At 39.5% G+C, this 126,843-nt stretch overlaps 3 protein-coding genes and 1 long non-coding RNA gene across 5 annotated transcripts; 3 read left to right on the forward strand and 1 right to left on the reverse strand.

Annotated features, from left to right (window-relative positions):
* The first annotated feature begins 8,955 nt into the window (after window positions 1-8,955).
* Window positions 8,956-95,412, forward strand: LOC139782555 (lachesin). 2 transcript variants are annotated; one of them, XM_071721573.1, is made up of 9 exons: window positions 8,956-9,622; window positions 44,980-45,086; window positions 54,197-54,382; window positions 54,715-54,904; window positions 55,458-55,586; window positions 63,075-63,194; window positions 63,477-63,647; window positions 70,602-70,851; window positions 94,395-95,412. In XM_071721573.1, exons 1-9 carry the CDS (start codon window positions 9,571-9,573, stop codon window positions 94,411-94,413), a joined length of 1,224 nt encoding a protein of 407 aa, XP_071577674.1. In that variant the 5' UTR covers window positions 8,956-9,570; the 3' UTR covers window positions 94,414-95,412. The 2 variants fall into 2 exon arrangements, with proteins under 2 accessions (XP_071577674.1, XP_071577673.1); XM_071721572.1 differs by having other exon boundaries at window positions 8,958-9,622; window positions 44,980-45,140.
* A 10,143-nt stretch (window positions 95,413-105,555) lies between these two features.
* On the forward strand, window positions 105,556-110,886 carry LOC139782558 (uncharacterized). Its single transcript, XR_011720922.1, has 2 exons — window positions 105,556-108,644; window positions 109,243-110,886. It is a non-coding gene; the product is annotated as an uncharacterized lncRNA (long non-coding RNA).
* Window positions 110,887-113,789: 2,903 nt separating this feature from the next.
* LOC139782556 (regulator of nonsense transcripts 2-like) lies at window positions 113,790-118,636 on the forward strand. Its single transcript, XM_071721575.1, is given in 4 exon segments — window positions 113,790-114,086; window positions 114,298-115,974; window positions 115,977-116,009; window positions 116,012-118,636. Coding segments are annotated over 3 exon segments (3,480 nt in total). The 5' UTR covers window positions 113,790-114,086; window positions 114,298-114,308; the 3' UTR covers window positions 117,793-118,636.
* LOC139782557 (methylosome subunit pICln-like) lies at window positions 118,634-120,601 on the reverse strand. Its single transcript, XM_071721576.1, has 6 exons — window positions 120,401-120,601; window positions 119,844-119,970; window positions 119,610-119,755; window positions 119,278-119,454; window positions 119,113-119,202; window positions 118,634-118,932 (listed from the first exon to the last, which is right to left on the reverse strand). The coding sequence occupies exons 2-6, from the start codon at window positions 119,960-119,962 to the stop codon at window positions 118,841-118,843; spliced, it is 624 nt and encodes a 207-aa protein (XP_071577677.1). The 5' UTR covers window positions 119,963-119,970; window positions 120,401-120,601; the 3' UTR covers window positions 118,634-118,840.
* Between the last annotated feature and the right edge of the window lie 6,242 nt (window positions 120,602-126,843).

The following is a 126,843-nucleotide window of genomic DNA, read 5'->3' on the forward strand; positions in this document are numbered from 1 at the left end:
GCCAATTTGATTGTGAAACTCTTTCGCCGGGTTTCTTAACGAAGATCCACTTATATGCAGTAAAAGTGCAATCAGCTCGATCGCTAATGCGCCCTCACGGCCGATGCGCGGCAGCTACGTGTCGTCTAAATGGAATTTGCAATTATCCACCTCCGGAAGGATCCCCGGACCTGGTATCAAGGTTCTTGATACCGGGACGACCCTTTGGTTTGCCCGGTCCAACCTAGGAAAACCGCTCGTAAGATGCTTGTGGTTACGTCGCTGATAAAGGAATGAACGGACAAGGTAGAGATGGAAAGGCATGCGGTCAAGGGATGTTACTGAAGCAAGTTCTTAAAAGCAGTCACCGTATCGTTATCGATAAAATATCAACCCTCATATATTGTATATAATAAGATTTATTATTTATTTCACTCCAAGTCCAATGAAACTTTATAAACAGTATTTTACCGTAAAATACGTCGCTGCTATCTTCAGATATTATCCCATGATAGAAGATCATCACGAGAGGATTAAAACCACCAGAGGCGGCATCGCTTAATGAAGCTACGCGGCGTCTTTGTCGTCGTCGTCGTCGCACGGCGAATGTGGCTTACACGCATTTGCGAGCAGCGCGCGAATTTATTAATATTAGAATCCAACTTGCAAGGAGGGGTCGGGCTGTATCGCGTGTACAGTTTCGTAATAAGGACGGGACTCGCTCAAGCTCGAAGTGAGGAAGAGCGACGGAGAGAGAACGTCGGCGGCGATGAGAGGGAGGCTAACTGCCGGGCGTGGACTATGCGCGCCACGTGTAATTAGCAATGTTCCGGGGTATAGGGACTCGACTTTAATGGAGCGCGTCGCATTAACCCCGGCATTTGCACGTCAGGCACGAAGATCGAGTGGAGTCGCGCGCGCGCGCGCGCGCGAGCATGCCTCTCCTTTTTCGACCAGCAACAAACGGATCCGTGGAATCTCTCGTCGAGCCATTGCGCGAGAAGTCATCCACGAGAATCGTTGACGAGCAGAAAATGAGAGATTCATTCTTGACAAAAAATATGAAGAGAAACCTCTCTGAATTAACGTGAAGCACCGTAACGATCATCGCTAACTGAAGCTGGACTGCAGCAGTACTGATCCAAACGTGTTCGGATTTATATTTAGAATTGCATGTATATCGTTATGAGATTTCAATAATGTAAATATTTCGATTATTTCATGAAGAAAGTGGCGACAATTGAGATGTATCAAAATAAACGTAAAATTTATAAGGGTCGCGGATAAAGATGCGATAATAGCGTCGTGGTTTTAGCGAGCACAAGCAAAATGCAAGAAAAATAGAGGCAGCAAGAAGCGACGGACGCGGGCACGTGTTGCAGCACATCCGGTTGCAGCGCTGCGCTGCAAAGTTATACGGTGTAAGAGCCGAGTTATATTACCTGGCCTGAGGGGTCTAACGCATTCAATTTGCGCAGGTGTTTCTCGCTACTTTCTCAATATTCGACGGGCATAGTGGGGCACGGCGCCGCCATTTCCTCGTAGCAGTAAACTCAGTTTTATTATTGATAGACTAGCATTCGAGATACCGTTCTCCTTCCTCTTCAGGAAATGGTACCCTCGTCCGCTCGTCCAACGAGCGACCTGAGCCCAATGACTCGTTCGTGCGTAAGACAGCACTGATACGCGTCCGAAATGCATATCAAACATTTCTATCCTCTCTTACTTGAATCATTGCCAAACAAACGTTATTGTTCCCCCCGTATACTCGTTTAAATTCCAAAAATGTCTCGTTTTATTTGTCGCAAAATTCGTATATTGAGATTGAGATGAATACCGTGTGGAAGTGAGAGAAGCGGAATCACGACCGTTGATTACTGTATGTATGTTTAAAAAATTCTTGAGAAATGAGAAAAATGTAAATTATGCACGTGAAATATTATTTGTGCGCTTTCTATATCTCGCGTTTACATTTTCATAAAATCTTAACACAATCGTACGTGATATACAATTGTGATTTCATTTCTCCGTCGCGCGAGAAGTACTGCCGTCCTCAGAATAGTTAACAAAGGACGAAACAAAATACGAAACGCAATCCTTGTAAAGGCAATTAAAAAATATTACAAGAGACCCTTGCCTGGAATTCGCAATGCTTCGCGATTCTCCAACCGGTTCTGCGCAAAATAAATATGCTAATTTCGGTCATAAAATTTCCGACAGCGAAATTCCGCTGAATTCATTTGCGGACTTTTCTACGGAGAGTGTACGTTTCTGTACTTCCTCCCTTTCGCGCAGAGCTGCGTCGCGAAGAGTGTGATATATTAGGGCGCTTTTGCACAAAGAGCGAATTACGTTCGCACTTATACGACATCCCGTAGACATTCTAGGCTGATCATAATCTTCACGATTGTGGTGAATTAGCACTCGACAAGAGTGTATCCCAGCTAATAAATTGTATTGCTCAATGAGAATTGAGACCGCTATAGAAGAAAAACTTTAATTTAAAAACGCATTTTAAAAAATATAAAATATTAGAAATATTGGAAAATTCAATCTAGAACAAATTTTGATTTGCACATATATTTAAGAGTATAAAATGCAATATCACAAGTATCTTTAACAGATTTGATTTAATTTTATACACAGAATGAGAATAGAGGCCGAGTCTTAATCTTTTCCTTCATAGACGATTAAATGTAAGGGGCATTTCAGTGGAGATTCCTTAAACTATTCTGTATTCGACGCGGAACAATCGTGCATCTCGTTTACCGCAAATACGCATGGAAATTGTAAAAGCGATTAAGTAGCATTCGAGAGACCGAGTTAGCTAACTCAATTAGCATTCAAGGGACATGCTTTGTGGCATCTCCTAATTTAATAGCGCCCAGTTTAGCTAGAAGCTACGACATTTCGACTGCCGCGAAGTTATGATAATAGTTATGACTCATGATAATAGTGCGAAAAGAGGAATGCTAATGCGCACACTCGGATGCACGTATTGGATGTATGATTGGTAATCGGTATCGATAAGCAGGTGTGGTATATTATGTCGCGATATTAGTCGCGATTCGTGTTGGCACAGGTGGTGCAATAGTAGAACAAATATATAATCAGTAATCGCGTATTAAAATATCAATATTGCACATATGTAAATTTAATAACATGTAACAATACGAAAAGTTAATATGTAAATATAGATAACTTTGCAATAGTGAACGACATGGGGATAAGTTTACAAATAAGTTAATTTAAGAGTAATATTACATCAGTTATTAAATATATAAACTATTGTGGAACGCTAAAATACCCTATTCTTCAAATGCCCCATATATTTTCCTCTCACAGGAAGATAACACATTTTAAATTTTCCACTTCCCGGCACCTCGTTCCTGCCTTGCGCATCTTCGGTGAGATAAGCCCGGGGAAAAAAGTCACGTTCGCGCGGTTTATCCGATTTTCTTCTTTGTACCGCCGCCCGGCGTGTCACCGCCGATTCCTTGACAAAGGGAAGCGAGCAAGGGCACGGGGCAAAAAACTGTCTCCTTCAACACTTTCCGGATACTACCAACACTTTCGGAGCGGTGGCGGTGGCTCGTCGTGTTAAACGCTTCCGGTCGCTTCATGCGATCGACGAAGGCTCGCCGAGCTCGGCAGATATTTTAATGGAAGTTCGAACTCGACTTAAGATATTTTGCCCGAGCGGTGCGAGGCCGCCGAAGTGTTCATAATGAGATGTTAATGGAGTAGCCGAGTAAAAAAAGTCTGTCACTCGTCACGTCACGGTATCGACAGGTCTCTCCCTGCTCGGGATCCTTTCGGACTTCCCCCTTCGTCTCCGCCCTCTCGATGCTTCTTGGGTTCGACTTCTTCTTTACGCCATGGAACGGCAAGCATTTTCACCCTCCCGCGTGTCCTTCGATCAGGAAGGGCGAAGGGGAGGAAGCCTATAATCCATTTTGTCTACCGCAGACTTCGCAAATGAACTTCGCTTAAAAACCCTTTCTAGTAGGACCGGCTAACCGGATCGATCGACAAGTAATCTTGCATCGGAGACGAAATCCTACAGCGACGGATTTGCAGCGAGAACGGAAGGAGGAAGGTCGCGTGGACTAATATTTTTTGATCCTAATAAGGATAGATGACAGCCGCCTAAGAGTGCGAAGTCCCTCGTCATTTTTCAGCAATTATCGGCTCTGTTCGTCGCTCCGGCTACGCCACGGGACGTTTTATACCTAACGATAACGATCTATGATAAGGCGACACAGGGTAACGAGCAAGTTGCCGGTGTTCATTAATTCCACGATTAAGCCTTTCGGGGTGGAGTTATATCCGACTTCCAGGAAAGAAAAGTCGTCTATCAAGGTTATTTTAGCTAAACTCTACAGACAGATATCAGGACTGCGTTTAGAATAAATAGTTTTGCGGTTTAAGGTCGTCTAAAATAGGAATCCGTTAATTCAGATTCATCACGGTCTGCGAGCGTTAGTCGAATCGATAGCGCTTCCATTTCCCTAAAATAGACACGAACTATCGCATTGATTTTAAGCAGAAGTCTCGATTTGACGACGGAGCTTTCTATAAGTAACGCCGTGGAAGAGCCATGGCTCGATGTATCGTCTTGCGCTGATATCGCCGGGGTCAAGAGACGCATCTCACAAAATATTATTATGCTTCTCGTCGGAACAAAGTTTTGGATACATTGAATTTGCACGATGGCCGCATCACCGAGACGTGAGAAATAACACAAATGGGATGCGGGGAAATATATTTGATGTGGACAGCGCGATACAAGTTTGGTAGCTGTGAGTATCTTCAGCGAATATTTGATAACCCCCGGGATGCGCCGTCTAACTTATAACTACGAAATAACACCGACGAGGGAGCACGGCGGCGGCGGGAGCGCGCCATCATTTTGGGTTTTGCCCAACTTTCTGTTTAATATAAATGTTTTTGTCAATCTTGTGCGCGAAAGTCGATTGCTCGAAAATAGAAATGAAAGTATCCCAGTATAAGATCCTGATATAAAATTCAAGATAATATTTAATATTCTTATAGTTAGTATGTATAGATCTTTTAGTTGGAATTCAAGATATTAAACTTGAAAATGTTCTAATAACGCAATGATAAAAATATTCGCGTTAAGTGACGTCATTTAATTTTATGCACGAGCTCGCCTCGCGAACGTGAGGGATCGGTATCTATACCCTCGAATGCAGATCGATGCATTTTATGGCTCCGCGATGGGACCATAAAATGTTTCTTCTGTTAACTCAAATGAGAGCGTTTTTACATCTTAAAGCTGCCGCTGAATTATACTTTGTTGACACACGTAAAACGTCGAATTGGATTATCGAGACCCTCGTCGAATTGAGGTAACGAGAAACCAGAACATAATTAACTAATGGTATTCATACTAATGTATCTAATAATAACCACTGTTACAATTACTAACGCGTACAGGTTATTTGCGTCAGCGCGTATCTCGATCTGACCTTTTCGAGGTTTCCATGACGCCACTCCATGACGTAACCCCTCAATTGTGTCGTTCGTTAGAATGGAGTTCCGAGCTCTTATTCCCGAACTTTTTGTCGGATACTTTTCACAGATGAAAGAAAACGTTCCCGAGCGCGTCGGCAACGGTACGAGGAGAGGACGTCTCGTCGATTCGGCGCAAAGTCGTTTCTTCCTGACGAACTCGTAAAAGCGAGACCGAGGGTCGTAAACCCACCCCAGGGAAGGTCGAACGGAGTTGCTGAATATTCACGAATTCGCCGACCTACACGCCATACACGCCGGGGATGGCCCACGTGTGCGCGCGTGTCTTACATATTCCGTATCCACATAGGTGGGCCTCTCTCGACGCTTCTGTTGCGAGCGGAGTTGAACTTTGCAAAGCGTCAGAGCTCTCGGGGATATCGAATCCAAGAGAAATAGCTAGTTTCGAATTTAATCGTTTCCTCATTCATATATTAGCTTAGTTTCGCACTTAAGGAGTGTCTTAGCCGACTACTAATTGTGCTACGGAGTTCGATTAATGGCCTGCCCCACTCGTTCGTTAAGAAGGAATAACGTTTCTGAATAAGATATGTATAGCGACGATATTGATGCGCGAAGGATGAAAATAAGCATCGAAAAGTAATTATTATTCGAGGAGATATATCTATAGATTTATGTTTGGAAACTGGAAGACTGCTTTATTTTTAGAGATATTGCAAATCAATATTCTGAAATTCAATCATTTTTGTGTAATTTGTTTAACAGTAAACCTACGATGAAAAATAAATAATTGAAACAGAATATTTTTAATTTGAAAATCGAGAAACGTATAATATATCATATTTTAAAAACCGCTGTTACATTCACGATCAAAGAAAGGATTTATTGAAGAGATGAAAAGATTCTACCGAAAACTCTGGGATTTAAGAGAAAATTTACAAGTCTCACTTTAACATTCTCTGGTAAAATAAAAATAGCAAGAAATTATGGATTTTTTTCCCCTTAAAAACGTGGATGAGGAAATTATGCAACATGTAGTAAAATTTAGATAATTAGAATTTCACAAAAGCGCGATCTGCATATATCAGCTCGCTCGTCATTCACGCGCGCATCAAGATGGCACGTCCGACATTTATTCAGGGAACTGTTTTTCATCCTCTCCCGGACTCAAGCCGGTACCTATCTCGCATCCATTATCACACTCCCGTCCGGGCCCGCCAATTAATCACGGAAAGGAAATAAGATTTACCAACAGTCGTAGCTGAAAAATAATTATCTCGGCCGCATTATCTCGCACGCCAGCTTTATCACAAACCGCCCTTTGCTTATCCTGTAATCTGCACGTAACATCCCTACATATGCGCCATTTATCGGCACGACATCCCTTTCCTTCAGACCCTTTTAAAACGTGTCCTATATATTTGCAGTAACAAAAGGATAAAATCGATAGAGTAAAAAATTATATTTCCTATGAAAGACAATGTTTAATTGTCGGTCTACCAACTCTTGATTTCTATTTTATTTCTCCATAAGAATTCTTTCGCGAGATGGAATATAAACCGTCGACGAAGAGCAAAAGCCACAAAATCGAAACGATATCGTACGTCTCTCCATCGACGATCCGCAGAAGTGGCAATGTATTATCGTTCTGTTTTGCCAGTTCTGAATAAGGTCAGGCGGGTTGCGGGTCAGGACCATCGAGAGATAACGCGCGTATATACATACGATATATGAATGCAGAATGCAGAATGCAAATTACCGTTAACCCCGTTGGTCACTTTTTGCGCGCGTTCGCTTTATGTGCAAGAGAGCCGAGCGATTCGTCGCGCACGCGGTCACTGGCTCTGCGTTTCGAGGCTGGGTATGGATTGGCTTCACGTCGCCGATAACGAACTGTAGTATCGCCAGCTCCGTGTTTCGCATTTTACCCTGCCTGTCGTCCTGTCTCGTCGCCGAGGCATGTCGTCGATGAGGCCACGTCCATTTCTCCGGTTCCTGTTTGCTTTAAACTTGCAAGCGTCGATAATCGAGTTGCGAGCTCGTTCATTGTTAACGTATTATTCTTCGCACGCTGATGAAACGGAAACAAACGGACGGCAATGGAGCGGCACTCGGATGTTATAGTTCGATTAATGCGCGGTGTTAAACGGGCGACGATCAATGAAAGCAAACGATTATGAAACGCGCAAAGAGGTGCAGCGAGATATTCACAGAAGTGCAATTGATAATTGTTAATAAAGGAAAGAAGAATGGTTCTATATAGAAACCGAAATACGAAATTTACGTACGTTTTCGTAATCGTACAATATTTCGCGGAATTTTCGCAACTTGTATAGATTTTTGGCAACAATGGTTTGTTAACATTAAATAATTAAAGCAAAATTATTGTATAAAACGGTATTTCGCTAGCAGCAAAGATCGTAAAATTATATTTTAGTTATTAAACTTTCATAGATATCCACTGGAAATGACATTGCTCGTGGCATTTGTATATTTAATTGCGATCTTAATCATCAAGTTATTAATATATGATTATGGATCGATCGGCACAATAGTCTGAGCTCTGATTATTTCATAGCGATCGAAGGACGGATTTTCGGGCGGAACTGAATAACATTACTGGCGGTTTATCGCTGCTTAACGGTCGTGTGCATAATGAGCGGAAGTGAATCGTGAATCGCGATGTAATATACGATGGGTATTACCCGCGACGTATGGCACGTGGGTTTTATAAAATCGGTCACTTCACGAGGACTGTAACGTCGGTATATCGTCCATGGTACGCGTAAGTCATAAAATAATGGACGACGGACACGCGTGATTAATTTCTCCCACGGCGACAGAAATCGTCTAAAGCGGAAATGCATTTAGGAGCAATTTATCGCTGAATATATACGTGACACGTACTTACATAAACGTGACAAACGCGCTATTTGCATTCCACCCGCTTTCGTTCCCGTAAATTCTACCGGCGCCCGTGATAATTTATAAATCCGCGGAAATAACTTATTTTAACTGACGGCGCGCTCGTCAAAATTGTAACAGCGATGTAATTAAATTTATCGCGACGTTTATTACTTTGTAAATGCTGGAACGTAAATAGTACCGTAATAATATAGTTTCTGAAAATGCTGAAAAGTATTATCCGAACCTTATTTAAGGTAACACGCGTATTATTATGCTTCTTAAAAGACATATCTATTATATTTTTAAAACAGGCATTTAATAATATTCCAATTAAACGTTCTAAATAGACAATCTCAATTTACGGGGATGTGAATTTTTCTCCTTTCATCTTTAATTATTAAGCAAGCTAAAATCATTGACTTAATTATATTAGCTTAATTCACTTGCGATGATAAATTATTCAAGATCTCCATTCATAGTTGAAGGATTTAGGATACCATTAACCCACATATGTCGCACACAAATTCGATCAATCAAAATATGTAATTCAATATTCTTCTTAACAATCTCTGTACATACGCGTTAACCCTGAATCTCTGAAGTAAACAAAAGATTTGATTACTTACACCGTTACCAAATAAATACAATTATCCATTTGCGATGTCTGGCAGGAAGAAATACAGATCGCAATTGCATTAATAATCGCGCGACGACCGTAAACACGTGGCATCTAAGATGTCAAGGTAGTTTCTTATTCATAGGGCGAGCAGTAAAATTAACGCTGCTCCGCTTTTAACAAAGTTGGCCGAGATATACGATCGATGAACGTCACCAAGCGAAACGATACGCTCGATCGGAGAACGCGAGCGCGACGCTGCCGTTCGATCTCGAGGTGCAAAGCTGCAACACGCCGAGTGAACCCGAAAGTTCGCTCGCTGGAAACGGACGATAAAGCGGCGTGGCGCGGCCGTTCCGTTACGAGCGGCAGCGACAGGCTACCCGATAATGCCGCCCGATCAAGTAAATGATCGAACGAACGCGATTGTTTCAGGCATGCTATGCGTCAGAGCACCGGAAACGGAGGTACCTGCAGAAGATGACGGGGTTAAGTAGATAAAGGGAGCAGGCCTGGCCGCCATCGACGACGGACGATTCCCTCGGCTCCTCTCTTTCTCACCGCAGCGCACAATGCTCTGCCATCGCGCTCTTGTTGTTCTCTTCGCTGTCAACGTGCCAATCGGTGAGTGACTTCAACTCTATACTACCCTCCTCCCCCCTCCCCAAGAAGCATTCTTTCGATGGAACTTTCGAAAAAAAAAAAAAAAAACTAACACAAGCGATATCTAGAATTTCTCCTGAAAATGTATGACACGTGCCATTCGCGTTTGCAAATTTACACTGCTATTATGCATATAAAGTATAAAACTCGTACGAATGTTTAACATGCGCGATGGATATTTTATAGTAGACATTACGTGAAAGATTTTATCTTTTAGATTTCAAGTTGTACTTTAAATAAGATTTTCAAAGAATTTGAAAAAGTATAATGGGCGAAACGTATCTATTCTCTTCACACTTTAAATTATTTATTCCGCAGGGAAATAATAGAAATAGCTTTTAACGAGAAACACCGTTCTATTTACCGAACGCATTTATTATCGAGCATTCGATGCACCTAACAATAAGTAAATTGAGGCACGTGCATGATTTGAACAGCAAGTTTCTGTCACATATATCATTCCCGGTCCATTACATCGGGTACGCTTATTGCGATTGACGCGGGAGTCGATACATTGCGAAAGGTGTCCAATACGAAATCTGTTGTGCCCGACAACGAGCAATAACGCAGATGCAACGGGGGCACGATGCCAACGGTGGTTCTGTATACCGCGGTCCGCAAAATAAATAAAGTGTAGTTTGAGTATGCCACTTCGCTGCGGAAGCGCGACGCCATCCACCGTCGAGCTGTCAGATTCTTGCCCGAATGTTTATCCGATAGCAGTAAATAGAGAGGAAGCGATTGTGTTTTTTGCAAATATTTCATCCTACGCCGCGTTACGATTTATTGCACACGGAGCTCTAGTCTGGTTCAGTACACGACGGCTAAATATATATTATCAAGCATTTATCAAACTTCTTGGTGACTTTTTCTTTTTTGTATAGGCAAATAAGAGTGGATAATTGATAGAAATAATTCAATATCATTTTTTGTGTATAAAAAGAAACAAGTTTTTTAGAGAAGAAATTTTATGATATTTTACTTCCGTATTAAAAATGAATTATTAATCTCTCTCAAGTTAATTTAAATATCGTTTCTTAGGTACGTTTCCAACAACTATTTAAAATTAATATTTTATAATTATCAGTTTATATGCCCATATTTTTATTGTAATTTACTCTGTACCTAATTATTTGATTCCGAATGTAGATATATTCTACCTATAAACCTACTACCTATTCTCTTTAAGAATCGTGATAAAAGCTTAATAGCTTGTGCACCACCGAGTAATTGCTCTTTCCTTTTTTCGTGATTGATGTACCGATTAACTGCTCGGACAATCGACTCGATGCAATAAATTCGATTTAACCTCAGTCGTACTTGATCTTGATATAATTCCGCCAATAGGTACCTTATATACTAGACTGCACATCGATTATCCAACTATCGAGTCGTTTAAAAGATAATTTAAAATAGATGCATAAATTATAATTATACAAATATATATATACATATATAGTACTTTATTCGATTCGGCCTTCCAGCCTAAAATCCGGGACTTGGTTTACACTTCGTTACTTAACACTCACTCCCCTCCATCCATACCTTTTTCCTTTCTTCTATTTTCTCTCATTTTTCCTAATTCTTTCATACATTTTACATTCTCTAACTTTCCTTCCTCTCCTAAAAAATCCCTCACTCTAATCCTACTCTCTCTATCTACATGTGTCATTATATGTTCAATCGTTCCTTCTTCTTCTTCACAAATCTGGCATTTTCTTCGTTCCTCCGCCGCCCAGAATCTGTTTCTTTCCTCTTCGTTTCCGCACCTCCATCTCGCAATCAACTTTTGGCTCCCTTTGTGCCCTTTTTCTCTCAAATATTTTGGCCCCTCCTGCGCCATTATGTCCTTATATCTGCCGTTGTATCTCGTGCTTCCTATCTTACTATCCATCTATTGCCCCAGTCTCTCTCTCTCTCTCTCTCTCTCTCTCTGTCCTATTATTTGACCAATATCCGCCTCACTATCCCTCAGTACTTTTATTCCTTCCGAACTAAATCCATTTTGCCTATAAAACATCTCTCTCTCCTCCCCCACCATGCCCATTTGTCCCTCCTTCTCTTTTTCCTTCACGCATTCTATTACCAATTTTCTCTCCCCCACCCTCATAGCCTTTTCCTCAAATCTTACTGCTCTATTTCCCGCAATTGTACTAAGCTTTACTCTCCCTGTTTCCTTATAAACTATATAGTCCGGCGTACAGGAGTCAAGGTTAAGGGTCCACTTTACATACTTTTTATGTATTCTTTCCAATTCTTCTCTTTCTCTCCATCCCCAAATCTCTGCCCCATACATTATAACTCCAAGCACTAAATATTATAATTATACAAATAAGTATATCATGTTCTTAAATGCCAAATTAAGATTAAGATTTATGTTTTTAATAAACATGCACACTAATTTATTTCATTCACCTAAAATTTACTCAATGTTTCTAATGTTCATTGGAAGCCCTACATATATAGTAAAATTAATGATATATAAAATTAATATTTAGATCATTTTTTTACCTAACTAAATAATGTAATTTACTTATTAAATAATGTAATTTCTCTGACAAAGTATTTTTCGATAAAACAAAAATATTTTTTTCACCTAATATATACCTATATATTATTAAATTATTAAATAACAAAAAGCCATTGCCGAATTTTATTTATTCATTCCTGATTCTAAATGCATCGCGTGAAATGACTGAAAACGATCCGTAAATCGCTCGAAAGAGCGTGTTCAAGCAAAACGTGCACGAGTACGAAATATTCAAGTCCGAGTTTATTCGCAATTAACATGAGTTAGTCATAAAATAATAAACGAACGCTCATCGCGAAGTCCAAACCGCACGATGACAACATCTGGCGCGGATACCGTGATACTAAATATACGTATATCATACAAACGCGCGCGCGGTATATCTCGAATGTTACCGGCACCCAAAGTGCGTCAGAAACGCCGCGGGCCTGGTCGCTGTCACTGATGTTTATTGGCACTGAGAGCATCCACCACACGTACTAAAATTAATGATAGCTTGTTTAGATTATAGTCCATGGATGTAGTTGGCCTCCGGCAATCTACCAATGTCTCTTAACTCTGGTAAACTTTCGAGGTATAAGAATATGCGGGAATCAATATAATTAAGTTAATAAAATTGTATAGTTTTAGTGTAAGGATAGTTCGAGCGTTACACATTAGAAAATTTGCTTGTTAAATTTTTGAAGTAATTTATAAGTAATGAAAAATTAGAGTAAGTAGTTCAAACGAAGATATATAGTCATACATTCTAGAGGTTTTGTGATCTTTTCTGAGCTACGATAAATTTAGGACAAATTTACATAGGACACTTTGTACGGCATTATTACCTAATATCGATATCATCGTTATTACTGTCGGCGTTAAGCATTAACGATTTGCGTGCAACAACTTTCGATACATAAGGAAAAAGTTGAGAAGATAGACTCGCGTCTGTGCGGAGATAGGGTCGCATAATTTGCGATCGACGGGATACACGTCCCCTATAATCCGTCCTGTGCAACGCCGACGACGTCCGATGCAGATGCAACGGAGGATCGGTGCCAAATACGTTATACGGGCCACGGGAAATGGGCACGTAGATCCCAGATATGGCGCGTCCTCCAGTACTGCGGCATGGGTCGTCCCGGTCTGGTCAACTTCTGGCCCTGATGTTTATTCGGCGCGAGTGGAAGCGCCGACTGCGCTTGTCGTTCGAATTAATTTACCGCTTGCGGGCCTCCGGTCTCTTCACACAGATATAGATAGATAGATAGATAAATAGATAGACAGAGAGAAGAGAAGAGAGGAATGAGGGACAGGTAGAATCTTGACGACGTCGTTCGACCTCATTTCGTTAGAAAGAAGTGAAAAATGTATGTACAACTCCGTAGTATTTTAACTAGATAAACTAGAATTTTTAAATTAATTTTTAGACGCGCGACACGATAGATTTATAATTTATATCCTCAAAAATTAGCACGATAGAACACTCGTATAGCTAAACAGCTCTGTTTAAGTAATTTTCGCGTAAATAATTTCATCTGGTTTCAATACAAATACATAAATTAGCATATATTTTTTTAAAGCAGATCCTATTAGTATCTATGTATTGTGTATATTTAAGCTCACTCCACGCAGATATCTTTTTTTCTTTGGATAGACGTTGAAAAATTGTAGCACATTGTCCAAAATTACTATCAAATTGGCCGTGCAATGTCGTAAGACAATATCTTTTGTCAACTGCAAGGAACACCATCTCACGTCCACGCTATAAAGAAACCGGAGTGCCTTATCCACCGGCAGTGGTAAGACGCTACAAGTCGAGCGTTTCCAGATGCATCATGAAAAATGCACCACCCAAACGTGTCCGGGGCCGGCGCGGGATTGGCGGGGTGAACTCCGATGGAGATTTGACTCGATGAGTCGAGTGAACGGCTACTGCTATAGCCGAGAGAGTGAAAGGAAGAAAGAGGGAGAAAAAAAACGAACGAACGGGGGAGGTTTTGTCCGTCGGTGACCGGATAAGATTGTTTGTCTATACTGCGGATCACCGGGCAAGATTCGCCGATTGTTCCACCGCCGGCTTCGCTTTTCCACCCCCCTGGCGTTCCTTATCGGGCAAACAACGACCTTTCCGGCCAAATTGGTCGGTCCGAGTAAAATGTGATTAATCGCTCGCCTCCTTTCGCGGGAATGTATCTGCCTTGCCAACCCTCCAGTGGTTATATAGCGATAAACGGATAACTGCGGTGCGGAACCCAATTGAGTCTCGGCCCGCTATAGGATAGATCGCCGCGCGCATCGCTTTCGATCTCGGAGGAGAAAAAAAAAGATAGGTAATGCGAAAGACGGAAACAGAAGAAGACAGCGCGGGAAAAGGTTACGTTAGGTGTTAGTTCGTTAAACCGATTTCGTTCTATCACTTTTTTCGCTTCCTTATTGTAAAAGTTTGATCTTTAAAAACTTGCTTGCATCTCTTAACAATAAGTTAACCACGTAGAACTCATAATTTTTAACAAATTATTAATTTGTTGACTTTTTCACGAGTCTAATGACATATTCATAATTTTTAGAATCAACTTGTTGACTAACGATTCAGAATAATTTTTATTTTTGTTTGGTACTAAAATATCTTCCTTCCTAAGCTTTCTATTTTTCTCCTGTTCTATTATTCTTGTAAATTCTCCTTACTAAATTTTTAATAAAATGGTTCAATTGCTGTAACACAAACATGGATTTTTTTTTGAGAAAAAATATCTCGTTAAATTTTTAAATAATATTTTATACAATAGAGAGTTATATAGAGTTAAAAAATCATAGACTGTATTTGAATTATATTTTCATTACAGCCGATCTAAAAATTTTCTGTGCTTTTAGAACAATTGTGGTTTCTAATTTTTTATTGCCATTAAGGAGGAAATGTAATAGCAAGGTTTAACGCATTTAATCCTTTCTAAACGACGAAAGCCTTTGAAAAACTACGGCTGCGTATTTCAAAGAACGGAAAAGTACCACTTCCTTTAATTACTCTGCTTGTGTGAGGTTCTAGGAAGAGAAATCTACCTGAAAATCATTATGCAGCTTCAAAGCTACTTCGCATTACAAAACGGCTTTTAATTGCGAGGTGAATAAATTATTCGATTCAGCTCATCCATCCTTCTAGCACTAATTATATCTGTCACAACCTTTTTACGTAAAAATAATCCATTTCTCAAATCAAAATACCTAGATAATCATCTTGAAATTTGCTCAAAATCACGAATCGCAAGGTGTATAATGTATATTAATATTAAAATAAAAATCTCAATTCTCAATTCTTGTAGTAAAAACAACAAAACTGATAAAATTAATTTATAAATACATAACTTTTAGATTTGCAAAAAAAAAAGACATTTAGATGAGATGTATGTATATCGAAATACAAGCTTCTTTATTGAAGACTATCAACTCCTTATATATCTCGTATAAACGATTCCCTCATTTTTTAAATAACGTTATGTTTTTAACGAATCACTCCCACATCATTTATTCGTCAGAATTTACGGGATTTTCTTAATTCGAACGCAAAAACTGGTTACTTCCGACAAATCTAGCGATTCTCGTCAGTAAAAATTCTACGGAATACTCTTTTCCTTCGTCTCTTAATTTCAAACATTAAATACATCAGCTTGAAAATTGAGTTACGAACTAAAATTCTGTTAAACTAGAATGTATTTGAAATTAACTGACTACTGTAGAAGGGAAGCTTCTAATTTTCAAAGTAATTTTTAAAAAAATTCGTAATTGAGCTGTTCCTGCGGGGAAGTTTCGCTGATAAAACGTCGTCTTTGAAAATGTAGGAAATCTTTTACGTGAAAAGTGCAACATGCAAAACACAATACGTAAACTAGCATTATTACATAAACGAGGATGGGGTGTTTGATTGCGTCTCGTATTTGGCTATGCTCCACTATCCACTACAAGTTTACTCGTATTGTGACAACGTAGTGCATACACTACGAGGATGTTGCACAAGTTCACACGAACGGTTGACCTCGTAGAAGTTTACCCCATACCTGGTAGCGGTATTCCATTAACTTCTGTCAACGCCAAGCACCACAAGCCCGTGTCCTGAATACGGCAATAAGTTAAAATCAAGCGTTTAGGCCCGCAACAAAACTTCGGTCTTTTCGAGCATTTTTAAATTGCAAGTCTGCACGACTAAAGATACATTTCTTATTATTGCAATTTTTATGACTACAAAATTAAAGAAAAGTTTGACTGTAACTTTTCAATTTTCTGCCATTAATTGTAAATAGTCTTAAAATGTATCGATTGTTAGGTGTACTGTACGCATATTACTATTTTAATATAACTTATTCTATGTAATAATAACCGATGTAATGAAAAGTATAGAAAATAATAAATTTTCAAAAAATTCTTTTTAGATTCAATATAGATTATAAAGTTCACGTAAATCAATGTAACATTCTCTTGATGCGTATGCTAATGTAGATTACATTTTTTTCAGCATTTTTGTTCATTCCAGTCAAATTACTAAAAAATCATAGATACGTATCAAATATATTGTGCTTTTTCCTGGGATGGAAAGGTGTTAAAGCGCTACGAACACACATCTGTATACGCGTGTATACCAGAATGTGAGCCCATGACAGGATATCGGGGCTTCGATTTGATCGTATTGCATTGCGAGAGCGTACAGCCGGGTCGCGTCACATCGCGTCGCGTCGCTAGTGGCAAGATTCGAAAGTAGATCGGGAAACGGCGGGGTAGGCGTGCGACAGACAGGTGAGGTAATACATACAATCTCCCTTGTTGTCTGGCATCGGGTTGCCGTCGATAGACGATCGGAAAAGACGGAGAGAACCGAGGAAGCCAGAGAGGGAGAGAGAAAGAGAGAGAGAAAGAGAGGGAGAAGACCACATTTAGGATAGCGAGAGAGAAAGAGAGGCGAAGAGGGAAAGGAGAGCAAACGGAGACCAAAGTGGGGAAAGACGATGGAAGATGGAACCTGGACAGAAGTCCTGAGGAGCTTTGAAAAGCGTGGCAGCCACCGGAAGTCTTATAAACAATCCCAGAAGTGCCGGCAGCCAAGACCGAACTATCCTCGATCTCGCGCAAAGAGGATCAATGAAGAACGGAATGCGTATAAACAACGAAGCGCTGTTACATACTTGTGTGCGTGCACATGCGTGTATGTGTGTGTGTGCGCATGTGTGTATGTGTATATGTGGGCGAGATGGTCGTGAATCCGCGTTCTTGTCCACACGAACACTCCGCATACAAACCGCGGAGACGCGGAGACTACAGGATTGCATCTCTCCTGCAACATTCCTCCCGACGAGTCCTCCGCGGTGAAATTTGAAAATCACGAAAAACTCGGGGTGTGTTATTGGCTTAGTTTTCGGGATAGTTAGATGGGTACGTGTGAAAGAGCCCCACGCTGATGAGAGTTATGCTCCACTACGCGCGTTTTGTTCCGCTTTCCCTTTACGGTTAGCCGCAAAAAACTTTAGAAGCTCTCGCAGCTGTCGTTCCGTTTGATTACGAACGCTCGTATTTAACGCGTCACGTTCCGATAAAATAATAATCGCATGTCAATGTCCACGCGACATAGGAATGAAAATTGATTAAACAGAATGAAATTTAACAGGGTAGAATCGAATAGAGGCAATTGATATGGAAAAAAAAAAAACAACAGGAAAAGAATAAATTACATAAAGTTTTTAAATTTCTAAACAACATCTGCTATTCGCGCAATATCGTCATGCTTCTTATTTCTCTCGTTCTAGAATAGACATCCCCCATTCTGATTTTCCAGCGAGTTTTCACGATCCACGACTCCACGAGCTATGCGAAACGTTCCATTCGTCCACATCGATCCGAGAGAGCCGTGAGCTGATATCGCGCGGCGCGCAGAAAATCGACGACAAAAGCGGCAACCTGTTCGCTCGACCTCGGTCATGGAAAATATACGCGGTCCGTGGCGAGGATATCCTGTTCGGAAGATCCTTTTCAGAATCGCGTCCGTCTGCCATTGCTATGTATGACGCACAGACAGCTCGTCGGCATACCCATCTTGCATTATGCATCCCGTCATAATGCAACCCTTCGGGGCAGGGGAGGGGAAAAGACGAGGGGTGAGAGGAGGGGAAGGGGGCGCGCGGAAGGGTGCGAATGCCAGATTCGCGAATTCCTTTTGCCTGTTTTGCAATATCCTTGCATGCACCGCACGACCAACCCGGGCGCGATATCGTACGCGCGGGGCGCGTATATATCTGCTTAACACATAATCCCGGCCCGTACCTATGTATTTGGCATTGCGTTCACGTACGATCGGAGAAACCGTTTCCACCTCGCTCGTTTTCTGATTATGAAATTATATCGCGCCCCTTGGGAGGATCGACGCCGCGCGATTAGGCAGAATCCCGGCGCGCTGCTACTTGGGGAAGTGTATTCTGCTGATCGCTTCTGCTCTCGGCGGATCGATTACACCGTTTGTTTGGAATAATTCCAACTATACAGAATGTTTTAAAAGTTGCTTTCTCTAAGTCTCGTGGACGGATTAAGTCGCGCTGAAAAGTTAACGATTGTTTCAATGATAAAGAATCAACTGGTGTTTTCGAAACTATTTTTACTCGTCAACAAGCATTAATAATTATCGTCCTCTAGATTTAGCGAAAGAAAATGTTACCACTTAAATAATGTGGAGGAATGATTGTTGCTTTCCACTAACCGAGTTTTCTCCATAAAATTTAAAATAACACGAAGCAGATTCTCTTATACGCGCCGTTAAATGCAGTTCTGCGAGTCACGTTATTCGTTTCCTTTTATCTCGGCTTAAACAAGAACGCAAACGATGGTCCGTACGGAGGCTTAAACGATTCTCCCACGCTGTATTTAGACGGATAAGGGATCTCTCATCGGAGGAAAATGAGTGCCTCTCTTGAGAAAGTGAAACACAGTTTCTTGCCGAACAAGAAAATAATAACGGAATAATAACGGAAGACCATCGCGCCTTTGATGAGAATTTTATCGCGTTACGAGCGAAGCACTTTCTCGCTCGACGCTCGCTCCGAGCTTTTTAACATCGCTTTTATTAAAATTGACCAATCGCTTTTTTCTTAATTTACTCGCTATACTGCGGTTAGGTAAAGAGTTTTTACGTAATTAAGAAGTTTTCTCTTTGGAAAAGCTATTTAACGACAAAAACACAGCATTGAGAAAGAATCATATTAATCACGGTTTGAATTTTGAATCTTTAATGAAATTTCATCTGTTGTTTATTGACTTAATTTGCGTTTATACCGCGATAACTTTATTAAGATTTCAGTAGATATCCGAAAGAGTTTCTAATGTAGAGCAATTATATGTATCTCTTCATTTGCTCATCGTAAGAGTTTACACGCGCAGATATAGACCCGCTAACGTGCCGAAACTTAAGACGTTCAAGAAACTTTCGACGTAACGGAGAACTTCAATCACTCATTATTATGTGGGAATAATACCAACAAAAGAGGACACGTTCATCAACGGACTTCAAGAAGTTATAATGTTTGCCGTTGTGCAGGAATTTGCAAAGCCAAGATAGACAGTGGCCAGGATAAAAATTTTGTAATTATGATATACACTCTCGGTGTGAAACAATTGTAAAATATAAAAGCCTCCCACGCGAATTTTTTTGCAACGAGAGACGATCTGTGCACAGATGCTGTTATAAAATAAAACTGCAATGAACTACATTGATTCCAATTGCAATCTATTGCTATCTACTTGCGGTCTCGCAATCTGATCTAAAAAAAAAATTTTGTCTCGTTGTTTGAAATATTTTATTGATTTGCACTCCGTTGCGTACTTTTTCTGTTAAAAAAACGGATTCGTCATCGCACGGCGAGTCGACTGTATTTTTCCCGGGCGCGATCAGCAATCGCCGAAGCCAGCCGAAGCGAAGCCGCGTAAAACGGCGGATACGCAAATATTGCGTTACACGGAAAAATACCCCGTGGAGATGTGCTAAAGCCGAAATAGGGGGGGGAAAAAAAAAGATATTTTTCGCGACAGCCACGCGATCCCACGGCATCTCGCTTTAAACCGATACGAGCCCGCGCTCGTGAAAAGCCCGAACGGAATCAATGAGACCGCGTTGTGTGGAAACGTTATGCGGAATTCTCAAAACGGAAGTTCGATTCCCCGCAACAAGGAAAACAGCCGACCGCAAAACATTGAAATTTCAACTGCTCGCGTTCGTAGACGTGCTTTTTCAGCGATTAGGAATAAAACCGCGATCCTGCAAAAATTTTGCGAAAAAAATAGATGGGCGATGTGTGCCTACTTGATAACGTCCATGTTGTACATGTAACTTCAACTATTATACACATAAATTCTCTCCACGCACGCGTGTACGCGTCAAAGTCGGTAAAACTTTGAGCGCAGCGAGAAGGAAATTATTTCTCAACGTTGTAAAGCATCTTTGAGAACTTTATCAACAGCGTTATCGTGATTTATGCAATAATATTCAAACATGTCGACATGTACAGATCTACTCTCCCTGAATTTAACAAGATATAAACGTGATGTTGTCTTTCGGGAATAACGACAAAGAGGGAAAGGGGAAAATGCATGCACGACCGAGGGATCTCTCGGAACGCGGGCGAGCTCGCGTGGAATAACTGAAAGAGCGATTCCGTGGCAGAGGGATGTAACGTATGTAACACAATATGCGCGGTGTCGTCTGTGCCGGGCCATTTGTTCGGACGCGAGCCTCGGCGCGAGCAAGCCCGCGCATTCGACGCGACTCGCGCTATCAAAAGAGCGGACGAGCTCTGCGCCGGCGTTGATAACGGCTCGCCGCCGTTCATATTTTACGCCGCGCTCATCAATAATTCATGCCGTGAATAATGCGCCGCTGTTTCGCGTTACTTTATACCCCGGGTCTCCTTCCTATCCTCTCTCTTTCTCTCTCTCTCTTCCTTCCTTCCTTCCTTCCCCTACCCCTCGTCCAGCGGGGGTGCGAGAGTGTCCCGAATGTCTCGGGGGCGAGAGGTCGGGGTGCGCGCTGTATCCGTTCGGGACACTCTTATCTCCAGGTTTATCCACCGAAACGGCGACACGCTTCGGTCCGCTCGCTCGCGAGAAGCTAACTCTCTGTGGCCAGCTCTTACTCGACTCTTTCTCGAGGAAGGTTTCCTCGAGATAGTTGAGGAAGAGAGCGACGAGGAAGAACATTTTTAGATTCTAGCTAATAAATTTCATGCGTTTGCTCTTTTAACCCTCATTTTTCTAAGACAGGATTGTATTAATAATCAATATATCGAGCAAGTAAGATAAATCATTTTAAGAAAAGACGAAATTTTTTAGTGAAGAACATGTGTGTAATTTTGAAATAATATTCCAGCAATACTTATATATATATATACAATTAATGTTATCTTAATTTTAACATTTTCAAGGTGGCAGTGACATACGGATCATATGAAATCATTCGGTTTCACGATATTTGAAGAGTTAGTTTTATGAAATGTGTGTGAGCGATTAATTAAGGAGTTACATATTTTACTCTTCTAATATGACAATTTCTTGTATTTAATAATTTGTTGTTTTAACTGTTTTTGTTGTTAATCTGTACATGTCATTTTTCTGATGATGTACAGATTTTTAATAAAACACGATAGTATAGAAATTTAAATTTCTTTCCGTTAAGCATTTACTTGCTTTTGCATATGTATCCACTTTTCGTACTTTCATACGGTCGAAACAGAACATTTCAAAAAATACATTGCATGTGCCATTGTTATTACTGCTCAGGTATTTCCCTGTCCCAGAGAAAAACGCAGCTCCCTTGCAAAGACAATACTCTCCTCTCCTCCTCTCTTTCTCTCTCCTCCTCTCCTCCTCTCTCTCCTCTCCTCCTCTCCTCATTCCGGCACATTCCACCCTCCCGTTCTCTCACAACAGCCGTGCACGCATGCGGTTTGCTTTAACCTTTGCAATAACGCTCACTTGGTCACGTCATCGTTCGTACTGTGAAAAATGGCAGCATCGTATTTCTATCTTAACTGCATTCTTCCGTTTTTCGGGACGATCACGTTTCTCGCGACATTTCTGTCTTTTGGTTCACTTTGTAAAATGGAGACACATAGCTTCTGCATTCTTGTTTCTTACGACCAACGGCAAGTATTTAAGTAGTTTAACACTTCGATAACATCGACTTTGTGTATCGATAATCTAATAATCTTTAAGACAATTTCAGGGAAATGTAATATATATCTAATATATATATCTATTAATATATGTAAATAAAATAATTATAAATAGTTTTGTTTAAATTTTTTTCAGAAATAATTTATATTCACATAAAATCTAAAGACTTTGCTATAGCAGGTATTGCTGTATATCATTTATTGCAATAAATGCAATAAAAACAATCATATTTATCGTAGAAATTATGGGGGGCAACTGCAATCTATAAACTAAATTCGGGATTCAAAGAATGTCTTTAAATACTTCGCATTTTTACGGATTCCTTGACCATTCCAAAACTGTTAGCAAAAATTTCATTGCACACTGTTTTCTCTCCATTTTTCAAGATTTGGCTTAAATATTTCTACAGCACCAATTCCAATTTTTCTTTCGCTTAAACTTAATAAAATACAAGATCTTTTTATACATGCTAATACAAGATCCTGCTAAAACGGTCTTAGTCTCATTCTAGATTCGTTATTGATCTTTTTTTCCAATAAAAATGTTAAATGCAATTTCAACTTTCGAAAAAAAAATCCGCTATATACAGGGAGAATTATCGATCAATATCAATAATGAGCCATTCGGCCCGTTTTTACACCTGACCTCTCCACAATTTTTTAAAACTGGAGAATATGTCTAGCATCGCAGGTTTTTAAAAGTAAATGTATCTCCTTTCCCATCGAGACGTTTCCTGCGGAATATCGATGCGAACAATTTCTAGTAACATATTCGTCATCCGCCTACTCCGTGGGACTGATTTGAATTCCCAGATCGATGAATAATGGATTTATGATTTATCCGCTTGTTACGTAATGCAAAAGATATGTACTTATCCTACCGTACCGTGTCGTCCCTCTTACATTTATCTCTCCCATTCCATGCTTTGAATTTCTTGAGATATTTCCAACAAGATAACGCGAGAAATAAAGTTTTTCTAGTATATTATATTTATAAAAAGAAAATTATCTTAATATATATACCTACTAATTATAATTGATTTTCTTTTAGTATGTAATATGGCTTCAAGTATATCTCTTTAGCATCGCGTTTATGAATTACTAATTCCGTAAACGCATTCATTATTATTATTTAACGGAAGTTTAAGGATTAAACACCTTTATTTCGTAAAAGATTAAAACCAATTTCGCGTTCCAAATCTCACGGAAATTGAATCACTTTTTTTTACTCTTCCTGGTTATATGACATGTTAGAAGCAAGAACAAACGTTTTTGCCCGTCAAACGGATATTTTCGGCGATGGAACGGACTTATCGGCTAAAAATTGCGAACGAGGGAAGGTCGCTTAACCCCGTCTGATCGCTTCTCGCGCGCTTCATTCTCTCTTCGTTTCTCTAAACCTCTCAAGCTGTCTTCGTGGAAGACGTTTCGCTGAGAATCCCCACAGCGATGTCTGGCTCGCGCATCACAGAAAGAGAGAGAGAGAGAGAGAGAGAGAGAGAGAGAGAGAGAGAGAGAGAGAGCCGGCCTGGTTCCTCGATACGACAACTCGATGTTCCGTGTCAAATTAGCGAAAAAGTAGTGGCATTTTGTCCCGCGGGAGGAACCGCTTCGCGCAACACGCTGCAATCGTGTAAGGGACGGTGGGATTTAAAAGATATCCTGCAGCGGCTCCCAGCCCACCGTAATTCAAGTTCATATATTGGACGATTCCCTGTCGCGGATCAATGCGACGTTCCCCGCGGGGATGTATCCTTGCCAACTCGCACCGCGACGCCCTGGATACGATCGCGCGAAAAAATTGGATCGTGAAAGTTTCCTTGGTTGACGAAGGTAATTTAATAGCATTTTTAATTTGCCAATGCGTTGTTAAGATTTTTATTATTTTCATTTCGTTACTCAAAAAGTAATTCAATCAGCAACCCATAATTTATAAAAGGTGCGAAATGATGTTTCAATGTATGTCTCCCCATTTCTTTGCTAATCTTCATACAGCGACTGTTTATAACAAATTTAATGAAAATAATTTAGAATGTCCGGAGAATGCTTATACAATCATTCTTACTAAGCTTAAGTTTTTAGTGGGCTTTTTCACGAGCGAGCTTTTTTATCTGAATCAAGAATTATGCTCCGTTGAATCATTATCCTCAAAGGAAAGGAGAAAGCGGATGTATGCAAGCGACGCAGGGGAATTTTATCCGGCAGGCTAATTGCGATAGAATTACGTTGATATCTGCCTTTAAAGTGTAGCTTTAGAGATCGGCGCCCATCTCGTCGGACGGCACGGATCTCCACTCTTTCTACTTCGTATTACGTAGTCATGAGCCCATTGCGCAAAATTCGCGCCTTTGCATTCAAAGCGAGTCTGACAATGCAGCTCAAATCGATCCGCAAGAAGGACTTTAGAACATTGAGATGGCTCGTTTTGGCTATCGAGCCGAGATCGGTAAGAATATATCGACCCGCTATCGAGAGAGAGAGAGAGAGCGAGAGAGCGAGAGAGAGAGAGAGAGAGAGAAGGGGGAGAGAGAAGACTCGAAGACATTCACGCGTGTGCAACACGCAACCCCAGAAGGCAGAAATTTCATGTCACATGCCACGCTTCGCTTGAAAATATATCACCACCCTGTAAAAAGCACTCCCCTTCGCTTCCTCTCTAACTCGATATATCGAAAAGGGGAGGACGTCATCTCGAATTTTGAGAGCTCGTCGATGCCTCTGGCTGAGTGACGCTAAAGAGATCGAGAGAGAAAAAGAGAGAGAGAGAGAGAGAGAGAGAGAATCAGTATTTATTATTGCGATACAAGTCTCGTCTTGAAATAAAAAAAGAACACGATACATAACTGATAAGTTAGCACAAAATAATTATTAACATAAGTAAAATAAGCTATAAAGAAGACAAAAGCGCGGAGACAAGAGATACAATCAAAACTTTAGGCTAAGGCCTTGCGGATTATTTAGATCACGTTTATAAGACACTCGTGTTCTTGAGAAAAGATCGAGGTAAGGTACGGTCTCTTGAAGATACAACGAGCTGCTTTCGAACTCCTCCGATTCGTTTGCGAACGTATTACAGCGGTAAGAAGCACTTGATTTTGCTGTGTGTACCAAAGCAGCTCCGTCGACAACGAAGGTATCGAAAACCCGGACGAGAGCCGAGACCTCATCAGCATCTTCGACGCAGGGAGAAAATCACGACGAGAATAGAAAACAACGATAGGGAACGATACGATAGTGCGCCACTCCTGGGAGGACAGGAGAAAGGATTACAGGTAAAAAGAAGATAAGGATAGCAAGCTGGCAGACGGAAAAATACATGGAAATAACGGTTGTAGGTACCGGGTGAATATACCGCAGGAAAAATCTGGTTGAACGTAGCTGACGCGGCGATATTACGGACATGTACCTAAATATATTTAGGTTGTTTCATTAAATAAGTATTAAAGTTAATTGGAACTCATTCAGCCGAATGGCTCTCTCTCTCTCTCTCTCTCTCTCTCTCTCTCTCTCTCTCTCTCTCTCTCTCTCTCTCTCTGCGTCCTTTTTCTTTAGATTCGTTATTAAGATTTTCCAAGATTGTAACTATTAAGCATCGCAATGCTAATTAATCTGATTGGCTACTATACATTGGCATACAGTAATATCAATGTAAATAAAATAAAAATATGTTTACTTGTTTAATTAAAAATATAGAATTTATTTCGAGTAACGTGAGTTATATTTCGATATTATTAAAATGTTATGGCAATATTTGTGGAAGCTATTACTTTGATTGTATGTCAATTTATAAAAGCACGAATTTTTAAAGCATGTCTTCACTTTTGAAGAGCTTCACACTGAGTCCAGTGAAATTTACACGTTGCAGTTTTTACGCACGATCGAATCTTACAACCCTCATTGCCATCTTCCATTTCTTCTGAAACCTCTTCGCTCTCTTTTTTTTCCTCTAAAAGCTATACGCAGAGAAATCTCTTTAATGCTTTTGCCTCGCCCGCTGCGCCGATTACGTCTTTACGGTTATTTTTCTTTATGAGCGATCAAAGTAAATCGAGGACGGCGAACCAGTGAGAAAGAGAGAAAGAGAGGAATTAAAGAAGGTGGCGGCTGGGGAGAAAAAGAGGGATAAAACGAAGTAAAGGAAGAGGTTGAAGAGAACGGGAATGATGCGTGAAAAAGAGCGAGAGATATAAAAACGCGCGCGCGGAAAAGCGGATTCGAAAGATGCGGAAGAGGCAAATGAGAGAAAAAAATAAAAGGAAAAGCTCGAAAAAAGGATAGACTCGTATCGAATCGAAAGAAGCAACTGAAGACGTCAAGAGATGGAAAGAAATGAAAGAAGATCAAGAGGAACTGAGACAAGGCAAAGAAAATTACAAAACCAAACTCGAAAACGAGCGAAACAGAAAAAAGTACGAAGGAATATAAAGGAGCAAAGAATAAAAAAAAACCGGAATAGTCGAATGTTGAGTTCGATAACAAAAATGAAAATTCAGAGGGTCGCGTGGAATACGTAGCAATATAAAGCGCGAGAAGAAAAAGAGAAATTGGAAAGAGGAAACGAGCAGGATCATCGCTATTCGCGAAAGTGTACAAGAGCAAGAATTTCGAATGGCGGAAGGAATCCTGATGGTAGCGGAATCGAAGACATAAGATAAGAAAAAGAAGAGCCGGAAAGAAAGAAGGGCGGAGAGCGGTGGGGACGGAAGAGAGAGAATGACGTGGGATTCGGTCAGGTGCCTTGACACGTCCGGAGACATTGGTCGCAAAGACGGTGGATTCGGGAGTTCGCTGTTTGCTCACACCTAATCAAGAGTCGGACCTTTCTTCCGTTCGGTTATCCACCGTACGTGAATCATATGCGTGTACGTGTAGTTTTAAATACGTGTGGAGAACCGAGAACTACCTTTTCGCGCGATCGCTTCCCTGGTTTCGCCATCTAATCCCCGGACCCGCTCCGACTCGGACTCGGACTACTTTACGTGGACATTCCCGTGAGACATACGCGAGCATGTCCACGATTGCCTGCCCGACGCGAGCTTAACCTGTTCGTCGAACGTACGTACATCCGATGAAATCAACTCGCCGAATCTGTCGAAATGGGGAAGCATTTGCTGAGCCCGCGATACACTGCTCGCTTTCAGCTTATCTACACGCGACAAGATCTAAGATTTTACTTTTTAATGTTCTACAACGTGGAAAGATATTGGACATGGGTTTCTTATCTCTTGATCCCTTTTGCAATGCTATCCCGTTCCCATGAAGATATCATCATGGTTTTGGTCCATCTTCAACCATAGCCGTATATAAATTCCCATCTTTTTTTAATAATTCACATTATGGAAATGTGTGTGTTATTAAATTGTAACTGCACTGGACCCTTTGTTTTTCATCTATTCTACAATCTCATTTTATAAAATTCTATTTTACTATAACATTTTATATAATAATTTAGTAATAAAAAGCTAGCAAAAATAATATAAATTTTATTTTTGCTTACAGTTAAAATTTATAAGTTTAGATGGATAGTAAAAAATCGTAGGTAATTTATTTTTTAATGCTATTGTGATAATTCATTATCTGTCAATTCTTAGATGATAAAGTCGATTTGTATAACATATGGCTTAAATTATTTTATTATGTATTACGATCATCATTCAACTTTCTAATAATACATAGGTGCGACTTAATAGAAATCACAGCGTATAGAAAAATGTAATTATATAATGGCAACAATTTCATAATAATATCAGATGTGGGAAATGTAATAATTGCACTTTTTGGTGAGAGATATGAAATTCATTTTAGTGGACGTGTGAAAAACCTGCGGGTAGTTTGCCAGGCTGGAAATTTAGAAATCAAGGTGCTTATTTAGGAGGGGGAGTTGAGAGAAATGCCGCTTGACGAGAAAAAAAAAAGAATTCGAAGTAAAATACACGGCTGCGGGAATCGCTGCGAGAACAGCCGGCATTCTGTTCTCCTTAACCGGCTATACATAACTTATGTTTGCGGCGTTATATCTCTCAACCGGGCTATACCGGTGGTACATCGTATAATTTCATCTCGCGTGCCGACGTGTTGGGGAAGAAACACGTGTAGGCGAGCGCTCTCAGACGCGGCAGGGATCCGGCGTAAAATGAATGTAAGACGTACAGGGAAGATTTTCACACGAATTCCACCGCGTACATAAATTCTCTCTTTTCCAAAATTATTAATAAACGCGTGTCTTGCCTGTATTACGCATTTATCATGCGAAACACTCGTGCAAAACAAATAATTTGTCGGCTATAAAGATAATATGTATATTAAATTGAACGAGAAAATATAAATTGCGCAACAGATTTCAAGTGTCAAATGTCGATTTCTAGCGTGCAATTTTAATACGCGACGGTCTTAACAACGTTGAATCTTTCAGCGTGCGAGGGGGACATTCGTGCGAACGCGCGGCACGATTGAAAATCACATTCGAGACACAAGGGACGGGAGGAAAGCGTTTCCGAGGAAAGCGAGGGAGTTTGCTTTTCGTCGAATTTCCGCTGTCGAGACTGATTCCTCGGCGGGCTACGTCCGTCCGGCCAGACGTCCTCGAAAAGGAAACGGACGTACACGTAATTTCAATGACCATCCGTCGCGCTCGACCACTAATTTCAGTTGCGCAAGGAATTCCTCCGTCCCTCGAGCACGCCTCCGGTAGCATTGCTTCACGTGCTCAAAGAAAAACAGGAGAGAATTTCTCGAAGAAATTAAGTTCGAGTAAATTAAGTCGAGAATTTTCTACTTAATAAATCACGGCCTCTCGTTCGAATTCATTTTCGAGCAAAACGAAGCGTTAAAGAATTCTGTCAGTCCGCGGAGTCTATTCAAATATTTAGATAAGTCAAGATAAAAGTTTGTAAGTCAATATAAAAGCGAACGTTTAAAATGTTAATTTCTGCAATCATTGCTAACGCTCGCGGAGCATTAATAAATATCGAATCTCCTAATAATTATTCAAAATTTGTGGGAATTACGTCGAGCCGTTAATAACAGATATCTATTCGCTGCGGCCATTCATCGATTGTGACCGACGCTAATCTTTTTTCATTGCTCGACGACTATTAACTCTTTCAGGCAAATACCATTTATACTCATTGAAACCCGATAAACATAATTTTCTCGGCGGGATCAATTGAAAGCGGTGCATAAAATAGTCGCGATAAAACATCGTGACACATTAAACCTGTAACGAAATATCACCGGACGGTCAATGCGATCGGTGCGACGGCAATTAACTTTCATGTATTGATACAGTTTCGCGGTGTGCTTATTTTAGCAAATATTCCTCGGGCAGTCGTTTTTGCGTCGATGCGGATTCGCTCGAAATCGTGTCGAGGAAGAAAAGTGACATGAGAGCACGGCAAAGCGAGATAATCGAATAAAGAATAATCGATTCGCCGATCTGCGCGGGGGATATAAAATAAATTGTGTAAATATTAGTTCCTGCAAGTGGTTATGGAAAATATTTTTAATCGTTTCGAGAAACGAAGAAAAACGAAGCCGGGCCGGCCAGCGGACACTTCGTTTCGCGAATATTGATATTCGTCGCTCTCGCCATCCTAGGAAAACACTCTCACACGCATTTGTTGAGAAAATATGACGGTCACAGAATCGTTAATACCATATATCCGAGCTTCGCGTTATTACGACGAGAAGATGTTTTCAGTTTTAATACGTGTAACGCGTTTTATATCTGCCAGTGAGTCGTTGTATAGCAAAAAAATATGCGTAGATTATTATGACATACTAACACCCGAAATCAACTCAAAAACAGTTTTATTATTCGAATAGATTGCTCGCAGAATATCTCTTAATAATAATAATGACGTTTTAAATAGTGGAAAAAAAATGTCGAATTTTTTTTTATTAAAAAACACCGCAAGATTTTGATTCATGTATTTTGATGTAGACAATTAATTCAGGAAATATATATAGACACACATATGTCATCGCTTTTGATTAATTTAATTTGATTCGGTAGCAATATTTATGCATCGAAACTCGATATATCGATCTGATCCTGATTTGAACGAGATATGACTTGTCGACGTAATGAATCGTGCGAATCCATATAAATTCGTCAGTTCGTTCGAATTCAAATAAACAGGCGGACACAATGATCTCGCGAATTAATATTAATCGTCCATCCGCAACCGCCGCTTAAGCCTTTCTGCATGGATTTGTTACACTCAGTGAATTCATTTACGATTGAATTGCTAACAATAACACATTGTGAAAGAATATTATATCGATCAAAAATAATAAAGAGAAGTAAAAATTATATAAATATTTATTTCGAAAAAAAAAAAAATTTTTTTCTGCTACAATTAATTTAATCTCGCACTCCTTGAAATAAAAATCAAATACATAAAAATTTGAACTTAATCTTAATTTGTATTGCTACTGGAAGTCCAAGCTAAATTATTTTTTTATCTTGCTCACCCGTTAAAGTTACTTTTGTAAAGAAACACAATATGAGTGGCAATCTCTCGCAACCTCATATCGTCAAGCTCTCGCTCATTAACGTAAATGGCAACGGTCAGATCTACGACCCTTGATTCACGACCCGTTTCCCGTTTGCAACGGGCGAGTCTGTTTTCTGGGATCGCGGCAGTAGTGGCACTCACGGGAGAGCAGTCGCGTGAAGTAGCATGAGCAAGGCGACGGCGAAGAGAAGTGGAGAAACGTTTGAAGAAGGATCGGAGCCCATCGGAGCGATGGTGTTGGCGGCGATAGCCCGGAATCCTCGTGGGAGACGTCGAATAACACGTTACTTGCTCACGACTGCTTATACCCAGGGACACCCTCTCTTGACCCTTCCTCGAGCAAGCCGCTCTCTATCTACTCTCGTCCGACGTTCTCCGCGTTTATACGACGGTCAGTCGATGGTCGCGGACATTTCTACTTCCACTTCGCTCGCTCTCGCTTCCGATTCGACAATTATTACATTTCCGCGAACGGTGGTTAGGATAACTGAGACTACCGTGATGTAATCATCAATTTTAGTGCTCTTTTAGAAGCAAATAAGTACGAATTTCGTAGGATTAATATGAATTTATTTTGATCTTATTGACAGATATTAAAAATGTTCAATGTTACCTATATTATAATTTTATCAGAGAAAGTAAAATTTATTTTTCTCTTTCTCTCTTATTTATGTGTTTAAGTGTATTTAAATAAATTAATACCCAATCTCTAATCATTTCTAATTTTCCTATAATAGTTCTAATCTTTTCGTTTGATATATAACTTAAATGCCTAATAAATAAATTAGTTATATAATAAATAGATTAATAAATAAATTAGTTGATTAAATTAATTGATATTAATTGATAAATTAATTTAACAAATAAATCATAACTCGGAACACGCTAATGTATAAAGTCAAATAACAAGAGAAAAGTACCACATACGCTTTGAAGATTAATCCTCTATATGCGAAATAAAGAAAAAGTATGTCAATCATCAGGCCCGCAGGGAGTTAAAAGCGTGCTTGATCGAAGAGATATTCCGTAGAATAAAGGACTCGATGACAAACAACAAAAAGCGACAATCACGACGACCCACATGTAACAATATAACATTTTTGCTCCCTTTCGTGTGTAACCGGTTAACGGTTAACACACGCTTACACACATCGTTCTCCACGCCCTGCTCTTCGTCTACGATTCCCCGTCCTCTATCAGATTTTTCATTCGCGTCACGCGCACGCTATCCAGGTTGAAAAGTTTTATCCGCGCTTTTAGCGACGATCGCGGGCAGACGGATTTAGAGGCGGCGGCGGCAACGGCGCGGTGGCGAACGCGGTGACGAGGTATTTTCAATTCGGACGGCACCAACGTTGGCTGGCGTCGCGTCGTGCCGCACCGCTTGAACGGACAAAGGGTCCGGGAACAGTTGATTGGTTGTTTCGTCTTTCTTGTCAGAGTCGCGATACCGCGTGACAGATCCGACCAACCAATCTGTTTCGAAATGTACAGCAACGCCAACGGTCCCAACGTGTTTTCCGCGTTTGCAAAAGCGCGCAATCCGACGGGGGGGGGGGGGGGTGTGTGTGTTTAAAGGCATCCGTTCACCCTTCGTTTCTCTCTTCCCGTCCTGTTCGTTCCCCGCGTTGTCTCTTTTTAGCTCCTCTTTCCTCACTCTCTCTCTTTCTCTCTCCTCTCGCATCTCGCCTCGGATTTTTCTTCTATTTTTTCCCCCTTTTTTTCCAGCGACAGCTCATTTTACCATCACCACGTTAAAAAGCGTTTCGCGTAAGCTTATATAATTGGACGACACGAGACTCGCACGACCGGATTAAATTTTAATCCTGCCCCATCGGGGTGGATTCCCGAAATTTCGTCGCATCGCGGCATCCATTATCATTCTCGCGCGGATACGAAACGACTCGGGAAAATCTTCGGCGAGATTATGCTTAAAAATGTATTTTCCATTTTTATCCGTGTCGGCTAATCCGCATGTCTCGATATCGTCTCGACACACGTACGAGAAAAATATAACTTTGAAAAGACATGGACGCGTAACAGGAAAATCCTCGCAAGCTTTACACGTTCGTAAATTTTATATGTTTTAGCTCGCAAAGTAAAAACTTTGTTATTTTTACCAGAATAGACAAACTCTATCCAAAGTATGTTATTCTAAAATGGGTTCTGCTCCAATTTACAGTTTGTTTTGGGCACTAATTCCTTTTTTCATTCCGACACACTTCAAATTACGGTCCTATCGATCGCTCTTGTCCCATTTTACATTTATTTGCCCGTATCAAACATCACCGCTCGTGAAATCAAAACGTCGAAAAAGACTATTGCTGTAAATGACACTCGGAAATTAACCAAGCGCCGTCCTGTTCTATTGTCCGTTAAATTAGCAACTTCAACAAATATCGCAGCTATAGCTAACGGATTCTCTCTCTTGCCTCTCTTTGCCTTTCACCTGCTATAAAATAATACAAAAGCGATTGCTCTGCGAGAGTCATAAATTAATTCCCGTATGAATTGTTACGCACTCATTCACAGACGATTGCGGAAGCGTAGTGAGTTTGACATTTTATGAACTTTTGTCGCGATAATACGTATGTCGGGAACATTGATTGTTATATAGCGTTGCGGAAAGTGTCAATATCTTCCACTTCTGAGTTAGGCACTTTAGATGCATCATGTCTATATATTCGCGCATCACATTTTTTGATTTTGAGAAAATCGGCGATACATAAAGTGAAAAATATTATTCCGGTGCGCAAACACAATTAATAATCTCTTAAACGCTGACAATTGTAACGACTTTTAGAATTAGTCTAGTTTACAAGTCGAGAATTATTCGTGTTTACAGACATGTAAATGCAGAATTAATATTTCATCGCGTAAACTTGTAAAATTCTCGCGTTTTCAGCGGCGAGAAATTTCCATTTTGATTAAAACTCCATTAAAGAATAAGGATAAATCTTGCCGTGAGTAATTTTAACGAGTATTTACAAAAGAAGCCGTACGCTTGTCAACACGCTTGTATCTCGCGATAATGTGAGGAGGCTTTAATTTAATGGCCGTGGTAGTCGAGAGAAACAAAGCAATAATGCAATGGCACATTCCAAGAAACAGGTCGGGCACAATCGTAGAATAAAGCTTGCGACCCAGTTACTTTATCTTCTTCGTTCTTGTTTGAGAAAACAAACTCTCTTCGAGTTCACTCTCCTTAACGGAGTAATGTTAAATTGCAAATGCAGATATTCATAAGTATTGGCTCGAAAATGTTATATGTTTAAACGTCCTTCGACTTTTTAATCAATTCTGTTTCGCAAACTTGGCCGTAAAGTTACATGAAATAGAAGCTTATGATTTTTAAACAAATGTTTTAAATCCATTTTAATAATTTTATCTTTTACTACGATATTTTGATTAAATCGCAAATATATTTTTTTACCTATCAAAAATTATAAAATAAAGGATGTATATAAAATATTGGAACAATAACTTTACATGATGTACATATAATTATACACATTATTACATTATTATATTATGATGAGTTGGAAATATTTATACTCATGTAAGATAAAAAATGATCTTACAGGAACGTATTCCGTCAGTAAGTCACGCAACACCCTGCAGAATGGATACGAATGTGAAGCGCGAGCGCACGAGAAATCGCCCGGGGAAGCAAAAAGCTTTATTCACCGCCGGCACGAAAAGGTTAAATGCGAACACACACCTCGGGCTCCGAGGCCCGATCGCAAGAAGCTAAACGAGAGTACATAGCAATAAAAGCGGGAGGTTAATTCTCAGCTAAGGCCACGATGCTGAATGCAGCTCAGTAAACGGCCCATTTGCTCAGACTTATTTCCTTTTGGCCGACAAGAGCACATCTCGTGCAGTTAGAGGCGATCAATCATATGAGCACGCCAGACGTAATTATTGATTAATAGCCGATAACAACTGTGTTAAAATTTACATTACAATCATTTGTTACACGAAAAAATTCAATAGAATCTCAAATATCGTAAAAGTCAAATTAAATCTTATTAAAAATTGATTTTAAAATTGACTAAAAAATAATTGCAACAATGTACCTAGTTTACAAAATGGACTTCAAAAGACTATTTAAATTTGTATACTCACAATCATATGAACCTTTCAAGATTTGTAATTTACATGTTTTTGATACGAAGTGAATAATAAAATTAGAATAATAATAATCTGCGCAATAATTGATTTTTTAAATTTAATTATATATAAATATAAATAAGTTATAAAAATAAATGGCAATTCAACTAATTTATGATAATTATATAATGGCAATGCGGCTAATTGACAGAGATATATCCTACCATTAAAATGTATTGTCAGTTACGGATTGTGGAAGTAGTTCACAATGTTGCGCGAATTTCCGTTAAACAGCGACGCTTGGACGGGACATTTTGATCCAGAGCCGGCGTTAAATTCGGCCAAAAGAGAGCGCGGCAAAACCGCGCTCCGCCCCGCCTCCGCCTCTCGGTCTTAATTGCGAAAATACACCGCGCTTAAACCTCCCGATAGCAAGAAGTCGGGAAGCGAAAACAACGCGGCAATAAACGCGAGGGCGCATTCTCGACTGCAACGGTTGTAGCTCACCAGAGAGAGGTACGTGATGCTTAAATTTGTCTTCTTCTTCTCGAGTTGCCGCGAGGCAAAAATTTGGAATAAATTTGTTTTTGGAAACAATGGTAGTGTAATAATCTTTGAATCGTAAGAATTTAAGTATTTGCAAACATGTTTTAATACTTTTTATCGTTTGTTTGATCTCCGTATGAACATCTTGCGAACTAATTGTGATAATTTGAAACTAGGTTGTTGCGAGCTGCGGTGAGCACGCATCTTTGGTAGAACAGAAATCTCGTCGGTATTGAAGTTATACTCGATCCCGAATTGGCGCGATGCCAACTTGAAACCCATGCTATGGTGAACATAGGCGTCCCCCAAGGGTGGTCGAGTGCTCGCTCGTAAGGGAGACGACATTAACCCCGAAAAGAGACCTTTACGACGCCTAGGCATCCTATGCCCGTCCATTATTCCACGACTTTCCGGTCGCGCCACAGATAATCGCGTTAACAATTACGTGCCGGCTCCGCTGCGAGTTATCTAAATTGATTAAGGGAGTAATTGCATTTGCCCTCGGGTCTCCGCAACGAATTAAAGGAGAGATAAGGGAGGGGGAAGGGAACGGAGCGAACGATTGCGTTTTCGTAAGTAGCCGCGATATGCACACGCACATCGTATGAATTCACAGCTTGCGCTTGAAAACGACACCAATCGTCCAATAAATCGCGTTTTAATCCTTATTTGGATAAGTTTTCTTCCTGAACAAATGTGTGCGTCATAAAAATTCGAATATCAGCATTATCGTGCTTTATGGCACATCGCGATCATATACTTTATCCCCCGATGAAGTTGCATCCTATCACGGCACTTTAAAGGTGGATGTTTTCGAATAGATGATAATATCGGCGTCGGGATAAGAGCCGCGTAAAGAATTCCGTCGTTTACGCTTCACGATTCCGCGATCCCTCGCCGATACAAGTTTCGCTGGCGTCGCAAGGGGTGAAGATTATTTATTAGTTGGAAAGAGACATATATAAGAGAAATAAAGAGAGATAAGAGAAGAAGAAAGGAAGAGATAGAGAGATAAAGAAATAGAGAGAGAGAGAGAGAGAAAACGAGAAAGAGACCCCCTGAGATAAGATAGGTAGATGCCACGTAAGATATTCCGTACGAGGTACGAGCCCGAGCGAGTTCCTTATCCGCCGCGTCGCGGGATGAGAAAGAAATCTTTAAAGCGCACTTTGATTCATAGGAGACCGCCCCGGCAGTGAGGGACAGAACGTGACCTGGCATTAAGTGCCCCATAAAATATTGCGCTCATGTAAATACCCTCGTAAAATTCAGCGGGCAATGTGGCAACGGGGTGGCGGCGGCGGCGGCGGCGGCTGCCGTTTTCCTTGACTCGCGCTCGTCCCGTGCCACACTGTCGACACATCACATTGCGATATTCTAGATATTTACCCTTTTTGATCGCTCCGTACCCCCTAACGCAGCTCTGCAAATTTAAATTCGACAAGCAACCCTTTCTTCTCGCGCATGGTTAGACGTATACATGTACGAGAGGACTGTGCGAAAAAGATGATATGTCTCGGATGAAAGAAAAGCTGAGAGCTCTTTTTGAGAAATTTGTCGCAAATGTGGTAAGCAACAGGAAAGCCAAATCTCGGCGGAGGATAAAAGTCGTAAGAGCATGCATTTAGCTCGCATAGGAAATGGGTGGAACATATTTTGATGACGAGATTGCTGTTTTAATCATTAGTCAGTGCATGGCAAATCGACAGAGATCTTTCACTCATATTATGTCACACGCGAGTAGTCAGTAATATAATATATTAACTACTAATAAGTATATTCGTTTCGTTTCATATAGAAATATATACGAAGATTAACTTCAACAAAATACTCTGTACGAGATACGTCCAAGAAAGAAATTATTGGCTCAGGGACTTTAATCGAGCATGCCAAACATAATTCGACTCGTGTTACGGCGCGACGCTGCGTGTCGTGATATTCGACGTTAGTATTACGGACGCTATAAACTCAGTCGATTCGCTACACAATTCTTTTTCCCGTCGTAAAAGCGCTTGGGATACTGCTTTCTCTAACCTCCTAGAGAACGTGGTGTTTCTCAGTTCGCCTCCGCGTCATACATGATGGGAGCAGCGTGAAACATCATAACGCCGAACGAAGCGGCGTTATAAGTTAAAGAAAACGTGCCTAATTTATTACAAAAAAATACACAAACACGTTATATCTCAACAACGATACGAATCTAGTAAATGTAGTCAATATACCTAAATATAGTCAAACAAGCAATAATTATTAAAATTTTACTCGTAATAAATCCTTATCACGATCTATTATACTCTTGCTGTAATTCCTGTAATTCTTGCAAGATGTTATGATAATACATATTTTGCAAAAATTTTCTAACGTATGTGTTTTGGTATATTCAGGTTAAACCGCGAAATCAAATTTATGGCTAGTTTAGCGGCACAGTCGGAAAACTCCCGACATATGCACTGAATACGCGTTAGAGTGCTCGAGGCAAAGGCGCGCCGTTGACTCGGCTTCTAATTTTTCTCTACATAAATATGGAACTATTCCTCGTAGCTAAATATACGTGAATAACAGAACGTACGAGTTTTCGTATTTGCATAATTGCGGCAGGCACATTCTCAATTTGATTAAGCACCGATTAAAAACCATTTCCGCCAGATAAAAAGCCAACCCGCGGGCTGATTTAAAACTGAATTATACTACTTTTTCTCAATCTATTGACACCTGAATTCACAAGACATTCCGTAATGTGTAAAATACACATTGCGACTCAATAATCTTTTTATTCAATCCTGTATAAATCTAGCTGTAATGTTTTGGCTAAACAATTTTATTTTTTTTAAATTTGAGACTTGAATTTAAAAGTTTCAAGATTTAAATTTAAGTTTCCTGAAACGGCCCGTACGATCGATTTGTCAACGACGCCCAGTTACCGAACTTTTTGATGGTAGCACACTCTGCAAGATACATTTGTTATAACACTCAAAACTTCTACTCGCATTGTACGTGCGTAGACTTAACTCAATGAATTATCGCGGCCACGGATCGATCGAGATTCTCTATAGTATGTATCTATAAAGCCACGTGGCTTTCCCTTAATTACAGATTTCTTAATGAATAACTAATGAAGAACTATGTCTTCAACAAAGTTAAACTTACGAGCTGTTCGTCATTATTACTTGAGGTCATTAATTTTTTTAATTTGCAACATTAAATATCTCGGATTAAACGTCTTAGATTAAACCTCTGTGAAAGTAAAACTTTATGAGAGAAAACTTTATATAAGAATCTGCAACTGTGTGTGTGTGTGTGGGGAAAAATAAGACTTCTGATAAATTCTGTACATCCTCTCATATCTGTCACGTCTGCGCAATTTTGACGCATATGTGTGCATCGCGCGCAAACGTCATCCATTCTCGTCGGGTATATGAAACTTCTGGCATGCAAAAGATTTCCGTATGTCAGTATTGTATTTACAGTGGCATGAATCCGGAAGAACATCGCGATGCGGATCCATGAACACTATAACGTGTAACGAGATGCGGATCGGTAGAAAAAGTAGCTCGTCTCGCAAACTTATGATAGAATCGACTAAAATACGAACTCTGAACCTTTCGAACGCCTCCTCTTTTCTCTCTCTGTCAAATTCAACCCCGTGTAATCCCTTCAGCCGTAAGCGTCGATAGTGTATTTTTATCGCGACGCTTTGATATATCATCGTCGTTATCGACACTCGCAACGCGGACACGCTTGAAACGCGTGGAAAATGCGAACGCGTGCTTCCTTCGTGAGTTTACAAGAAAAATTTTCGATAGGGAAACTTCTTAATTGAGTGGGAATATGCTGCGCGATGCACTTCGTACTCTTTGCATTTTTCCGGCCTCGCATTTTCCATACTTCGCATCTTCCGTGGAAGTGCAGCGCGAATAGTTGGAAGCTCGTAACTCCGTGAGATGCATTTTCGCCATCGATACAGCGAAGTGATGTATCGCGAGATGGAAATTATGGGTTTCCTGGGAATCGATCGCGTAGATCGTATAATTTTAGATAAGAAAAAGTACCTTTTACTTATGAAATATTATTATTGATCGCGTAATAATATAATTTACGATATGTATCATACATTTAGCCTATCCAGACGCTCTTCAGCCACCTCTCCTCTCGCAAGCGTAAGAAAGTTTATAGAAACGCTCTATAATTGCGCAATAAAAGTGCTGACAGAACGTAAACAAAAATTTGCATTTGGTTGCACGAGTCGTTGCTTTATGGGCGATGGAAGATAAACGAACATTACACGCTCGGGACTTTGCACTGCGCTTCGTAGGATAGTCGCGCGATGGTTTTATTGTAAAGGTAGATGGATTAAGTGGCATTACTTTACACTGTCCTTTGTAGGCGAGGACAATTTATGCGGGACCGTTGCTCCGCATAAAGTGCAAGCGTTTCGGCACGGCGTTTCCTTTTACTAATCTAATTACTTTATGTATACGCGTGTGTGCATTCTCTTGCACAATAAATCAGTGGATAATTGTACGTATTCCCGGTCAGACGTTAAATATTACTCATCTATTTTAACATATCCATTTTAAGAGTGCAATAAATTCGTAAAATATTAATACATCTGTCTATAATATTCTTATTCTTTTAATTTGGTACATGCATACGTTACACGTATTATATGTGTGCCTGATAGACAATTTCCATAAATCCTCAAATTGAAATAAAATATGATTTACCATTTACTGATATGAAGTACAGCAGCAAGAGAATTGTGATATAAGCTACCCGTTGAAATATAAATACGTATTACAGCGATGCCCGTGATGATTAATATTTCAAATAATAATTATCATTCACATAAAATAATTACAAACGATTGATTTGCAAATAAAATAGATTACTCACCCCGTTGTTCCGCTGTCTCTCGATGCCTCTCTGGATCCCCTCCTCCTCCTTCTTTGTTTCTTTCTTGTTTTTTCTTTATTTCTTCATAACACTCACATACACCTGCGCAAAAACATAATTAATTATAATCGCGCGTACTCATCACTAGGAAATTTTCGATACGATTAATACGATTAATAAAGTCAATTTAACAGCTAGTTAAAACACAAAGGATTCTCTGAAAATGCATAAACAAACTTCTGTATTGCATGTACATTTCGAAACCTCACAAAATACATGTATTATCAATATTTGTATTAATTATTTGTACATTATTATGTATTGTTAACATGTGTATTAAAATAGTTGATACAACACAGATTTCCGGATTTCCCGCTACTTGAATTACTCGCTCCGATTTTCGATTCATGTGACACTTCGCGTTTTGAAAACCCAAAAATTAAACAAACTATTATATGTATATCTGAATCTAAAACGCAATGAAAGATACATATTGAAATCTAAATATCTTTAAGGGAATGATTATTATGAGCAATAATTTATAATTTCTATTTCCTATCATTTCGATTTCTGTTTCGAATGAAAAACGGTAAACTGCAAAGTAACTGCTCTAATAAATAATAGTCACCTCGATATCCTTAGGAGCCGTTTATAGAAGTCAATTGATCACGCTGTTGATAATTGTTTGCGAGGAATAATCGCGATTTTGAAACAGCATACTTTGCTCCGTGAGATATAAGAATTAAATGTCGTACATCAATCAATTCATTATTATAGCAAAGTTTAACACAGCTAAAAAATTAATATTCATATGTTATAATATAATAATATTATCTTTTCTTTCAAATTCTGTCGTTTTTACTGAATAAAGTAAAATATAAGATTTTAACAAATCAGAACAATGACAGATTAAATTATCGTGAAAAATATCACACAATTTCTGAGAAAATATTGTATAATTATAAATTAATTTTCATTTTCAAATCAAACCAGAGTTAACGCCAGATTTAATTTTATTCTGCAATTTTAAATTAGATTTAATAATCCGGTTCAAGTGGTGTTACTAGTCAATTGCACAAATTTTTATTAAAACAAAAAAGATTAAAAAATTATAATAATTAAAATTTTCTACTAGAATAATCAGCTTATCATTACTTACTTAGGCGTAAAAAATTATATTATATCATAAAATTTGTTATATAGAGCGCATTACATTAGTATTTTAATTTTATATTTTGTACAATAATTAAAATATGAAAAATTAATAAAATAATTTGCAAAGTAGAAGGAGCAACATTTGTTGCATGTAAATTGGCATTGAATACAGTAAGAATTGTACTAAACAAAATTATGGTAACAGAATATTTCTGTTTTAAACTAAAAAAGAGAGAGGAAGAGAAACTTTTCATTAGACACATTGAGAAATAGCGTCATAATATTTATCAGCAATGACATGGCAGTGAATTCTATTTGTTTCAATTTATTCGGCCGTCGACATGTTTAGCATAAACAGAAATTTCGATATATTTTACAAACGTGCAAAATTACTTAGTGTTTACGTATGTACGTCACTCTTCAAATATCGCCGGAAAATTCAGTCGGCAAAATTCCCGGCTCTTCGCGGCATACCGCGATATGTCCTACATCTTCGTCACACCGTGACCGTAAAATTTACCCCTCCTCTGGAGAAAAAGCTATTTTCCTTAAAGCGTAGCACCTCACATTGTCGTAATTGCGACAAATTACAGCGCCCGTATCTGCGTAACCAATTATATTAGCGTCACAAATGGTGTCGCAAATGTAGCCGTGGTATAAAGCGTTTCATTTTAGCCACACGCGGAGCTTTTGCCGGTTTTCAACGGTCGTGGAAATAAACATCTGTTGGCATTTCGGTAACGAGCCATTGTTTTATCCGCAGCATGAAATAAATTCATCTTATTTTTCCATTATATGTTTTAAAAAAAAGAACGTTAATTTGTGATCTGTAATTACACACGATTATCGATAATATCGAGAGGTAATATTTTTAATCAACTAATAGCGTTCTAAAATGACATATTGACTGAAATAGAACGTATATACATAATATTTATTGACAACCGTCCGCATTGCCACTTCGTGACTATCGCGTATATAAAAATTGATATAATTTCTTGTGTCATAAAGGAAAGATAATTTTTCCATAAGATACTGCAACATTGTAAAGATATCGGAATATTTCCGAAGCGCGAAGATCGCGCAACCATTTTTAGTCGCGTCTGTCACCGTGAGAATGTCGGATAAATCGATCAGCGGCTTTCATAAGGCGCGTTTTTCCCACCTTCCATTTGGCCTCATAAAATTCACATAACCGAGTTACATTAGATGATACTAGCTACTACTACGGCTGCTGCTGCTGCTGCCAGCCGCAAATTTAAATTCAATACGCGAAGGTTCTTCTCGCGGTAGAGACGGGCGAACTTTTCTCGTAAGTCAGTTTCTTTGTATCGTTCACCAGACACGAGCATCATATTGAATCTCTCTTTGTCTCGGAAACGCCTCTTCCGCATCGCAATTGCAATTACATAATGGCCATATGATGCATTACGTAATATTCCGGTTTTCTTTTGCAAATCGGGCAAAGGCTGCGAGCGCTCTATATAAAAAAAGCTATAATATACTAAAATATATTAAAGATGACAGATGATATGTAAAAACATCGAGAAAGTGAGTTTATGATTATAATATTAACAAACATTCTTCCTTGGGCCAAATATATCTTTATACTTTCTTAATAAACATTAAATATTGCAATATAGTAAAATGGGATACTACGACTCTTACGTTTGTTACTCATAAAGCATATTTTTTTGACAAAAAAATCTATGTAGAGTACTTTTTGTATATTGATCGACCAGTTCACAAGAAAAATCCCATTTATTGAAACTACAGTTATTAAATCTCACACGCGGAATGCTACGGTGAAAATGTGCAAATTCGTTCACAAAGGTAAGTGTTAGAAGTAGCAGGGATTGAGTTTCCAATATTAAATCCTGCTATAGCAGCGATTGTCCGACCGCGGCGAGAAAAAATATAGTCGATAGAATTTCCATCACATAGCTTACCAATTTCCTGTATTGCCTTCGCTATCGCGTCGCTATTCGGAAATTCTCGATTCTTACTACACGAAATGTGATTGTTGGATTCTTTGTTCTTTTTATATGAATAAAATATCGTTTACGATTTAATATATGTTTATAGGTTTAGACAAGTGTGTAACAAAAAATTATAAAATTATCAAAATCTACATCAAGTCTATTATATTAATTGATATTCAATTCTAGATGATGAAATGACAGACGATAAGACACTTTTTTTTACTATAAATAATAGAAAGTACCTTTATGCCACATTGAAGTAACACAATAAAAATATTGGACTTGTAGGTAGGAAATATTAAAAAAAAGAATGATATACTATTTCACACAAAACGAGCGACATTTCCGGCAATTTCACTGTATCGTTTACTCGCGAAATATAGGTTCCGAGATAAAGTTCGCCGGGAAACTATTTCACATGCGACAGGTGTTAATTCCGCGTTGATTACTTTTACATCGTAAATCGGCTAAATGTTGTCGATTTGGATCGTTACAGCCTGCGAAATACAAGCACCACAATGAGATACTGTTAACAAACTATTTGAATTCCACAAATTAATTTAGTGCCGCTGCTGAATACGTTAACAGTGATTTGTATATACAGTGGACAGTAATAAAGAAATGTTTGATCTCTTAATTTCTTTTAATCAAGTCATTGTCACTGCTAATGTCATGTCTTTTTATTTTTTCATTATCGTTATTTTTACATTACACCCTGCAAGTATCATGCTGTTACATTAGTGAAAACAATACAGGTAAAAATAATATTTAAACAAATCTATTTTTAGAATTTATAGATAGCTGGGAAATGTGAGAAAATTGCTTGGAAAGTTTCGTCACTGACCCGTTTATCACTTTTGAACGTTTCGCAAAAAAATCCACCGGTACTTAGGCATTCGCGCATAGTGCACGATAGTTCCTGTTATGAGATAGCTGTATGAATGCTCCATAACGCCAAACTTTCTACAAAGGCCCGTTTTTTTCCATGAATATATAACACGACATAAAATATCCGCGTATCCAGTGCGTACCGTGACAAAAGTGCCTCGGGATATTTTCACGAAACTACTGCGACTTTCCGATTTACTCTGTCGAGAATTGACTAATTTAATATGCAGTATGCTTAAGTGATATATAAAATGTAAAACACGTAACGCTCTTCTTTATAAATATAATTATCCTCATTTTCTCATCCTAGATACATATAGTATCTAATTCATCTAATATAATTCTAATTCATCTAAAAAATACTCAAATCTTAGCTCTTAAATCTTATAGAGTTAATAATTTATTTTTAAAGAGTTATTTGCTCCGTCGAAACTTTCGGCGATGAAGCGGAATGAAGCGGAGCACGGAGAATTGCGTTCAATTGACGAACGACCGTTGTTGTTGTCTGTTTCAGTGACGGGGCTAGAGCCAGACTTCGCTTACCCGCTGGAGAACGTAACGATCCCGCAGGGTCGAGACGCTACCTTCACCTGCGTGGTGAACAACCTCGGTGGATACCGGGTGAGTCCTTCCTCCTCCGCGAGCGGAGATCACTCTGGCAGCGTCAAGGCCCGGGTAACTATTTTACCATTAACCTGTGTCCGCCTGTAATGGACTACTATCTTATCTACTACTACCTACTACTACTAACTCTACTACTGTCACTACTACTACTACTACTGCACCACCTATATGCGCGCGTGCCTGCACTTCACAGCACTGCATTTAACTGCACTACTGCCAGCTATGAAAAAAGAAAAAGAAATATATATATACTACCACAGTTGCCAGAGCAGCCACCATCACCAACTATCTCTCTGTATACGACATCCATTTTCATCTATCAGCCGGTATACAGGTACCGCCCGACTACGACGCGGCAACCGAAGTTTCATAGTCTCTTCACGTTCCTTCTGTCTTATTCTCTTCGTTCACTTCGTCTGAAATACTGACAATTCACGCTGGAGAGAGAGTGAGAGAGAGAGAGAGAGACTCTTCCATGCGAAATGGTTAATGATGCCTTCGCGCGTCGAAAGAATGTATTATTACCCGTCATTACAGCCGATAGTTATATGCGTCTAGTTATTACCGAACTTAAGACGCGCACGTAATAACGGCTTTCCCATTTTGTTCGCGTTGCGGGTTATGCGTCGCGAGTTATCGCAATTAAGATACTGGAGTTGTAGCTATCGCAATACATACGCTCGCGTGTTTCAAGCTAGCATCTTCTTCCTAATGTCGTAGAGAGATTTGAAACGCAAAGTAGACCAAACGTTTATCGAGAAATCGATGTTATCAATATTAACGCGTCGCGTAGCCAGGACGGAATTTATTCGGATCGATCGATCGATCTCCACCTTTGTCCTTTCTCTGAAAAGAATTCGAATCGCGAGAGGATGAATGGATACAAAAAAAGCCGATCCATCGTTGCAGCTATTGTTTTTTTTGACAATGGCTTTCGGGCACATTGCCCACCCCCGTTTCCATGGAATCATGCTTTCCAAAAGGCCACGTCCAATATTACTGGCGCAATAATTTCTTCGGCTTCTCGCCGCGTGAATGTCCGAGATAAGATCACAAGCATCGTTGATTTCATTAAAGTATACATGTTAAAATATTTATTATTACTTAGAATTTGTTTTAACAAACTTGCGGGAAATATGAATGTTAATTAAGTGACTCTCTCGGTTGATCTTCTGCCGGTCGGCAGGCAGAGACTTCAAGAGATTGGAAATTCATTTTCGTGAAAGTAATTACACATAAAACACATTTTTAATTAATATCATTATCAATTTTACCAAATACCGATAAAATTATTTAGTAAAATTATTAAAATGTAAAAATCTTTAAATTGGACAGCAAAATTTTATCATATATCAAATAGCAATTATTTTAAATATATAATTTCTTATATACAAATAATGTTTTAATCGCAATGCAATCTTATATAAATTTTTATGACTTTCTGGTTCGTAATTTTAAAACAGATTGCTGGAAAGGAGTTATTTGTACTTTTTTCGGAACACCCTGTAGAGAGCTCAGAGCCGCGTGTAATTGCGTAAGTCCCGCTTTACACTTTCTGGTAATGGCGCGATCCCGGCAATGGAAGGAAGATTGATCAAGGCCGGCACACGGCGCCGCTATATGTAGCGAAATTGATTTCGCGCGAGAACATATCGCCGATGTGGCGTATTAAGCGCTTTACGGCTCCACTTGTTGAACCGATAACTTCCCGATAGCCGGCTCCCTTTCCCCCAAGCCGCGGAGACCTCTCGCCCGGGGAAAGAAATTTCGGCGCCGCCCGCGCGACCGTCGTAGGTTTTAATTAAACTTGGCACTGTCAGAGTTTATAACTTGTTGGAAAATGCGATTACTTCCGGCAATGCGCTCGCCCGCGTTTCAACTTCTTTCTTTTAACACGGTCGGACAATCCACTGCGCGGGAGTTTACGTTCCTTTCTAATAAGGATCATCGTGACGGTTTCATTATTTCTTTTCTTTTAAATTATTAAGCGTATAGAGATCTGTGAGAGTAAAAGGAAAATTTTGTTTTCGTAGATTTGCGATTATTTTCATTGATTTTCCTCAAAATCTCGCAAATAAAAATATTTCAGAGAATATTTTAGATTGAAAATGGTCATACCGATTATTCATCTCATTAAATGGATGAAATTTCTTACATTATTCAGTTCTAATAAATAGATTAAAATTTTTAGGGGATTACTTGCAGCAGAAAATATTGTATATTCGTGTATCTCAATTTTATTTTTATACGAAAATGGAAAATCGTTGTTCTGCCATACTGTAACGTATGAGATATTTTAAAAAAACTGAAATAATAACGTATTGTCTAAAAAGAGTAAAATTCTGAGCAAAATATTTTCTTGTTAAAAAATAACACTTCTCGTTGATATTAAATATTTGAACATCTTACTTTGCCATCTCTGAAAATCCGAGTAATTTCAATTATTGTGATTTAGCGTAACAACATATCCACCATTTTCGATCGTTGCAAACTAAAAAAAAACATCAGAAAATACGATCATCGCGTAATTATCATGAAAGAATCAGTTCGCCTGTATAGTGTATCGTGCATAACGATAAAATTTTGAAGATACATTCATGGCATGCACAATTTATCATCGCGATCGATCAACAACCACTCGTATTAATTCAATTGATTAATTCGTATATAGCTCTTGATTTCGATCATTAAGAGAAACGCTCCGTATTCATATAGTTACCAGCCACATAAGCAATTGATACATAAATGTCTGTACTACAAATATTATGTTTTCTTCATCAGACTGATATTTACATTCAGATTTGAAAATAGCACGTGTATCATGTATTGATCGAAAACCACACACTCTTTTCTCATTCCCGGATAACTTTCGCAGGACAAAAGAGCTCGAACAACTCATGAAGATGATTAACAAGTTTATCCGTCAAACTGAGTTTCACTCCTGATCGACTTGAATAGGAACTGGCAGAACGATGACGTTCAAATTAACATTAAACGCGCAACGAGCACACTGCTTACAACTTGAATGCCCTATGCTCCAAGCGAATCTCGTGGATCGGCCAATACGAGCCCGAGCCTACAGCGAAGATGTTCAGGCCTAGTATCCGGCTTTTCCGCTTGTTAGATTTAAGCTTCGATGCTTAATCGCACCCGCTGGAAAATCGAGGTAGTTCGACGATCACCCCCAGGCAACAGCATCTACCTTTGTTTTGAACGAGAGTTAATGAATGCAAAAGTGGATCGTAAAAGGTAGTTAAAATATTTATAGACAACAATTTTACACAGCTTACGAACTGGTATCTCGTAATTATGTCTTTAATAATACGATAATTTTGTTTAATAGTAATTTTAAAGATGCGTGATTTAGCCTACTACTTCTTTCAATACACAATACTTTGTATAAAAAAGAATTCTGGATTCTGTTGCCTCGGTAGATAATAGCATACCTGGAAATCTGGAGACGAGAAGTTTCAAAGAATATTTCAAAACAGGAATGATGGGCATGAAACAATGACAGATTATGAAATCAATAATTACAAACGTTAGGCATATTAATTTCCAACTTTAAGCACATTCGTGCCAAATAAACACAAGTGTTATCTTACATGATCTCAAGATTATTCCTATTTCTACTTACTATTGTCTCGAAGATACTCTGTACTTCTATCAAATTTTGTACATTTTATCGTTACGCCTAACGGAATATTATAGACGTATTATATCGATTCTGGTTGCACAAGAGCGTCAATTTGCGAATATCTCGAAAGAATACGAAATATTATTCTAACAAAAATTATGGGATATGATATAATTTCCATCCAAACGTCTTGTTATTTTATATCACGATCTTCTATCCGACGTAACTCTTTCTCATTCGAGTTCGAGCGGGTTACAATTGTGCGTCATATTGCACCAATTTCCCAAAGTGTCATCATGGTAAATCGTTCCGTGCCCTGCCCCTCCGATACGAAAACATTCAGGTCCACATCGGCTTGTCCACGAATGCACAATTTCTATTTGCACATGTGTCTGTTTACAATGCATAAAACGCACTTGAGGTTTGAATGTTCGTGCGAAATGAAATATGGTGCAAGCTGCATTGGAGAAGGATTGAGATGCACATTGTTCGGACGTGTTATGCGCCCTGAGTAATTGCCGAGTCCGAGGAGCGGGATCGTGCTGGATACGTATTGTTCTTAGCGTGTCACTGAATTCCTGTCTATATGCGAGAGGCATGCCAATGATGCATGAATATATGATAACGGAGAGTATACACGAGGTTGCATGAGCATGTTTTTAACAGTAAGCACTAATAATCTAGACAAATAAACGAGATATGTAACTTAATATTAGAGTTTAGATCGGAGACGATAGGTCGCGTTTTAGCAGCAGCAATCAATTTTAGCGATTCAGTTAGAGACGAAACCTTTCTCTTCTCGTATGAGTTTCGATTGTGTCCAAGTTATGTGTAAATATCTTACGTATCATAGGACGTATTATCAAGTTAACAAAGTTAAGAGTAGGAAAAGTAAGTCGAGAATAACAAGCGTAACCAAAGGTTTCAATATCTGTGCGTTTAAACGAATAATTCTTTGTAAACGTCCCGAACCGATATTTATCGTTAAATATGCAATTTTTTAAATCTTATTTACGTCGATTGCATAACTCCCGAGACGAATGATCTCAAGTCGTATCCCAGACTAAGTGAACGAGTGCAAACAAACGCCAGTGAAGAGTTTGCTTTAACGAGAATGGCGTCACCAGTGCTGATCGAAGCAAGTGGTCTATTCCGCGTTTATTCGCACTCGTTTACTCGGTCTGGATCCAGCTTTCAGCTTATTCGATGCGCTCTTACACGAAGTAACAAAGGAGATTAGCGCGTTTTATTCGTATCACCCGGTACGTCCAGGGAGCGTACGCTAGAACGAGTAATCTCCGTCCGAAACGTGCGTGTCACGTGAATCGGTTAATCGTTCGAATTCCGCGCACGCGGCTACGCGGATGAGTGCGTTTCGCTGTACCGTCAAGCGTGCCGTGCCGTACCGCACTGTGCCGTGCCGTGCCGCGCCGCGACGCTCGACGTTGTGTTCTGCCATAAAATCTAACGTTTAACCCAACCGTTATCGTGTTCTCGGGCGCAACGCACGAATTTCGCGCACATCCGTGGTGAAATAAGCAATGTATAATAAGCAATCACATTTCATGTATGCAGGATGCGCACTAAAATTATTATCGCGCTATTTAACTATGGATTTTTTAGTAAGTTAATTTTTCTTAATCAAAATTTCATTGGAAAGTTTTTCTTTCTTCTGTTTATTCTCTTTTTCATTTTAATTGTACAAATATTGTATAAAGATCAAGTAAATTATGAAAATGAACTTCAGATCGCAGAGCTCGCGTAGTGTTTAAATTCTCGAATCAACCCTTTCAAGATGCTATAAATTATTTGTTTAAAAAAATTTGATTTTTTTCTAGTTATATTATATACTTCAAATTTCAGAAATATTGTTAAAACCCCAAGCATAAAAGAGGAATAAATTCTTTATTGTTAAATTATCTCAAATTAGATAGAAAAATTTTCTTAATTTCTTTTATCATAGATATGAATCTCAACAAATATAATAGAAAAAGAATCGTCTCGAAAGGGTTAAAATCGTCATAGGACGAAAACGGGGAAGAAAAAGGAGAGCGAAAAAAGTCGAATACAAAGATTACAAGATAATACTCTAGCATCTCGAATCCCGACCGTGATGTCAATAAAGGTACGCAGGGCAAGGGGATGGCTGTCCGACCGAGTTGTTCAACAGTGAGCATCGTGATGGGGGGACAAGAAGAGGGAGAATCGCGAAACTTTTAATTAGCGAGTTTATCCATTTATATTACACGCCGCTCTAAAAAAAGGGAACAACCGTACCTTGGCGGTCGAAAGTCGAGAAAATAAGAACTCAGGGACGAGTCGCACTATATAAGTGGGTGACGGCGTTGGAAAGCCACGAATAAAACGCGAAAGATGAGAAGGGATGAAGAGTTAGGTGAGGGGGTTCTGAAGAGGCGCGGAGGAGATGGCGGGAAATAAACGAGGTGTGGTAGACTGGACCGAGGCTCCCGATCCCACAATGCGCCACAATGGAGCGCCGACGATGGTTTTGCATATGAAAGAGGGCCGAGAATGGAGGGAACGTGGAGCCAAAGGCCGGGGGAAGGGGTAGTAGGTGTACGTAACGCGATATTATATCGGACTAGGGAGGTTAACCCACCCCTCTCCTTCTCACCATCGCTCTCTCATCCCCGAATCTCTTTACGTCTATCTATCCGTCTGTTCCGTTACCACCATGGGTTCCTTCGCGGTTTCTCCTCCTTAAAGGACCACGAAGACCGGAGGACCGGAGGAGGAGGAGGAGAGGAAAATCGTAAGCCGACAGTACCCAGGGAGGAAGCTGCATTAGATAAAGAGGACGTTTTTGCATTAAGATAGAGGCTCGTTTCCATACAAGGCACGGCATGCCCTTTAAGATCTCGGTCGTCCTCCCATCTTCTTCCCTACTTTAAATCCTCTGCTTCCTTCATTGTACTGCAAATTCGTGACTCACTCCTGCTTCAAGAAAACATGTGCGCGATGCCGCGTGTCCCAAAGAGGGAAAGGGAAAATGACGGTTTTCGTCTTGCCGTACAGGATTTCCCTTTTTGGGGGCGCAGCAGAATCGCGAGGTCGCTCGGTTTTCGAGTTTCAGCTTTCGGATGCGAAGCGACATATTGTGCACGCCATCGAGTTGCCGTCCTAGTTGCTCGCACGATATTATCCGACTCACGTTGCTATGGATACGTTCTTTCACTTCCAAGAGCGATTTTCATATCGCATATTCACGAGAAATCTGTTACAGAGTTTTGCGAAGTAAGAGCTCCATGAAAAAAATCATTTGTCTATCAGCTTTATTTCATAATTATTGAGAGATAATTTTTGTTCAATTTCATGTTTCATTATGTTATATTGATATTTCCTAGCTTATCCTACAGACATCAAATATAATACAAACTTTATGAATTTTATAAATTTCATAAATGTAATTTTTCACCCTTTATGTTTTATTCATTCTTAAAGCATATTTTTGACTTTTTAATTTCGAGGAGCTCTTGAAACACACGTACATTGTTCCGTACGCGAGAATATTTTTAGCCTTTCTCTTTTTTCCCCCTTTTTCTTTCTTCTCGGTCCACAACAATTAATCATCAGTGAATGAATTGACGGCAATATGACATAAATGTTTGAGAGTCGCGAGCATCTGTCGGTCGCGGCGACTTTTCCGTCCCCTCCTTTCCGAGAGGGTGCTTTGCCACCTCCCCGGAACGTAGCAGGGCGCATCGAAAGGGAGAATGGGGTCGCGCTTATACTCCGGCATAATATATTATAAGTGGAGGCACTCATAGGGCCGTCACTACCAAACACTCGCACCCTCTCGCATCCCAACCGCCTCCGTAACCGTCCCTCCCCCCCCCCTTCATTCTCCGCTCTCTATACACTCCGCTCGCGGGTTATCGATAAGAACCGCGGAACTCCTTTGTCGGTTGATAGATAGCCTTTCAGAGCGATGCGAGGTCAGATATTCGACATGGTACAGGTTCAATTTCATGCCAATAATATCTGTGCAGAGAGAGAGGCGAGTAGGGCAGAGGGCAGGGGACGGGAGGAGGAGGATGAATATTCGCGATACGCCACGCTGCAGTTTCCTCTTTCAGAATAGCTTCAGCCAGAATGTGGGGCGGAATGACGATTAATACATGTTAACCAGTCGCGATTGCGTTTCTTCGCCCCCTTTCTCCGCCCAGCCTCTCTTCCTCTTTTTTTTTCATTGGTTTTAATCCGTTAAAAAAAAATGGGTTTAATTAATAGCGTATATCAGCGGCTTGGAGCGAACTGCAATAACCGGTGAGAGTTCAATTTAGCGTTGATGATAGCGAAGGATCGCGAGCGAAAGCGCGGTAACCCACATTCGGAATAGTCACGATAGTTACTTCAGAAGTAATATAACTTGCGGGAACATTCACAGGAGCGTGAAGGACTTGTAATAAATTATACCAATACGCGGCGAGATCACACAGGCGAAATATGTGTGTTTGTCCGACGTTTATTTCTATCCTATTTACTATTTTTACATCCAATATGAAGCTCGCTCGAGTTTTTGATGTAAACATAATGTTACATCCTGTGAGAGTAAAAACACCTGAACTTTGCTACTAAACCGTTATCTCTCGCGGCTACCTTTCTTTATTTTTCTGGAAAAGTTACGTTCTATGGGTTATCGTGTTCTTGCTCGCGGAATTCTTCATATTTACACAGTGGCAGACCGTCGCGGCGCGCAACGGTACAGTTTTTCCAGTCGAGGGATGGTGGCGGAAGAGCCGTAGCAGACTTCGCCATAAAGAGAAGATTCTTTCGTAGAATATACCGGCTTTTGATGCCTGCCTTCGAGGCGATGTATACGAATATTTCATTCATTCGCGAATAGAAAGCGTCCCGTGTTTATATCTCTCTTTCTGCGCAAAGTCTCGCAGACGTTATCGTAATCGAGTTCATATTTGAATCGCGACAGAAAGCTTAAGATTGTACTTCCGAATATTTCAGGAGTAACTGACGTAGAAGGGAAAAACCGGGAAAAGCGATAGGAAAGTGCTTTAGGTTAGTAGGAAGTTTCATTCTTCCTCGACATCGCTGTACAGAGCAATTCTCAGAACTTTGCGTAATAATTAACTCTTTCGGTATTTATGTTCGGCATATTAAGGCACATTAAACATCGTTTGTCCTCATTTTTACATAAAGAACCGCTTTCATTTTAGTTGCATCAAAATAAAAAAAAAGAGTTCTAGAAATCTTATTCCAAATCTGATACCGAAAGGATTGATTAAGGTATAAGACTGCGGAAGCTATAAAAAAAAATCTGGCTTAACGAGCACTTTCGTGAAATATCTCTCGAGGTAGACTCCGGTTAGATCAGCGACGGAAAAGGAATCGTTAATTAACGAGTTACGCACGGCGATAAGATTAGGTAGGCTTTGGGAAGGCGGGGAAACGGTTCCGAATCGCTCTCTAAGAAATGGGTTTGTGAGGCCAGGTGGCGTGGATTAAAGCAGACACCAAGGCGATCTTAGCGATTCACGAGCACGTGATCACGAACAACGCTCGTCTGTCGGTGACCCACAGCGACTACAACACGTGGACGTTGAGCATTCGCAGTGCACGCCGGGAAGATCGCGGGATTTATATGTGCCAGGTCAACACGGATCCCATGAAGAGCCAGGTAAAATGTGACTTTGATAAAGATAACTTGTTTAGCGCGAAGGATAATTCCATAATATTACATATGTCTTTTATAAGATTATACCGCAAGTGCCCAAAATGTATAATAATTAATAATTATCACGCAATCGTCGAGCGAATGGAGTATTTCTGTAACGCGAAAATTACTTCAAGTTCATTGATTTATAATTGCGACCTCAGACTCGAAGCTCTCCGCTTTAATCCGCGGTTGGTGGTTTCGTTGTATATTTCCTAACACTCCATATTCTCTTTCCGCGTGCACCGCTGTATACACGTAGACGAGCTATAATTTATCTCCTCCTGCATTCGCAGAGCGCGTTTTTGGAGGTGGTAATACCGCCAGACATCATCTCAGAAGAGACCTCGAACGACATGATGGTTCCCGAGGGAGGTGCCGCGAAGCTGGTGTGCAAAGCGCGCGGTTATCCCAAGCCCGAGATCGTGTGGAAGCGGGAAGACGGCACCGAAATCATTTCACGAACCGGGCCCGGCAAGACAAAAAGTAAGGGCTCCAAGTTTTATTTCGCGCCAGTCAATCTCGCTTTTTTCCCTTGGGGGCGATACAACGGCGTGTTGCGATACCGAACAACTTTCTTCGAAATTGTCGGAGTAATTAAAATTGATCCCACCGGGACAGTCGCCACGATCGGCTAAAGTCAGAATTTAATCATCCGGTACATATTAAATTAATTTAAAAAATTATTCAAGAATCTATTTCGTCTTTAATATGCTATTTTAAATTTGAAAATTTGAATCCGTAATTTAAAAAAAAACCGTTGAAACGTGTACTACTAGCTGACTGATACCTCTTCATTTACGTACTTAAATTAACTGGTCGTATTTAGTATTTCCAAGTACTCTTTGAATCAGAACTGTGGCATCTATGATAAGTCGTATCAGAAATGGATATTAAATTTAATAACGGCGAATTTCCACGTGGACGTTTACGCGCCTGTACGAGTTTAATCTGCTAAGTCGATCGGGTATTAATGTTGCATACTTTGATTACGTGTAACGAGCTAACTTCTGAGACCCTTCGTGTTTGCATATTGCAGTACCCACTGCAGAGGGCGAAGTGCTGACTTTGTCGAAAGTAACGAGGGGCGAGATGGGTGCCTACCTGTGCATCGCCAGCAACGGAGTGCCTCCGTCAGTCAGCAAACGAATGATGCTACATGTGCACTGTAAGTACATATATCTACTATTCTGTTCGGATATTTCCGCCATATGCCACAAAGGACATTTCTCGCAGTCGCGAATTTCGACATTTGTTTTATTAATATTGTTGCGATGTACATTTTAAAATATATCAATAATTTAATTTTATTCATATTGTAACAACTTATATTATAACAATTTTATTTATATTATCATATATTGCAGTATTATTTATTCCGACTATTGTATCAATTTGAAGTCGTTTTCTCGCGGAAACATTCGCACAAATTGCGTCTTATACAATTGTCTCGGTAAAAGACGAATAACGCCAAAGCGAGACCTGCTAAAACTTTCAACAGTTACAATGCTGCTAACAAAAGTGAGAAATAACAGAAGGGCAAGACCGCGCAATTTCTCTCCGTGACCCAGTATAAAGAATACATCAAAATTTATCAAGTAAACATTTCGGACGTTTTGTAACAAATTACAGAGCAAACCGTATAAAAATCTCTCGTGCGATCCGTACAGATTAAAATTTATAAATCCATCTGTCCAACAAGTCACATGTACGTTTCATGGAACCTCAGTGAAACGAGCTTTCAACTAATCTTTAATTAATAATAATTTGCATGATTGGGTAGAATTATCTTACAGAATATTCTATTCATTAAAACGATCAAATATACACGAACGTACGTGAACATTGAATATATCAGATATCTAAAAGTGAAATGATGTTTCTTATGACGTTTTTTATGAAATATTCCAACAGCCATTTTCATTTGTGTGTGTGTGTGTGTGTGTGTGTGTTCAATCTCTTTATCATTAATATATTTATACAATTTAAAATTAGATATTAAAATAAAATGGAAAATCTGTATCCTATTCTAAATTAACAATTATTATTCAAGTTTAACATAAAATAAATAATATGTAAATTTCTGCATACAAAAAGGAAGATTACCTCCAAACTTTTAACTATTTTTAGTCAAGATAACTGAAATTTCGAAATTTGGTAGATTTGTGACATTATTTGAAAGCTCTCATACCAGTAACAAATCGCGCATCAATCAGTGAGAGACGCTCATAAGACGAAAGTAGAACGAGCGTGTTCGCGAGGAAATGCATCAAGATTCGTTTTTTTACTGGTCGTACGTAGCACCACGGTTTCCCGTACATCAGGACGTTTCCTCGAGCAATCGTCCAGAAGGTGTAAAGTCCGCGAACTGCCGGCAGTAGCCTTATCCACGCGAGACACACTTCTCGGTGTAAAACGAGAGAGGCGTCTCGGAGGAAATACAAGGTGCCGCGGCAACGACGAAGAAAAGCGTCGCTTGTACGACGAGATAGCCATTGTCGCATCTCCTTGCATAATTTTACCGTAGCGACGACGGGGAGCGAGACCAAGGAGCCCTCCTTCGTAAAAGCCGGAGATGGAGAATGACGAAGACCGCGGCTGGGAATGGGAGAAGATAGGGAGGGGGGGAGGAAAAAGACCGAAGGTAAAATACTGCTTAAATAACAGGCGCGTAATGGCAACGAGGGCGAAGGAGAGATTTCACAGGGTGAGATGGGGTGTCGGGAAGGGGCGTGGGATAATAAAATTACACTCGGGACGACAGTGCAACACACCGACGTTCATACCCTCCCTCCTTCCCCTTTCGAAGGTTTAGCGAGAAGACGGTGTGCGCAATAAGGTTCTGTTCAAATTGCGCGAAAACGAGGGCGAATGAAGACGCGCGAGGAAACGCGCTATGTCGAAGGAATGTCGTAAACTCAACTCCCCGTAGATTTCATTATGAAATCAGTTTGATTACCCATCTCTTATAATATATTCTTTAATATTTCAAAGAAGGAGATAAAATTATTAAGTAAACAAGTAGCTCATGCAGCTTGTAACAAAACAAAATCTAAGTTTCAAGACTTTTAAGGAATATTTTATCACAATATAAAGACGACGATACGACAATAAAAAGTATGTATAATTGTGTACAAAGCCAGGGCAACGCGCAACAGTTCGCTGTAATATGGCTCTAGCAATCATTATAATTAAGCAAATAAAAACCGAGGACACTTTACACGAGAAATTGGATTCTAAATTTCTTTTTACGCGAGAAATCCGATTTCAAGATAAATTCCCATACATCAAGAGATTGTACACTCGTTAAAAGAGCGTAACAGTAAAAGAGAGGCGAGAAGGAAGGCAAGTCGTAGCCTCGTTGTGGTGGAAGCGTGGTGTGACGATAGCGAGTTAAGCCGCGGTTACGACCGACCCGACCGTGTCTTAGAACCTAGTGGAGGAGAGGTAATTTCTCCGGCGGAAATTGGACGTACCTATGTACGTAGCTACGCTCCACCACGGTTGTACGATATCGCACCTGGCCTCGGGCACCACGATAAGATCGTGCGATAATCGAGTTTCATTGAAATACGGTATAGACGAACCCGCGTCCGCGAGCTATTGCCGCGAAATTCGCGCGACCAGCCGTAGGATATTGTGGATAGCAAAGCGCGGGCTCTCGGTTGATTCGGGGATACGGAAACTGTTCGTGGCAGACGGCCGATTGCTTTAAACGATCGCGTGACGCGAGTACCAAAGTACTGAACTTCCTTTGAAAACGCGGAAGAACGTCCGGAATCGTCGGCGAGCGCCGTTCGCGTGCGATTACGCGATTACTATACTTTGTCGTCGACATACGTGCTAATTGTAAGGCTTGCTATATCAGTGTAGGTACTCGGTGCTTGATATTACTTCATATCTCTCATATCGTCTTGCACCGTTTTATCTATTTTTGGCGCTCTCAATAAAGTTTCGTAAAATTATATTGAAGATCGACGGTTCGTAGAAATATATTAAGTCACTTTACGAGTCGTAAATCTCATTGCTACAGCTATACTGATGTTTAACATCAAGAAAGACTGCGGTAATCGTAAATAGTTAATACAATACTTCCAGACTTTCCCCCCCAAATAAAATTGTACTCGCTACTCACGTTCGCTCGTCATAGGCATCCACGCGACGGCAGAATGAAAGTTCCTTCTTAGTTAAGGACTCGAAAAAGGGAGACCGAGCCCTGATCTAATCATCGCAAGATGTGACAAGCTGAACTTTACTGAGAAACTTTAAACACCCCGCCGTCCGCTCCGGTTTTAACTTAGTCCCAACGTTTTAACTTCTCCGTTACATCTCTCGCGACTTCCTTCCACCCTCGTTTGCAACTTTTCTCCGGAACTCGGACGCGTAATTACGCGTTAGATAAATATGGTTGTACACGGAGAGATGGAGGAGGGGACCACCTCTGAAAAGCGACGCGACTAGCCGCATCGCAATGCGAGAAGTACACGGAACATTCTCGACACGGTCTTAACACTGCTTCTTAACAAAGAACTATTACGCCGGAATAGTATACGTAGCGCAAGCCTCATAGAAAAGGATCGAGCGTTATCTTATTACCGCAGGAATATCGGACGTTGGGTCCTCTGCGCGTCCAAACGAGAGAAAATCTTGTCTCTCGTGGACCGTAGCTTTCCCACCCTCGATGTGTGTATGTGTGTGTGGCTGTTAACGCAGGCTAAGTCGCTATTCGACCTGGAAACACAATAACAGGTCTCCCTATATATAACATTTGTAAGTTGACTTTATATGATACCGCTATTGACCCCCTTTAAGGAAAATTAATATCGTCACGATTACTGTCTCGGGATTACACGTGCTGAGCTGCGTTACAATCAACACCCGAATTGCGAGAGATTTAACTTTGGTGATTTTGTTACTTACTATTCGCAATTATATCTCCTAGTTGCTGTAATTAATCGTTCGTTTAAGTAAATAGCGCTCGGTTTCTCCTTGTGTACTAAAGGTAAACTCTTCGAAGTAATTTTTATAACTCGTTAAAATATTGAATTTGCAAAGAAAAACGGTGTAGTGAATGATAAATTAAGAGATTGCTAGATAATCCAACTTCTTTCGTATTTAATATGCCTATTCTTTTATTCCTGTGTTAAAAAATAACATATTTTATCCTACAAATTTGTAAGCAGGCACTGAAAATGAATATTGCTTTTCAAGTCCAACTTAATTGTTGCAGGAATCGATATGGGAATTATTTATCTAGAGGGCATTTGACGCGATATTGAGAATTGCGCGCTGCGTTAGTGCATTAAATTATTACACAACATTAAATTGTTGCACCACATTAGATTAGAATATGAACGCGACGAATGCAATTTCGCGCCACAGGTCGCATTAAGCGACCTCGAGGCATGCTCGCTGCGCTTAATTAGCGGAGGCAGCGAAAGAAATTAGCTTGTACCGCTTACTTATTTAACGAGCTCGCGATTGTGCTTCGCGTTTGGCTTTCTATTTCAGTTCTTCGGTTCAGATCGATCGGCTGTCCATTTTGCAGCGCAGATATCGCATCTGCGAACTTATTTGATTGATGTTCGACAAGCTTATTTTGGCGTCGCTATATTTATCGGCGATACCGCATCGTGAACTTGCACACGTTACCGTATAATATCCAGTTATGCGGTTACTCTGCATAAACGTGATACAAGATGCCCCATATTCTCGATAATATTTTCCGCTAAAAATACTTCGCAAACAGTCTGTTGATAGATGAATTTATTATATCAACGGACATCTTTAAAAGTATAAATAAAGAAAAAAAGGAAAATTTTCAAGTTTACCTTTTTTTTCAACAAGAATTTAATTTGGCGCTCCAAAGTCAAAAGTCAAAGAAGTTTTATTATTTATTAAAATTTCACTAAAATTTCACTAAAGAAAAGTTCGATTATAAAGCTCAATTAGCAAATTTGTGGCAATAGTTCTAGGACCTATATAGCTTTAAAATATCTCATGAATAAGAAACAGTGTATCACAGAAAATTGTATCAATGTATATTTATGTATGAGAAAGAATGAACGGTTGAATACAATTTTACCACCGCTCGAACGATCAATTTATCAATAAACGGTGGTGTGCAAAATGCCCGGCGACGATTTGCATTCCGTGCAATTGCTTGGCGGCGAAACGTCCGACGCTGAAATGTCGCAGCGTATTTACGTTTCGCCGAGTTCGGCCCGCGGGCTCGTTCACAATTAAGAGTAATGTCGAGCGATCTCGCGCCGTTTGTTATCCGGGCAAACGCGTCACCTATCGTCACGTACCGAGTCAAACGTTATACACGAAGAATTCCCAGCGCGAATATTCATCACTATCGCGCCGTGCGTATGTGAAATCAGTGCCGTGAGCTTTCGGATGGATCGAAAGTTTGCGCGTAAATCCATCGGAAAATCACGCAACGGATTTGCGAGACACGTCCGGCAAATCGGGACAATTAAAACTATCTCTTTCCCTCTTTCTCTCTTTCTCCCGTTGCGGCCAGAAGGGATTCATAAATCAATTCTCGCGATACAACGCGCGGTTGTGCTTAGGGGCGAAAACGTGATTCAATTCGGCGCATAATTGTTCGCCCGGAATTGCCGAGAGTACGCGCATTCGAATTAACACGCGCCGAAGTGCCTCGTTGTGTCGTGTGTGTTTCGTTCTGATAATTCGTCCCGCACTTTCTGGCTCTCGTTCGCGTTTTACGGCATAATCGACAACGTGCGTCATAATTACCAATTATTCATAATCGCGTCGCAATTATTATTATCGCGATTGTATCCGAATTTGCGTTTGACGAAAGTGTTCTTCAATTAATACGCACAAATTTGATGCACGAATAATTAAAATATCAAAATTCAACTTCTTTGAGGGATTTATTAATAAGGTCGGTTCAATATATATTTCAAAATTTGAACAAAATTATATGTAATAATAAATTTACGGATTTTAATAGAACGCACTCTCCCAGCCAATCAATGTACATGGATCGCGTTAACACCATCGTGAAACTTTGAAAAAGAATCGCTTAAAATCACGTTATTGAGAAAATAGCATCTTGTAGGAAAGAGTTAACGTGCGAAATAGATTTTTTTTCTCTTCCGTGAAACTTGCAACGTCAAAATTACCTGATTTTTATTCTAGGGTGTCGATATATCTGACTTATGGTTATCCTATGGTTATCCTACCGCCAAACACTCTGTGTATATTCCCCTTTCTCATATAAAAGTGTCGTCTCGGTGGTTCTTGGGATCTTCGGTGTGCACAAGCGCGGCGCGAGCACATATATTTCCCAAGCGGCGCTCGAGATAAAGAGTCGACCAAAGACCCGCCGAGGAAACGGCCAGTTTATCTTGCACCATCATCTTAATTTTCAGTTACTACATACATAATATCATCACCTAGCATTTCGGCCATCGATATCGCCCACATAATCTTTATTACTTAGGAAGTACGAAAGTACCGTACGCACCATCTTAGAAAGCGTTATCTTTTAACGACAGCGATACAGAATCGTTAGAGATTGTAATGGCAAATTTTAGACCCTGCCATGAATGCAGATAGTCCATATATATTTCGTATTTGTATGCAAATGCATATTTTTAAATTCTTATATGTATTTCTCAGGAATGTAGTGTATAAAAAGATATTGAGGTGATATCAAGGCTTAAAACAGAATTTTCTTAAATATATAAAACATATACATGTCAAATCATTTTGTTAATTTTTTGCATAAATTATATTACAATGATCTAAATTCGCTGTTGACACAGAACGTGCAAACAATAGTAAAACAATAGTTTTCAATCTAATATATGTCATTTATTATTATTTAAAAAATTATATTTTTTTATTCTGTTTGGTTATAATGTTATAATGAGCAATTACATTAACTTTGTTAATAATGGCAATGTGTCACATTATGTCATAAAATATGAATTTATGATATGTAGAGAAATTTCTCTTGCATAGAGTATGTCTGAGAAAAGATATAGGTGAATTCAATGAGCTACAGGATAGCCTATTTTTCTGAAAGCAGAATTTCACGTCAGTGAGGTTAAGTAGCCGCTGTAAAACGCACTGTAAGCGCTTTGTGACGACACGACGTTCGGCCAACCTTCGGCTGAAAGAAGTGCTCGGCGCGGTCGCCTGTTAAAACGTAAGCAGCTCACGAAAAGCTGCTTACGATACTCGAAATGAAAGGCAGTGCAACGCTGCCATAAGACAGAGAGAGAGGGGGGGGGGAGGACGAAGGGAGAAGGGAGAGAAAGGGAGAGATAGAAAATACTTCCTTTCTGCTTGCTCGCTAAATGATGATCTGTCAGCGTGTTTCATTAGCGTGAGGTACTCACGTAGCTCGCTAATGACGCACTCGCACAAAGGGACCACAATGTAACTATACGAAGTAAGGCGATTGAATTGTGCAAGTGGTGCAATGCACCACCGTTGTTTCCCTATCCCGACATCTTCGCTTTAAAACAAGTCAGAAAAATGTCCTTTGTGGCATTACGGGCGATGACGTTCAATTAGAGAAATTAGTTCGCGGGAAACCGCGCGCGCGGCTGTGCCGCCGATGTCATGCTGTTGTTAGCTTGATCGCGACTGATCAAATCGTTATGGTTTACAGTTCACCCGATGGTACAGGTACCGAACCAGCTGGTCGGGGCTCCGATCGGAACTAACGTCACGTTGGTCTGCCATGTGGAAGCGTCACCTAAGGCCATTAATTATTGGACTCGAGAATCGGGTAGATAGAACAGTGCGATCAGTGTGGTTCTTGTCGTTCAATTTACTTGAAAGATAGATTACTTATCAGTCGAGAGATTTCGAATTAATCTGAAAAGTATTTTATAGTTGAGAGCATTCTGCATAGCCGAAAAATATTTTTCAGAAACTATCAGAAATTATCCCGATTAATAGAAATATTTTTCAAGATATAAAACTTTAACTTTATGTAATGTATACTTCGATACTTAAATTTATGTGATGTATTTCTTATTAATTCAATTCCTAAAATGTGTTTCTGCAGACGAAATGATAATAACTAACAGCAAGTACCTGATGACCGAGATAAAGACATCAGTGTACAGCGTGCAGATGCGACTGGTGATCATGAACCTGCAGAAGCACGATCTGGGTGGCTACAAGTGCATCTCGAAAAACTCCATCGGCGACGCTGAGGGGAACATCCGGCTTTACGGTGAGTTTCCGCGGTTAATACGTCGACAAGGACGAAAACAGGTCATAAAGTCTTTCTATGCGAGGTGGAGCTTCCGGAAAGTCCCGGAAAACTTCGTCAGACGCAAACGACGTCGTATCGTCCTAAACTCTTTTCCCGGATTAATGCATTTATTATATATATTTCTTTAAAAAATTAGTCGGTCCAAAGACAGCTCAGACATAGATAGGAAGGTAAAAAGACATGCTGAATCCTGAGATAAAGCTGGAATTTATTAAAGTATTCGAATATTGAGAAAGGAGCTAACCCAGTGATATTAAAAGGATACTGCAATATCGGAAATTCTATTTACAAAACTTAATTTTTTTCGATGGTTGAATTGCACGCGCAATATATGTTCATGTATCTATTTTAAAATACCTTATATTACTCACTGCAAAACATATCCTCTTTATATATAAAAAGGACACTTCTATTTTATAATGGAAATACAATGTTAAAACGGATTTCTTTCGTGTCCATTTTATTTAAGGATGTATGTCCGTTCAGTCAAAATAGAGGGATGAAGCTGAAATTTACAGAGATTGTGCACTTATATATACCAAAAACCTGTGTTAAATTTGCGATCGATTGACCGACCCGTTTCTGAGATATTTGCTTTAAAAGTTACAGAAATTGTATATATATAGATATACTTCCCATGTAAATATTATAATATGTATCTCTGCTCATGTACGGTAAAAATGAATGAAATTTTTATGGTACACTTCTATGACATCGAGAATTGCAATTACGGTTTTTTAAGTTTTTCTGTTAATATTTTTTTTTCAATTTTTTAATGATTTATTTAAACAATATCAAGTACAAAAATGGGAAAAAATTTTGATTTTTACGCTTTTTCTGTCCCAATGATAACATGTTGTTTATGAATAATTTCTGAGACTAGCTTTACACTGTTTAATCAAGAAAACAAAATTATACTACATATATAGCTATAGGTAAAACATCCTTAAGCGTGACTGACGCAAGCTTGCGAAAGCGAAAGTGTCTTTCTACGGGAGCATTGAAACAGCCCTGAATATCAGAGACATGTATTTGATTGCGGAAGACGGTTCGCAGTTGCACGTGTTCCGACAGCGAGAAAGTACGGCGTATCACTGCGACTTCGCCGTTTCCATTACATGCACGATTTAATACGTCGCAATCTCGCAGGAACGATCGACGGCAACGAGCGTCTCGTGTATTACGCAATACGACGGTATTTTTCTTGTCGCCTCGTAACGATACATCGCCGTAAAAATGGCGGACGGTTAACTTTACGTGTAGAATTACAGAACGGATGTCTGTTTCTCTACCGGCGCTACTTGCTCTCGTTTCATCCATCGCGAACATTGAGCGACCAAATGCAATGAGCAGCGTAAATCTTTCGTTTATAAAAGATATACAATTTTACAACTCGCAAGTTTAAGGTTTTATTTTTTTCTTTTGTCATTTTTTTTTTTACATGACAGCAAAGAATGGAAGGCGATGATAAAACCGAGACTATAAAGTAAAAATCTGAGCAGAAATATTTTACATGCACTTATATTTCTGACGCTGACCTCTCGTCGTTTTGGTAATCTCAGGAATTTATCTCGAAGAAACCGCACGACTGTTACTACAGGGATATCGGTATTTGCGAAATTAAGTTTCCTCTTGAGTTTTACTATTTAAGATATCGGAGAGACCGGTGCGCCGCGAGACAGATTGGAATTTCCGTAGTTTCTTAGCCACGTCTCCGTCGTAACCGTAAGTTATTTCACGACGCAGATAATACTGTACTCTTCTGTATAATATTTATGGAATTCGCTTCCATTGTGTGTCTGCGAAATACCACCACCGACCGCCGGCGTACGTCCATGAAATACCTAAGTCAGTAATCTTCAAAATGTCTTTGCGATATCGGTTAAAACATGATTACAATCCGCCCTCTCTTCTCCCAGGGTATCCTCTTTTAACGTTCTTAAAGCCTTTAAACTGCCGTTCTATAATAATAATTTTACACATATCCTATAATGTAGCTGTGTAACAAAATACAAATCACAAGATATCGTAAAATTTCCTAAAAACCAACAGTACTTAAGAAAGAATTGTAATGATTTAAAATCATTAAAAATTTGTGCTGTCTTAGAAAAAAATAATCTCCAAATTGTATGTCTACGTGGAATTGTAAGATTTTTTAATTTCTTTATAAATAGCTTCGTCAACATCGTTCTCATTTTCTCTTTAAAATTTGAGTCAAATAATCTTATAATTTTATTAAACCTGATAACGAATAAAAAATACGTGTAATTAAAGTTAAAGCTTTGGATAGCGCGGCGATATCTCGTATTGTACATCGCGACAACGCTATGACCGCAATAAGTCTTCATGAGTGGTGCCCCATAATTTTCCACTCTGATTGAACGTTACGATCCGTTTACAGCACGTATGCAGGCACCTCTTTTACTGTCGAAAAACGAATGAAAAAAGGCGCATTTTTCGCGGACGACGTGGCTCGACGCGGTGTGTCCTCTCGCCGGTGTGTCATCAGCCGTAAATGCGCCCATAACTTCCCGCTTACTTTTCTCGAAGCGCGTCCTTATTTTTTCACAGTTTATTTACCGGATTCCGCGTCACATAATTTTCCGCTTTATAGCGCGAGAGAAAATTCAGCTTTGCCGCGAACTACCCTGCGTTCCTGACACGAAACAGCGAGTGTAATCAAATCCATTTTTCGCGTCGGAATCTTCTACAATTTTTGATTTGTGATTATACGCGATTGACTAAATTACAGAGAATATAATCATTGAATGGTGAAATACTGAAGCAGATGCGGTTTCAAATGCATCTCTGAAATTATTTGACCTGTATTGTGACGTGTTTCCCTCTAAAACTATTCACGAGGTCTTGTAAAACGTTTTCCAGAATAGTGACAGCTCAATTTTAGTAACGTTAAGCGAAATGATATTTCTGTGATATATTGTTTGACGACGTATGTCCGATTCAATCGCTATTCTTGACATTCGTCGCGGATTATAAATGACAATAGGAAATTGGTATGATATGCTTAATAAATGTGACAAATCGATTCATTATGCTCAATCCAGCACTTTTAAATAAACGATGAAATAGTTATATTGATCGAATTCCGAGCGACCATAATAATATTGCAATACAGCCTAGTCCGCATGTATCCAGGATTATTTCTGTTTTTGGCATTAATTTTGCTTATTCACAAAGGACGCGATGTGTAATGCTCACATTCATGCGTTATTCATACGCTTTACTATTTTATGATCTTTTTTAATAAATAATTCAGTGTGCGCCTGTAATTTTTGCTTAATATTTTTTAAAACATTTTGCAATATTTGGTACGTTTCCTATTCGAAATGGGACAGAATAAATAATATCAGTATTTCTTCTCATCAAATTAGCATCTTTATGGGAAGCAACTTTTATAATTTGCCTAAAAATTATTATATTATCACGATTATTATATTGTCGTGAGATTCACACTCCTATATTATTGCAGCGAAAATTCTGCACGTCGCGCGATTGGAGCTAAATTCCAGCCGAGTTATTGATGAGAAGCGTGCATAAAATTACGAATTCACACGCGACCGTGCAATCCGCATCTGCATCCCTGTGAGCACGCCGGAATACCGCAACACAGATGACCAAAGGCATAAGGGAGATTAAAATAGTCGGGAAATGTGAAATTAGTCTACTAGAATCTCATAAAATAGTAATGGTATAACGTACGTGTAAAACTCCTTTGTCGCGACTTTTCAATAAAAAGAATTCCACCGGTCTTCAGTTTTATCTCTTTATCGTAGCACGAATAAAACAGCGTAACAAGCTGGACAAAACCGGGCCCGATATCAGCGAGTTAACTACCCCCGCCAGCTTGTGAGCGCGCGTGCAACCCTAATGACGGCAATTTTATCGCGCTGTCGTATAAAGAGCGTGTATACGCGAGAAGGAAGCTCGCGATGTTATCCCGGCGTGCTCCAACTTCTCGTTGAAGTCACGCGATCAGATAAACTCGAAGGATTAACCGTTAAACCGCCGGTGTAAACGGGGCGCGAAGAGCCAGAGTGAAAAGAGCGTGCGCTGTCTACGCCGCGAGGGGGTGGTGCGGCAGATTTAAACGCGCCGTGCGGGCGGGGACGAGGACGGATAAGCTATGGAATGTACGAGGACAGCGGCGGCATGTTGGAGCGTCATGTCGAGAGCCGAAAGTCCGCGAAACAATATCCGAGCTTCCACCCTTCCGCCTGACCGCGTCGTACCGGTTTTTCGTGTCCTCTTTTCCGCCGTTCTTTCGGGGATGTTCTTGTCACAGATTGCGCGCGGTCGGGATTATGGATTTACTTTGATAAATGAGGACTCGATATCCGAGGCGTAACTCCGGGATGAAGATCGCGTTGCTTTAAATTATAAGTCTGCGGGTTTGATTTCTCCCGTGAGATACATTATACAAGAGTATCTTCGGTATTTGAAACTCTCTTACCGTACCCTGTAGCGTGTCACAATCTAGGGGATGAGTCCATATTATATTAAATAATTAATCAATACTATTTTTTGTTATAAAAATTGTATCTCAGATCCCTAATAATTTGAAATATTAGAAATATTAGTGCTTAACTTTCGGTCTTTCTGTCACAGTTCCAAATTGTTACGGAAGAACATAAAAGATACTATCTTTTCGTTAAAAAAAACTTTTTTTTAAGTATTAAAAGTTAATGTAAGTAATTTTGTAAACTGTTCAACATTTTCTAGGTATCGCTTGCGTTTCCAATAAAGGCTTCTTCTAAATCAGGCGGTACAAGTTGCCCCCCGTCAAAAAAGCGCTGCGAAACAATAGCGAAGATCGTCGGGGCATCACGTCTTCGGTTAAAAGACCGCGAAACAATATCTAACCTGGCCGCCAGCCCGCCGTTATCTCTCTTCTTGCTCCCGTCATCCCAGCCCCGCGTACTCCCGTGTCTCGTATTAGTTATCGTTTATATCAGCCGGCCAGACAAAACGCGCCGTCCGGAATTGGGTGAGCCATCTGTTGCCAGACATGATCGATAAAAGTCTGCCAAGTGTTATCAGTGCTAAACTGCTATTTAGACGGGCTGCCGCACCCTCTTCCACTTCTACTTCTTCTTATACTTCTTCTAACCACCGGTCTACCGCAACCTGTCTCTTCGTTCACAGCTGTATACGGGGTGTCGCGGACTTACCGAGATCAATTTTATTCCCGAAGGAATTATTTGATCGCTGTATAGTCGATTTTTGTCAAACAAAAAATCTCGGGCAGATGTAATTGCAAAAATGTTTATTGCAAAAAAAAGAAGATCTCCGCGCGTTCAAACTCGAGTATAATAGTCGTGGAATTTTCCACGCGAGGCAATGGTGAAATTTTTGTGCAGAGAATTTACGTCATATCCGGATTAAATTTATTAGCAATATTGCTGAGTGGAGTTGACCGCGAGCAAAAGGAAAATTAGGATGGAAGCTGCGCCTCGCTGCACGGTTTGAGCGCTCCGTAATGAGTAAGTAGCAAAATGGCCAGCAGAGAGCACACCTAATTCAATATCATTGAAACACGATCTTGTCAATTAGCTCTGTGATTTTGGTATTTAGTAGCTTCGTCGAAGCTATATATAATCAATATAGGAGTTAGACATTCTAATGTTACGCGAATTCGATTACGTTAATATAATTCCGCTCGGATAACAGGACACCTCCAACATTTAACATTTAATCAAATCTCACCAATTGTATTATAATTAAACATTAATCGCGATCTTCCAATAGACCTATCGGTTTTTCATTGATTTTGAAGTACATATTATTAATTTATATATGTCACGGAAAATATAATCTGGAAACGACAGATACACCCAACAAATTAGGTATATTTAGGAAGAATTACTTAATAAAAGCAGTAATTACGAAGTTCTCAATAACGCTTAATGTAGATAGAATTTCAACATATTGCAAGAATTGTCAGAGCCGTATATATAGAACTTATAGCACGGAAAATTAGCTCAATTATTTCCTAAAGACGAGCAAATCATACCGATTGATCTCCTAACGTGCGAGAGATAATGGTGTCTCATATCGCTGTATATATCCTTCCCTCTCCCTCCCCCGCAACATCACGTTTCCTACTATCACGTATCGACTTGCTCATCATTCGCTCGTTGAATTTCAATGGAACGTGCCGCGGATATTAAGCATCGCTGAAAAATACGCGAGAGATGTCAAAGACAAGGATGTATATCAAGGGGAAGTTCGTGTGATAAATTCTAAATATATATATATATATATATATCTCACTTTGAAAAAAGAATTTCTGGAGATAAAAGAAAAAAAGGGGGGAACCGAGTCGATTCGTTTTCCATTGCGCGCACACAATGGCATCGCGCGAAATTCCAAAAAAGAATTCTCACTTCACTTTTATTCGCCTCGCGTGTGTCGAATGACGGTCGAGCGTAAAAACATCACGCGATACCCACCATCGAGGTTCTGCACATGCGGAAAAAAAATGATATCTACTCACGCCGGATCGCGCCGACCACTGGCTGACCACAGTTGAAATAATGTTTCGACGATCGTGCCTTGAATTCGATAGCGAAGAAACTGCAAGCTTGGCGCTCTCGTTGCACGTGCGTAACACAAGTATCGACAACTCTAATGTTCTTCACATCGACTCGACAACTTGTAAAAAGACCGTTTAATCCTCGCGTTCATTTAACTCTCTTCCTCCAAGTCCAGCAATTTGTTCAAAACTTAACAAGAATGAGAGGGATAACTTTGGAAGAATGACAAACAGGGTTTAAATTCTGAATTACTTTTTCGATAATTTGGGAAAATTCTCGAACAGTATATTCTATTGTAATAGGATAATCGACACTATTCAGAAAAATGATGCAGCTCTTTTTTCTTATTATGTTACAGATATGGAACTACCTAAATATCCCAAAAAGGCCGGAGACCGGCGATCAGACGACGACGCGGGCGACTCGATCGGTGATCGCGATCACAGATTGAACCACGTGCATCAAGGATCCCTGAGGGAAACGGGATCGACCCTGGAGCCAGCCTTCGACGCGGACGACAATTCGGCGTCCACAACGTCAAGAGACAACGCGCCGCCGGCGACGATCGGCATCCTCCTGATCGTGCTGCACCACTTGCTCGCTTCGACGTAAGATAGACGTAACCTATTTACCCTTAAACGCAAACTACGTTTACCACGAGCTCGATTCGCTAACCTAAGGAGACTGCGAGATAGCGGCTGAGTAGCTCCGTTGCCTCGCGTTCTCGGCAAATCCACGACATTATTGCCGAATCTCGATATCGATATCACGAAACGATATTGACGGAACATTAATCACAATATTTTATACGGAATTCGATTATTGTGCGCTGTACTGAATGGTACGAATACGTCCGAAAATATAACAAAGCTTGCTCTAAACCGTTGCACGAAATTCTTCTGCAAAAATCAGAAGGTAAAATTGACGTCTCAACTAATATTTCAATCTCTGGCGTGATATTTTTTTATCAATCCAATTTTTTTCTAATAAAAACACAATTATGTTTTCATTATTTAATTTATACGTGACAAATGACAGATTAAAATTACATATGCGGATTCGGAGTCTCTATCAACGTCAACTTTACACGGTAATTAAATACTGTCAGCTCGCATTTTGATGATAAAAAAAAATGCATTTCATAAAATTCAAATGTGACATGCGAGAACGAATGTTAATAATAATGTCCGCATTCACATAGAAATAACGGAAACTTGGCAAGCTCAAAAAGCACTAAATTAACGAGCGAAATGTTAAATTATGTTGTGATACACGTGTCACATAGACGGAACAAATCGACTGCTAGCGTACGACAGTGCGTTGCAATATAGATTACTTTTATATTTAAAGGAAATATTTTTAATAAAGTGTATTTTAGTTATCCCCATATATCTTGGAAACATTTATATAAAACGTACTATGAGGTCTACCATTCCACTTTCGGCAATAACTTACAATTAGATAGCAGAAAACAGATTTATTCTTCTTTTCGTAAAATTACAAATGTAATTTATTGAACCTGAATACTTATTAGTAAATTAATCTTGCACCTCAAAAAATTAGTCATCAAAAATACATTTCAAAGAAATTTCGAAGAAATCATTATTTTTATTATGAAATAACCGACATTATTTACATTATAAAGACTGCGATTTCTCTTATACATAAAAGCAGTCCATATTTCGTACGGCATCGATCCAACATGGCCGCTCTTCCGCTCAACGCTCGTGAAAATTAACAGCCTAGCGAATATCGACGAAACGTTAACGGCAGACCGAAGATCGTGAAATTTTGTTCGCGTCGTCATTGTCGAGCTACGGTTACCGCGATTCGTCTACGGTTTAACGAGATATCTCGTTAGTTTACCGTGTCTCTCCACGCCACCAATGACATAATTATTAAATCGCCAGTTCTTTTTAATTCGCGTCCGAAACGTCAGATCGTGGGCGAGACGGTTACACACAAAATCAATTACATAAATGTCGTTCACGTCGAGTGGTCACCGATGCCCGCGCCGGGGAGGAAGTGCTGCTCCCGAGAACGACTGCCGCGTTCGAGAAATCGCGTGTTTAATTAACGCGTGAATTTCCATCGAGCAAATTTCACATTAGACGCGATCGAGTGGAACGAACTGTAAGTATCGACGTCTGATCCAACGCTGATTTTGCAGGATCGAGAAGCGAAATGCCGGACCTTCCACTCGAGTGAGTTCGTAACGCGATACGCCTCGTATCCGCGGAAAATACAATTTCACATTGCGTACACTTCTCGAATCTTTAAACAGACGCCGAGAGATATTTCTGAATTATGAAAAAAAGGGTGTCCGCTTTCCTTTATAGGTTGTGCAGTATCTCTCTGTATCACCTATGTTCGATATTTCTCTGGAGGAAAAACATTAACGCGTATGACAGAGCGGTAATTGAAAATTTTCTCATTAACATATTCACGCGCGAGCAATCGAAATACTTTTAACGGCAATTTCATTATTAAACATCGATCGATCCGTATGACAGAGACGCCTGTCTTTTCGACATCCATATAGATATTACTCAGACAGCTACGGCGTTTTAATTTCTTCAACGCGCAACACGGATGTTTCGTATAGTTTTACTCTCGGTTTATTCTATCCTGAGAATATAACATATTGCATTTTATGTGAATCCGCATCGGTCCAGAATATACTATCAAGCGAGAGAGGATTTTCCATTCTTATGCCACGATAAGAATTTCATAAGAAATCGGTGAAGAAATACCGATATATGCTTCGAGCAAAAAGTAGAAAATAAAATTTTCTATATAAAACGATGCTTTGTAAATAGCTAACTGCCGAACTTCCTGACCGTCGGGAATTAAATCTTGGACTATAAATATTCGATCGAATCGAACGAGAATCTTCGCATATCAAGTGGGAGTGCGAAACAATAGTGATCAATAAAATTGCTGTCACCTTACACCGACGTTAAAAACAAATATTGTTGAAACAAATCTCATTTTCCGCAAAAATTGCAAGCTATTTGTATAAAAAAACTTTCCCAGGAATTATTATATTACTCTCATTATATAATCTTGAAGATCATGCTTTTACTTTTCTTTTCCAGCTAAACTTTTCATATGTCTCACGTTAATGTTAGAACTAATTTATAATATAATACTTATGTGATTCACACGCGTCCATGTAGATTTTCCGGAAATTCGCGGTCCGCCGAAAATGCGATGGCTCGGTAAACGATTTTTGATACGTAATTTCGGCCCAGTTACAACGGAGGCGCGCAGACGAAAACGAAAGTGAGAGATAATTACTCGTCCCGATTAGGAAAAACGTGCCAAATGTTCGCCTTCATTATTCTTTTCTTATTTTAAGAAATTTACCATTTTATTTAAAACGGCTCATTATAAATATCGGTATTCCAAGGGTCCACATATCGCTTTTCTCAAGCTCCCGAATCTAATCTTAGATATTCATGTTGTTATTCAAGCGATTTTTCTATAAATGGCACCGGCGTCGATCTTGCTCGTTTTGAGTTGGCGACATTTACGGAGTTCTCAGACTTTGGAAATGTTTATATATGAAGACAACTAAAGCTACGAAAGAACGATCTATCCATCTTTTTGTATAAATGTATATATACTTTCGAATTGATATTAATTAATCCATTGATAGTTAAATCTCAAGTCCTGTAACCCTGGTTTGTTAAGTAGATTAAGATTCTATAACTTTACTGTGTAAATTACGGCACAAAAGGCTATTACATTCTCTAGGGAGAACTTTAGAATCTTATTTCTCAGTTTTGACAAAGGCACTCAGGTCCTTTCACATAAAAGTCGTCCATTTAATAGGACAATGAATAATGCCGGTAGACAAAAGGATGCGATGCTTTAATAACGACAACACTTTTGCTACCGCTCGTTGTCGACGGCGTTGTCAATTATGTTATCCGACAGTCGCGTTGTGGAATGGACGATTAACGCGTATGGAGGTTAAATATTTTATACTTGTGAAGTACGAAGAATACCGCACGGTCTGCCAGCATGTAAAACGTTTTCACAGAGATATAATAATTGTACGATAAGATAAAACGGCTCGTTTCTGATACCTTCTTTACGTGACATTAAATCACAAGTATTGTTGTTACATCATCAATAGTTGTAATAAATATGATCACGGAGAATTTGTTGCGTCATTGTAATAAGAACTAATAATATGCTTTGTTCTGATCATACATTTGGGATATATATAGATATTCTTCTTTGTTACAAAATTTCAATCGTGGTTATATGTTCCATATGTCAATGAATATATTAATAAATTCAAACACACAGGATTAATTATGCGATATATCGTCAGATGATTCTTTAAAAAGCGCTAGTATTACATCCATAAAAATCACAATTATAAATTTAGCTAATTCACATTTCGCTATTTCACTTGAATTCACGTATTTCTGTTAAATCTAATCACGAATATATAAGCTCGTGAACACGTGACTATCCGAGCGTTTTGTCGTCAAAGGCTTGAGAGGCTAATTTCTGTACAGCTATCATACTATCGATCGTCATGGTACAAGTTGAGGAGTGCTGTCGTGACACCGGGTATCAGTGTCATACTATCCTGATCGTGAATATATTTCATATTTAATGTCACGTGGAAATGGGTCAAAGCGTCAATCGCCATCAAGGCGCAGCACGATTGTTTCGTTATTTATTCGTAATTGGGCCTCTCGTTATAGTATCACAATAAGTGAATGTACATGCCTGTTTTGCGTGTGTGCCTGCGTATGCGTGTATATGCGTATGTGCCATGTGAGAGAAACATCGCGATGTCTAATTACTATTAATGGAAAGCGGAAAAACGTCTATGTGTAGATTGTGTAAATTACGGAATAGGATTTATCGAATTGTTGATTGTAGGTGTGTTTATATATATATATACAAGGGTTATATAATAAATATATATATATATATATCTAAAGCGTAAGTCGGAAGTAAGAAAAATAAAAATCAAATTATAATCGAATCGGCCTTTGCGCGTTAGGGCGGATAATGCGAGTTTTTATGACTCAAAATTGTCGACAAGTTCTGTTGATCAATCATTGTTGATTATCGTTTAGAACAATGTTATAGCTGCTTTTTAAAAATGAGTTGACTATTCGTCACCCCGTAAATCATCCTTATCATGACGGTACGACAAGAGATATAGTCAAGAAATAATAAAGATTATACGTATAACACTACGTTGTACAATATATCATTCGACAGATGAAAAAAGATAACGCGAAAATGTCTCGATTTGGTTCTTCATGATTTGCAATATTAATTTAAAACGGGTTACGAAAACGATGTACAGACGGAGAATAACAAAATTAATGCTGCAAGAGCGCTATTTCAATTTTATTTTTAAATTCATTGAATGTTAACTCTAATATATTTTCAATGCAATTTAATTTGACAAATTCGAAAATCGAAGAGAAGAATAGTATAGTAATGTTAACTGATTGCCCACGTAATAAGTTAAATTCTTAAACAAATTAAATTCATCTATTTGACAAGGTCTCGGCAGATTTCGATCCGTGCATTTTTATACGTGACATACCTACATATAAAATGTGTAAAGAAATATAATACGACAGAAATTGTTCAATTTTTCAAGACATGTTTGAAAATGTTTGCGCGGTTAAAGGGTTAAGACGACGCAAGGAGCGACGCGCGCGGATTGCGTCGCGAGTTGACATATCATTTAACGATTCAAGCATGATTTCGTGATGTTTTACTTACATATCGGTGAATCTCCGTGCGCTTTGATCGTTCTCGTGGATTTCCGATCGCTGGAATTCATCAACGAGCGTCGCGCATATGGGAGCGCATAGAAGTACCGATATATTCAATGCCTTTACTTAAATTGCTAAAGTAAAAGGTATCGGATGTCGAGCTAAGCATGCTGGACAGTATCGATACCCTTGCATGTGTCGAACTTATCGATACTTTTAAGCGTCCCTACGCATCATATCGCTCCAAGACGGTCCACTTTGTCGTATCTGAAACAATGTAAAAAGTGCTTTTAGTACGATTAGAGTCGAGGCGTAGAGAGAGCTCGTGCGTTACCGATTTTCTTTGGAGCTCGATCGTGCTGACTCTTTTGAGAAAGAGAGAATTAATCGGCGATACGGAAAGGACGGCTAGCCTTTAAGAGGGACGTTTCAACGCTGTCCTCGTACGAGTGGCCTGACCTTAATATATTTTGCACTATGTATACATAGATATACAGAATGGCGACCTATCCTTTCCACGAATACACCCCTATTGTGAATACTACCGTCTTCGACCCATCCTCCGCCCTTCCCCACCGCCCTTCCCCAATCCCCACCGTCCTCCTCGAAATGAAAAATGTTTAGTCAACGGCGGCGCATCGCACACTGTACAATAATCTCACGCGCGTGCATATGTTATATAAATACACGATATACGTACGATTAATGATATGCATTCCTGTGCGTCGATGTAATTAATTACTGTCCCCCCCTCCCCGGTAATACCCCAAGTATAAAACGCAACTTGTACCAAGCCAAGCCACGACTTATCGAAATATTGTCGCCAACAGAGGTATATACATATTATATATATATAGACGAATAAAGAGACGATTAATGTACATCGTAGTTATTATCATTTGATGTCTTACCTCTCTTAATCGCCAAGTAGGTTGTCTGAAATTTGCTGGAAAGAAATTAAGGATATAAATTCCTGATAATAACTTGATCATCTTTCACGCGTACATCTTATAAGTTAGCTGATTATACGGTAACGAACTTAATTCTGTTTAATTATACTTTATTGATTTTATGATATTCACGATGGATCGATAATCGATACCACAAAAGAAATTAATATTGGAGTCTCGCGCGCGAGACTGTTGTTCGGAAGATTGATAGAAGTAATCGATATCCTGTGCGGGTAGAGAAGCAACGGCATTACTATGTCATTACAAGCACTAGGCAATATGTTCATTACGTTATCGTTGATTACATGACGTTAATCGTGTAGGGAATAAATAATCCGTAGTCGTCAAGGGAACCATTTACCAGTCGATCAAAATTCCGCAGCACGTGGACGCGTACGGACACAGCGCCGATGTGGTAGCCATATAAAGTGTATATGCCGTACAATACGATTATAGCTGATAATTATTCGATTTAATGAGCTGCTAGAGATGCCAAAATAGCATTGCGGTGTATTCTCGATTCTGCCGGTACGTTCGATAGTGTCGGGAGAAAGATGGATTATTTTGAAATATAAATTTATTTTCCAAGCGAAAGATGATTTTGACAATTTTAACAAAGACTAATAACGTAACTGAATTATAATATAAGTTTTCGGGATTAATACATAATTAATACGATTATCTTCATCAATTGCATGTATTATAGATTGAATTCTTAATATCCAAAATGAGGTAAGTATACAACTGGCAGTTGTCTCTCTCGCTTGAGATATAAACCCGTCATTTAAATAAGTAATAGTTTAACATTAAATAAGACTGCTATCATTGTAGAAATAATGAATCTAAAGATTACAAATGTCAAATTGCTCTAGATAGATGTCTTATTAAAGATTAAAAGTGAAATATGACATTCAAAGATGTCATTTTGCTCATGATGTGGTAATTAAATTATGATGTTACATACGACGTTATTGATTACGAGGAGAGATGACTACTTTTTGATTATAATACGCATCGGTGTAGCGGCACTTTTAATTGTACAAACAATTTATATCACAGAGATGCTAATATCAACTCGCGCACGCATACTCGCGCACGTCCGGCGTATTCAATTTCGATCGGGATTACAGTTTCGAATATGACTCTCGTAATTGCGGGAACTAATTAATGACTATTATGAGAATTAATTGGAACGTGACTCCGTGTTGCATATTTTAATGCAGACGATTACGCGTTAGCGAATCGCTAAAAATTCATCGCATAAATGGTAAGATACTTATATAAGAGACAAAAATGACAATATTTGTAACATTAAATAATAATGCTCATCACGTTTGTTAATTGTATGTTTTGCTTCACTTAATTAATTTTTAACTAATTAACATAAAATTATATCACATATATTTGTAGCATTTCTATATAAATTTATATACAGTTGAGATGTGTGTGTGCTAATTCATTGGCACTTATAATATCTTCTTCTATATTTAAATATAAATCAGAATATGCACAAGCAATATTTTATCCTCATAAATTTTCTTAATTTATTGTAATTCACTTAATCCTACATCTCATAATTATATTTATCTTTTTATCCTAAATTGCAATAAAATACGAAATATTTTTAATTTATTAAAATTTCTGTAAATTCCCCCCTGCTAAGACAATATCTAATCACTCTTTTTCTCTCTCTACTGAAGATAAAGCATCATTGTTCAAACGTTATATTAAAAATTTACATCAACTATAATAAAATAATTATAAAAAGAACTACGAATCAATTTCTAACACTGTTGACAAGAAATCGGAAGTAAGTAGCTGATGGAAAAAAATAAGTAAATTCGAATATTCTCATCAGTCTCGATTCTGGACTACGGGTTAATGTAGTTCAAAATGAAGAGCACGAGTGTAATGCGAGGCGGGCAACAGATCGTTCGCTCGTTACATCCGAGCGAGCTTTCGAGCGAGCTTTCGAGCTTAGCGCGCAATGACCAAGTAAATTGCAGGTACAGCGTACCTGCGGGCCCTCGATGATTATTCAATTTAATGAGCTATTGTAGACGCCCTCTGGAACGTGACGTTTACACCGCAACCGGTTTCCGTGCCGCGAACGATTGGCCGTTCATGCTCAACGAGTTCGCGGATCGCTCTCTCCTCCTTCCTGTCAATCCTGTTTCTCGCTTCTGCGAACACGCAGGATACGCAGAACCGAGAAATCCGCGTGCATACGCGCGCTTAGCGCTTGCGTGCACTCGCGGATTTGCGGCGCGGCACCTCTAGCCGGAATTTCGATGCCGTGACGAGCGCGCAACGCGAACCCATTGATAATTAGTAGACACTTCGAGGCGAATTAATCCACGACGAAACGACGAGCTCCGCGCGGCCGGTCATTAATTAAGGACGACGAGCTCCGCGGGAACGATAAATCTACTCGGCATTCATTACAGCGGGATACGTGCGCGTGTGCGAGATACAAGAGCTTACGTCTCTCGGCAAAAATTCGCGCAGAACTGTCCAATTTGTAGGAGCTTTTTAGTTTGCAACTTTAAATATCTTGATAATCAAGTCTCTAGCTAAGTTACTGTTTAAGCGAGGTCCACTGCAAATTAATTGAACAACAAACTTTTGTTACCAATCTACGCTTTTGACGCTTAAGTTTATAAAATCTCTTAAGCTTCGATATTAAATACCTCGCCAATTAAACCATCCTGTAAATTCTTGCCAAGACAACGTCCGATCACTCTTTTTCTCTTTCTTTCTCTCTCTTCCTCTCTGTTTTGCTCTTACTGTTAGTGAGAAAATATCTTCTCACTAATTGTAAGCAAGTATTTTCCGAGTATTTTCAAAATATCCCAGAAATGGCGCGCATTCTGATTTATCGAAACGTACGTAGCTAAAAAAGAAAGAGTGGCATTTAATTCAAAGCTAACTTAATACGAGTGTGTACGATCTACGTGATCTATTAGTTCATGTACATAATCAGACATGAATCCGACGTGATAACCCAAGCTGTTTTCCAAGATCCCGATTGGATCCCGCCAAGGAATCGAAAGTACTCAGACAGCCGACGAGGGTGAGCCGCAGAATCTGCCTCTCTCTCTCTGGATACGTACATACCGGCCTCGTTCCGAGTCGAGTCACGAACGAGCCGAATGGACCGTAGTTCGGACTCCTCCGAAAAGTCGGCAGAAAAAGGGTTGCCTCGTTAATCCAGATCAGCGAGAAAACGCCGGAAAGGGTGACCGTAGCCGTGAAGGCCGAGTGCTGATAGTAAGGCAAGTGCTGATAGTAAGGCAAATGCCGAAGAAAGGACGAAGAAGGCAGGGTCTTTCGAATGTCGATGATGGCGAACGGGCTGGAGACATGAAAGAGAGAGAGAAAGAGAGAGAAATGGTGAGAAGAGACGAGGGGGGGGGGGGCAAATTGGAGAGGGTGGATACCGAGAGAGGATGAGATGGCAGGGAAAGGGCGGGCTGATATTGTAAGTGGCTGCGAATCCTTTATAACTGAGAGAGAACTCTCGCGGGCTGAGCGGGGCGAGCTTGGAATTTTTGATGTAGTAGCGAGCAGATATGAATATCGGAAAGTTTCCAAAGGAATTCCGCAGGGTCGCGTAGCGAACGAGGGTTGCGACGGGATCGAGAGAAGGCGAGGGGGGGCGGAGGAAACCGGCGGCGAGCAGAGATGATGCCTGCACACGCTGCTGCGCCTGGAACACAGCGGCAACTTTGAGAAATTGCTGAGAAACCGATAAACTTCGGAGCGGACAAACAACGATTTGAACGGATACACGGATTCCGATATCAAAGCGTTGCCACGCGTGCATCGTTTCAGATCACCGAGATGAAGTTCTACGATTACTGCAGTTAAATTTTGCGCGAGCATCTTTACACAAACAATCAGCATAACTATTAAATGTAATAAATGTAACAAGCATAACTATATTACATGTTATCAACAATCTAAAGATTTTTAAACCTAAACAGTTAGATTTTTTAACAATTTAACTTACTACATAGTTTGGATTTAAAAATTGCCATTAAATGTAAACGCATGTTTATATAGAATCAGAAAAATTAATTGCATACTTTTCTTATTTTTTAAATAAGCAACTTTTCTAAATTTAGATATTTATTCGTGTATGAATAAATGTATCGTTTTTAAATCACTAAATCATGAACAAATGTTGGTATGTTAATAGCTAAATTAATTTTACATTAATTAATATGTATGTTAGATCTCTTCCTCAAATTTATAATTAATAGAATTCGTATGACCTGTATGAAAGCACGTCGTAATTTAAATAGCATTATCATTAACCATTATTATTAACTTTAATGCTTTTCGAGAGAAGATCATTTTGTGTAAACATTTATATCGTTTCCGATTTTGGCATCCAAACTATGTTTTTATTAAACTTTTGCAATTCGATAATCTTTCTATCAAAAATATTTAATTATTATTTTGCAAATGATTCCGCGCAAGATATATTATCGTTATCGCGGATATACTAGCTCTTCTCAAATACTTTATCAGTATATTGAGGAAGTTTCCCCTAAGGATGTAATCAACTCTTATCGATTGTATTCGTGTGCGCATCGATGGAATAAAGGAAAACTTTGACGCCGTCAATTATGCGTGTAAACCGGTATTGTTTTAAGCATATTCCTGCAAGCAAAACTCTTGCCAAACATGCTCAAACTTGACGCTAATAACCAATAACAAAATTACAAGAAGTTAGAAAATAATCGAATATTTAATTCCTAATTTCTACTCTTCTGCAAAACCAATGATACAATTTCCAATAGAAATTCTGGTAACTCAAGACCGGAACAATCTTAGACAACATGTAAATAAATCGGGTCATAATAGTGTTTTTCTGATAGTTTTGTAAGATGTCTTATAAAAATGTAAGACGTCACAATGTTCTTTGGGATATTATTGATAAAGTAAGAGATAAAAAAAGTATAATGCTCTCTCTTTTTAATAAACGTTAAGATGTTTGCTAATATTTATATGTTGTACAAACAAAGTAAAGACATGCGTTTCCGAATTAATAAATTCCTCGTTGTGAATAAATTTGTTGTGTAAAGAGGGTCACCAATATCGCAGATATAGTTCAACGACCTATATGTTCCGAGCTGAGCAAGAGGCCGTGTCTATCGATATCATTGTAAATGGATATCCATAGAGACGATCGCATCAAAGATGACCCGGACACGAAGTAATTTTCCGGAATTCAAGCTGACGTACAGGCTCAGAGAGCCAAGATTCCTTTAAAGGTACACGACCGCTTCGGTAAAACGATATTTTTGGAGCTTATTTGCACGCGGTTAATTAATGTTGAAATCGATGCGAAACGTTAAATATAAAGTTATTTTGTGCATATTGACAATTATAATTTTTCTGCATAAATGATAAAAATAACTTTCTCGTATTTCTTGTCAATATAGATCTGACAATGAGTGTCAGCAGAAAAGCAGAACTTCTATAGACATGTCGCCTATCAACTATTTATAGAACTTTTCCGAATCCTATAAACATGTCTTCTATATCCCTTTAAATCATGTCTGTATGCATAACAAGCAAATACCATACCTTAGAAATAGAGCTAGAATAATTACCTTATCGTCTCTTTTATAACCTGCAATACCAGAAATACTTGTGATGAGGTAATTAAAAAAAAAAGGACAGCAGGTGACATTTGTTCGCATTGTTCTCGAGTGTTGCAATTTCTGATAAACTAAAATTAGATTTTTTTCCTACCAAGAGGTTAAAACTGAAAATTTTTTCCATTACTACGATATTTGTGATCTCGCTTGTTTCCGTTCATAAAACGGGCCCACATCACTCATCGTTATAAACTCAAGCATCGGATATTGTACGAGCCACGGCGACGTAACTGTTGCGCGTGTATAATTGCACGCGACGTAGATCCGGAATAATTCCGGCTTCATATTTCGTGTTTCCGCTTTCTCTTGCGCCCAACGGTAACGTTGATGAAACTTTTTATATTTCATCTAACGGTCTCTGCAATAAGGGACCGTGTAGTTTACGGTGGCGTATCCAATCGTATCTACGTATACGAGTTTCTATGGCGTTGCACACGCTCAATAATACTAAGCAGAACTATTTACGTATAGTCGGTAATATCTGACCATTTAAGTAATAACAAATGGCAAAATAATTATATGATTGAAATAAAATAGAGATAAAGAGAAAATAAGTAGAAATAGAGATATAAGTGTCAGATTACAATCATCGCGCGCAATCGGGGAAATATATAATTATAGAATACTTTGCTATAATATTTTATTATTGTTATTTATTAATATGTGTACAGTTGACAAAATAATATCAGTATTAGTTTTTAGTAAAAAATAATAAAAAATATATGTTGCGTGCGTGGCGCAAAATATTGCGGAATAGAAAGAAGTAGAATAATTTAGCATATAAATTAGGATACAGGATAACAGAGGAAGCTTTGTGTAATCCCAGTGGAAAGCAACAAACATCCATTCATATGATTGGAATGAAAAGCGACTTCAAAAGATCTTTTGCTATGATATCGAAGCAAGAGATATAAAAGATTCTACGTCGCATCGAGACTAATTCTATGAATCTAAGATTATGCGACTATAAGATTATATACAGTCATTGTATAATTCATTTTTAATATTTATTCCGTACTCGTGATCCGTGATCTGTTCCGTTTGCTAAGCGTGGAATTTGGTATTTATCGGCACGGCGCAAGATTGTTGCGGGTATTACGGGCACGGTGCACGTACTACCTGAAGTAAGGTAAAGAGGAGCGAAGCGAGCTCCGCGCTCTATCGCGAATCTTACCGCGCGTGTAAACTCATAAAGCGTGAAGCACAGTAACCAGACCGGCGCGGCGTCGCGACGTACCTTAAGACCTCGCAGAGTAAAGGGTAATAATGTCTCGTGCGGTTCCGTTTTTATACCTCAACTGCGCTTTGAATTGCCAACCTTTTGAACTAAACCTATTTGAATTTCTTAATTTGAAAAAAAAAATTATGATTAACGTCGGTTAATCAAGCATATTTATAAACTATATCTTGGCGTCGCGTCGCTGAGAATAACGGGCACTCGAGATAACCTCGTGTAGCCACAATCTGATACACGTCCCATACATTGAAATAGCTTTCAATCAGCCGGTTCGTCATGCTAAACGCATCTCGTGCGTTGTGATGCATCATCGATACGAAAGGCGGCGTTCGCTGATTACAGCCGCATTTCGAATTTCTGGTTTGGGCGGAGGAGAGGAGGAGGAGGAGGAGGAGGTGCGATAGTGGGATACATATTATGCAAATATGTTTGCGCTGCCTCACGTTGCGAAATAATGTCGACGGCCGCTGGACGGCGGTCAGCCTAGTGGCCGAGTGCCGATAGCGTTATTATATTATTTCGCTAATATTATTGCTGTGTGTTATGTGCGGAGCCCAATTAATATAATGCGGACGGGCGGACCGCCGTTTGATAGAATTTGCGCGGGCCTTTGATGCGGCATCCAGCCTGAAATCGACCGCTCGATGATAAAATTGATTAATGTCGCTGTCCTGTCCCGGCGACCAAGTGACTCGATCGGGTCTCGTAAACAGATACCGCAAGGGATATGCAGTACTATAACGGAAAAGCGATGTATGGTGAAGCGTCTCACAGCGCATCTTGCAGATGTACGCGTAAAGCTCAATATTGTCATTATTACGCTTACGTTTCAGTTTTTAATTTCTCCATCCAGCGAAATTATAATATATATATGAATGTTGCATCACACTATTAAAAAGTTACAAAAGGCTGGATAGCTTAAGATTAAGCTGCCACGCCATTATAAAAAACAGCATATACATAAGTCAAAGCAAAAAATTAATAATACCAAAATTATTTGCAAAAAATAGCAAAAAAGTAGCAAATAATTTTGGTATTATTAATTTATTGTTTTGACTTATGTACCTATATGCTGTTTTTTACAATAGCGTGGCAGCTTAATCTTAAGCTATTCAGCCCTTTGTAACTTTTTAATAGCTGGATCAAAAAAATTACTTTTAAAAGCAAAAAATAGCAAATAATTAGCAAATTAATTCCATATAAAATTTTTTGTGTTCTGATAATTTGGCTTAGGTAGCTTAATATACCTAAGAAATGCTTCTATAAGTGGGACCTTCTAAAAGGACGTAAAAATCCGCGCCGGAAGTTCGTTTGTTTCCGAAGTGAAGCGGGGAAATATTCTCCCGCGTCTACGGACCTCCCTCGTCGGGGCGCGAACTTCAGAGATCGAACACGTCAAACTTTGAATAACGAACCGGCTGCTAATGAGCGCCGTTCATTGTGCCCGGAATGCGTTACCCGCGCGCGCAGATCCCTGGGCGATATTAAATATTTGATCAATATCCCCTGATCGCGCGGCGCATTGGCCGTGTCGCGCCGTCGCTCGCCTGCGATCGGTTATCCGATTACTTTGCAATCGGTTTTATCCGCAAATGGAATCGAAGATCGCCGCAGCAAGTCGGCGATTAAAAGCTCGTTCGCTTGTGCGTGCGAACGTATTAAAGCTCGCAAACCGATAAGCGAGCCTCGCGCTCCGCCGGTTGTCTTTTAATTAACAAGTCGGTGTTCCATTCGTTAAAAAACGCTAGCCGCGAGTGCGCTTTTTGCTGGCATAATGTTTTGTTTTATTATGTGTTTTAATTGTTTTATGAATTTGCTATTTTAATTTGACACGATCTTATATCCTTCTTTCTTGATCCATTCCTTGCTTTCTTATATTTGACAGTTAGTTGAAATCACTCTTCGTAATTAAATTAAGTCTTCTCGAGTAGATAAGATTTCCAATTAAACATGGCTTGAGGCTATTCACTAACATCTTGTATAAATAGAAAAATGTGCAACTAGAAAAAGTAGCTAATAAATTTTAAATACCCAATAATCTCTTATTATTGATTTAAAAAAATTTAAGTCGTACTTGCACAATTTTCGAATCTCAAATCCGATAGTCGCCACTAACAATCATAATTCAAACGCATCCACTAAAAGTGCGGAGGAGTCCCGAGGTAAGTTTTTAACAAGCTCGCGTTCCTTAATGATCTTAAAATCGCATGCATTCAGAGGGATAATTGCAAAACGGCGTTATGGCATTTCGTCGGGAATCCCTTTTTTCGCCACGTACTCGTTTTTTCTTCCTCGATTCTGACTCGCCGCGCGACTCACGATTACATTCGCAGTGTTCATCGCGGCGCGCTTTCGCCTCTCGTCGTTTATAATCTTCCTCTTCCTCATTCATGGCAAACGATGCCCACCGAGGACAACGCCGACGCTGACGACTGCGACGTCGCCGTCGAGAACGGAGTGTGACGAGTAGCCGAGAAGAGAACGAGTTAGCGGGGGGGAGCGATAGAGACAGACCCGCGCGGCGAATGGGTGGTGTGCGGGTTTTAATTATTTCCACGAGATGAGATTTCGCTACGGCAACTAGTATTGAGCGTTAGTCCGGTGTAAATTCCGGGATCCCGGGCTAATCGGCATAATTCCACGGAATCCGTAATGGACTTTGGGAATGGGCGCTCTGGGTAGGACACAGGACCGGCAACGTCCGCCCTACCACCACAACCAATCCTCCCTCTCGACAGAGTCGTTTTGTCCATCGAGTATCTGTGCGCATGGTATTTATGTACCGCGGTGTAAGCTTTGCATAGGTTTGTCAAAAGTTTTATATTCACAGAAAGCGCTGCCTCAAAATACGGAGAAAAGTCGCCTCAAAATACGAAGAAAACGCAAGAGTTGACGTCAAATATATTAGATTCATTAGCTATTCTCAATTCGATAGAAATCTTATTTTATTGTTTTGTTTTATTATACAATAAATAATTTATTTTAACAACATTAGAAATTTTAACTGCTTTAAAAAGTTAATTTTTAATATATTTTTAACGTGTTAAATAAATTTTAATTAAAAATATACAAAATTCTAATAAAAATTATTTTAAATATATAAGAGCCCTAATTCCTTATCTTCCCTTGGCATCTCTTGTTTGATCTCGCAATTTGTCCCTTTGCTTACCCTTTCGATATCCTATGTGCATGTATATGTGGCGTGCGCAAGGGCGTGCGCGTACACCACCTTCCTCTCTCTATACGTTCCACATGGCAAATTAGATCTTCCCGCTATCCGCTGACCAACTGTAAAGAGCTTAATGCAATAGATTCGCCGACTGTCCAGAAAATCTGACCAAGCGCGATCGAATTTCGGCCATTATATCTCGCCGCGGATGCGAGCTCCTTCGTAAACCCCTTGGCGTATATTGGCAAAGCCTATCGAATATCTACGCGCTCAGGATGGTTTATTTGCGATATGAAAGTGCGGGAAAAAATCTGAGAAAATTAATTGAGCCAAATCTTTTCGACAAAATCGATCGCTTTACATTGTAATTGATAAGAATAATTAATCCATAATTAGAGAGATAATAAATAATAAAAGATAAAAATTTAGCTATACGAAAAATAATATATCCTTTTTTGAAAAATCAATACCTAATAACCATTTAGCTCTTTGTAATATCAATATTTCTTACTCAAAACTATATTTAGCAAAAGAGCTTATTTATAAATATTTAAGTTTGAATTAATCTTTATTAAATTTTTTATATAAACTTTCAATATTGAGGACTACTATTAATAGAGTAAACTGAATAATACGATATATATAGAATTTAATCATATTCCACGAACGATTGACGAATCATTTGTGCTATGCTTATTGGCAGTGAATACGGTGCATTATCGTGGATATAGCACGGGCGGTTAACCCCTCCCTCTTGTTTACCCACTAAGCTAATCGAGTCATTCAATCAATCTCTTCTCGCTCATTTTTTAAATTATTGATCGATTATTTACTATGTAGAATTGTTTATTAATGTATAATATTAATTAGATATTATTTCATTGTCATTTTTAAAGGACATTATGCAAATATTACATCTTACGAAAAATAAATGAATAAATAAGTAAATTTTAAGTTTTTATGATGACACCATTTGAATAAACAGTTTGAATAAATAATTCATTATATTATCGCGCGCGCGATTACTATATATATATAAAATAATTAAAACAATCAAGTTTGAAGACATTTATTAATTAAACTGTGATAATCTTATTCTCGCCAAAATGTCAATCATTTGTTAACAAAATCAATGAATAAAATAAATTCTCGTGAAATCTTAAGCTATTTTAAAGCAATTTTAATTATTTCTTATTATTTGGACATTGTAAATGTGAACTTTTCTAAGATTGTAAAATTTAATCTGAAATCTCTGTCACATGCGGGAATTCATGAAAATTGAATTACCGCGTGAATTACGAATCCTGATTGAAGTGTCCAAGAATGATTTGATGGAATACTAGATTTCGATAGAGCGCTGCCTATATCTCTAATGTCCCATTAACTATATGCACGATTACAAGGGATTACATGCAGGATGCATAGAGAGGGAGGGCGATATCCCGCGAATAATTCGATGTCGCATTACTACCATTCCACCTGCGCGTCCCTCGTGGTTGGATTGCTACAGACAGGTAACAGATGGCCTGTATCCTAAGGTATTTTATATGTATATTAGCAAAACCGGCAAAACATGTTACGAGTGTGACCAAAAAATACAAAAATTATTTTAATTAAGAAAGTTGATTCAGTAATATCGCTCAAAATCTTAATATTTTTCATAGTGCTGAGTAAAAAAAAATTCACGCGTAAATAATTAATATCTAAACTTTTACATCCGCCCCGTAGTAGCTTGCAAGCGAGACGTTTCCAAACGAATATAGCCGGATGTACCGCAAGGAAGGAACACGAGGGAGAAAGACGGAGACTTGGACAAGCAGCCGACTTGGACAGTTCGACCGGTGGCGTTCAATGCTAATGAAATTCCGCCGGTCGCTTTCATAGATTGTGCAGTCGGCCGAAGCGACTGCCGGTTTGGCATGAGCGCAGGCGTCAATGAATGGTCGCGCCGGAACTATCGGAATAAACGGCAAAACTGCCTCGAGAACGGCACGTGCGCGCGCGAAAAAGCAGAAATTAATAACAGGAATTTAATTATTTTCTCCTAACCCTGTAGCAAAATGTAGAAAATATATTTTCTATATTCTGTATGTATTTTATAAAATCAAATTAAATTTTATTAGTAACTGATTATTTACAAAGTGATTCCCTTTCCTCTCACATTTTTATAAGATCTGAAAATTGTCGATGAAAAAGGAAATAATCAGTAAAGAAATAACGACTAAATACGAATGATTACATAAGAAGATTTCCAAAGGATATATTTCTGAAGAGTGCTAGTACAGAATAATGTAGATTCCACGGAATTTCCCACCGAGATGTAACTCTGATAACTCGAGTTTGCTCGCGAGGATGTCGTGCGAATTGCAGAAGTTAATGAAAGAGATCGATGATATATATGTACGGAGTCAATGGAGAAGCGGAAAGAGCGCAATCTCTCCGATCGACAACCGAGTCGAACTTTTAACCGGATAAATGAAAAGAACTGACGGAAAGAATCGTAGGATTTAATAAACATTCCCGGATGGTAATCGGCCGCCAGCAGTAGCCGGGTCCCTCTCTCTCTCTCTCTCTCTTTCTGTTCTGCGAACGGTTTTCCCGGCGAACTCAGATTCCAGGGTAGATTAAACCCGCCGGAGATATGCCGCCGCCGTCGTCGATAAGTGGCTTTAACTTTCAGAAGCTGTTCATAGTTCAGTGCGTACGTAATGAAGATTCGCAAGAAAGTCGAGGTGGGAGCGAAATCACGGACGACGAAGTCACGGCGACGCGTTCGAGGATAATAAAAGTTCTCTCTCGCGGATGGGGGAATTCGATCAATTATATATTATACGATCTTATTAGTTCGCAGAGCTCTCCCCACGCGTGCATCAATCACACTTACTTATTAGAGAAAGAATAATGGTTGATTCTTCCATTCTCAAAGATTGCTCATCATTACTTGCGATAGTCTCGTCATATAGTCATATAAATTTATATACTTATCGAAAGATTTTGAATAATTGCTATACAGTTGGAAGCTCTTGGAATTAAAGCATTAAATAGTTTGTTACATTTTCGCTTAACTACAAACTCGACATAATCAGTTTTATAGCTGCAGGATTGGTTACGCGTAATACTGCCATCCATGCTGAAAAATAAGATATTTTGGCGCGCATAATTATATTATTCATTGTGTCGAGTTTTCAGATAAATTTGAGCAGTCATGAATCCTATTCGTTATATTACTTGTGCTATCTGACATTCTCTCCTCAGTTAAAACGAAATATTAATATCTGTTTTTTAAGCTCTTTTTTATTTTTACAGAGGGAAAATACAGAAGAAAAATATGTTAATGATTAATTCTTTCCCGATACATATAGAATTTGGATAATAAACCAACTTCAATTGTAAATTTTACTGATTGTCTGTTGCCGTTCGAAATTAGCGCAGTACGTTTTGCATCGGTTAAATCAACAGAACGATTGTCGCGATAGGCGTTACGGCCGCCCTTTACTTCAAGCGATTTGACATTGCCACAGAGAGCCATTAGCCACGACATTGCGCACGATTTCGACAATCTTGGGACCGTTCGCCTTCCTCTTGTAAAGGCCTTTGTAGACCAATCGTGTATCCTATGACGGAAACTACAAGCGGATACAGAGAGAGAGAGAGAGAGAGAGAGAGAGAGAGAGAGAGAGGGAGGGGGAGGGAGAGAGAGGAAACGCGGACATGCAACAATTGTTGTATACGTATGTACATATATAGTCATGTCAGACATCTACACGGTCACACAAGTCGGAGCGACAGCGCACGACGGGTCTTTGACGTGTTCTCCGTTACAGCAAAATGTCCCCTTTGTGCACACGCGGATATGACCGGCATGCACACCAGTCAGCGGAACGGTAATGGACCTGGCTGGCGGCTTTGTAAAACAAATAAATCTTGGAAAGACACAATTGTTAAGCGTCGCTTATTTGACGCGCAATCATTCGACGTTCGGAATGGCAATATACCTCTATCGCTTTCCCCTTGATGTTCCACTTTTAATTAAATAGCTTTTATGTAAAAGGGAGGGCAAATGTCCATTTTATTCTCTGCGTTAGAAACATTCTCTACCAAAGCCACAAATAAAACTTAACGGACTCTGTTTGTAACTGAGAATATGTAAAGTATTCAACATATTCGTGCATAGATCGTGATGCGGAGGTTATTTAATGTATAAACGTGGAAGTTAGAGAATGTAAAATGGTAATCTATTTGTTTGTTTACACACGGAGATATATTTCGCAAAACACTGCCGGCAACTTCCTCAAATTCGGTTTTGTATTTGAAATTCAAATTGCACGCGTTATCGAATTTGTTTGTCATATATCTATATAGATATATATAACTTGGTGGACGTCAATTATAAAAATATTTGACCATAAATCTACGATGTAATGGCATGGGGGAGAATTTCCGTTTCATTGCAATATCTCTGAAATATCGTTCGACAAATTTTTCAACGCTGAATCGAGCAACAGTGATACAGCAACGAATACACAAATCGCGCATTCATATCGAATAAACTGAAAGCAATTTTTATCGGCCGCGTAATCGATGGTCACCCTCGCTCTCGCTCGCGTTGATTACTTAATCCTTCACAAAGCCATTGCGATGACAATCGTGATAAATTTTCCTTCACACACAGAAGTATTAATTTAACTTATATGTCTTATATCGATGCAATCTTTTATCACTATTTGCGTTAAATGTCACCGTTTGTAACTGATGTTTTATTGAAATGTTATGTTAAATATTGTATCTTAAAATATGTAGCTGATTGTATACTTTTTCATAGCAAAAACGCAATTATTATTAATTATGCGCACTTTTATAATAAGTTTATTGAGAAAAAATTATTCTTTACTTAAATCGCGTAGCAGATTAATGTTTTTTAATCCTCTCATGTGATTCTGTTCAGTCCTTTATTGACAACGTCAAAAAATATAAATCAACTTCTTACAGGATCGAAAGTGCAACAATTTACGGAAATACATCCGATTATTCATTATGCGCGCAACATCTATATTGCTGCCAGTAACGTAACTCAACGATTGATCAGACTGACATAATATTGAAGTCTCTCTTATTTTTAATTTTAATTAATTTAAATTAATAATAAACGTTTGTTAAGATTGATATTAATTATGTGACTTATTGTATCTATATTTTCAGAGTTTCGTATGATACTTTAGGAAGATGCTTCAGATTGATATTAATTTTTTTATATGCTGACATAAAGGTCTGGCTTCGCGAAACCATCATCCTGTCAAGTCAATTCTTTCAGTACCATCCATAGAGCCACGACAAATGCAATCGCGTGAATGATAACCGATGCCTGATAAATAACTATAGTCGATGTAAAATCTGCTTACGCCACTGGCATCGCAGCGGCCGGTTCTCGGCGCTTTCCCACAGCCAAATCCCGCGCTTGTGTATAATTTACCGCCGGCCGCCGCGCTCCGAGTATATCCATATCCCATTTGTATTCGGCATTACGCGCGCATGGATCGCACGGGAAATCGCGTACCTATTTCCGGCAATATCATATCCGTCACGCGGCCGACGCGTCGGCCAGCGAGAACGTCGGCCGTTGCGGCCGCCGCCCGTGCTCGCGAATTCCGCGCGATTGTGCGCGCCGCCAAACGTGACGGAAAACACCTGGTCCGGTCGCAAGGGAAACACAGGAGGGGGAGAGAAAAAGTGACCGATAGCCCACGCTGGCAATCTTTTTGCGGTCGGAATCGATGTGTCATTTCGCGATCGACGTTCGGCGAACGTTGGGCATCGACCTCGTAACCCAAACCACACAGTCGTGTGGAGGATATTTCAACTCGCTCTATAATTTCTCCATTCTGTAATTTTGATGAGAAGTCTTGTCTTGTACAGCGTAAAGATGTAGGTTAATTAATTCTGAATGACCGACACTAAATATTATCTTAAATTAAAAACATGAATTATACGTACCAAAAGTTCTTACTTTAACAAGCATAATTTGACAGTTAAGTTTCAAAAAGGAGTAAAGTTTACTAATTATTCATAATTCTTTCAATTCCTAAATAGAAGTAATTAGAAACAGGGCACATCTCTCCTAATGACTTGTTTTTCGTTATTAAATAGTATAAGCGGTGCTTGGAGTAAGACGACCTCAGAAATTCGTGAGCGTTAAATGAACCAGATTTCGCGCTCTGACATCGTACATCTTTCGACATCGCCGAGAATATGCAAGCGCGACGAATTGATTCAAACGCGACGATTTACGCAAACGGATGACGAAATGCACGACGACCGGCGCGGCGCGTCGCGGCGCGTCGAATTTCAAACGTCAATCGTCCAAGTCGACACGGCGAACGTTTTGAGAGACAGACATTTAACACGTCGACTTCTATGGACCTTGCTTTGGTACGGGCTGTTTCAAACATACGGCGCAGCTGATTTCGTCTTTTCGACGACATAAAGCGCGGCGCGATCGGCGCACGCACGAGCCTCGGTCCGTCGATTGTAAAAGCGTCAAAGATACGTCGACAAGTCTTTGATGGCAATCCGCGCACCATTGGACCGTGATTAGCTTTCATTAGTGCAAACATTGCGATGTATAACGCCCGATATCAATGTCGTCGTAATTCCAATATTGTCGCGCTGATCGATTTCCAATGTAGCTTGATTCTACTATATTAGCAGAATTTAGGATGTCGCAGGTAAAAAAAAATTGTTCTCTTCACGGAAAAAAATAATTCAGTCTTATCAATGCATAAATTATGACATCGGAATATTATTGTACGGTGTAGTTAAAGGGAATGGAACGAAGGAAAAATAAGATGTAGAATCCATCAAAGAGATGGAAGTTTCTCGCGTAATATTGGAATTAGCGAAAGTTGTAATTCCCTGGACTTATCGGGGCAACATTATTCATGAATTATGCAGACAATCTTGTAAAGGCTCTAACTATGTAGCGGACGAGTAATTTTAAGTTTTAACGGGGTTGCGCCATGCTACACTTAGCTGGAATAAAGAATGCATGGATTACGTTTCAAACAGAATTCGTACTTCCGCGCGGGGACTGCGATTAAGAGTTTCTGCAATACAAAAAAGAAATAGTTTGTTAACATTTCTTTGCTGATCGTAATTTCTATTTCTTCCTTCCTTTTTCAAGAAAATCGTACATTTTACTGATGTACGATATGAGAGATAAATTATATAAAAACTATTTTAAATAGATCAATAATTAAGACCTAGACTTTCTTTTCTGTGAGATGTGTCTCTCGTCGTAATGTTTTTTTTTATCTAACGTATGTAGTTTCCGTAATAACAATCGCAATTTCTTTTCTCTTTAGGCGTCCTGCGAAAGACTGAAATTGCGAGAGAGAAACACCAATAACGCGAAACTCCAATCGTTTGCGACGCTATCAAAATTCTATCAGGTGAGAGTTTCAGCGAAACAACACTTCCCAGTTATGCTCCTACGAGGAAAACGCACATGCATACGTGCAAGGAACGCCATCGCAAGAATGTCAGTTCTGGAGGCTGCATAACGAAGAAGTAGTTGGATATTGGTATCAATAGGACAGATATGGAGTTTATATGCGTGTCCCATTGCCACGCACCCTCGTCCAATCTCCTTTACGTCCTTCCGATTTCACAAACTGTCTCGCCTTGTCAATCGATACCAACATACATAAGTGCACGTATGTACACACGTATATATCCCGAAATCCACGTAACTAGTTCCCGACGTTTCTGATCTCTCGTACAGAAATCGCTTACGACCGACCCGACTGTTCTCAAAAGGGCGTGACATAACGTCCTGTCATCTCGGATCTTGCTCCCGAATTCGCCATAAATACTCCAAAGGAGAACTTCCTTCTTTTATGTCGGGACTGGGATTCCCAGTGCTCTCGTCTCCGACAGTTACTGCCGAGTGTAAGGATGTCGTAGTGTCGATGGAGACCTCTGACGACAGATGGACGGTTGTCTAACGTTATAATCCTTGTCTATCCACCATTCGGCATAGTCGGCAATCTCTTACCAAGAACGTCTTGTTTCGGGACGTTTCAGGAATCGAGGAATGTAAACCACAGCAACTTTTGTTATTTCATTGCCACTCCAGAAAAGATATTATAACCCTATATGTAGTTGTGTTATACGAGATATCTTCTTATAGTTTTATATTTATTTATTTTGTTTTTACTTTAATTAAAAAAACTTTTCACAGGAGAGAAAATTTGTGATTTAATGTCATCGATATTTATAGTATAAATATGAAAATTAAATGTTGATATTATAATACTATGTAATGGTAGAGCCTATAGCAATGAAATTTATATAAAATAAATTTATGTTATTATAACAAAATTTGTTTGTTATTCTTGATAAGCTTCCTTCGATAAACTTCTTCGTAGAGACACGTCGGCATGCCTGTTTGATTAAACATTACTCGTCGTGAAAACTGCGAAAGTAGAAGCAGAAGTATGCGTGTCAGTTCGTCGACGTAAAATCTTTCGAACAAAATAATCAAACATCGCAACTTTAACGCAGAATAATAATATTTGTAAAATTATTTTTTCACCATCTTTCCACTCTCGGAATTTACATTTCTTCGTTAACATAATTATTTTTGGTAGCTATTCACCATGATGCCGTGCATTATCTTCGATAATGCGTGAGCTTGCAAAGCTTTCGGCGAGCGCGGCGCAAACAAGCCGCATGAATGATCCCTCCCTGAGGACCTTCACGGTGTAAAACCACGACGGACAACCCGCCGTCGCCACCAGAAACTCTCTTAGGCTGATCAGAAACGCGCGGTGAACGCTCGTCACGAAGAAAAGCTCTGAGCGTGACCCCGGGCTCGTCGTCAGTGAACCCGATTGGTGTATGGTTTCAGAGGATGAAGTCAGCGAGAGGATACCAGAGGCTATTCGCGAACCCTTTCCTTGCCCGGCCCTGCACGAACCCGGGGGATGTTAGAGGGTGGTGGATGGGCCAGATGCGCTCGTAAAACCATCGTCCCATAAAACCGGCTAGTTCGCCGACCGAGACGCGCCCATCAACCGTTCCTTACATGGTCTAATTTCGAAGTGGCCCCACATTCGCGCCACTCGCCCGCTTGTGCGTATGCATGAACGCACGCGAACACAAATACACATGCATACACACACACACACACACGCGAAGAATGTGCTTTTAATGAACACGTATGCACGCGTTCCTTTCTTTATACATAAATTATATGTATCGTGTAAAGGTAATCTTATATAGTACGCGGATAACTTCTGAACATAGATGAATTTCTCCCTGCGTCAAGTGTTTGCATATCATTAAGAATTTTCCTACAATGGGTAACTTCTTGACTTACATATTTTAATAATAAAATTCGAGCACATTCAAAGCACCACTGTTAATTGTCAAACAGAGTAACATAAGAGATCATTTTCTGAAAATAATACATTGCCAAAACTCAATTTTACAGATTTCGTGCTAAGTTCTAAGTGCGAGTAGAGTCATGGAACGGACTCTGAATGAGTTACATCATTTAATTCAATTCTACGAACGCAAGCCATTTCAATGACACGGAATTATTCGTATGAGAGTGTCTATGATGCTGCGCAAGTTTCCCCGCGAAAGTTACTAGTTTACGGTCGCGCTGGTATACACGCAGTTATCAGCTTGTAACTTGATAACGCGCCGCCCGCATTGATAGAATCCCGAAGTAATTGTTCGGTCCACGCACGTCGCGTCGATGCGGAATTCGATTGCGCGGCGATGCCTACAGCCTACAGTAGTTTCAATCCACCTAAGGGTTGGCAACAGGTAAAACGCGCACATAACCAGCCGCGCGCGGTAAGTAACGAAACTCCATAAAGTAGAAAATTGATGTTAGCGAACTACTTTCACCGTGGCCGTAGAACGTCCGAGTTTTTACGCACGTGAACCAGATTTCCTAGTTTTCTCGATGTCCACATAATGCTACTGCTTTCAGCCTGTTTTTACAGTAAAACAGTGGGCATTAAAACTATGCCGTAATTGCATACGGTGAAAACTCCTTTTCTTACACAACTTTAGAGAATCTCTTTCTGAACTTTTATTTAAAAGAATATATTAAGCTTTAATCGAGATATAATCATAGTCCGTGGTCTGACTGTCTTAATCAAACTGCAAATAATTCTGCAGTTTATATGTATTTGAGCAACTGTCGACAAAAGATATTTTTTTAGGTAAAAGAAATTTTCACATTTAGCCCTGATAAATCTAATATTTAAATAAGCCCAAACGGCCAATTTCGAGCAATTATCACGTGTTAAAGAAAATCGATTTAAGAATGTCAAGCACCGCACACATTTGCTGATGACACATGTGTATCATGTACGTGCGCAATTGATAGAAGTAGCTAGTGCGCGCCCGCTCACGCAGCTCACAAGTTGCATCAACTTTGAAAAATGTTACTTTTCCGAGTTAACTATATATTTCGAGAGGAGAACGCGGCACCGGAGAGGGTGTATCACGTGCCGTAAGACGGTGGAATAAAACCGCGGCCGGAAAAGTTGAAGTTGAAGAACAGTATTTTTCGAAGACGCCGACCGCGCGTTCGGACGCGCACGAACTAGTTTCAACGTTTATACCACGCCTTTACGTGCACATACATATTTCAAGAGCACAGGACATAGGGTGTCCCGACCAAGCCGACCAAGTGCGTTCAAAATGTAAAAGAAAAGTATCTTTGAATGGGAATTCAATAGTACTGCATACGAATTTTGAAAGATGCTTTAAATGCGTGATAATATTATACTTTACACGATTCAAAACTGTAGAACAATCTCTGAGAGAGAGAAGATTGCATGATCTCTATTTTAAAATCTCTCAATGTTACCATCTTTTCTGTTAAGTACGTCGACCCTTTTCCGAAACTATAAAAGTTAGATTTATAAATTGCTAGGTCACGAGAAGATTGACTTCGAGCGATTATGCTATGGACCGGGAACTGCCGGTTTAGGTCACGGCGTCATAAATAATCGTAATTCCATGCGAACCCAGCTGCGGTTTTATCCGGGCGAGAGTGCACGGCCGACCTGCCAAGGGAAGTCCATCGAAGCTTAAGTGCCCACCACCAGGTAAACGATCTCAGGACATCCCGAAGCCTGAAGCGTGGCGCTGAGACCGCTTGAGATGCATGGCCCGCTCTTTCCTCGCGACAAATTGTGTCGCGCGGAAATAACAATAAGTAGAAACATAATTGTTCTTAATTAATTATAATGAGCCGTTTAACAGTTAATATATTATCAATTTAATAATTATTAATGAGAATTTCGAGCTGATGAAACCAATCATGAGACTACGATTCTACGAATACTTTAATGAAGAGCTCCTGGCTCGCAAGTTTGCAATATTCACCGGTGTGACATCTATATGTAAATTTTAATTGACGATTAATTTTGCAGCGGTATCTAATTACCGATGTAATAAGTAATTATGCGTGTGTTAATAGTTTGTGGCACAGGTAATTAACAGTATAACGAATAATTAGTACGAAAACAATTAACGGTGCGTACGATAGCGCGAAAAGGTAAGATATTTATTCAACTGGACAAATGAAATTATTTTTTATAGAGAAAAAATATTATTGCGTACCATATGTACATGTATGTTTCATTTATAACAGAATAAGATAGCCGACTTTTTATTACAGACAAATCTACCGAAAATTTAATTAAATTGAATAGAGAATTAATTTAGAGAAATGGCGGACGACAAACAAGCGAATCTGATTGCGAGAGAAATAGTAGAAAAACCTTCTGGAACGCTATTAATTTACTCAAAATTCTCGTATATCTCGCAAGACGACGTCGATTTTTACCCCGTAATAACGCGATGGAGTAGTACTCACGACTCCTCCATTGCACATTCGCAGCTTTTCTGCCGTCTCACGCGTACGTCTTAATTCGTTAGTTAGCTCGCGCCTCGCGGTCTCTCGGCGGTTCCGCCAATCTCTCTCTTCTCTCGAGATCGAGCTCATTCGCGCCGGGGCTATTCGGCAGCCCCGGAAGCGGGATGTAACGGGCTACTCATCGGCATGAAGTGCGATTCATCCGCGGCGAGATGCCTTCCAGAGAAGGAAGGCGAGAGACGAGCAGCACTTACCCGATCTTTCATTCCTCCTCGGTACTCCCGCACGTTCCCGCTCGTTTTCGCCCCTGCACTGGCCCCCACGGAGCAATTTAATCTCATCCCATTTTTCGTTTTTTTTCTTTCATCTTTCCTTCTTTCTTTCCTTGTACCTATCAATGTCTCTACCTTCTAGCGATACCGAAATCACTTCCGGCCTGATGCTCGATGCTTTCAGATATATTATTGCCTCTACTGTGCCACTGGGAGAGGAACCGTGTACACGTCGTGTATCAAAAATTCAGTCTACAGCCTACATGGGAGATTAGACAAACGAACGCGGCATACGCCGAACTGTTTTGTCCCCTTATAACGTAAGAGTTATTGATCCTTTACTATATATATATATATATATATATATATATATATAATATAGGAATCATTTTCGACTAGTTGTCTTTGCAAATACCAATTTGTAATATAACATAAAAAAGTGTTAAGATCATTCGTACAAGTAACCTTATTATGTTAAACAATTTTCACATTTAAAAGATTAGATTTTTAATTGATCATATTAGACAATACGTAACTAGAGTAATGTTTCAAACAAGTTGTTTACATTCTACGTAGTAATTCAACGTAATAGTTACCGACGATTAACGACTCATCGAACGTTCCGGCGTAAGGACAGCTCGGCTTTAATTGGCAGCTCGTTATATCGTTGCTATTAACGTACGAGCACTTAAAGGGAAGGCGTTGAACACTTGCCCTTCCCCACCGTGCTATTAATTTCCAATATCGGATAATGAAGTATCAATAATGTCCTTGAACAGGGTAATGCACCTTCGACCGATAGCTGAGGTCCGTTAAGGACGCACTGCGACGTAAACTGTCAACCAGTTTCAAACTATCCAACGATCATGCATAATTCCATCGTACGTTTCTCTTCATCCTTTACCTTCCTCTTTCACACCAACGTCCTCCCGAAGGAGTTGCGATTAAACTGACTTCGAACCAGATCATAATATGATTACAAAACAGGACATAGAAGTTCCAAACTATAATGCACTCGTAGATGTTTACGTAATAAAAATGAAGAAAGATGTTTTTCGCTAGATAAGCGAAAGGGGACTGTATAGCGAGGAAATTTCCAAAATGGCGCTCCATATCGGTGAGCCGGCGAGTCTCTGCCAAACCACCTTAAACTCCTCGCCTGCGAAATCGAATTACACCGCGTTCTCGCGACGCTCCACAGGTAAAGGAAATATAATCTACTTAATTCATACGATTAACTCGGATTAACGATGTAGGACGTGCGGAAGAACGACATCTCAGAACGGGGCGGCAGAGCCAGGAGAAAAGAAGGGGGGAGAGGGGCCATACGAGCGTTTTAGACTCGTCGCCGGGCTGACGAATAAATCCGATGATAAGATTTGCATATTAGTAGCGTTACTGTCTCCGCTTGTGGACCCGGGGCTTCGGCTTCGCCGCCCCTTTCATGTCGCACCCTACCTCCGCTATTCATTCGCATTCCCGCCGCCGGCTCTCCGCATCACTTCTCTCTCTCTCTCTTTCTCCTTCTACTTTTGCCGAATCCCGAATCCCGATTCTGACCACGAGTTTTCCAACCCTTTCCACCGAAGCACCAGTGGAAGGAGGCTGAATCGACATGAGAGAAGCATGGAGAGTTCTCTGACGGTGCGGCTAAAAAGTCACGAAAGCCATCGAGGTGCAGATAGCACGACAGAAAGCCCATCGGCCGTATTAGAAAACGATTCGATAGATCTAAGGATTCTTTCATACTTTTGTCGGCAAAAAATAAGTTATAATATATGTATTTCTAGAGTATAATAGTATATTTCTATTTAGCGATAAGAATTCTATAATAAGAATAAATGAACAAGGATGTAAACTATCGTTTACAAGAGATTGCTATCTTTTTAATTACATTTAACTGATTAGTTGTTATTTTTTGTTTTTACTGGCTGTTATTTGGTCTATTTGTAATTTCCCAATTAAAAATTGTCATCTTTATTTACGTTAATAAATAGATATAGTAAAAAATTAATGATTGTCCGTTTTTGTGTATTTATATAAATAACTTTGTTTTGATATAACATATAGAAATGTGCGATTCAAGTCGAAAAATCAAATAATTCCAAAAAATCTATCGAAAAAACAAAGAAAGGATGTCAGTCTTTCATCTATTTGATTACATAACTTACGAAAGAATGGATGAAGCTAAACGAGAAAAGGCTCGCAGTTCTATCGATAAAAAAATCCCGGGAATCACTATACAACGATGAATGTCGATGAACTAGCGAAGAATAAACCAAACGCAAAAGAGGAACTACATTTCGGCTGGGCAATACTTGCTACAAACAACGCTTTAGTTGGACTCGAACTCATATGTTCAAACACGAAATAGATATCAGATTGGAAACTCGAAATCAATACGCTAACTACCAGTATACATACGAATTTGAAACATCTGAGACGAGAATGTAACAATATTTAAGGTGAAAACATAAATTGATGTATAATATATAATAACACAAGAGATTAACCTAGCTCATAACATTTTTTCTAAAAAAAATTCAAAAATTCGATAAATTCAGTAAAAATTTATCGCGAAAAATTCAAATCTTTGTGATTATTCGTCGTGTATTAATATATTCGCTAGTACTTGCTAATATCTAATGTCACGTCGTTGTTTGGTAACCTGCATGACGCAGGTACTAGGCATTTCCCGGGAAGGAAATGGACCGGAGGAGAGTAAGCGAGTGTTCTTGAGGAACAGCGTGATAAATGATCGCCAGAAGCGCTGACGTTGATTCAGTTTGTATAGGCGTCCATTTAACAAGGAGGGCGCCGATCCATAGATTCTTCAGCCCTTTAACGCTTATAAGGTTGATGCCGAGAGGATAACGACGGAACGATACTCGTTAATCAACGTGCTTCGCTTTATCCCGAGAACCCGACGATGTCTATCATAGCATTGCGATATATGAAATTGATAGCAATCATTTTCAGTCTACATTGTATTTCTATCGTAACGTTTTCACACCTCAATATAGTATAAGAAAAGTTGTAACCTGAGATTTCTTTTAATTACAAATAAGTTTAGCACGTTGATAACGCGCAAAGCGAGCAAGTGAAGATATTATAGTCGCGAACAATCATTTAACGCTGTATTGACGCGTGTAACATTAGGTACAAACGTACGATATATTGCTTCGCATGGCAATATGGCAGATGCAATATTACATCCTAGAACTTTGGTAAATAGCAGAGGTAGAACGCTATTAGAGACAAACTGTGTTACATCTTCAAGTGCTGTTATAAGATATAACCCAAACTTATATTATTACTGTGCCTACGTCTGGTATTTTACATAAAATTATGCGCATGTAAAATTACATGCAAAATTATTACTGGTATGTACCCTATCTCGTACATAATAATTAAAATCCCAAATTATTATCCCATAAACGTGCATTCACATGGATGGATTCAGACTCAATAATTAACGGAGAAACAGCTACTAATCTTTAGATCCTATAAGAATCTCGCGCAAGAATTAAATTGAATTACCTATATTGCTAAAGAAATACCTACTAAAAATTAATCGATCACCTTGAAATTTAATTCGCTCAAATCTTGACACTTGTGATAATTTGTACGTACTACTGGAAATTTCTTTCTTTAGGGAAATCTGTACAGCCTTATAAAATTAATTTCGCTATCAACTACGTGTCTTTTTTTTATTATTATCACAGCAGATGTCTTGCGGATCCGTTTATCGACGCCTCCGGATTCTTCAAAACACGATAAACAATCTCCATCTTCGCGCACTGTTTTCCCGCATTGTCCTCCTTCATCCTTATCCGTTTCCTATCACATAGACAAACAGATATACGCGGTGCTCCTTCTCTCTCCCTTGGTCGTGCTCCAAGACACTCGCGCGTGCGGCATATATACACCGTTCGCTAATGGATATTGCTCTTACTCTTACCCTTGCCTGAAGCCAACCAGCGAGGCCGGAGCCACCGGAGTTAGAGCTAGAGCCGGTGCCGGCGTTTCGGATAAATTAGAAAAGCCCGCGACCCGTATCCCCCCTCTCTTTTTTTCCCTCGAATCACCATTCCGCTTTTCCGCGCGCACGGCGGAAGGTATTTGCATGACAAACGATGCGCGTATTTCCGGCGTCCAATTTGCACACGACTCTCTCTCTCTCTGTTTCGCGGCTATGTTCGAGCAATCTCTCTGATATCACGCGGTTATATACTTTATTGGCCGCTCTATACGGAAACGTATGTACGTACATTCGTCACGCATACGACTCGCTAGCAATGTGCTCTTTTACACGACTGATTATGAATAACTTCGGTCAACTGAAATATGGTTCATTGCGTCGTTACGAGCGGATAACTTTACCAACTGTTTGATATTCACAGAATATATAATTTATTTCATAATTTATTAGTTACCTCGAAAAAGTAATATTCTTCAAATATCGGAAAAATATCATTAACGTTCGTAAAATTAATTAACGTTCTTAAAAATAATTCTCTCTCATCTCGAGTGAACCGCATATCCATAGAGAAACATAGAAGATTAAAATATATTGTGAAACATATTTGCAGCCATAGCAGAAACTATCATTGCATTCGTTTTCGGTACCGATTAATCGATTCTTTCGCCGACAAAAGCAGCCGGAGCACGCTTCTTCCTGCTAATTTACTCACTCGGCTCGTTGATTTATATCGCGGGCATTGTTGTGGATGCCGCGGTAAAGTTTTAATTATATTCCCGGCCGAAGATACGCATCGGACCGTAACCGATGCGAAGAAGAAAGCCCTCGCAGTCCGGCAGGGTTGGCTGTTGGCTCGCCCGCGTCTTCTCGCTGCTGCTTATCCCCAAGACACGAAAATTAAATTTGCTCTACCGTGCGTATCAGTGCACGCTCTCGCAGCCGTCAATATTAATCTTATGGAATACGCCTGCGGAATTCCGAAGGGAGAGAGTATCGTAGATGCAAGTTTTCGCCGGATGGAATTCCGCCAGGAATATTAAATCGATCGTGACGACACCATTCGTACTCATCCGTTTCGTATAATTAAAGAGAATTGTTCTTCAAGAAATAAAAATGATTAATCTACAGTTTAATATTCAGATAAATTAGCCTTACAAAATTGAATTAAACGTGCTTCTTATTTATAGAAGATTTTTTTTGAAATATATATAATATTTTTAATAAGAAAGAAACGTAATCACACATCATTGATTTTAAGAGACAAAATTTTTTAACATGTATTTTTTACTATTCTAGATAATAATATTTCATATATAATTTTGCAATAAAAAATCGATTACTTAATTTATTATACTTGGATTATCTGAAAAATTTCAAGTCGCAGGTCTTTTTAGATACATCTTAAAAATACAAAAAATAATTCAGCATCCTCCTTACGTTTGTCAAATCGATGGAAGTTGAAATAGAAACAGATGTTATAGAATAAAATTTTTACGGGAACATATTATTGTGAGAGGGAAGTTTTAGCTGCTGCCTTTTTCTTGACGACTTGCTGGAGACGCTAGACGGGAGAATTCCGTCTTTCTCTGGAGTATCAAGTCGAAAGTTTCGGAACGTCCGCGTCGAAGATTAACACAAATAATAGCCGCTTATTGGTATCGTCGAGTGTATGCCAGAGTACGAGTCCCTGTTGACCGCTACTTTCCGCCGCGGTAGAACTTTAAGAGTATCCTGACGGAAACGAGAAAGAAGTACGAAGTCCAATCGAGCAACTCGTTACTCAAGATCGAAGACGAAGAGATCGACCGACCGGAACTCCGTCTATTGCTATTCAATGCGCGCCGTATCGACCTAAATGCAAAGGTGTATTTGGCCAAACTTTCTGCGGATACTTTTCCAAGAGCTAATTTGAAGAGAATTATAAACATTCGTAACTCTTCATGATTTTATTATTCACTTTAACTTGACATATACGAGAAAATTTTTATTCTCGAGCCAAAAGTACAAAGATCAATATAACCTGTATAAATAGATATTGTATATCTGTAGAATCTCATTACAACCAATTTTAACGAGCTTTTAAATCGAGTTTATTACGTTACTTTGTTCCCACCATCAAATTACGTGTATAGCTATTAATCGACAAATTAAATTTGTGATGTGAATTTTATTTTTGTTATAAAACATAAAAGTTATTTTCAAAAACTACAGCGACGATCAATTACAATCATCAAGACTTTGCAAACAAAAATTATATTATAAGAGTTTGAGGATAATATTAAAATTCCCTTCACGGAGATAAAAAGATTATTCATCTATAGGTAAAAAGGTTATTCATCTATTATTCATCGGAACATTACGACGATCATGAAACGCAAAACGTGAAAGATACGAAAGAGCAAACGATCAGCTTCTATGGCACGGAAATCGGTGGCAGTCGGTGGATTAAATCCGAGTAGTAACTTCCGCTACTTATTGTCCACATAGCAGCAACAGGTAGTGGACTCGGTCGAGGTCCCACCGCTTCCTTCATTTCACAAATTCCCGGCCGTCTATTTCGCGCTGCAAAATGAATGCGCATCCCGGCATACCGAAGCGTGAACAAGGGTTCGCGAAGAAAAACGGAAACTTGCCGCGCACGTCCCGACTTCCGCGCTGAAACATCCCCGATGGCCCCGAAAAGGCCGGCTCAACGAGAGAAACTTTCGAATTCCCTCAGGAGGTTTCACTAACGAAACAGTCCCGCCGAAGAAATACTCGGCTGTGTAACTTTTGTGAAAGGTATCTGGTTCAAAGATAAAAGAAAATGATCAGATCACTTATAGACGTCATATTTTATCAAAAGTTCATCATATATGAATCACTCATTTGAAATATATTATCTCAGCAAGTTTTCAGGTGGAAGCAACTAAAACTTCTCATAATAATGTATTAACTTCAAATAATTTACGTAAAAAGGGAAGTCTCTTAAAAAGACTGATTTCTGCCCAAAAGGTGTAAATAAAAGATATTATGGAGGAGTGTTTTTTGTAGTGTGACACACTTTGAGTAGAAATCGACCTTTTTAGACATTTTTTTTCATATTGTCCTATATCTACTTTTATTTTAACTTCCATCACGTAATATATATATGCGCGAGGATTTTTTTTTTCATCCCTTGGGTCAAAGTATCAATTCGATACACCTACATTAACTACGATGTTTCTAAAATATTGAATAAAAAAAGTTTCTCCAAAATCTAAGATTAAAATTATTAATATTTGATGCTGCAGTGATGTGATATATTAAGCGCCATTTTCTATGTGAATGCACTTATTAAATATATGCTAATGAATATTATTCCGCGAGCGAATATTGCGAATTATTCGAAGGTATAATGGAATTCTCGTCGCCAAGCGTATCGCCATAATAATGACAAAGCCTCGTCGCGATGTCCCGGTGCCAGATTTGCGAGCTGCTTCAACGAACGTTATTCAACAACACCGCGATTATTCTAATGAGATTCGGGATCTCGCGTGCGGAATAGTGGCCGACGAGAGAGCGAAGGAGGGTCGAGGCGTTGAAACTTTATAGCCCGGTCAGATTTCAAATATGATTAGCACTCGGTATTAGCCGCGGGCACTGCTTCATCTATTAACGCGCGACTGTATCGAGTAAGATGTAAAGTAAATGCCTCTTTTTGCTACGATCTAATTTCTCCATTAAAGTGCCGTTTTATTCCCGATTGATAACGTTGAATTTATTCCGTGCGTCACACATTATTCCAACTATTCATATTATGTGATAATGCCCGCGGTTACCGCTTCACGATACAATTATTCGTGCATGGCGTGCGATTGTCGTTAGTACAATTGTTTACGCAATAACATATGTTAAACCGACATCATTATTTCTCATTATCTGTACAGTGTTGTGAATTTTGAGATCAAAGCTCTCTATAATTTTGGACAATCTTTTTCATAAAGATAAATATAAAATTACGTATAAGCATTTTTTTCATACAAATGTGTGTTTCTGTAGCAAAAGTACGTGGTAGAAACAGAATATTATTTGCTTAAAATAATTATAAATTCTCTATTTATGCTACAATATCATTAATAAAAAAGTTCAATAATAATTATAAATATAACATTATACTAATCTTTTTTTCTCTTCCTTTTCTTCATATAATGTATATTTTTAGACGTTTTCGAAAGGAACGCGCAGGATATTGACAAAGATAAACATGGAAATAGCATCGAATCAGCCTTGCCTAGATCAACAAATCAGATTGAACCCTGCTGAATATGAATGGACTGCCCGCAGGGCCAACGTCAAACGTTCAGCGAGGACACGCCGTCCTTCTATAGGCTCTACTAATATTCCTAAGTGCATCATCAGCCGCTTGGTACAATGTTGCACGAGTTCTGATACGATGCAAGCCATGCACTAACCACTTCCCACCCACCAACCCTTTTCTCCCTCTCTCATCACTTGGCCTTCAATTCCTCTCGCGCGGGCATGATCCCCACTTCCCATGATTACTTGCGATTTTATCCTGGACACAAAAATTGCGCCGCGGTTGTAGTCGTAATCTCTGCAATAATAGCGACGTGAAGAATAACGTGCGTTTACTCTCTTTTGCTCTCTTTCTCTATTTTTTTCTGTGTTTTCTCTATAAATCGTGAATCGATAAGTAAAAGAGAAAGGGGATCGAAGGATAGAGATATGACGAGTCCGGAAAATGGATATCGAACCATTAGACACTCTTGAATGCGCGCAGACTAACTCGCTCCTCCTTTAAGTTTCACTCGTGTTCTTTCGTATGTCCTTTCTCGAGAGCATCGCAAAAATTCTGTGACTTTGTGACTACCAATCAACGTTGGTAGTCTGCTGTCTCGCGCTTGTGTGGCAGCAAAACATCGAACAGGTGTCATCATCAAGCTTATAGTATTTTTCGCCTCAAGATCAATGTCTTTTGTAACGAAGCGCGACGATACAATACATTGCACACTATGAAATAATTTTTTATACACATATTGCATGTTATATATACCGTCAACCATAATTTTTATTTCAAGAACTTTTTTCACTTCTCCGTCATTATTTTGGCGGATCCGTTTAGCCCCCTGGGAAGTTCCGTGTGTACTCCTAATTATCATTGAGGGATTTAACAAGGACAATTCCGCACAGGTGAGCCGGGCCGTGAGCCCGGCGATGACGCGAAGGAACGAAGGGGAACCAGAAGAGCGGAGCAGGTGGATTGCTCGCCGAGGTTATGCAAGACATTCAGACTCTATCCGCGATGGCAGAGACTGAGGTGGCATTTAAGGATTACCGGAGTTTAGCATAATATCAGCAGAAGTGGGAAGAGGACAACAAGCAAGCGTCGTTGTCGGGGCGATGAGAGGGCGACGGATGACGGTGGAAGATGAAGCCCGCGAAGAGGAATGCGCCCGAGGAAGGGGCACAGGTATTATTCATGGATTACCTCACTTGTCTCGGCTACAATCCTCCCAAAGCCTCCATTAGAATAATTGCTTCTTCATCTTCGCGCTTACGCGATTGCTACCGCCTACCGCGTCCCTCGATCCGTTCTCCCTTCAGAAAGAAATTCACCGACTTTTGCCATCAGCAACATGTCGCCACGCTTCCATATACGTACGCATCGGTTTTTCTCCCCATTGTCTGTTTACTTTGACTTGACACGAAGAGGAGCGTGTCATATCTCGAGAAGATTTGTCGTCGAGAAAACATATATCAGGCATAGAGATGCAGCCTCCTATCCAAATAAAGATGTAATCAAATAATCCCGAGTTAATTTTGAGCAGAGAAATCAAATAAACGAAACAAATAAATTATTCTTGAATCAATGGAGACATTATGGATCCTCTTTCATATGCATATTTCGCATTTAGCGTTACAACGAAATATTGTAGCTTTAATTATGGAGCAATATCATGGCACGTAATATTAAGTAGAGCTGAATTTTGTGTAAATATAACACAAACATTTTTCCACTCACTCTACGCTTTCTTAAGTATAAAAAATATCGTACTACGATCTTTTAGATTTTTGTATTTCGCAACGTCCGGTTACACTCTGGTCTGCACGCAAATTCTACACTGCGAAGAAAAAACTGCAATATACATCCCGGTTACGGAAGTACAAGTGGCAGACCATTAGCCAGGGAGGAAGTCTTTTAAGAACAAGGAAGAGAGTGCTGAGCGGTCCCTTGAAGTTGCAGAAGTGCGAGCGAGAAGTTGTCAGCAGACTGCTACTCGAGAACTTTGTGTTCGTCGACTATTCACGATTCTACCTTTTAACCCTTTCGCTACTCAAGTAATGATTGTAGTCAGCATCAGTCAAATGCTGAACCGACTATTATAGTTTGCCAAGCAAAATGATCAACTAGATTTATTTCCAACGAGCATTAATTAACCTTTTTTTCATCTTTACTTTTAATTTTTAGAATTCTGAATTGTTTTATTCTATTACATGCTTAAAAAAGCGAAGTAAAAAATACATTTAGAGGAAAAGTAAAAATGTGCAAGTTTTGTTCGTGCCGTAAACCTCGATAATATACAATCGCTTAACAGAATAATAATAAGCTTCTTAAAATATGTAGATAATTACATATTATGAGAAATTATCTAATTTTATCCTTAGATTTCAGTAATTATTATCTGCATAATGCTATCTGCGTAAGATAGCAAGACATATATAAGATTCCATGCCGTCCTATGTAACGTAAAAGTATCTCTCTCGCAATAACGTGCAACCGCAAGTCACGGTGAGCATCTAACACCCGCGCCAACTGCGGCGCGCAAGAGGGAACGATTAATGCCCCTTAAATTAATTGTAATTCCTGAAGGAGCGCGGCAAGTAGAACCGCAACGACAAGGCAACGTGTTCGAGGTATCGGCAATCGATGTGTAAACGGAGAGACTGGAGGCAGGCTCAAGGAATCGTCGCACGTACCCGGTAATGCGAGATGAAACGGTAACGAGCGCGGCTCACCGCGGTAACTAAATATTCGCGGGCAGACGTGTTGAGATAACGTTGATGGTCGGGGAGGAAAAAAAAAAGGGAAGAACTTGTCGCCGGAGTCCCCGGACGCGAAACAGGTCGTCCGTCCCTTCCAACCTTCCCGCATCTAGCATCCGCCACGGGCGCGGGCGCGAGGGTGCCTCGTTGCCGCTACACCGGAGACAATTTATTCTCACGGTCTCGCGCGCAATTTGCTCCCGCAACTCCCCTTCCCCTCCGCCCTTCCCCTTCGAGCTTGTAACGAGGATAACGAGAATCATCGAATGAGAACTCACCGTCGCGGCCTGAAATCGCATTTCACGCGACATTTGCCGCGCGGCATCATACCGTAGCGCGCCGATCTTCGATCTCGCAGATGCATCGCCGCCGCCAGCGCACGAGGGGAATTTATTTAATTCCAAAATTTATTTAATTCTTCGTCTCTCGCGCTATTCGATCCGCGCGCGTGAGCGCGTCGTACTATCGCGGTACCTTCTTTCGGTAAACGCTCACGTCGAAGACTCGCTACGAAATATTGGATGAACGAATTGTGGTAATTTGAATACTGGAGAATTCAACAAGAATTTCGAGTTTGCATTTGTAAGTTATACCGTATTCTTAATCTGGGTCGATATTGTAAAATACTTTGTATTTAATATTCAATAAATTTGTAGTATTTTAAAGTAGATGCTGTGTGTGTATTAATGTCTTTTTCCTTTGCTTAATGATATTGTCTGAACTGTTTAAAAATCCTTGAAAATAATATATTATTCTAGACAGTTATTTTTATTCTAAGTGTATTACTTAATGAACTAATATCTGGAACAATAATGTTGAATCCCATTATATTTTCCACCTAAATTTTTCAAAGAAGAAATTAACTTAAATTTTTTTCCAAACTTTACGAGGGAGTTCAGACTTCATACATAATTAAATTTTTATACAGTTTACAAAGCAATTTGACAAAAATTCGACTTCTTACCTTTTTTTTTAAAATAAGGTATCCTTGAATCCCCGATCAGCTTCGATCGCAGCAACACGCAGAATGTATATCCAATATCAGATTTTTGAAAAAGCGACCGCGAACGACCGCTACCGAGTAGCACTCGTTGCATTATACTTGCCGTTCGTTAAGTGCATGAAAGCTTTTTTTCGAGTGTTTAATACAACCTCGCGGCTAATAGCGACGCGTCATTATGCTCGCGGGGACACAAGGGTGTCGCAGCTTAAAGTGTTTCTACTTCGGTGTTGCACGAAAAACGCGCCAGCCTAACCTTTTATGGATTCTTTGTGGCGGCGCGATTATACCAGGTGTCCCCGATTCGTCGCGTTCTCGCTCGCGAATCCGTGCCTTCGCAAGCGCACGGTGTTAAATTATTCAATCATTACGTATTTATCACACTTTCAGATTCTGAAATAATCTCGTTAGAGTTAATTACATCTTGAAGAACTCGAATATTTTGGCATTTATAGACTTATTATATTAGCATTTTCAAATTCTGGAGTCTTTGAATAACCACGTGTGTGTAAATGTATTAAAATTGTATATAATCTTTAATCTCTACTTCGAACACTTTAAATTTCCTTTAGATCCTATTCATCCACTTTTACCAATGTAGATTAACTTTAATTTCGGTTTAATTTATCCTTTTTATCCTTTTCTAGTTCTAAAAATTAGAAAAAGATAAAAAGTAAGTTAAATCCAAATTAAAGTTACTCTATACATAAGTAGAAATAGACATAAGACTCTCATCATCACGAATTACACGCTAGTTTTTTTTACATGATTTAACTTGTTCGCGCGGAACGTGCGACGAAAAATCCGTTCGATCGAAGACACCGTGTATACCAGACGCCTCTACGGCCACGTACGCGTTCGTATTCATACGCCCCATCCTCCTACCCCCCGAAACTCAAGGAAAAGGAGTATATGAAGGTTTTATATAGGATATATAGCATATATTCATGCGCAATAACCAACCATAACCGCGATCATAATTCTCGAGTCGACAATTTACTGAATAGTAAAACAAATTATTTCGCAGCAATTGAGGACGCCATATAAAGTACCCTATCGCAAGCAAAACGCTTAAAGAAAAATTCTGTGAAATATTCCTCACCAAACTGCGCCCGACGAACGTGCTATCCTGATTTCGTCTCTCGTCCTCCGTCCTTTGTCCTTTGTCCTTCATCCTTCGTCCTGACGCGCTTCCACGACGTGCTGAAAATTATTTGTATTTAGTCAGCTTTTCATATAATTTTACTTAACTCGAATATAGGAACGTTTACCTAGCCTGCAACGAAATTTCTCGGCGACATAACATTCTTACCTTTTTCCTACGAAAGTCGGAAACGTGAAAGAACGTCGCGGAGATCCTCTCCTTCCGTAGGCGGCACGTTAATTACCACGATCGCGATTGATAAAGAACGACGCGAAAAACTGACGCGCTCTTCGAGACGCTCATTCGACATTTGCACGCATTGCGTTCGAATACCAAATGGCGCCTTTTGCGCGGCTAATTTCGCGACGCCTGGCGACATCTCGCGACACTGTTCTCTACTATCGTTCTCTACTACTCGATCATCTACATACGGTATCGCACGGTTATGCGAAATTTACCGAGATATAATTACAAACGTTCATAAAATACTCACACGCCAAATTCACTTTTGCTGCATTTCAGCGAGATAATAACGGTGTGAAATGTCATAAAGAAACCAATCGCGAGCAATTTAAAAAATAAATTCAGTAGGTTACTTAATTAAAACGAAAATAGAATCACGATTCTAGGTTTGGGATTGAAACTTAATCAATTAGAATAAAGAAAACTAATACTCACTTTATATAATGAAATTTCAATCCGATCTCAATCCTAATCAATCGTAGGTAGTCTGATACGAGCTTTACCGAAATCGCGACGTTGATGTAGAATATAATGTTTGTCATGCGCGATGCTCAACACAACAAACGTTCGAGGTACGATTTCTCGGACGCGGGATTGGCGTTTAGAATGTAATGATACACAAATAAATCACAAAAATTCGGAGCGATCGAACACAACTCCACAATCGGTTGCAGCTCGTGCCATAAGTTATAACTGAATATACGAAAGCTATTGAAGCTTGAAGCGCGCAATATTGATTTTCGAAGTATCGAAACGGTCGGAACTGCGGTACCAATCGCGGTCAATTAGGGTCCGTTCGTTTAAGGTCCTACACACTAGGACACATATTAGGAATAATAATAAATATCAAATATTAGAAATCGGAATTAGAAATAATAATAATTAAACGTAACGTAGTACAATGGAAAAGAATAAAATGTAAGATATAAATATAGGAATATTCCTACACACATTTGCATATCCTAATATTACAGAAATATTCCTATATTTATATATTCTAATATTTAATATTTATTCTTATTTCTAAAGATATACTAAATATGTGCTCTATTGTGCGCAAGGGCTTTAAGCCTTGTGTCCACGATGCTAGAAATCGCTCCGATATCTCGGACGGAGAAAGAATTAACCAATGGCATTGGCCAAATTGTTTAAAGATGATTGGTCAATTCTTTCGCCGTCCGAAATCTCGGAGCGATTTCTAGCTCCGTGTGGAATGTGGATACAAGGCTTTACACTTTTTGCGCTTGGAATCTTCACTTTCTCTCTCTCTCAACGTACGAATATATATTTATCTCATTTTAGGTGCAAAAACTTTTAGGGATTTCAAGCAACACGAACAAACCTATCACCACTCACCAGTGCTTATGGTTCGTACAATGGGGATGGATGGATTGTCGTCTGCCATAACATAACCTTGACAAGTTCTTGGGCGCGATATTAAACAAGTGGAGCAATTCCGTTAAACGATTTTTTCACCTGAGGTATCTAATCAAGGTTTATAAAATAATTGGTATCTATTTAAGGACGATAACCTCCTGTTTGCTCAATCGTGACATTATTTCAGAAGTAACACTCGATCGTACGAATGTCGCAATATGCGAATTGTCTTGTGAATTTAATAGCATTTTAATTTGGAATATTTCATTTTTCGAGAGAAAACGGGAGGGGTTACAATCTTCTTCGCATTTACAGATTATCTTACGATGTCCGAGAACGCGACTGAAGCGGCGGCGGCTGAGAAAGAAGCCGCCGCCGCCGCCGAAGAGCCGAATCCCGTCTCGGAAGAGGACCGGCAATTCTTGACAGAGCACGTGCGTGAAACGGAACAGAGACTCGCGACGAAGGAAGAGATTCGCGCGGCCAATCTGAATCCCACGAGACCTCCGGACGCGTCATTCAGTAAACTCGACTCGAGCCTCAAGAGGAACACTACGTTTGTCAAGAAACTGAAAAACTTCAGCGTGACTCAGCTCGACACGGTTCTGAAAGATATGGCGAATTTAAACCTGACCAAATACGTGAGCGAGGTTGCCACTGCTCTGGTAGATGCCAAAATAAAGATGACCGACGTTGCGCCTGCTATTAGAGTGTGCAGCTTCCTCCATCAGACGTACGCCGAGTTCTCCACTCATTTCTTCGAAAATTGGCAAAGGATCCTGTCGTTCAAGATCGGCGACAAGATCGCGAATCCCAGCAAGCTGAGAGTAGATCTGCGATTCTACGCGGAATTGGTGAACGCTGGGATATTCACGCACAAGCAGGGCCTGTCGCTGCTTGGCTCGGTGTTAACTGTGTTGATCAATATGGACAAAGAGGAGCATAATAACGCCAGTATAATATTGAGTTTCTGCCGGCACTGCGGCGAGGATTATGCCGGTCTTGTACCTAAAAGAGTGCGAGATCTGTCGGAGAAATTAAACGTTTCGATTCCAAAGAGTAAATTGTTATCGCCGGACAAGCAGCAAAACGTGAGACTGCTGCTACGCGACTATTACAACTCCTTGTGCAAACATATGTTAAAGGAACACAAGGAGCTGCAGGCGTTCGAGAAACAGAATCGCAAGATACTGCAAACCAGAGGAGAATTGAGCTCGGAACGAAAGGAAAAGTTGGAAGCTCTGCAAGTTTCTTACGAGCGTCTATTAACCAGCGTGCAGAGCTTCTCCGATACGTTAGACGAGCCGATGCCCGAGCTTCCGGTGGACAACGAGACAAAAACGGAAGCGGAGGAAACCCTGAAGATGATCAACGAGGGAGAAGACAGCAGCATGTTGGAGGATATGTGGGGTGACGAAGAGACAAGACGTTTCTACGAAGTATTACCGGATCTGACTGTCTTTCTACCAGGCTCGTATTTGAAGGACACCCCGAAAGATAGCGCAAAAACAGAAACAGAAACAGCAATAACGGAAGACGCTCTTGACGAAGAAATTGTTTTCGACGAGCTGGAAGAGACCGAGAAGATCGAGGAGCCGCCGGAGGTGGAGGTGGAGGAGCCACAGGTATCCAACACGAGCAACAAAATATTGCTCGACGCTTTCCTGACACATCTGCCAAATTGCGTAAATCGCGAGATGATCGACAACGCCGCGGTGAACTTCCTGATGAATCTCAACACGAAGCACAACAAGAAGAAGCTGGTAAAAGCTCTTTTCGGTGTTTCTAGAATTCGTCAGGATTTGCTACCCTTCTACTCCCGTTTAGCAGCTATTCTTTATCCAGTAATGCCCGAGATTGGCAATGACCTGTGCCAGATGCTGAAGCAGGACTTTAAATACCATGTGCGCAAGAAGGATCAGATTAACATCGAGTCGAAGATCAAGGTGGTCCGCTATATCGGTGAGCTCGTCAAATTTAAGCTCTACTCCAAATAGAGGCATTGTACTGCCTGAAGGTTTTACTGCATGATTTACACACCATCATATCGAAATGGCTTGCAACCTGTTGGAGATTTGCGGCCGATATCTCTTCTGTTCGCCAGATTCTCATCAAAGGACCAAGGTCTACCTAGAGCAGATGATGCGTAAAAAAGCGGTCACTGCACTTGATTCGCGCTACGTCACGATCATCGAGAACGCGTATTACTTCGTGAACCCACCCGAATCGACCGGCGGCGTCACGAAGAAGGACAGACCACCTGTACATGAATTTATTAGGAAACTACTTTATCAGGATCTCTCCAAGACGAATACTGACAAGGTGCTTAAGTGGATGCGTAAACTTGACTGGGAAGATGAGAGCGTGTCGACCTACGCCATAAAATGTCTCACCGCCGCCTACAACGTTAAGTATCCTAATATTCGATGCGTGGGAAGCCTATTGGCCGGCTTAGTAGCCCATTACGAGACCATCGGGCCTCAGGTGGTCGACGGTGTGTTCGAAGACATACGACTATGTATGGAGATCAACCTACCGAAATTCAATCAACGACGCATTGCCATGGTCAAGTACTTGGGCGAGCTGTACAATTATCGAATGGTGGAGAGCGGCGACATTTTCCGTACTTTGTATTTGCTTATCACCTTCGGCGTCAGCACGGACCACTCAGTACCAAGCGTGCTCGATCCGCCTGATCATCTCTTTCGTATTCGTCTAGTGTGCACATTATTGGAGACTTGCGGCCAGTACTTTAGCGGTGGATCCAGCAAGAAAAAGCTCGATTATTTCCTCGTATTTTTCCAGAACTACTTCTGGTTCAAGTACACGGATCCGGTTTGGACGTCCGAGAATCCATTCCCCGTTGGGATAGATTACATGTATCGCGACACGTTAACGATGCTACGACCCAAAATGCAATTGTTCCAGAGCTACAAAGAGGCGCAATGCGCCGTAGAAGAGTTGCGCAACACCCTCTACCCGACCTTGGGTAATCCTCCCGTTGACGATACCGCGGCAGAAGGCGAAAATGAGATGGGCGTTATTATGGAAGGCGACGAGGAAGCAGCGATGACCGGGAACGGTAGTGGGGATGCGAAGGGTATAGCCGAGCTGCATTTCGAGGAATCCGAGGATTGCTCGGAGGCGCAGTCGGAAGAGGAATGGACAGCCGATGCGGAACGCGATGACACCATGGGCACTCAAGAGAACACTCAGGGCGATCGATCTCAGAGTCTCTCGGCGGACGGTGGCACCGAGGGCGTGATCGTGGACGTGACGGAGGAACTGAACGCAGCTTTGCCAGCCGGACCAAGACGCGTGAGCTGTCCGGAGGACGATGATTTCCTGTCGGCGTTGGATAAAATGGTCTCGGACAATATACAAGACCGTATGCGAGATTCGGTCAAACCGCAACAGGTAGACATTTCTGTGCCGTTGCACGTAAAGAGCACGAAGAAGACATATGAGCAACTGCAGGAGAGACCGACCGATAATAGCACAGTAGATTTTGTATTGATGTTGAGAAAGGGTAACAAACAGCAGTACAAGAATCTTGCGGTCCCGGTGTCGTCCGAGTTGGCTATGAATCTCAGGAATCGCGAACAGGAACAGAAGGAGGAGAAGGAGCGCGTGAAGAGACTGACTTTGAACATCACCGAGAGGCAAGAGGAGGAAGATTATCAAGAGACTATGAATCAAAGCACGAGACCGGTCACCGTAAACTTGAATAGGGAACGACGGCAAAAGTATAATCATCCTAAAGGAGCGCCCGATGCCGATCTCATCTTCGGACCGAAGAAAATTCGGTAAACTAAAATTCTCGAATAACTCTTTTAAAGTCGAACGGTTGCACGCCACTGGGAAACTGTTGATGCATTTGTGAAGTGAAATTTCACGCTTCGGACTTGTCAAGTATATAATTAACTAACTTTGTCTACGGTTAGTTTTACCGCTTTTTACTATAATGTTTCAGAGTTTCTTCGAGGACGAACGTTTCATGATGTATCGCACACATCAGAATTTGGACGAGTGTATTATATGTACAGATGATGAAAGTTAGCATTTGAACGAATCAGTTGTAAGACTGATACAATAAACCCTCGTTAAAGAAAAGTTAGGATAACTAACTTCGATATATATGTATGTGTGTGTATACATATATATATTACAAATATATAAAATTTATTTTCCTGGTCAAAATGTATGTTTAAAAAATCTATTAATATGGACTATTACAACGCACTGCCGATTTTTAATTACACGCAGGGTTTACTGTATCATACAAATGCATTTTTAATGCAACTAGATATACATTGATATATATATATATATATATATATATATCATTTATCGTATACATGATACCTTTTGTGTGACGCGAATGTTATTAGACATTTTTACACAGACTTATAATCGATCATCATTTTGACTTTCAACGAAAGCTATGTTGTGATAGAATATACGATCAATTTATATACTTATCCGTGATATTTTTAACATAATTCCGTACCTCATTTGATTCCATACCTATATTGAAAAATAAAATGGTCTCTTTTCCTCTGCAGATCGCGAATGATATATAAGTGAAATTTGCAGGCTGTAATCAAACTTTCTATCGAAAGAACAGAACGAATAAAACAGAACTCAACACTGATGTACAATTATTTATTTTTATCTAAGAAATTATCGCCATGTACAAAATGAATATAAATAAATGTTTTAGGTGCTTTAACGTTTGATACGGCTCGGTAGTAAGTTTTGCAATAACGACGTCACGTATATCTACCGAAATACATATATGAAATTGATAAACATGTAAATTAACACTAAATGCACATCTGCACCTAATCACTGCCTCTTACGGATCTTCCTCCGCGTCTTCGAATTGACCTGCTTCGATGTCCATTGCTTCTTCTGCCTCCGCTCCTGTGTGAGTGGTCCCCATTTGCTCTGTTAATAAATGAAAAATTAGAAATCTATCATTCAGATACATTGACATCCAATTCTTTCTTTTGATGTCTCATTGTGGATCAAAAACCATATAACATTATCACATTAAATGTGTAGTACAAGCATTGCTCAATCTAAAGAAACTTGAACTTGAATAATATGAATAAAAATTAAGTATACCTGTCGGTAAAATACAAGGCGCATCTCCAGCGCCCACCTCTTCGTCATATTCACCCTCATACTCTTCTTCGGCGTCTTCATAGATATCCTCTTTAATTACAACAGGAGTTTTTTAATTATCCCAATTAATTGCAAATAAGATAATTATCCAATTTGATTACTTACCGTCTGAAAAACTGTCCTGTGGGTCAGGATGAAGCGCTTGGCATGCATTCATTGCTTGAAACATTAAGTCTAAATTATTCGTATTATCCGGCGCAAACTGCATTTCCGTAATTGGAGCGTCCGCATCGTCGTCCTCGTTTTCTGAACCGTTTTCAGATGATAAAGGTAATGGCATATCTGCACAAATGAAATTACACAATTACATTAGGCTTATCAAATAAAGCCTTGAATTATAACAGTATGAACACGAATCGGAGTAAAATCGTTCAAAAGGTCCACAGAAATTAAGTCATTTTTATTAATTGATATTCTTTGTGCTTCAAATAATATACCTGGCAAGTCTACTTTGGCATCGACCATAATGTATAAACATTGTCTCGGATGGACCTGTTCATCTCGCGAAACAGCGTGTAATGAAATGTGAGGATACTCGAGCGAAAATCCCTGTTGCGTGTCGCTGTCCACCCAGGAGAGCACGCTGCCAATTAAGAATACATAATTAGAGCACACAAAACATCACATATCTACAGATTGTTCAAAACAGCAAACTGGAACAGACTCGCTACCTCTCCGTAATGTAAAACGTGCCCTTTCCCACTTCTCTACCATTGATATATACCGTAGTATTTGGCTCCTCATGGCGTATTCCTTCCTGCGGCGGCAGGAAGCTGCTAAGTACCACCATATTTCAATCTGAAAACACAGGCACCGTTTAGTAGAGGCACGAACTGACTAACGCCTACTAGTCGACGATGGACGATGTTTACGACTGCCAATCGCGTTGCCAATAACAATGCAACAAAAATGAGCCATCAAGGCAAGTGTTATCTCGTCACGCTTGCATGTATATGTCGTCATGCAAAAAAAAACATAGTAAATATACAAGCATCGCGGATACTGAAACGACGTGATCCGAGGGCAGAATCGTGGAATAGAAAATTACCCTCGACGTGCGTGACGGAGCCCTTCGCGCGTAAACACCTCCTCGTGGAGGAGAGGTCAGAGGAGCGGCGAACGCGCGCGCGTGAGAACGAGCCGCGGATCTCCACCCGCAACTCGTAAACACCGTGAAACACCGGTGTCGCGCCGCTCGACACTCTCTAACCAAGCGACCAGAACTCACCGTTCCCGTTTACCCCGACGAGACAATTGCCTGCGAGCACGAACCGAACGCGAACGTTCGGCGGACGAGATCTCTCGCGACGCACGCGAAAGCGTATCCCCGGTTAGGCGGTTACTCGCGCTCGCCGTCGTCGGCCCCACGAACGCGGCTGTCACGAACCGTCTGAAGTTGCCTACGACGGCTACGACCTGCCTGCCGCGGGCCGCCTGCGTGCGACGCGACGTGCACCACGGCGCGCGCGCGCGCTCGTACGCAAATCCGCAATCCGCCGTTCGACCGTCGGTCGCTCGCCACGTCTAGTCGACAATGGACTCTTTTGCGCGTAAAATTAATCCTCCTAAAAAGCTTAAATTTCCTAAGCTTAATTTCGCGATACTTGACACGCGTATCGACAATTTTACGACGCTGCTCCGCGTTGAGAACTTATTTATGCGCTTCCGTGAAAAAAAAAAAACGGTATCTGTTTAATTCGAGTCGAAGAACAGTAGAAAAGATCGAATCAGTTTTTGCAGCCCCTATTTTTCCTCCCTTCTTCTCAACGGATACGAACAGATGAGAAAAGTTTATATATTTTATAACTCTTTACTGTTTGTGTTTAGTCGGGCGTAGCGTGAAGCGCGATGCGATTCCGCGCTGCTATTTATTGATGCGTCGCCGTCGCGCGCACGGCATGGCGGAGCGCACGTCGACCGCGACGCGGAATGCGGGGTTCGGGGTACGGCGCTCGTTTTATTTAACGTTGCCGCGGCACGTTGCCTACGACCGTTAAATGGCACGGTGCCGACGGAAGCGGCGACGGGCGACGGGGCCGACGGGCGTGTTTTACGCGAGATCGTCGCGCGGAAGAGGCGCGACCATCCGTAAAACCTGTCCGACGCCGACGGTGCGTTTCCGCGCGGGCGACGCAAATGAATAATTAATCTCTTTGGAAGCTCATTCGACTTCTGCCGAGCCAATCTTGCAACCTTGCCGCCTGTCCGCGACTCGATAACGCGACTTTCGATAAGCGAAACTTCCAAGCCGATCGATAAACCGTTAAATATTAATTACGTTTTCCGCTCGGAATTTTCACGTTTGGATTCTCGGTCAGATAAATCGAATTTCGTAGAATGTCACGTACTTTGCGATGAAAAGGTGTATCTTTATAATTAAAAATACACCGGTGCTCCACTTTTTAATTGCATGGTAAAAAGTAAAATAAGAGTGTCTAAGTTATCGCTAGAATTCTCCTCAATTGTGCAAATAATTTCTCCGAGTGTTTATTTTTTCGAGCTAGATATGGATCACAAGGATAACTGTAGCAAAACAAAATTAAGCTTGGAATTTATACTCCAGTTGATTAGATTACGTAATTGACGTTAATTAACGTTGGTCGATGTTGCCCACGCGAATTATTTATCTACGCCGTATAATTGATAACCGGTTATATAAGAAAATTCTAACTATAATTACAATTAATAAATATATTTAATACAATTGCTATATACAGTTAATTGTCGACAGGAGTAAGAGTGGAGACCTCTGTCGGCCGGTCGGGAATTACGGATTCGCTTTCCCAAAGTTATAGCCTCATTAATGAACGAATCTTATTAACTTATGCTCGTTTAATCAGTAAGATCAGCGCAAGCTGGTACATAGCCGGATTTTGGAAAAGGATCGAAATAAAATTTTAATAAATGTGGGGAAAACGCGCAGCTAGACACGGGTCAGGTTGGGTCAGCTGCGAGTCCGTATTTTATTTATAATAAATTTTTAAGAGCCAAAATGCAAAATCCGGCTATGTACCAGCCTGCGGCTGATCTTACTGATTAAAATGAGCCTAATTTTAATGAGATTCATTAATTTATTAGCTAAACTTGGGGGAAAAGCGATTCTCACTAGTAAGAGCAGCTCATGGGGAATTTTCGTGGTAACATACTGACAAGGGCTGTGTTTCAGAGGTGCCAATGGTGCTGTTTTGCCGCGGGGCTGCCTGCGCGCCTGGTGGGGACACGCACACAGCTGACGGAGCCGTGTACGTGTGCGCGGGCGCTCGGCGGCGACTTCGGCGCGGCTCGGCCAGCTTCGGCGGGGAGATAGAGCGCAGACATAAGCATAGCCATAGCCGGTTCGAAAGTCGTATGCGTTAGCGCGTCGGCTGACTTGGCTCGGTCTATTATGTCCTCGCGTATCCCTTCTGATTTGATTTATGAATAACATATATATTATGACATTGCAGATGACAATAAGAATAGCCCTTCCCAGTTCCCACACTAGGCGCGAAACACTATCGTGTGTCTCTGAATTATTTTAAAAGTAATGAAACTAATAACAAAAAATGTTAGTAAAATTGATTAATTACATAAATGATATCTAATGAAATTATAATATCTTTATTTTGAAAATAAACTATATAAAAGAAATAAAAAACAGAAAAAGCGTAAATAATAGAAATCCACTCTTGGCCAATATGTACGCTTTCTTATAAAAAAATCTTGTTATTAATTTAGAAAATAAATTATTGTTAACACAAGAAAAGTGAAATAAACATTAAATTATATATTGTTTGTTTTAGAAATATTCCCAAGTAGCAAAATGACGTCATAATGACGGCGAATTTTGGTCACAAAATGACCAATCTGACGTCCTACATAGGTCTCGTGAGACCCGAAAATGACGTCGATATGTCACATCCTCACGACGTCATTTTTTTGACGTCTTAATGACGGCAAAAATAGGACCAATATATGACTTAATTGACCGCAATATATGACGAAACTTTGACGTTTTAACAATCACGTATGACATCAGTTTTAAACATCTTCTTGATAGTTATTACATAACCACTGTATACATAGTCACCATAAATCATGTTGAAAGGAATTTTTCCTTCCAACATGTTTTATGATAACTATTTCATGCAGTGGTCATGTTATAACTGTCAAGAAGATGTTTAAAACTGATATGTCATATTTTTGTTTTATTTGATCGTTGTGAAGGATTTATACATAATAAAACAGTATTTAGTTTTTCTTATAGAACTCATTTTAATAATTAAAGTCTAATACAAAAGGATCAAACAAAATATTATTTTAGTAAATAATTACATTGTTTTAACAAAACAATATTTAGATATTTTAATCTAGACTATTCATACAAAACAAATAAACTATACAAAATCAAATATATACTATATGAAATCAAATATAAATGTAAAAAATACATTTTACATAAAATGAACATTATTTTTAGTACAGAGATAAAAGGACATACGAGATACTAAAAAAATTAAATGTTTTAAAAAAAATTTGACCTGTATTATTAATTAAAATGCATTCTTTCAAAATAATTTTATTGTCGCTATGTAAAGTTTTGTGAATGCCGAAACTTAGCAAATGTCAATGAGTTCAAATGAGTCAAGAAAGAATTTGTTTATTCAACTTGATGTATTAAAGGAAAAGAAACCCAAAAATTATTTTCATCAGGAAGAACTATACATTTTGCTGTGACATTCTCAAATTGAACCATTACAAATTCATTTGACAAATCTTTTATACGAAATATATCCATAATCTCTGAATTAAAAGGATATACATAATATGAATAATAAAACAAAAATTGTTTTCCATAGAAAAATAGGATGTTATCATGGCATCTAAGTAAAATGTTATGAATTTGTATTACTAAAAATAGACGTCATTATGTCGTCTTCTGACGTCACTTTGCTACTTGGGTTGTTTTGATAGTATAATTACTTCGCTAATAGTAAATACATGTAATATAAAATTAAAAAGAGGAATAAATTATTTATGCAACAATATGATAAATTTATTGTAATATTTGTTCTCAAATAAATGCATGGACAACGTACATATTGTTGCTCAACGGAAACCGCGAGAAGGTGATGGTCTCTCCGTCAAGAGGAAATGTAAAATTTTTTATTTAATATTAAAGAAAACAATTGTTTACATTTCCTACGAATGCAGATAGAACAGAGAAAGAGAGAGGAGAGAGAGAGAGAGAGAGAGAGAGAGAGAGAGAGAGAGAGAGAGAGAGAGAGAGAGAGAGAGAGAGAGAGAAAGAGAGCAGAATAGGTATAAAGGATAGACATAAAATAGATATAAAAGGATAGACAAGAATATACAGGACAGAACATAGAAAAAGTGTGCAAGTAGAAACTTGCACATTGCTTCCTCATAGTTTTTAAGTGTACAAATTATAATTTGAACATTATACTTTCTCACAATTTTCAAGTATGCGAATTATAAATTTGCACGTTGCTTAATCAACATTTTATTTCGCTCATAAAGCTTCCTCTTATGACGAAGCCTTTTTTTATGTATAATTATTAGTAGATATTTATTAATTTGGCTTCCCCATAGAGGAAGCTTTATAAGCGAAATAAAATGTTGATTAAGCAACGTGCAAATTTATAATTTGCATACTTGAAAATTGTGAGAAAGTAATGTTCAAATTTATAATTTGTACACTTAAAAATTATAAGGTTAAGCAATGTGCAAGTTTCTACTTGCACACTTAAAAACTATGAGGAAGCAATGTGCAAAAGTTTCTTTTTATTGTGATAATCTCTATTGCGACTAATATTTGTTATACTATTATACAAAAATGAATTAAATAATTAATGTTTTTACTAAAATGATCCCTATTAATTTCGGATATTTCTTAATTTTTCCATTTTGTTCCATTTTTTTTATTTTTTCTAATTCTGTATCACGTTGCATTTTGGCACTCAAGTCAACTTTAACCCTTAAAGACTATACCTCAAGTCTCAATTTTGGACAATTTAGTATTAATTATAGGCAACTTTTTCTAATTCTGTTATATTCTTCAGTCTGTTCTACCCCTATTTCATATATAATTCTTAAAATTTGGTTGATTAGACCAAACTTTATAAGGCTTCTATGTATGTACAAATTCTCCGAAATTTCAAACGTCTGTAACTCAAGAACTGATTAACCAAATCTTAAAAAATTATATATGAAATAGGGGTAGAAAAAACTGAAGAATATAATAGAATTAGAAATAGATCGATATCTCAAATATTGAGAAAGCTACAGCGTAAAACACACTTTTCCAAAAAATAACAAATCCCTTTAAAATCCATACCGGTCAACAGATTTTAATAAAATTAGAGGAGAACATACTTTCTATGATACTCTATTTGTGTGCAAAATTTCAACCCGGTATCTAAAAAATTGTAGAAGTAGATGCGTGTACAAAAAATCCGTATACACACACACACACACACATACATACATACATACATACTTCCGGACATTTTCTACTAATATGATTTCTTGACATTTTGGAACATTCTAAACCTATTTCCATCTAAATCTCGAAAAAAATTTTTTTGACATCACAAAGCTTTCTCTATGAGGAAGCAAAAAGAAAAGATATTGAAATAAGAGTATTAGTTTTAAGGTCACTTTACACGATTTATAATTCACGACAGTTTGTGACAAAATTACATATATTAAAAAACATTAAAAAAATTAGAGGTACATGTAAAAAATATGGTAAATTTTTACAATTAGGGCTCCAACGAGAAATCAATTGAAAAGAGGTAAGTTCTATGTATTTTTGCCCCCCGAATCCAAAACTGTTGATAAAATTTGGGGGTCGCTTGTATTTTTTAAGATACTAGACATTACAGACGCGCGCGCTTCGCGCGCGCCATTTAGCTTTAACATTATGCTATTACTATTACACTATTAACCCTTGATACACACAACTGTCAAAATATACAATGACAGCTGCAAATGAAGTAAGCGCATCGAGATAACCAATCGGCATCGCGGAAAAGAGGCTTCAATTTTTCGATACAAACGAAATTCACTCAGTTAACACGCCTTTTTAAAAGTGGACTAGACATTACAGACGCGCGCGCTTCGCGCGCGCCATTTAGCTTTAACATTATGCTATTACTATTACACTATTAACCCTTGATACACACAACTGTCAAAATATACAATGACAGCTGCAAATAACTCGCACAACGCATCGAGATAACCAATCGGCATCGCGGAAAAGAGGCTTCAATTTTTCGATACAAACGAAATTCACTCAGTTAACACGCCTTTTTTAAAAGTGGATCGTTAAGAAAATGAAAAAAAAACACTAAACTCGGATATTTGGTTTTTTTATTTATCAAATACGGATTAATTATTACTCATTGTCAAGAGTGACATAATTTATATTATATTAAAGGAGAGTAATAATCGCCCTACGATAAAAAGATGAAAAGAAAGTATAAAGTATAAAATGCCAAGTTTAAATAACTTACAAGTTTGCGCGTCATATGTAAAAGAAGTGTTATATGAGGGAAAAGCATGTCAGCAACCCACGAGTGACAAAAGGCACACTGATCACGATCGACGTTAAATGTTCTTTATTATTATATCATATGCCCCGGTCAAATTATCAGTGTTTTTCTGTAGGTT

The sequence above is a fragment of the Temnothorax nylanderi genome, unplaced genomic scaffold (assembly GCF_030848795.1).
Source record: "Temnothorax nylanderi isolate EJ_2023f unplaced genomic scaffold, tnyl_v1.0 TNYL_tig0424_pilon, whole genome shotgun sequence".
Lineage (NCBI taxonomy): Eukaryota > Metazoa > Arthropoda > Insecta > Hymenoptera > Formicidae > Temnothorax > Temnothorax nylanderi.

Coding starts and splice junctions, on each gene's coding strand:
- LOC139782555 (XM_071721572.1), top strand. CDS start 9,571: ATGCTCTGCCATCGCGCTCTTGTTGTTCTCTTCGCTGTCAACGTGCCA. Junction 54,383..54,714: donor CGGATCCCATGAAGAGCCAG/GTAAAATGTGAC, acceptor CTGCATTCGCAG/AGCGCGTTTTTGGAGGTGGT. Junction 63,648..70,601: donor GGGGAACATCCGGCTTTACG/GTGAGTTTCCGC, acceptor ATTATGTTACAG/ATATGGAACTACCTAAATAT.
- LOC139782557 (XM_071721576.1), bottom strand. CDS start 119,962: ATGGTGGTACTTAGCAGCTTCCTGCCGCCGCAGGAAGGAATACGCCAT. Junction 119,756..119,843: donor ACGTTTTACATTACGGAGAG/GTAGCGAGTCTG, acceptor CTTAATTGGCAG/CGTGCTCTCCTGGGTGGACA. Junction 119,455..119,609: donor TGCCAAAGTAGACTTGCCAG/GTATATTATTTG, acceptor TCATTTGTGCAG/ATATGCCATTACCTTTATCA.